This window comes from Phodopus roborovskii, unplaced genomic scaffold (assembly GCF_943737965.1).
Source record: "Phodopus roborovskii unplaced genomic scaffold, PHOROB, whole genome shotgun sequence".
Taxonomy (NCBI): domain Eukaryota; kingdom Metazoa; phylum Chordata; class Mammalia; order Rodentia; family Cricetidae; genus Phodopus; species Phodopus roborovskii.
The window spans coordinates 7,392,342-7,506,943 of NW_026126412.1; the positions used below are offsets into that span (position 1 = coordinate 7,392,342).

The 114,602-nt window shown below is 40.0% G+C and overlaps 3 protein-coding genes and 1 pseudogene across 3 annotated transcripts; 2 read left to right on the forward strand and 2 right to left on the reverse strand.

Moving 5' to 3' along the window:
• Positions 1–10,039: 10,039 nt before the first annotated feature.
• Positions 10,040–20,134, forward strand: Lysmd3 (LysM domain containing 3). Its single transcript, XM_051182795.1, has 3 exons — positions 10,040–10,189; positions 15,118–15,383; positions 18,468–20,134. The coding sequence occupies exons 2-3, from the start codon at positions 15,129–15,131 to the stop codon at positions 19,128–19,130; spliced, it is 918 nt and encodes a 305-aa protein (XP_051038752.1). The 5' UTR covers positions 10,040–10,189; positions 15,118–15,128; the 3' UTR covers positions 19,131–20,134.
• A 5,555-nt stretch (positions 20,135–25,689) lies between these two features.
• On the reverse strand, positions 25,690–59,002 carry Polr3g (RNA polymerase III subunit G). Its single transcript, XM_051182796.1, has 8 exons — positions 58,946–59,002; positions 48,865–49,014; positions 45,201–45,330; positions 41,876–41,935; positions 39,406–39,456; positions 35,068–35,150; positions 30,981–31,124; positions 25,690–26,152 (listed from the first exon to the last, which is right to left on the reverse strand). Exons 2-8 carry the CDS (start codon positions 48,979–48,981, stop codon positions 26,066–26,068), a joined length of 672 nt encoding a protein of 223 aa, XP_051038753.1. The 5' UTR covers positions 48,982–49,014; positions 58,946–59,002; the 3' UTR covers positions 25,690–26,065.
• Positions 59,003–59,163: 161 nt separating this feature from the next.
• Mblac2 (metallo-beta-lactamase domain containing 2) lies at positions 59,164–81,432 on the forward strand. The gene is made up of 2 exons (XM_051182797.1): positions 59,164–60,020; positions 78,080–81,432. Exons 1-2 carry the CDS (start codon positions 59,567–59,569, stop codon positions 78,463–78,465), a joined length of 840 nt encoding a protein of 279 aa, XP_051038754.1. The 5' UTR covers positions 59,164–59,566; the 3' UTR covers positions 78,466–81,432.
• Positions 81,433–108,254: 26,822 nt separating this feature from the next.
• LOC127220908 (60S ribosomal protein L9-like) lies at positions 108,255–108,902 on the reverse strand (annotated as a pseudogene).
• Positions 108,903–114,602: the final 5,700 nt, after the last annotated feature.

Genomic DNA, 114,602 nt, shown 5'->3' on the forward strand with positions numbered 1-114,602 from the left:
AGAGGAAAGTACCAGATCTCCATTATGGATAGTTGTAAGCCACCATATGGTTGCTGGGAATTGAACTCAGGACCTCTGGAAGAGGAGTCAGTGCTCTTAACCGCTCAGCCATGTCTCCAGCCCCAGCTTTCTTCTTTCTTACCAACAAACTTATTAAATCACTGTCCTTTATAAAACCATGAGATCTTGGGGTGATAACATGCTTCCCTTTCATTTTTTTTTTTAATCGAAGATGTATTTATGTGTAAGAACTGTTTTGCCTACATGTATGATTGTGCTCCACAGGTATTCCTAGTGCCAAGAGAGGTTGGAAGAGGACATTGACTCCCTTGGGATAGGAGGTACAGATTCTTGGGAGCCACCATGTGAACACTGGGAACTGAACGTAGGTCTTTCGCAGGAGCAACAAGTACTTTCAACCTCTAAGCTCTGACTCCCACCCTACACATTCATTTCCCTTTTAGTTTGTTTTTGTTTGTTTGTTTCATTTTGTTGTTTTGAGACAGGGTCCCTCTTTGTAGCCCTGACTGACCTAGAACTCACTCTGGGGACCAGACTGGCCTCTAACTCTGAGATCCACCTACCTGCTCTGCCTCCCTGGTGCTGGGATTAAAGGCATGTGCTTCTCAGCTCCCCACATTAATTTTCAATTATGAACATGCTGTGCCATCTCTCTGGAATTACAGAACAAAGCTTCACCTCCCACTTAAGCTCCACGAGTCACCTCCTTGCCTACTGGAACTTCTTCCAGATTGCAAGCCTCCATGAGGGACAGAGGCGAAGTTATTTTTTGTCACACTCCACTTCTTCCTCCATCCTTACATTCCTTCCACTCCCTTTTCTGCTACATCCCCTGAGCTTTGGAGGTGGGGAAACAGATGTCTCATCTATGACTAAGATTCAATGGTCCCTCAGCACCACTGCACACTTCAGAGAGAAACTGCTCTGACCAAATGGGAAAGCCCACCAGCGGTGATGTGCTTCCTCCAGCAAGCCCCTATCTCCAAAACCTTCCCAAACAGCGCCCCCAACAGGGACCAAGTATTAAAAGGCCTAAGCCTGTGGGAGACATTTTTATTCACAACACCATCCTCTGTTTTTGTTTGTTTGTTTGTTTTGTTCAACTTCTATATGCTTCAGCCCATAGCATACCTTCTGTGATAGTCCCTCAGTTTAGTTATTAGTCACTAACATTATTAGGAACACTTTGTCCTGATTATGGTTTGTGCAGCAACATTTATATTCAAAACTGGTTCATATTATCAGGAAGCCTTCTAGACCTAATGACCTCCACAGTGCCTTGGCTTGATGACACTGAGTTGACTTCACAGCACAGCCTAGTGTAGCTTTCAAGGTTCTCCTTACCATTGCTTGTCAGGTGGTGGTGGCACACACCTTTAATCCCAGCACTCAGGAGGCAGAAGCATGTGGTTCCATGAGTTTGAGGCCAGCCTGGTCTAGCATGCCAGGACGGGCTCCAAAGCTACAGAGGAACTCTGTCTCGAAACTCACCCCCCTCAAAAAAGAATGTTATAGATTTGCTTTGTGTTAGGCTGTCCTCTTATTTTGACTCAAACATATAAATTGAATCTGGCTTCATGTGAATTTGTACATAGAATATGAAAAGAAATATTACAGGCTTTTCAAAATGGTAATTTCATAAAGGCCAATTACAGTAAGGAACTATATCAGTAAGGTTATTTTCCTCAGTCACATCTGTCTCAGTTTCCTTCCTGTTGCTGTGAAAAATCGACACGCCCAAAGCAACTTATAGAAGAAAGCATTTAATTTGGCTTATGGTTCCAGAGGGTTAGAGTCCATGATGACAGAGTAAATGAATGACGGCAGGAACAGCTGAGATCTCCCATCTGGATCTGTAAGCAATAGACAGAGAACACACTATAGATGACAACCGTTGCAACCTCAAAGCCCACCCCCCCAGTGACACGCCTCCTTCAATAAGGTCACACCTCCTAATCCTTCCTAAACAGTTCAACCAGCAGGGACCAAGTAATCAAACATCTGTGCCTACTGAAGCCATTCTCATTCAAATATTCACTTCAATATTGAAATATCTTACCCTTTCAGCCAGATTGGATGTCTGGTACTATCAACGCATTACACATTTGGAAATTGTTGGCTCCCTGGGCTGTACAGATTCCCCACATGTTGATAAATTTCCCACTTTTTCCCAAATACCCCACTGCTGTTGTCATTGTCAATCTTGTCACAAAATTATGTTGGTTTTGAGAGCCTACCAACTTCAAAGACAATAAAAACTTTCCAACTACAAGTTTTTCTTGAGAGTTTGAATTCTATTAATGCTAGTAAGGGTTGTCATATTTCTCCTGAAGTAAATAGTTCACTATGTAAATGTTTTTTAAAAATCTACCAATCTCTGAGATTGAGAACAGCCTGGTGTACAGAGCAAGTTCCAGGACAGCCAGGGCTTCACAGAGAAACCCTGTTCCAAAAAGCAAGCATACAAACAAAATCTACCTCAGGAATACAGATATTATCCTCAGTTCTTATTTTTAAATTTTATTCTAGAGATTATAATGTAATTACATTACTCCCTTCCCTACCTGCAAACACCCCTTGCATCTCTCCTTCACTTTTTTTCACTAAGTGTTATTGTATGCATAAACACACACACACACACACACACACACACACACACACACACACACACACGCACCCTAAATGTTACCTAGTCAGTCCATATAATGTTACTTGTATGCATATTTTCAAAGCCTTTTGGCACTGGAAAACCAATTGGTGTGCTCCCTCAGTTTGTCTTTATCATACTTTTATTAAAAATAACGATTTCTGATGAAAATGGGTTGCCCGGTTTTGACATGAACTGGTTGGTAACAGACATGAACTGATGACCACTATGCTTTGATGCAAAGCTGAAGGGCTTTGTGGATATGTCCAGTTTCATCAGGGAGAATAAAAAGCCACTTACTCGCTGGTCAAGATTTAATAGATACATTGAAATGATATATTTTACTTTTAAAATTTATATACATGTGTGTTATATGTATGCATATGTGTGCAGGTGCCCTTGAAAGACAGGAGAGGGTATTGGATTTCCTGGAGATGAAGTTACAAAAAGGTTGTGAGCTCCCAGATGTAGGCTGGGGACTTAATCTGGTCCTCTGCAAAAGTGAAACTGCTCTTAAGTGCTGAGCCATCCATCTTTCCAGACCTTTAGTAGACTTTTTCAAACTGCTTAATCAAAGAAAATTAGAAGTAAACATCAGTTTTTTAAAAGCTTTTTTCATTTACATTGTTTGCTTTTTAGTCTACTGGCACTAGAGGTTAAACCCAGGGCCTCATTCGTGCTAGGCCAGCACTCTACCACTGAGGTGTATCCAGAGATCCCTTATTTCATGTTGAGGAAAAAGGAGGAGTGGAGAGGGCAGTGATCACTAATGTACTTTGGTTAATCCACCTTGAATTACTCTAAGGATTAGCTCTGAAAGTGAGTAATACCAGGGAGGGGGAGCCTGCCAGGTCTTGTAAAATAGTTGTGAAAGCACTTGAGAGTGCTGATGTTTCATGAGGGATGAAATGAAGAGACCTGCTTTGGTCTTGGTCGTAATCCAGAACAAGACTGAGCCCAAATTTAAATTCTCCAGTTCTCTTTGTACTAGCCTGCCTGCTATTGGTCATGGTGTCTGATCTGACCCTGTTGTCTGTGTCACTTGCCCTTAACAAAGGGCTGTGCTCTGTGTTTATCCTACATCACATAATGCATGGTACAGGGAAGGAATGAGGGATACGCTTGCGCTTCCACAGACTTTAACAGAATTTTACAAGGGAGGAGATAACTTTACTGACCCAGGACAGCACTCAAAACCTCACAGAGATGTCATCAACATATATCCACATGCTATTTCCAACAATGATGAGGTATTTGCTTTTTAAGGTTGCTTTCAACCTGCTAGCTACTTTCAGCATATGGGTACCACAACACACAAATATTATTCTGGGTCAAAGGCATGGAGAGTACATAGTTTAAATTTAAACTTTTGCATTTATCTTAGGCTGTAAAAGCTAATTGCATGGGAAATCCAAGGAATGGTACGTTTAGTTACATAGTTCTTTCAAAGGCAGGCTAGACCTAAAGAGGCCGAGCACACAGCAGGACAGCTGGTTGCATACGTAGTTTTAAATGATCTCAGGTAGTATTACCAGCTTGACTGGCAAAAGTTCAGTCATTTCAAAGGCAAATTATTTACAGAAAAAGGGACTACCACAATGGAGGGTCTAATCTTGGGGATTGGTAGGAATATGCAGATCACACTTGAACAACAGTTGTTAAGGATATTAAATTTCTTTGTACAGATTGCTTTAATTTATGAATACTAGAAGAGATTGATGTTGCCATTCTTTGTATGTTTGGTTGGTTTTAGTTTTTCAAGACAGGGTTTTGATGTGTAGTCCTGGCTGTCCTGGAACTTGCTCCATAGATCAGGCTGGCATTGAACTCAAAGCAATTCACCCACCTCTGCTTCCCACCTGCCTGCTGGGATTAAAGGTGTGCGCCCTTTCCTCCAGCCCACATTGCTGTCCGTGCTTGTCATCATTTCCTTGTCGATGTCTCCTCTCAGCATTGCATCTCTGGTGTGCTCTCGTTACTCACACACAACATGCAGAAGTCTGAGAATCTGTTTTTTATGACACCATACTTTTAATTTTAATAAAGACAGATATTGAGAGGAAGGTGAATGTGGCTCGTGGAATAGCTGGGGAGGAAATAAGAAAATTTTTGTGAATTCTCACCTCCAAACACTGTCCCATTCTTTTGCAAAAACAAAACAAGAAAAAAAATCGCTAGTTTATCTGTTTTGTTGGAACAGATTGTGCATTGATTTTTATGGCTTTGCCTGTTGAACAATAATATTTTCACACAAGTATCAGTCTTCATCATGATAGTACATGCTCTCATCCTAAAAAAGCCAAGAATAATACCAGAGGGCTCTTTTCTAGAGAACTGGTATAGTAAAAGTTTATCTTTCAAAGACATGATTTAAAGATAGGGTTTATTAATCTTTGTAAACCAAATGCTCATTTGTGCTGTGCCAAACCAAATCTGCCATATGGTCTTAAGGACAGAATAATAACAAGAATGTGAATCATATCTCAGTTAACACAAATCTATTCTCTATTTAAATAACAGATTTACAAATTAAAAAAAACCCACTCTAAAGGACAGTAAGTCCTTTTCAAAACTACAGTGCTGCCAACACATCATTCTGAGTGGAAAGGAGAGAAAGTTCCACTACTCCTGTTACACCCCACTAAGTAAATCCAAGTGTGAAACACTCTTTGAAGTCAGTAGGCATGCTTTGCTTCAAATAATTCTGAGGGGATTTAGAAGCCAGATAGGATTAAAGTTTGGGAAGCAGGAGAATTTCAGCTCAAGCTTAAATGTAAATAATAGAAAACCATGATGGGAGGGGGGAGGGAAAGTTGACTTCAAACCAACGCTTGCTACAGGGGTAATCAGTCTTATTTGGAATTATTAGCAAAAAGAAAACTGAAGTTCAGAGTCATTCTCAATGTTTGCAAGGAAGAACTTCTGAAAGCTGTATGAAGCACCCTGAAATACGAAGCTCTAAAGAGTTTTAAATCAAGTGTTTTTAATCCAAATCAATTTGATATTTGGTGTTCCTCTGTGTCACTATTTGTCCGTGATCCATCTCAACCCCCACCCATCCCCATCACATGATAGCCTTGAATTTTAATCCTCCTGCTTCAACTCCCAGTTGTAGCTGGGATTTTAGGCCCGAACTGCAGGTCAGTTCCATAATTCTTAATAAAGGCATGGAAACCTTAAATTTGGCTTTGGAAGTTTTGCCTTGGATTTTCAGCTATTGTTAGTAAGGAATGTCAGCAGAAATCATATTAATCTAGACAGGTTCAGATTAGATGTTGTTTCCTGGTTTATTACCATCATCATCGTCATTATTATTACTATTATGGTTTCTTGAGACAGGGTTTCTGGCTGTCTTGGAACTCGATTTGTAGGTTAAACTGGTTTCAAATCCAGAGATCTGCCTGTCTCTGACTCCCAAATGCTGGAATTAAAGGTGTGGGACTCTAGCTAGATGTCCATCTCTGTATTCTAAGTAACTCAGCACTTCTGACTGATTACACTTTGCTTTCACCTTCTGTCCTCAACCGAATCCATAATAAGCTAGGGCCATAGCTCATATGTTCTTCCAGTGAAGTAGACTTAACTGAATTCTTCTTCCCTTTCTTCTTCTTTTTTGTTTTTCTAGACAGGTTTTCTGTGTATTTCTGGCTGTCCTGGAACTCATTCTGTAAACCAGACTGTCCTCTAACTCACACAGATCTGCCTGCCTCTGCCTCCTGAGTATTGGGGTTAAAGGCATGTTGCACCACACCTGGCTATTTAACTGAATTCTATCTGACGATTTTAGCTACATTTTGGGAAGGGTAGGCACACACACAAGTAGACTTCAAGATCTAGAAGCATTCATATATGATGATTTGCCTATGTGACCACAGTTCCTGTAAAGACCATTAGAAACAAAGATTTTACTAGGCAGTCTACTTAATTATAGGCATATAATTATTCCTGTCTACCTGTAGTGTCTACCTAACTAAAAAAAAATTAAGAATAATATTTGGGAGACTAACTTTTATCTAAATAAATCGGGATAGCTGGAGACACTGGAGATGGTTATTTTGAGTCATATTTAATTTCCCTTAAGTAACTTAGAAGCATTTATAAGCAGCTCTATATTCCCATGTTATATTTGCCTCTTCTTTCATGCACATGTAGCCACAGTGATTATACTAACCACCATGTTTTAAGCCACACAGTGAGCAGTGAGTAAGGAGTCTCCAGTATAACAGCACAACAGATTTAATGCAGGCAGTGCCTTAGTTTCTGCCTTTAGGGTGTCTGAAGAAGAGAATAAATGCTATTTTCAATACACAAACTGTTTGAAGATTAGACGTGAGGGCTTTAAAAAATTCACTCTGGGATCCAATTTGAGATTCAGCTGCTCTTCAGTGTACAACAGTGTTTTCCAGTCTTGCTTCTGAAAAGGTATAGAAAGTAGCAGAGTGTAGCAACACAGAGCTGAAAGAAACCTGCCCAGGGGTCAAGAAGAAGTGTGAATGCCCTGACAATGGCTTTGGTTTCTAAAGGAACTGATTTGGTTGACTTGGATACCAAGTTCTAAACAGCTTGAGAATGGAGGAACATGCCCAGTTATTAGAAAATAAAATGTGTCTGCTCCTAATATTTTACTGATAATAAAATGGGAGAGGTTTATTTTAATTGTATCCCAAAAGAAAGCACTTACATTTCCTATGTGACAAACTACTGTTTTAACTTTAAAATGTATTTTGAAGCTCTTTTTACATGCTTATAGTCATACATGCTCCACAAGATGAAGTCATCTGGGGGGAGGAAGCCTCGTTAAGAAAATGCTCCCATAAGGTCAGGTTGTAGGCAAGCCTATAAGGCATTTTCTTAGTTAATGATTGATGGGAGAGTGCCCAGCCCATTGTGGATGCTTCCATCCTTGGGCTGGTGGTCTGGGGATCTATAAGAAAGCGGGCTGAGCAAGCCATTGAGGGCAAGCCATGACCTCCATGACCTCCATATCAGCTCCTGCCTCCAGGTTCCTGCCGGGTCTGAGTTCCTGTTCCGACTTCCTTTTACGATGAACAGTGATATGGAAGTATAAGCCAAATAAACCCTGTGCTCCCCAACTTGCTCTTTGGTTACAGTATTTGGCCCAAGCAAAAGCAACCCTGACTGATAGGTGTCCTATTCTGTCATTCTGCCTGGGCCTTTCAGACAGGATTTTCCTGCACTTGGAGCTACACTGGTGGCCAGCAAGCCTAGTAGTCCTCCTGCTTCTACCCTGCACCCCAGTATTGGGGTTCCAGGCACACATGCAACCATGCCTGGGTTTTTATTTGGGTACTGGGCTCCAAAGGCATGTCCTCATGCCCAGTATTTTGCCACTTTAAAAGAGGAATTGGATCTGTAAGAACCAGAATTAGATTTCTAGTGTACACTACTAAACCTTATGTATATAGACACATTCATAAATAAATCTGTAAATAAAACTTAAATCTTTTGATCAAATATCACAGTGTTTTAATGAACCCAAGGTATCCAGTAAACAAAGTTGAACACCCCCCACCTTGCCCATTACTGTAGTAAACATTCCTGAACTTACCTGTTAAATCGTACTCACTTGTATCTGAAAATGAATTTAAGGTAAATACTTAGTAAAGTTGCAGCCCAGTCAATTCCATTTTTAATTTTAATGCATAGTAACAAATGGCCCTCCTCACAGGTTGTATCATTTCAGTCTCTATGCCATACAGCATTTCCTTGGGGCTCAACCTAATGTTAGTGACACAGATGCAAATTCCTAGAAACACATGTACTTTCAACTAAAGCCTTTTAATGGAAAAAATACCAAATGAGCTCTGAAAAAAAAATCCCTTTGACCTTTCAGATTTCTGGGAACATCCTTTTTCCAAAGACAAATAATTGTTCCTCCTGTCCAGCGTTTTGGAACTCAGCCAAAATTCATGGCTAACTGCTTCTTTTGTATAGTCTAATAATAAAACATACAGACATCGTAGCCTTTTTGTAAACAAATAAATTACTCAATTTTTATTAGTTGCAAATAATTGTTTAAAAGCTTTGCAGATACCACGTAGAATGTCCCTTCAAAGCAAACAGGTAGCAATGCTTGAACTTCATTCCATCACTCAGACTCACCCAAGGATTCCGTGGCCTATTGACATTAAAATAAGAAAAGTAACCTACGTGCAGAAAGGAGGTTTCATTCCATTAACATTCATGAGGGCTGAACAGCTGAAGCCCTACACACCAAGGACGAATATATCCTTTGTCTCCTGATGAGAAAATGTCTCCGTGATAAATGGGTACAGACAGCGGTGTCACAAGGGCAACAGAACAGCTCCTGCTAACTTTTTTTTTTTTTTTTTTTTTTCGTTTTTCTTTGCCTAGAGGTCTTTGTAGCATTGTTCAGCACAGTGTCTATCTTTTCAAATAAAAGGCTCTTATTGCAATGTAAGTAAAAATCCCCAACCCTTGAAAGAGACACTTACCAGAAAAACCTAACAACCAACCAAACAAAAAACCCTTTAGAAAGGGTTTGGAACGGTGTCCCAAAAGCTTCATAAGGAATAAATATTCAGACTGTAAAGAGAAATGAGGTACATCCAGTGTTGAAGTAAGGTGGACCTAAATGGTAAGTAGTCAACACAAAATCCCAGGCACATTATTACAATGCCGAATAGTTATTTGCATAAATACAAACACTTCATCTACTCCTTTAGTAAGTTTGTGATAAAAATCAAGTCGGAATACATGGGGTTCTTATTTCCCTGTCATCAGATAGTGCAACATTGACTATCAGTGTTAATTTTCAAATCCGAGGAGGTTAGTTACAAGTTGTTGACAACTTTGTCCCATTCAGTGTGTAGCTAGCTCCAGGGCAAACGCTTCCCAGGCTTGGCTCTAGATGGCTCACTCTGCTCACCTACCGACCCAAGACAGCTCCCAACCAACCCAGCACTCTGCCTGTCGTGCTGCCCTAAGGGCTCATAGCTCGATTTCAAAAAACAGGAACGTTAACACTGTCCTTGTGCTTTCGTCTGCCCCACCGGGAAGAAAGTTCCAGATACCGAGCTAGGAGAAATGCATAGCGGCTCTCCGTCGACCCTCACCCTGCCCTCTCCTGGTCTTTCTTTACTTGGGTGGCGGGGATGGGCTCGCCTGATCGGCAGTCAGCAGGGATCCAACCGGGCTGGGAGCCCCCGAGGGGGCGGGGCTGGGGGCGGGGCCTCGTCAGACCCCGCCCCAGCAGCGTCGGCGCGCCTGCGTGCTAGCGTGGGCCTGCGGTTGGCCGCCGGGGTTCTGGGCTGCCCGCCCCCGCCCGCGCCCTCGCACCTCCGCCTACTCTACGCGATGACGTGCCACAGGTTTGCGGACGTGGCGGCGGCTGTCGGTCCGGAAGGCGGGGACGGCGACGAGACGGTGGCAGAGACGCAGCAGGGACAGCAGAGAACCTGGAGTCGGCCATGAGCTTCCCCGGGGCCGCGGCTGTGGTGGCCGACCTGACCGTGTCGCCGCGCCCCTGCTAGAGGACAGGTGACGGCGGCTGGGGGCGGGGCGGGCCGGGACGTCGTCGGGGTCACCGCGGGGCTGCCCCCCGGTTCGGGAAGGACGCTAGCCTCTCGGTTCCGGGCAGCCCTTTCCGCGCCAGGCTGTCCCCTTGTCATCTGCCCCTCGGCGTCCCAGTCTGATGCTGAGACTTGTGAATCAGAGATATAATCCTCGAAGGGGACGGCCGGAGGAAAAGGAGAAGATAAAAATAAACGAGTGGAATGGACAGGCAGGAAGTTTTGTAGTTGTTGCTTTGGTTTAAAGTTGGCCTCGGGGTGATTCTGTCCCGAGTGCTGAACTGGCTTGTGCCCTAGGGAGTGGTCTGTCGCTCCCTGCCTAAGGTCTAGACCGAACACCCAGTAGCAGTTACTATGTAGCACCTAGGGGTTTGGGAAGTCGCCGAGCGGATGAAAACATGCTCCCTGCATCCCTTGATGATCACTTTCGGGCCGTTTGCCAGTGGTGCAGCATGCAACTTGTTCTAGTTTTACGAATTCAGATTCCATAGAGAATTTAGAGACGTAAAGAGAATTGAGCCCGATGACTCAGATACTGAGTACTTTCTAATCTTTAGTAGTTTGATGATATCATCTGCCTGGACCAAAGTGTAGCTTGGTACTTGGATTACACAGGGGCACAGCCAATACCTGGCTATTCAGACAGGAGTGTCCAGGTTGTGTATTCCATTTCCCTGTCATTTTAGAGGAAGAGACTCAGCTATGTCAAGGTGCGATTCCCAGTTAGGAACCTATCATGACGAAAAAGATAAGTGTAAGTAAATTTTGTTTCAAACGGCTTTTAGGCGTTACTCGATGGATTTTAGATAGCTGTACAAAGAATGTCAGGGAGCAAGCTTTATAGGGACAGCGTACTTAGGACAACAGGACCATCTACACATTGCTCTATGTTGAATCTTTTCTGGTCATGGATGGCTTTTGAGAATACGAAACAGATACTTCCCCATGTAGTACACGTATTTATACCACTTCTGATTGATTCCACCAGACTGACATACTCCCTAGAGTATAGGGGTGTGTGTGTGTGTGTGTGTGTGTGTGTGTGTGTGTGTGTGTGTGTGTTTCTCTTGAGAAAAGACTCGGATAAATGGAAATAAAGCTTGTCCTTGAAGAAACAGGTGTGATACTGACTTCAAACTGCTACTGAGAAGTGAAATCTGGATTTTATTTAGTTTGGGGCTGTCAAATTAGGAGTGTCAGTTTGAGGCAGTAAATAACACAACACAACAGCTGAATCAAGCTTCTAATGTATGGCTATTAGTTAATAAGTTATCATTAGTAGAGACCTTTGGATTTCTAAAGCAAGGCTGGAAACTAGACTTTAAGGGCTGCATTTAATTAAATGAAATGGTTTTGAAACGTAGGTCTGTTTTCACATAGAGACTAATCTTTTGTCATGTGAGTTTGGAGTTAGTTGTTTTTGTTGTTCCTTGCCAACCCCCTCCACCGCTCTGCATATTTTGTTTTTACTTGATTTTCATCCACAGAATCCAAAACAGGAATACATCCTTCTAGACTTCATTTTGCATTCTAGGATTCCATGATGGGAGTGTCCAGGGTTTCTTCCTCCCCTGGGCACTCCTTTTCCATGTTTGCTGGAAGATTTTTATCTTCGCTGAGATAACACACTTGTGTTGCGTTGCTGTCTTAGAGGAATTCACTATACTTGAGCTACTCTGCTTTCTATTACTGTGATAAAGACCATGACCAAAAGCAACTTGAGGAGGAAAGGGTTTCTTTGGTTTACACATCCCCATCACAATCCATCATTGAAGGAAGCCAAGGCAGGCACTCAGAGACCGTGGAAGAAAGATGTTTACTGGCTTAATTTCCATAGCTTCCTCAGCCTGCTTTCTTAAACCTATGAAGGACCACCTGCCCAGGGGTGGCACTGCCCACAGTGGACTAGGCCCTCCCACATCTGTCATTAATAAAGTCCTCACAGATTTACCTACAGACCAGTCTGATGAGGCATTTTCTCAACTGAAGTTTCTTTTTCTCAGATGATTCTAGTGTCTGTCAAATTGACAAAGAAAACTAACTGGCAAAATAATCACACCCCATCCCTGTGCCTGGCCCTTCTTCATCTTCCATATCTTAAGGGAAGGGCATAAATTTAGGAATGGATGCTTCAACTTCCTGTTTCATGTCTGAGATGTTGAAGTTTAAAAATTTTATTTTTTTATCTGCAAAGCCTGTCTTACTGCACATGTCCTGGCTTACATGGATAATTAAAGTGAAGCCAAAAGTGGATGTGAAATTTGTTCTTTAGTATCTTGTGCTTGTTTCTTATTATTGAGAATTGGACCAAATTGATGATAGCAACTTTGGAAGTAAAGATGGGTTCATTGATGACTATTTCTTAGCCAAGTCCTCAGTTGATGTGCCTTTTTTTTTTTTAAGGTAAATAAATATAAATGCCTAGAGCCCATTCAGTCTTAATGGGATATAAATTGAATTTGATGAGAACTTTTAATTAAATCAAAAGTATTCAAAGAAACATCCCTGCTCAGTAGTAAAATTGTGACCTATAACCAAGTATAGAGCAAATTCATGACCTATAACCAACTGTAGAGTAACTTGTGACCTATAACCCAGAGTATGTGCTGTACTGTAATACATATAAATCCTGAACTTAACATGACTCACGGTATATACTGCACTGTAATAAATATAAATTCTGAATTTAACATGATGCAGTGAGAAGTGCAGAGGTATTTAATCCCATGTGAAGTCAAATGCAGAGCAGGATGGGGCTGGAGAGATGGCTCAGAGGTTAAGAAACACTGCTGCTCTTCCAGAGGTCCTGAGTTCAATTCCCATCAACCACATGATGGCTCACAGCCATCTATAATGAGGTCTGGTACTCTCTTTTGGTGTGCAGGTGTGCATGCAGATAGAACACTGTATACATAATAAATAGATTTTAAAAATTCAGAACAAGAAAAGTTTGAATTCATAGAAGTATTGTGTGTGTATGTTGATTTTCATCCTTCAGAACTACAGGTTGTAAACAGTCAAAAAATTCTTAAGAAATTAGGTAACTTTTACAGCTGGGCGTTGGTGGCATATGCCTTTAATCCCAGCACTCAGGAGGCAGAGGCAGGTAGATCTCTGTGAGTTCAAGGCCAGTCTGATCTACAGAGCGAGTTCCAGGATAGGCTCCAAAGCAATACAGAGAACCCCTGTCTCAAAAAAAAAAAAAAAAAAGAAAAGAAAAGAAAAGAAATTGGACAACTTTCTGATTTTCTTCACAATATTAGAATATAAACTTAATATTTTGATATAAAAGTACAGTAATTTCTCTAGTTTTTAATATAGTTGTCCCATGTCTTTGTGATATGTGATTCATTGAATCACAGCATCTTTTGCTTTCTTTCTTTCTTTCTTTCTTTCTTTCTTTCTTTCTTTCTTTCTTTCTTTTTGAGACAGCATCGTACTATGTAGACCAGACTGGCCTTGAATTCATGGAGATATGTGTGTTTCTCTGCTTCTACTTTCCCATTGCTGGGATGAAAAGTATGTGTCACCATACCCAGATAGTCTCAGCTTCTAAAAAACAGGGTCTCAACCACACCTAGGTCACATACCTGAATGTGGGTTTATGAAAAATCTGACAATATAAAAGGGTTCTGAGAGCACAGTAAGCAAAAATCAGTTGAGAGTCAGCGGATCAGGTGTCAGAGGCGTCTGCCATGGTCACCGTGTCCCTGAAGCTGTTTCTGCACGTGTGCACTTTGTAAGCCATCACATCACATGATGCTAACCAAGATCTCTCAGGAAAAAGTGTACCACTCCATAGAAGCATAATGCTTCTGCCACAAAAAAAGATGTTCATTTAACATTTTCCTGTTGCCATGTCTCAGCGTGTAAGCATCAAATTAGTATTTTATTACAATGCTTGGTTGAAAAAAATTGCTTTTAGTGGACTGGCTAAATGACTTTGTGTGTAAGAGTACTTGCTGCCATCCCTGGAGAAATGAGATCAGTCCCCAGAACCCACATGGGTGAAGCAAGAACTGAGTACCCAGACAGCTATCTACTCATGGCAGCACACAGACTCAATAAATGAATTAACTAATTAATACAAAATTCTGTTAGAGTTGCTGGCTTGACTTTTATGAGAAATTGTTAGATGAATTTGGCTTGAGATTTTGAACAACTTCTGAACATAAACGTCTGGCATTTTATATGAAATGGTATTCTCAGTATTAGCTGCTTTAAAGTGTTTCATTGATCAATTCTGAAAAAATGCTGAAGAGTCTGTGTTGTACAGTACTGGAAGTTCAGCCAGGATTCATTGTTTCATGTAATTTTTTTACATCATGGATTTTGACATCAGAGGACAATTAGTGGACATTGGTTCTTTCCTTGTACTGCGTGGGTCACAGAGGTGAACTTCTGTCATAAGGGTGGCAGGAGCACCATTGCCCACGGAGCCAGGCCAGTGACATGGGGCAGATTGAATTCGTGATACAGAGAGGAACAAGCGCAAGGCCATCTCAGTGTTCAGATTTACTTTTGTCTTTTAATAGATGCTAAAATTATACCTGTTCCAAATAAGGGTTTTAAAATGAAATTGTCCTTGATTATTGTCTGTAAATGTTTGTATTGCACACCTGTTGTATATACACCTATACACTTGGGTTGTGTAAAAGTGTAAGGGGTGAACAGGAGTCCTGAGTAGAGCATGTAAGCCTTGTGTTAGCTGACCTCTTCCCTGCTGTTGTCCCTACTGTCAGGTTATTGGCTACACTTCCACAGCCTCAGAACTTGAATCTCAGCTCCTATGTAACTAAAATGATTATATGGAAAAGTGGTATCTAGAATGTAAGATGCATGTGAATCAATGAGTGCATCAGTGGCATTCCAAGGTTTTGTCTTTTCTTCCTTCAGATTAGAACATCATGGCAGGGAGGAATCAGAATCGAACTGTTTCCCTCCCAGGAATTCAGGCCAGTGGCCAGGTACATACTTTTGGAAATTGTACGGACAATGACGGGTTGGAGGAAGATGCTGAAGTATATGAACTTCGGTCCAGGGGAAAGGAAAAGGTTCGAAGAAGCACATCAAGAGACAGGCTTGATGACATCATTATATTAACAAAAGATATACAAGAAGGGGACACTCTAAATGCAGTAGCCCTTCAGTACTGTTGTACGGTAAGTCTTCATTTAATTTATTTTTGCATAATAGAGTCCAGAATCAATTATTTGTTCATCAACCCAACCAGAATTGAAGTAATTCTGTGCCCTCTTACATTCCTTCCTTTCCTGTTTGCTCATTTTTCTTCTTTGCACAGAGATCTCACACCTGTGGACATGACCACCATTTTAAGTGACTGCTTGAATTCTGATAATTCAGTCTGTCATTTTGGTGTGTTTCTGTACCTTCTCTTTGTGCTTGTATATATAGCTAAGTATTTAGGGACTGATAAAGGCTTGCTGTATTTTGTTTCTAAAATTACCATATACTGTGTATTATTCTGCAAGTTGTATTTTTTGTATCTTGGCCATCCTTTATAACTTTATAGACCTACTTCATTGGAAAGAGGGCAATGGTTCACCTCAACCTGGAGTTCCAGATGGTTGTGAGGTGCCTGATGTGGGTGTTAGGAACCCAACCCACCCAGGACCTGTGCAAGAGCAGCACATGCATGTAGCCCCACAGGCCCCTACAACCCTGCTTTTGTTTTCACAGATGAGAGTTCTTTTTAATAAAGTGAAATTCTGTAACACTTTCTTCTGCTTTTCTGATACTTCCATCTATACAGTTGTTTTATAATATAAAATATTTGTAAATTTGAAATTTACAAATGACTTGTCATACTACTCTACTGTAAGAATGTACATTTTATACATTTGCTGTATGTATATATGTATGTATGTTTAAGATTTAAAAAAACAACTTCTTTGGCCATGATGTTCTCAGGATAAAGTAATTAATCCAGTTACTCATAGCATGTCAAAGTAAATTATAGCTTTAGATTTAAAGATTAATAAAAATTTTTTGTTGGGATATATTTTTGATGAGGTAGAAAGATGGGTACTTGGTTTTCACTTCAGAGTCACTAAGGACTGAAACAGCAGTGCTGACAGCTTGAGCTTACAGAGCGCAGAAGGCATTGGCCGTGGAGGGGAGAGCTGCTTGTTCATGCTGCTCCCTTGTGAGTGCTCCCTTGTGGTGAATACTCAAGCTGCATAGAAACATTAACTCACAAATGGACTTACCATTGTCTATACAGTTGGTAGTTATTGCTATATTGAAAACATGCTTGTTACAAAACAGTGATGAAAGATCCAGGGCTGTAATTCTAAATGTGTTCAGGTTAGTTAGCATAACCCAGAAAACAATTTTCACTGTATTAGAGACATAGCCTAGGTATATGATAAGTCTTAGATGCCAAATTCTGAAAGTACCAAGCAGTTTTTAGGAAAGCAAGAGAAATTAAAATAGAGTGGGGGGCCATGCTTTGGGGTTTTCCACTGAGTCTTTGTTTGCTTTAAGACAAAATGGGATAAAGTAGACAGACAACAAGTACTCTACTCTCTCATCTCGTTAGTTAGTCTATAGTTCTCTCCAGTAGTCAGTCATCCAGAAACATCCAATTGGGTGTTTTTCCATTTTCCAAGTGCAGATCACTAATCTGATTCTGTTTACTGCTCCCTGTGAAGCAGTCTGCTTGACCTGACAGTGTAGGCTCCAGAGTCTCATGTTACTTAGTAGTCAGTAAAAGTTAGTATCATATGATACTGTATAGATGGCTACTCCAAGTATTCTTTATGCATTTGAACCCATTAGTATTCACACCCGTTTTCCAAGGTAGGGAATATCAGCATTAACACTTTACAGGTATGGAAATGGAGTAGCAGAAAGGTACTCACCCTAAATCACACAGCTAGAACATGATACTTGGGCTTCACAGATGTGTGTTTTTGACCACCATGCGATACTCCCTTCCGACCACTTTTGGTTCAGTTTTCTTTCATATCCTTTAAATGTTGGTATCGCAGGGTGCTCTCCTCTCAGTTTTCTCCATACATAACATTTTCTATTCAAGTCTCACATCCTCTCATTTAAGTTTCGGACATCTGTCTTTACCTCTGGTGAAGATCATTTGCATCTCAGGCACCTAAAAGCCACTATATCTGAAATCTGTGTGCAGCCTTTCCCATTTTCCACAAGGCTCTGTATCACTGAGTGCCATCATCCCCCACTGCTCTGCCATTAGTTGGGTAGCACAGGGTAAGAGCTTGAAGTATCGACTGAAACGTAACCCCTAGAACTAATAACTCATAGGCAGGGAAAGAACTTGGCTTATTCATTGTTAATCTGAGAAATAGCCATCCTTCAGATCAGAATGGCATGGGGCAGGTGGGAATTATAGAATGTATATAAGGAAACTATGAGCCTGATGTTGGAGTAATTGTCTAATTTATTGACACAGATGGATTCAGGGAAAAATAACTTCAGAAGACAGGAGAGTGGGTGAACTGCTTATTAAACATCAACATTTCACAGTTCAACATTCCTGAAAGTAGCACAATGATGCCTGCTGAAACACAGTCCAGTAATGGGAGATTCTGAGTGCTTGTAAGAACTCTCCAAGGAAACAAGAGACTTGTGGCCTCAGTTTCTTCAAAACCTGGAACTATTGTGGGAACATATTTGTGCCCCTCTCAGGTGCAGTGGACAGGAGTGAGTTTATTTCAGCTGTTGCTATTCATATGCCTCTATGGAAAAACAGGTTTCTGCCATGTGTGGCTTGTCCCGGCTGAGACATAACTGAATCATGGTGCCTGTAGTGTCGATGGCATTTTAGTTTTGCTGAAATATGGCTCTTTTAACTTGAGTAAATTAATGTGCTTATACTCCAGTTGCCAGGTTGAAACATTGACTATTAGTACCAGTAATTGTTTATTCACAAATTGCTTGCCAACATAACATTGTCTATGTAAATTTTTGTGATGTACAAAAAAAAAAGACAAAATATCTGAGTATTAACTAGTATTACTACTACCTAGCTGCAGACAATACAAAGATACAAAGTCATTGGTGATTTCCTAATACTAGATTAATTTAGTGTTTAGAATTCTCATATACAAATGAGTTTAAAATCTGGGTGTGGTACCAATACTACTAGTAAGAATGAAATTCAACAATTTTCTCTCTAAAGTAAGTGAATGGATGAGGTTTTATGTCTACTTTTAGAATTCAGTTGAATGTTACATTTTTCTCTTTTGCAGGTAGCAGATATCAAAAGAGTTAACAATCTCATCAGTGATCAAGACTTTTTTGCCCTTAGGTCTATCAAAATCCCAGTTAAAAAGTTTAGTTCTTTGACTGAAACTCTTCATCCTCTGAAAGGAAGACAAGGTTTTCATCCTCCACTTGTTCCATGTACTCCAGGGCAGGAATCGGTGGCCACTGAGGACTCTCTGTGTTCCAGTGAGTCAGCTGGCAGTTTCCTGAAGGAAGTGGATCGGGACATAGAACAAATAGTAAAGTGCACGGACACCAAAAAGGAGAACCTGAACGAGGTAGTGTCTGCCTTAACTGCCCAGCAGATCCGCTTTGAACCGGACAGCAGAAGCACTCCCAGAAAGGATCCCTACTATGGAGCAGACTGGGGAATTGGTTGGTGGACAGCTGTAGTGATAATGTTGATAGTGGGTATAATAACGCCAGTATTTTATTTGCTGTATTATGAAATTTTAGCTAAAGTAGATGTTAGTCACCATTCAACAGTGGGCTCTTCACACTTGCATCCAGGACTCACACCTCCCTCACAGCACAGAGAAATGGAAAATGGAATTGGCCCAACAAAAGGAATGCATGGTGGTCAACAAGATGACCACAGACTATATAGGCAAGATTCGCAGGCTCCTGCTGCTCAACACAAAACGTAGCAGTGAGCTCTAATCAGTGTTGATTGATGATCATGTGCACATATGGAATGTGGTGGTTCAGAGACCTCCAAAAGCTGCTCGAAGTCAATCTAGGAACATCGAGGATGCTTTGATTTTACCTTCCTAGGAATCCCTGAGCCTTTTTTTTTACAAATGGATTGTCTATAATATACACATTTGCTTTTTATATTGAGACTGGTCAGAACTCATCTGCTCTATCAGTTCATGAAGCAGAAATTAATTTAAATGTATGTCTAGGAATTCTAACTTAGAAGATGCTCTCATTTTTCTTATTCAAGATTAGTTACATTTAAATTTATTTTTTAAAAGAATATTTTTTTTTTAAATTCAAGGTTGTTCATGTCAAGTGTTTGAGATGCTTACAACTGAAGAACATTTGCTACCATACCATCAGAACATTGTTGTAAAAGTTTTGACTCTAAAATTATTTATGATACCAAGTACTTAACACTCAGTTTTGAAAGTTTGAAAACAGATATGGAAATGTAATTTATAACTTGTATAATAGAGGCTAACAAATTAACTATTTTGAGACCCCTGAATAATGTCTTAGTGTTGGGGACTTGCCATTTGATCACAAGGGCACTGAAAGAGGTCAGGACCTAGTCCATGAGAGAGGATACTTTAGGACCGGCCTTCCAACCTCACTTCCACTTATCAGTAAAAAGGAATGTAATCGTATCTGGTATTTGGAAGCACTTTGTAGTTCTTTGATGAAGTGTTATACAGAAAAGCATATTCAGCAAATTTCTCTTAACATACTGTGACTAATCACTGCTGTTACAAATAATAACATGCCTTAATTACACTTAATGCCTTACAATGTCACTTTACGTAAGTTCATACACACTTTATAATTAAAGTGGAAACATTGTCAGATTTCCTGCCATAGGTTATCATTTCATATGCTGTGTAAATTTGTCTGTCTTCACTTTTAAGCATAAGTTAGTGGAATAAACCAATTTGTACTATCTGCCTCTGAAGTCTTGAGAAAAATGATTAAGCAGAAATGAGTAAATAGTAATTTCATATTAGCAGCAGATAGATTGCTTTATTTGGTGGCCTCTTGACCTCTGCTTTTCAAAAAGAAAATGTCCAATTTAGATTACCCCCACCTACTATGCATCAAATTGAGAAGTATGGGGTACACTTGTGTGGCTCAGTCAAAAGGGCTTAGTGCTGGCATTTTCAGTCTACTGTGAGACAACCGGTTTGGCTTAGAAGCATTTGTATGCTTATTCCAGTGTTTAATTTTAAATGCGCATTTTTAAAATGTAAGTGCAGGTGGTCAAATCTGGATTGCATGTTTTCTGTGTGATAAACTGCATACCTTAAAATATATTATATCACCTCCCTCACTTTTTGGACATTATTTCTTAAAAACAATGTTTTAGCTTTTTAAACATTTTGTATATCAAATTCCAATCCTGATACAAGGAATTATTAGTACATATTTATTATATTTGTGATTTTATATACTTTGAGAAGAAAAATAACCTAAAAAAAGAGACAGGAGTCAGTCATTATAAAACCCCTACATATATCAGAGGTTTAGAAAATTACCTTTAAAGAATTTTAATAATTGGAAAATTGTAGTAAACTGATTCCCTTAGTATATCTTAGTTAAAATCTTTTTTAATTGTTTTAACATGCCACATGCATTTTGAAATGAGTGTAATCTTTAATTATACTCACTGTTAACACAGCTACTTTACATAATATTTACTAAGCCTGCTGAAAAATCAAATTTTAGGGTAGAAAATGAAGATGTCAGGGCAGCCTGACATAACCTTCCAAAAACTTTGTTTACATCAAACATAAGATTATAAAGTTACTGATTCCTTTTTTGCTGGTTTACTTTGAAATTGTAATCGAGGGCTTGATAACGTGTTTAAAGGAGGTGTACTTGCTGGTTAAAATAATTTGTCTTGAGCATCCTTTTTGAAGGAAATACAACACATTCTTAGGAAACAACCAAGCAATTTCCTTTTCCTATATATTTTGGAATTACTAATTGAATAAAATCCTATGTGTAGAATCATGCTTTCATCTTTAAAAGAAAAAGAAATTAAGTATTTAATAGAATTTTGGAAAATAATATACATTTGCAAATGTATGCAAATTTTTGGCAACTGCAAACTTCATTGTATTCTAGACAACATAAGCACAATGGTCATTGTTTGATACTATGGATCATGTTCAAGCCCTTACTTGAATTTGCTTTGAGGCTTTAAAGTGTGTGTGTGTGTGTGTGTGTGTGTGTGTGTGTGTGTGCAGTTAAACATAAGAGAGCTGAGTCATAGTCATTGATACTAGTTCACTTAAAAATTTGGAATTGTAAGTAAAGAAAAACCTGATATTGTTAGGACAAATTCTTGACTTGTGAAAGACTAGTTAGATGTCGTTGAGTTTGTTTTGAATCAATGGATAGCTTTTTAAATATCTTCACTGTTCTCTCAGCAAAAACAAAGTTATGGTTGGCTGGCCATGCTATGGATTAGGAAGGAACATGCATTCTCAAGTTTTCTTTTCCAGTGGAGTTTGATTTTAAAAAACCTTTTTCTGGACTATGCTGTTTGGAGGCATGAAAAGTTCACTAACTCAACCACTCTTTAGTAACTGATTACTCCTCTTTAATATCTTACTGGAAATGTGAAGGCTGTTGAGGTTAGAAATAGAAGTGGAGATCCAGTCTCAGAGTGTTAGAATTAGGTTGAGATATTCAAACACTGCATTATCATGGGACTCTTTCTGATTTTGAATTACAACATTGTTGCTCAGGAAATCAGTATTTTTTTTCTAAGTATGTGCATATTGCACTGTTAGATCATAGAAATATGAATGCTTTATTTAATTCCTTTTATGTATGCAAAAGCTATAAATCTTTTGTGTAATGTATTTTATATAATTGCAAATGTATTAAACCATTGTTAGCATGCACATCTGTAAAACTGGTTTTTAAACTTTTGGCCTTGTTTTCATATTTTAAGATGCAAAATATTAATAAAGTTTCTATTTTATTAATAATTTGAAAACAGAAGTTGTTGAATGTGATTGAATAAAGCAAACATTTAATTTTTTTCAAGCTACTTAAAATGTTTTTTTCACATTAGTTCTTTAAGAGTTTTAAGTTTTGTGTGTTTTGTTCATATTCACACACTCACACACTCAAATCTTCACAGATCCACCTCTTCCCTTTGCATCCAACCTTGAGTCCTTTAATACACACACACACACAAACACAAACTACACATATTAAGGCCAATTTGTTGTGCCAAATATTCTTGGATGCATGCCTTCCACTGGAGCATGATGGTTGACATCATGAGATGCATTCTGACAGAAAACTGACTCTTCTCTAAGCTGCTATCATTTACCATTTGCTTCATGGCTAGGAGTGTGATATTGTGTGCCCAACTTCTTTTGTCATGCTAACATTTGATCTGGCTTGAGACTGTACATGTCTTGTCCATGTTGTCCCAACAGTTCATAGGTACAGCCATACTGCTCTGTCCAGATGTTTCCAAGTAGTCATCTACTGTCTCTAGCTGTTGGAATCTTTCTACCTTCTCTTCCTCAATGATCCCTTAGCCTTGGGAGGAGGGTGTGTGCAATTATACCCTCAGGTGAGTTGAAAGTAGGGAGTCAGTTTAATATTCAGTCTATTTACAAGCATAATAAATAGGCTCTCTGATAGCTATGACTTGTCTAACAGTTTTTTGGCCCAATAATATTGCCAAGTGTAGGTTTCATCTAGTGGAACAGGGCTTAAATATAACTAGAAAGTGCTTGGTTAGTTCCATGATCTATGTGCCACTATGTCACTAATGGACATAAATTGCTAGGGCAATGTTTGTTGTAGTTAGTGGAGTTCACAGCTGGGTATAAACTCAAATTGCCACACATTTATGGATTCATATTTCCCACTTGTTATACTCAGTAGCCACTGAATTATTTGTATAACATAAATCAACAAGTGTTAGGTAAATGGCTATGGGGAATTGTATTCCTGGTAAATAAGACTTGGTAAGTCCAGGCCATGCTTATAAAGCCCAGTCAGTCTCATGAGATGCTCTAACTATAAATTGCAACTGTTTATAAAACAAAACTGCCTTTTAAGAGTATAAATCTTAGGGAGTCAGGAGGGAGAAGTCTGTCAGTAAAGTGCTTCTTGCACAGCTTGAGGAACCAAGTTCAGACTCCTATCACTCCTGTAAAAATTGCATATCTGTAATCCTAGTGCAAGGAAGGCAAAGACAAGAGCATTCCTTGGGCTTGCAGACCAGACAAGTTAGTGGGATTTGTGATCCTGCAAAATGAAGAGAAATAGAGGAAGACTCTAACTAGCTTTTGGTCTGCAAACACATTTAAATGAACACCACATATAACATACATACATACATACACACACACACACACACACACACACACACACACACGAGAAAGAATTGAGAAAGTTCTTCAGGGGAAACTTAAAATTCCTCTGACACTTTTCACTTGAAGGTGGAAAGACGGACAGCCATCCTCTAAGTCTTTGGCATTTTCCAGCAACACTGGTAAAGAAAACAGTGAGCACACATTCCCTGCCAAATTTAAGGCAAGAGTTTTCTTTTGTTGTATATGGTGGAAATTTGTTCAACAACTGTCCCTGCTCAATAAATGAAGTTACTTTAGCAGATAAAATCAGAATTAGCAAGTTTTCCCTACCAAGTAAATGTTCACCTTAGTATTAGGGCCAAAATTTTAGTTTTTAAACTTTATAGGTGTAAACAAATACAGAAAAATCAGCATTGTTGCAATTTATTTTATTTGTTAAGATAATGTTAAAGACATTTCACCCATCAGTTCCAGTAAGTACTTTAACCATTAAGAAGTTATCTCTATAAAGTAATTTCACAGTCTCAGAGCTTAAGCCAAGAAAACAGATTTATGCTGGTCAAGCAACCTGAAAAAAATCATCTTCTCAAAATTAGTATGTTTAAAGTTGTAAACTGATTTTTCAAAGGGGGACAGACATCCTTAGAGGAGATTCCAGGTGCCCCAGAATAAGTCCTGACAGAAAGGACCTTCCTGGCACTTGGTGGGAACACAACAGTGAAGACAAACTGGAAACTAGGAGAGAGGTCATTGACAGTCCATCTCCCAGATATGAATAGTTATATGAAGATTTGTAATAAAGGGAAGGAACAGAAAATAGAGCATCTATGAACTACATATTTGGCTCTGGTACCAAATGTAAGAGAATAAAGTACCTGTTACTCCCAAATAACAGCATTTGCCATCAATACTAAAACTTCATGGAAGTTTTCTAACACATTGAAGCTTGAAAGACTTTTCATGCTTCCACTTAGAATCTTAAAACATTTTTTTTTTTTTATAAACTCTTGGGAAATGGATATAAGTCACATGTGTTCAGTACAGCACTATACAGACAAGCTACGGGCCATCACACCCATCTGGAAGTATTTGAAGAAGTATTGCCATTGAAAGTGATCCTGCTCCTGAGAAAGGAATGTTGGAATCTCTCCAGACCATACAAATTAACTACAGTTTCTAACATAGATAGAAGATCAGAAAAATGAACTATAACTTAACAGAAAACTGTTTCTCACAACGACTTCACTTTCCACAGTACAGTTGTTTACAGGGTAAAAATCAAATTTAAGACATCATTGTTTCTGCAAGGTAAAAGATGGCATATTTGGTAAATTCTGGTTAGTGTCCAAACAATTTTTATAGGAAACTGTTTACAATTAGAGAAACTAAGGCACACAAACTTAAGCTCAATTTCAAGGCTATCTTGATCCTGAGAGAAAAAACAGGGCTCCTGTTTCCAGGTCAGAAGGTAGTGAGTGACAAGTCTCCCCAAAGGGGAAAGCAGGTTTTCATCCCGCAGGCAGATAATTTTAATATATTAGTTTTGAAATGCAAAATATGCATTTCCTTGAAAATCTTTGGCATGTTAAAAGACCTTAGAGGCGAAGGGTTCTGCATATTTTCTCCTGCAAAATATAAAACCCTGTAAGTTAGGAAGAATCAATTGTAATTTCAAAATGACCTGAGTTCATTTGCATGATTCTATGATCAACTTGCAGTTTCTGAATCTGGTGATATATAACTGAGGGTATTGCCCTTCACCGTATTCACAGATAGCATTCTATCATGAAGCTTATTCAACCAGGACTTATTTCCACTTACATCAAACAGAGAATTAAACAGTGTGTCTCAACTATTTTTTTTTTTTTCATAAACTCAACAAATTGAAGAGATCAAACTTAGTACAGTGAAATCATTAATTCATACATTGTAAGGCATGGAGTTATCCCCCAAAGCCAAGCATGTATAACCTTCCACCCACGTGAAAGGCTTTGTTTGGCTGAGATGTGAACTGTGAAGGTTATCTCATCTAGGTCACTACTTTTTGCTGGGGACATGTTTCCTACCACCAACACTCTCATCTCCTGAGTATGCACTTGTTAAGAACATGACGAGTCTATGCAGTCAGTGCGATAAAACAGAACACACCAGATAAGAGAAATCATTTTCCAGTTTGTTTTTAAAGTGCTCCATGTGCAATATCAATGGAAATCCACTAGTACTAGTAACAACCAAAGGTCGGCAGGTAGCAAAGGTGATCTTTTCTCAAGTATGAACACACAGATTGAGCGATGCTAAAATCTTCAGGCATATTCAAATCCAGATAAAACAAAGACCAAAATAACCAGGGCGTGGCAGAGGTGCTGGGATAAAGTCACGTGTGTAAACATGAAGTGGCTCTGAAGAGCAAGGTAAGGATTTGTCAAATGAAACACCGAACAACAGAAAACATGGGCTTAACCCTTATCAGAAATAAAGTCAGTCAAATCCAAATGCTTGAAGCTGTACCAGGAAGAAAAGAGAGAGAAATTCCATGGCTAGTAGGTTGCTTCATCCATGTTGTCATCACTGTCTGCACCGAAATCATCTCCATTATCGAAGTAGGAGTTAATGTAGTCATTTTCCTAAGTGAAAGGATATAGTCCTTAAGTCAATAAAGTGAATTAGCAACATATTAGAATACCACACACACACACACACACACCAAAAAAAAAAAAAAAAAAAAAAAAAAGACATGTCTTTAATTATAAACACCAAATTAAGGTAAAAAAAAAAGGAAATCCACGAGACTCGAATAGAAAGCCTATGCTTGTGAATGCTCCGCTTTAAAGAACGGTTTCCATGCGTTTCTACCTGCGCCACTTTCTTCCCAGTACCACTTTTGCAGTGCGCAGGTGCTAACCAGCTGAGAGCACAGAAAGGGCTGTGTTGCCACCGCAGCAGGGATGCCCAGTGCCGCACTCCTAAGCGGAGGGATTCGGGGTGTTAGATGCTGAGGCACTGATCATTTACTCCACCAATGCATTGACCACAAGAAGCACGTATTTGCATCAATAGTCTACGTTACCTCAGAACCCAGGCATGAGGTCAAAGGGTAGCACCCTCTCATCAGAGGGACTATCATTACCTATCAAAGGGCAATCTCCCTCCAACCCAAACCATGGAAACCGCATGATAGTCCTCTCAGCTTCTGGCAATGTTCCAGATGTAGCTGAGTAGGGCCATCATGCCTGGAAATGATTCAAAAGACATGTGTGCCTTCTATTAAAACTTTGAAAACCAAGTTTTCAAGATTTCTCAGCCAGTTGCCATGTATGGAGTCTGTATGGATTGTAATAAAGACTAATTTTTTAATCAAGGAAATTTAAAAGTGGTTATATATGTTGGATCATATTGAGTACAATGATACTGTGATGTTGAAGAGCCCTAAGTTTGTGTCCACACAGATACTTAGGGATGAGTTGAAACAGTACAATGCTAAGGACTTGTTTTACTGTGATCCAGGGTAGACTGAGGGATGGGAGGACAAGGGTGGACAAGCAGAGGTCTGATGTACATATGAAAAAAAAAAAAATTGGAAAATTAGCTATGCAATGAAGAGCCATGGATGCTCACACCTGGGAGGACTAGGAAGAATGACTTCAAGGCCAGCCTGTCTCACTCCTGACCCCATTCCCCAAATCCCTACATCTCTTCTATTTACAGTGGAAACAGATGACATTCTCCAAAGCTTTCTAAATACCAGCTTTATCCTATAGGTTTTCTTTTTAAACATCTGGAATGTATGTGCATATTTGTGTATTTTAGATTACTCTGTCTTCCCTAAATCCTGCTGAGTTTATGCATCCAACACAAAGCCATTGTAGTGCCCTAAGTTGGCCTAGCTTCTTTGATGCCAAGAACTTCACAAAGGTCCAGAAACCAAGCTGAAGCCTGGGGCCTTTGTACTAGGGGAAGGGTGACTGGCAGAGCATTCAAATGAAGCCACACAGTAAATAAGGCCTTAGCTCTATGCACATAAGGAAATATAAGCAAACAAATTCATGCACAAAGCAAGGAAGAGAAGCCAGAACCCAATCAAGCAAGAAGCACTCGTCTTTTAGACATGGGTACTTATTCCAAGTATGTTTAGTGACTCAGATGCTCACACTGAGATGTTAGCAATCTTGTTGCAGGCGTGTTTTGGGGAGCCTGCTGAAACCAATGGCCTGAGTGGCTCTCCAGGCTCTCCACTGAGTTCCAGCTTTATTTATTCTTAAACTAAATATCCAAAATGCCAAAAGAAAAGTATTGTCTTTAACATGTGTTACCAGAAGACACATTACACTCTATTCACCAAAATGAAATGTGACAAGACCTCTAGGGGAGCTCGCTTTCTGTCCCTCACTCAACCTCACTTGTGTAATTTTGATTTTTTTTTTTAAACTCACTCTCTGGTGCAGTATTTTACTGAGGCCCAATCACAGCTCTTAACTACCAAAACCTGTTGGTTTCTTCACTACATTACTAATTACTATAACTGTATCACTCTAGCTGACCTAAAAATTCTATATAGACTAGGCTGGCCTTGAATTGAGATGCTGGAATTAAAGATTTGCTCTACCACCCCAGCCCATGAATGTTTAATTTTAACACACATGGTTCACACTCAATTCAGGTTGATTTTTATCAAAATAGAGTTGAGCATAGTGACTCAGACTTAAAAATCCAATAACTGGGAGGCTGAGATACAGGAATGCTCCAAATTTGAAGCCACCCTGTGCTTTATAGTGAGTTTCAAACAAGCTGCCAACAGAGTAGGTCATCTTTCAACACACACACACACAAACACACACCCCCCAACCAAATAAAAGAGCAGTATAAAAGTCAGTCTTCTCTGGACTGGCATCTACCATCCAAACTTAATAAAACCTTCCTAATATCCCTGTTATGACAACCAGAAATGGCTCCATCCATTACCATGCATTTCTATATTAACATTTATTCATTTATTTATTGTGGGGGGCATGCATGCATGTCATGGTTTGCATGTGGGTGTCAAAGAACAACTTCCATGTCCTTTCTCCCTTTCCCCCATGTGGGTTCTGGAGGTTAAATTCATCAGGTACCTTTACCCACTGAGGCAGTGGCTTTGAACTAATAACTGGTAAGAAATTTTCAAATATGATTTATTGTAAGCAAGTGAGTTCTCCAAAATGCAATACAATTAACTTTAGTGGCTTACCATAGCATGGAAAGATAAAGTCAGATTTCTCAGCCTAACATTCAAGACCCTAATGAACTCCATTGTGGTTCTTTGTTCAAAAAAGATCTAATACCAATAGTCCTAAAATTATTACGCACAATAGAAATAGAAGGAACACTGCCATGAGGATAAAGTTACCCTGATACTGAAACCACACCAAGACACAACTAAGAAAGATAACTACAGACCAATTTCCATATGAATATAGATGCAAAAATACTCAATAAAATACTGGAAAATTGAATTCAAGAACACATCAGAAAAATCATCCACCATGACTAAGTAGGCTTCATCCCAAAGATGCTGGGATGGTTTAACATACGAAAATCCACCAATGTAATCTACCATATAAGCAAACTGAAAAAAAAAAAAAATCACATGATCATCTCACTATATGCTGAAAAAGCCTTCGACAAAATTCAACACCCCTTTGTGATAAAGGCCTTGGAGAAAAGAGGAATACAAGGAATACAAGGAACACACACATAATAAAGGCAATATACAGTAACCCAACAGCCAGCATTAAACTAAATAGAAAATCAAAGTACTCCCACTAAAATCAGGAACAAGAAATGACTATCCATTCTTTCCGTATCTATTCAACATAGTACTCCAAGTTCTAGCTATAGTAATAAGACAAAAAAAAAAAAAAAAAAAAAAAAAAAAAAAGGAGATCAAAGGGATACAAATTGGGAAAGAAGTCAAACTCTCACTATTTGCTGATGATATGGTAGAATGCATAAGTGACCCCAAAAATTCTACACGAAAACTCCTACAACTGATAAACACCTTCAGTAATGTAACAGCAAGATTAAAAGATCAAAAAAATCAATAGCCCTCCTATATACAGATGACAAACAGGCAGGGAAGGAAATCAGAGAAACATCACTCTTTACACTAGCCATATCTTGTGGTAATTCTAACCAAACAAGTGAAAGACCTGTATGACAGGAACTTCAAGTCTTTAAAGAAAGAAATTAAAGAAGATACCAGAAAATGGAAAGATTCCCCCATGCTCTTGGATAGGTAGGATCAACATAGTAAAAATGGCAATCTTTCCAAAAAGCAATCTATAGATTCAATGCAATCTCCATTAAAATCCCAACATAATTCTTCATAGACCTTGAAAGGACAATACTCAATTTCATATGGAAAAACCAAAATCCCAGGATAGCCAAAACAACCCTGTACAATAAAGGATCATCTGGCGGCATCACCATCCCTGACTTGAAGGCTGTACTATAGACTATTAGAATGAAAATAGCTTGGTATTGGCATAAAAATAGACAGGTGGACCAATGGAATTTAATCAAAGATACTGATATCAACCCACACACCTAGGAACACCTAATTTTTGACAAAAATGCTAAAACTATAAGATGGAAAAAAGAAATGGCTGTCAACATGTAGAAGAATGCAAATGGATCCATATCTATTGCCATGCACAAAACTCAAGCCCAAATGGATCAAAGACCTCAACATAAACCCACCCACACTGAACCTCACAGAAGAGAAAGTGGGAAATACACATGAACGCATAGGCACAGGAGACCACTTCCTAAACAGAACACAGACACTGAGAGCAACAATTAATAAATGAACGTCCTGAAACTGAGAAGCTTCTGTAAAGCAAAGAACACAGTCAACAAGAGACTAAATATGTAAAATGCAGATAGTCAGGACACTAGAAAGAAGAGAACTCTATATAGGTGTCACCAAAAGGTGCAAGATATAGAAGACCTTGTCAGCTGTCACACTGCTTCCATCCATGTGAACTTGGGGATTTGAGACATGACGGCCCTGAAGGGATTTCCTTCCACACATATGTGCCTAAGCCCTTTACTACCTCAACTGCTGTCTTAGCTTTTTATGTTGGTAAGTATGAGCTGTACTAGTCTCATCAATTTCCTTAATTCCTTACTTGCAAAAGCTGTCAATCAAGTTACCCTCATCTTCTGGTTTTCATTTGTTATTATTATCATTCCATGCCAAACACCTGATGCCAGTGATAAGAACATATTTCTGGTTCTATAAACTTAGGGGGTTGTTTTTGTGACAAAGTCTTACCTCCCAGCTCCTCAAACCCCTCCTGCCCAATTCTTGAATTTGCTAGTATTACAGGCATGGTTGTGTCTGCTGACTGACACTCCATGCTGTGGGTAATCTCTGAAGTTAGTGAGCAGCTCTCATCATCCTCAGACTTTTACCTCCTCTTGTTCCTCTTCATCGTATTCCTCTTGCTCTGCATCATCATCGTCGTCCTCGTCATCACCGTCTTTATTCTTTTTGCTCCCTTCTTTCTCCTCGTTTTCCTCATCTGATTTTTCACCATCGCCTCTCTTTTCTAATTCCTGATAAAGGGAGATGCATCACTTTCCAATGAAACAGCTAATCTTCTTGATCTACACACCCCGCCCAAAGAGAAAAGTTATGGATCATTGTCGGCTAAGTATAAGTTAGCACACCCTCCAGTCCCACCTCAGGACCTGGGTGTACTCAAGGAAAGGTCACCCACCAAGCTGTTACTGCACTGCTCATTCTTCAATTTTGCTACTTAGCCATTGGGCCTTGCTACCCTGGGGTTAGTATTCTAATCCACAATGAGATTAGAATAGATTCTAATCCACAATGTGACACGATTTAGTTTATCCCCTTCCCATCTCCTTGGTCTTTCATTTCTTCCCATTCCCAAGATTTTCTGCTTCATGATACATTTGGAAGGTTGTGAAAAGGGAATTAAAACCCATGTAAGAGAACACATCAGCGATTATGAGCCATTCTAGAAATAATGAAGCCTTGACTGCTGGATGGTTCTTGCTGATACTTGAAAACTCACCATGCCACCACCTCACAATTTTAATTTTATAGACACCTCATTACCACCATTTTTTTTTTCAACTAAGAAAAGTGATCCATTTTTATTACTGTCACTATCAGTTCACTAAGATAAGTTCACTATCTCATTTTACATAAGGGGCAGATTTTCATAGGTTTCCTGTGAGATGGGTACAATAACCATTTTGTATCTTTATACTTAAGGCTTCATATGACTAATTTCTGATTGGTCTTAACCCAGTAATTAGAAGAGTAATTACATTAATAAAAATGTGTAGGTATTCTCCACCTCTCTTTAAGACCTTGTCAATTACTCATGAACAAGAGCAGTTTTTCATCCAGAATAACTGCAACTTAGCTCTTCTTTAACTCCCTAAATATTTACTTTAAAATTTTTTTTAATTCTTGCCGGGCGTTGGTGGTGCACGCCTTTAATCCTAGCACAACGGAGGCAGAGGCAGGCGGATCTCTATGAGTTCAAGGTCAGCCTGGTTTATAGAGTGAGTTCCAGGACAGGCTCCAAAGCAATACATAGAAAACCTGTCTCAAACAAAACAAACAAACAAACAAAAAATTCTTTTAATTCCAACTTGAAGTGAAGAAAATCATAGGCAAAGAAAAGGCCACATTAAACAGACCCAATTTAAAAGGGTGACTTTTGAATGTTCATATGTGCATGAATGCACGTGTGTACATTAATATGTTCATGTGTGTAGACATGCATGTGAAGACTGGAAGATGACATTGGATATCTTCCTCAGTCAGTCTCTACTTAGTTTAGGAAAACAGGTTCCGGCTGGTTTTGGCAGTTCACTGCGTGCCTTAGGGATCCCTTCTCTCTGTCTCCCAGATGCTGGGATTGCAGGTAGCTGCAGGCCCACCTGGCTTGGTGTGTACACTGGGGCTTGGAGCTGCAGTCACTTTGCTTGCACAGTGAATGCTTTATCATCTATTGAGCCACCTGTCAAGCCCATAACGCTCACTTTTTAAATAAATCAAGATATCTTGCTTGCAACTCACCTCACTCAGGGAGAACAAATTAAAATCAAGACTACCACATGCACAGGATGGGTTACACTGATAACAAACCTGGGGTTGCCTTGGCAGTTATTACAGCAATATCATGTGTACAATTTCCCAACTGTCAGTCTTCTTGGAATATCCCAAGTGAACAAAATTTTCACAAACTTTTGAAACATCTGACATATACAATCTTAATCCATTTTAATCTGTACCACATACACCCAAGTCAAAGCTATAAAGAACTTCAGCAGACCGAAGTAGAAGAGGTGTATGACTTTTACTGTGATCCCAAGGACACATGCTTGAGACATTGCTACATTCTTTTCAACAATTAACGGCTTTGGCCTTTCCACTTTGCAGCCTCCATCTTCTTTTCCATGAGATTTACCTACTAAGCTTACTCTACAGGTTTAATGGGAAAAGGACTGAAATAACATAACCTCTTAAAAACAGTTAAGATGAAGACCCAGAGCAGGTCTTCTAGCTTAGACACTGTGTGCAAGGAGCCTTCCTTGTGGAATGCAGAAATAAAGCGTATCTCTCTTTGTTGCCAAAGGACTGCATGTAAGATTTGACCTAATGTTGCTGGCTACCTCCATCCAGAGATGATGTTACAATAAAAGGTGAAGCTTTTTGTGTTGTTGACAACCAGGGACAATCATTGCTCTGTTAAAACTGTACATGGGCTAAGACCTCTATGTTTAGAATGTTCTGGGAAAGGTGGTAAATGTAGGCAACAATGAAGCAGTTTGCCCAAAGGAGAAACCACAGCCAAAGCACTACAGAGCACTTAGCATTTTACAAAACTCCAAACTGTATAAGCAGGCACGATTTGTGGTTCATAAATTCCACCTGTCATTCCACCTAGTTAACCCTGACAGTTATTCCAATTCCCTCACTGATCTTCCAGATTCTATATTTTGGACATATTATGATCCAGTTCAAATACTGTTCCAAAACTAGAACAATTAAACCAGGAGCTTTCTATCAAGTAGATGTGCTGAGGAGGTCAGTAAGAACATACTTAAACTATTAACTTTCTTCTGTAAGTAAGAAATAAAACAACCCACCTGTCTGCTACATACATACTCTCGAGGACAGGGTATATAAAGAGCTCATCAAATTGCCTGGCATGTACAAGTTCTCAGTAAGTGTGACTATAATTACCATCATCAAAACAACCTAATATAAGGAAGTGCATGGCATAACCACCACGAGATCAATGTGCCAGTCACCAACTGTTTTCTACAATACGAAAATACAACAGGTCTACTTCTAAAAACTACTCCTGTGAAGTTACATACTTATTATAAAGTCACAGTATTGTTTACAATAGCAAAGTATGAGAAGAAACAGTATTCTTCAGTGGAGGATTAACGAAATTGCTAAGTAACTATGGTTCACTCTAACAGTGCTGCCAACGAAAGGAGAGATAGGGTAGGGTTAGGGTTTGCGATAGGGTTTGTGTTAGGGTTAGTGTTAAGGTTAGGGTATGGCTCGGGTTAGGGTTAGGTTATGATTATGGTTAGAGTTAGAGTTAGGACATGGAGCCAGGCTCATGACATTTTATTAAGTAATAAAATAAAAATGCAGGAGTGTGACATACTATCTGTGTTATTCAAATTGGGGGATTCAGGCTGGGTACTTGGCTCAGCAGTTAAGAGCCCCACTGATCTTGCAGAGGATTCAGGTTTACTAACTCCAGTCCCAGGGGATCTGACCCCTGCTTCTGACATCCACGGACACCAGGCACTCATGTAATGCACATACATACATGCAGGCCAAACACTTACACACATAAAGTAATAAAATAAATTTTAAAGATAAAAATTATGAGGGAAAGTTCTGTATTTTTATGAAAAAAATATTTCTGAAAGGATATATAAGAAATGTAATTTTGGAGCTTACAGCAAAAAAAATAAAGAGTATGAATAGAGATGAGAGAACATATTTTTAAGGTAATAATCTAAATTTTGTTTTGCTTTTGCTTAATGATAGGAGTATAAGTTCCATAGAGTACCAGCTTTTCCTCAATAGAGTCTTCTATTTATACTGCAAAACACTGGCCATGTGTGTGTGTGTGTGTTAGAAATGTATACACCGACAAAAGGAAAGCCAGGACTTTCATAGAGTCACATTTATTCTCTCTCTTCAGGCAAGCTCCAATCTCATACGAGGGGACATTAAGGACACAGTAAAAGGAAAGCCTGGGGTTGAGGGTGATGCTTAAAAGGAAGAAGAGGAAAAGAGGACAGCTCAGGGAAGATGGTAAGGCAGGGGCCATGTGTACTCTAGCATAGGGGCTCTTTCCTCCACACTTAAGTGTTGGTCTTTCTTCTGCCAACTCTGCATTATTAAGACGAGAAGGCTGAAAGGTAGAAAAAGAAGGATAGCTTTTTCTACTTTTTTCAGTTCATGTTTCACGTATAACCTTACCTCGATTTTTTTCAACACATCTGCCGAATTAGTGACTGAAGGATCTCTGTCTGCAGCTTTGGCTATTCGGGATTTTGGATCCCCTGCAAGGAAACAACCAGCTGTTAACAGATCTTCCACAGGAACAGCTGGGTCCCTCAACCAGACAGCCACATCATTTCCAGTACAAATTAAGCTCCTCCCACAAAATCACCACACCTCACTAAGCTCCAAAAAAATGGTAATCTCTTTACAAGGTGTTTTCGATGACTACAACCAAGTATATTTTAACTAAGTACTGAAATTGCAGTCTCACAATTAATTTCATTGGACACAAAATCTGCTATCTGGTGACTATAATAATATGTGGAGGCCCTGCAAAGCCCCCCCCTCACCCCCTAACCTCCCACCCCTGCTCTATTGGAGTAGAGTCCATTTTAACAAAACCAGTGCTAGGCTGGGGTGAAGCAAAGAGTAGTGCAGGGTAAATGTGCAGTGGCTAATGGTGCAGGCTAGGAAGGAGCTTGTCACAAGAGCTGTCTTCAGTGAAGATTAAAATACTTTGCTTGTCACTTCACATCCATGAAATGACATGTTTCAATAGCTTTAGAATCCATGATTGTTTTACTCTATGCAAAATATTTCATTTTTGGGTTATTCTAAAACAGCAGGGAATAAGTGTATTACTTCATATGAAGACTGCCAATTACCGAGGAATTGTTATAAGCTATAAAACTTTTTCACGATGAGGAGGAATGATAATTGAACCAACACCCAAAAAGAAAAAAAAAAAAAGAAAAAGAAAAGAAAAAAACAAAACAAGAACAACACAGAAAAACTCTAGCAAAGACTTGTGTTAAAGTTGAACATTGAACACAGAAGTAACCTCTAGACTGCTTGTACTCCAAGCACAATATCACATCTGAATAAGATCTCAGTAAATACTATAATATGGATGGCAACCGCTACTAGCTAAAAATATAATTTGTTCACACCACATAGTATTTTTCTCTAAGGACTTTGTATGAAATTTCATGATAAATACAACGATTAGATGAATACTACAAAAATTGATCAGCTGAATATACATATACATGGAAAAATTACTAATTTCATTTTAAAATATTTTATATTTGTGTGTGGGGGGAGAGAGAGAGAGAGGAAGAGAAAGGGAGGGGGAGTGACAGAATGAAATGTCAGCTCACTTGGAGTTGGAGTTAGACACTGAGAGAGACGGGGTGTGTGTGGGGGGGTGGGGGGGATGTGTGTGTGTGTACAAGAATGGAGTGTCAGGTCTCTTGGAGTTGGAATTACACAGAGAGAGAGAGAGAGAGAGAGAGAGAGAAAGAGAGAGAAAGAGAGAGAGAGAGAGAGAGAAAGAGAGAGAAAGTATTGGGCCAGACTAGACTGAGGTATCAGCTCTCTTGGAGTTGGAGTCACTTATGAGTCACTTGATGTGGGTGCTGGGATCTGAACTTTGGCCCTCTAATTGAGTAGGAAGGACTCGTAACCACCAAGTCTTCTTTTCGGGCCCATAGTTACTGATTTCCTTACTAAAATCGAAGAGTACCAGATTCTATACCACTCATCTTTCCTTATTTTGGTTTTAATACTTAACTCATGAACACACATTCACATTCAGGGGAGAAGTATCAAATCACCAATATTACAGAAAGATGATTTTTATCCTAAAATGTTGACATGAAAATTTCCCATAGTTAACGTCTTTTTCATATAGTGCACATCCTTGAACTTATCTCTTTCGGTATCTGTTAGAAGCTGCTTCCTCAACATACCTCTGCTACCTGAGAGTCCTCTGTCACTGTCTACTTTCATGTAGATCAATGGAGGCCATCACAAAAGGGAAGATAAAACTCAAAAACTATACTTCATACAATTAAAAATATTAGCCCAAACTGGTAAAGAAAATTTAATTGTTGATTTGTTTTTCAATAAATGGAAATCCTTACCAACAGAAGATAGTAGTAACATCTACAAATATTTTGCATTCAAGCTAAATAGACATGCACTTTAAATAAAATGGAAACACTCCCACCTTAAATATATATGTACCTATTTAATGTGTACTTTAAATATGTGCTCTTTGTTGTATGTTCATACTGACTATTAAAAGGGGCAGGGGGAAGGTTTCTCATGGTTGCTAACCACCTGTTGTCAGCATCTTTCCTTTCTCTCTTCATTCTGCACAGGAAGTCTCTGAAGACAGAACCAAGTTGGCTGTCTCCTGGTCAATAACCTCCCTTGTAGTTTGACGCAATCCAAACTGGATATAACCTCTCCAAGGATCCTAAAAAAAATATCTCCCCAAGAACAGGTGTGACTGACATTAAAACAAGATTGGAGTGGACATTAAAACAAGACCTGGAGAGATGGCTCAGTGGCTAAGAACTTGCTGCTCTTCCAGAGGACCAATGTCATAAAAGGTAGTTGGCTCCCAATAATCTCATAGAAATGGGACTATTAGGAGATGTGGATTTGTTGGAATAGGAATGGTCTTGTGGGTGGAAGTGTGTCTTTGTGAGGGCAGGCTTTGAGTCTCATATATGCTCAAGCTATACCCAGTGTCTCAGTTCACTTCCTGTTGAAAAGACGTGGGACTCTCAGCTACTTCTCCAGTACCAGATCTGCCTGCATGCCGTGTTGCACAACATGATTAAAATGAACTAAACTTCTAAAACTGTTAGTAAGCCACCCCAATTAAATATTTTCTTATGTAAGAGTTACCATGGTCATGGTGTGTCTTCACAGCAATAAAAATCCTAACTAAGACACCAGAATTCTGTTCCCAGCACCCACATCAGAAGGCTTATAGCCATCTGCAACTCCAGCTCCAGCTGACAATGCAATACCACTTTCTGGTCTCAGCCAGTACTTGCACGTAAGTGACAAATAAACTTAGGAATTCACACATACATATAAAAAAGAAAATTAAAAACTACAAGATTTTGAATCTTCAACTCCCTTGAGCAGTATTGTTCTGCCTGTGCGGAGGCACTCTCTCCTGCTGAACACATTCTGCTCTCCCAGCTTTGTCTTCCTCTCTTGTCTTCCCTTTCTTGTTGATTTAGTCTTCTCCACTATTTCTTTTAAGTTCTGCAATTCCTTTATGTTCAGCCCGTGGCCCTGCTCTCTTTTGATAATCTAATTTTCCCACGACTATTTTATCAGTTCTCCTGATCTCTAGGTTCCTTCCTGTGCTGATGAGCACAGTTTCTCTTCACAGACCCATACCACTCCATCGCCACAGTCAACACTCTAGGGGTATCTCAAAATACCAACAAATACCAAGTCTCAACCAAACCTGGGAATTCACCTACCAACATGTCTTTCTCCAAACCCTTCCCAATACAAACCCCAGTAAGCACCCAACCACCTTCAATGGCCACTCCAGACACACTTTCTTGAAACCTTCCCCAGACTTCCCCAAAAGACATATGGTTTTGTTTTGCATCTTGTTGCTTGTATGTGAGTGTGTGTGAGCCATGGGTGCTCACTTGGAGGCCAACAGTCACTGGCCTGCATAGCACACTCTCTTATTTTGGGGGATAGTGTCTCACTGGTCCCGGAGTTCATGGGGGTCTTCCCAGGTGCCTGCAACTGTGCTGAACATTTTTATGTAGGTGACAGAGATCTGAACTGGGGTAATCCATGCTTGAGAAGCAAGTACTTAACTGACTGAGCCATCTCCCTGGCCCCTTTCAGATTTTTCCTCCACCTAATTACAAACTCCAAGACACAAGGGCAGTCCTACCTACATGGGCTCTGTTCATTGTGGCACAGTGACTGCCAAAATAGCAGACACTCAATTATTTATTGACTGGAATTAATAAAGAACAAATATAAAAATATATATTTGGTACCCTTTTATCTAAGATAAAATTCTATTTTATCAGCTCCTCAATGTTTCCTAGTGAGTTATATCTTTCTTTTTTTGTATTAAATAGTTTATTAATTCTTTGAAAATTATGCATCTATACAATATAGTTTGTTCCTACTCATCCTCCCTCCTCCTATTAACTCCTTCCACTCTCCTTCCCAGCTTTAAGTCCTTATTTTTTCATTAATCCACTGACTCAAGTCAAGACCTATTGGTGGCCACACTGTTAAAGAAAACTGACTCTCCTCCCCCAACCGCCAACAACTAACTGTCAACGAGATGAAATCAAGAAGGTCCAAATGTCAACAGCAACCAAGCTCCAGTACAATAATCAACATGCCAGACATACTTCAGGAGAAAGACTTCATAGTCCTGAGGAGAGCTGCAGGTTGACTTCTGTATTAATAGAGCTTAAGCAACAATCATTTCCACCCTGGACTAAGTCATGTTAGTCAGCATACCTTTCTTGCATTTTTTCCTCGGCATCATCTCTCTGGGAAGTCTTCTCCAGTCTGTGTGTATAAAGGAAAGAATAAAAAATTTCAGTTTCCTGGGTGTCTCTGGACCTAATTGATTAAAGAACAGGTTTAATGGCAGCTGCTCTGGCAAAGATAGCGAAATTTCCCAGAGTCTGATTGTACAGATTTAGCCTGGACCATAACAAAACAAATATAAAAAGAATGCACAGTAACACAGTTTCTCCTGTGAAGAAAAACAGCTTTGAAATGTTGCAATAAAGAGTCTTGGAAAGACATCTTATGCAAATTTCTGATGGATGTTAAGATCACAACTGTTTTTGGTAGATATTATTTGGCTACTTTGTATTTTGTAAGTTGTAACATTGTTTTCAAAAGTTAAGGGATGTAATCAAACCCAATACATATAACACAATTTTAATAATGATCTGAAATTTTTCAATTAACAATACTACTGGTTGTGAACATGTAAATTCTCTCCAATAAATGACTTTCAGTTGTAATAACTAAACAATTCCTTTATTTATTTTCTTCAAATTGTGAGGAGGGTGTTAGTAATTGAATTTGGGGCCTCATAGAGCCTTATTTATGCTAGGCAAATATTTTATAATCCTTACCCCATTTTTAGTTTTTAATAATAGAAATAGATATAAAACTGAAACTATGTAAATACAAGTTTAAAAGGACTAGAGAGATGGCTCAGTGGTAAGAGCACTTGTTTTTCCAGAGGACCTGAGTTCAGTTTCCAGCACCCAGGGTAGGTGGTTCACAGCCATATGTAACTCTAGCTCTAGGAGATCTAAAGCCCTCTTCTGGCCTCCTCAGACACCTACACACACACATGTGGTGTAAACATACACACATACACAGAGTAACAATTTTTGAAATACTCAAAAAAGATATAAAGATATTGGCTGCTAATAAAGAAATGCCAGGGTATTTATACAAACTTGCACCATTTTACCTGTGGTGATAAATTTTGCTTTGAGTATATTTGAGTTTCAAACTTAGACCATGAGAAAGTATGTAAAAAGGATGATTTGGGAGAGGATTTCCACCCTCTCCCTACATCTTAAGATCAACAGGAAAAACACCCACTCTGCCCTTGAAAGTGATGATGTAGTTGATGGTGTCTGCACATTTTCCTAAAGGCAGTTTCTATAAACATTACTGTCAGAGACACAAAAGGATGAAAGCGTAAGTGACAGCAGTTTTTGTAAGAAACCCTGATGGGTTATTTTGTTTCTATGGCAACTATTTTCTGTTTACAAAATAAACTGGTTGAATGACATTTCCTCTAAAGCCCCTCCATCTTGTCGATTGTAATACTTCTGAATGCTAACAGAAGCCATCCATTTGTTCCTATTGAAACAGTATATTAGCAGCTAAAACTTGCCCATGTGTCCTCGAATAACAGAAAGCTTTACTCAGGAGCTTGGTTTAAAATATCCTTCAAGTTGGGCATTGACTTTCTCCTTAAAAAGTCTCAAATCTTGGGTTGGGGATGCACCTCATTTGGTAAGAGTGCCCGCATACCATGGAGGGACCTTACACTCAACATCCAGCACCACAGAGAACTGGGTGTGATGAAGCAGGCCAGCAGAGGACACAGAAGGGTCAAAGGTCAGCCTGGGATACATGAGACCCTGTCAACAAAGCCTACATCTAAAAGACTGGGCTGGCTGAGAATCAGGAGTTCTAGGCTGGCACTGACTATATAGGGTAAAGGGTATCTCAACAAACAAGAAAACTTTAAAATCAACTAGAAACTAAGAACCAAGTGTTTTTTGTATTACAAATTAAAGTTGTGATTGTGGCTAATGAAAATCTAACTAGCAAGTCCTATTCATACATACTACATACATACACACACACACACACACACACACACACACACACACACACAGATCATATATTTTATAGGTATAATATATATAGTATATTTTACATGTAATATATATATATATACACACATATATACATATATATATTACAAAACACACTTCAGTACATTCTGTTTACAGTGTAAAAATCTTTCTTCTTAGTTTCCAAGTGATTTTCATTATTATTATTTTATTTTCATTTATTATTTTCATCATTATTAATTACAGCAAGGAAAAAAAGACTACTTTCTTACAGTTAAAAACAAAACATCTAAGAACTCACTACATTTTTGTGTAATAGGAAAGGGGTCTTTAAGAAGTACTTTAAGGGGCTGAAGAGGAAGCTCAGTGTTAAGAGCTCTTGCTTCCCATCCAAAGTTCAGCTTCAAGCCCCAGCAGGGAGCTGGAAACCAACTAGCACTCCTGTGATGAGAGCTCCAGGGTATCTGACTCCTTCTTCTGGTCTTCATGGAGCCCTCACAAACATGGCATAGACACACACACACATCCATTAATAAAACTAAGATGAAATATTTTTAAAAAGTATTTTAACATGGTCTGTTTTATAATACCTGGTATCCATTCTTCTTTGTATACCTTCATATATCGTTTACTATACCTTTCAATATCATCTAGGGTGAAAGAAGAAAAAGCATTCATTAGAAGAATAAAAACATAAGCCTTTCTTTAAAATAGCTTACGCCACCAGATAAATCTTTTGTTTTCATATATTCCCTACATTTGTATATAACATATGTAACGGAACCAATACTGACAAGTTCAATTGATTAATATGGTTACAAATGTGGCAAGAGCAAGCGTGGGGTAGGCAGAGACATCAGCCTTGAACCTGGTTCACAGAATGAGACAGTCTGCCTAGCCTGTGAGAATCTTCACAGAAGTTCAGAGTCACATCAGGAAGCCACTCCCATACAAAGGTAGAAATATACTCAGTGTTTTCTGTTCTTGCATTCCTTGCCTCCTATCTAACTGTGTCTCACTGTGGTACATCGATACCGTAGTGGAACGGAGGGCTAATGGCTCACCTCTAGTGTTTCCTATACACAAAATCAGACTGTGAGGTTCCTCAGCACCTCACAACAGGGAGGAAGGCTAGAGATAAGAAGGCAGAGTGTGGTGAGAAGTTACTTGTTGGGGAATCAAGTGTGTCAGCTATAAGCCTTCTACAAACTACTTAAAGCTCTATAGATACCACCTGAACTTGCCAGCGTCAGCTGAGCTACAGCTGTGTCTTGCTTCTGCTTGGTCAGCTTTGCCAGACAACCCCGAAAATAACCCTACCCTTTCCATAAGCAACACAAGTTGGTAAAGAGAACCATGACACAGACATTTGAAAGCATGGCTCACCATAAAAAGGGGCTCAGGTAGCAATAAAATGACTCATAATGACATTCTGCTATACAAATAGATCAATACCTCACTCAACCCACACTAGAGAAGTCTCATCTTGAAGTAAGTAAGAATTAGAGACCCATATCAGGGCAAAGTGAGAGACAGACAAGTGTGTGAGCACGCGCGCGCGCGCGCGCACACACACACACACACACACACACACACACACACAGAGGAACGCTCAGGCCTGAATGGGATGTCTTCATGAAAGTCCTCTCCTCAGGCTCAGAGATAAGAAAAGAAGGTCGCACAGTCGGAAGAACCAGAGCTGACGGATAAGTCGAAGCAAACAATGTTTTAACAGGACTGATGCACACGCGAACTCACAGAGACTGTGGCAGCACATAGAGGGCTACCCAGGTTCAAGACACATGGGGTTCCAGGCCTAGGAGTGGGAAGTGGACACAGGATCCCAGCCCTAACCAAGAAAATATTTAGAATTGCTATCCACTGGCAAAGGGAAAATCAATTTTCTCCTGTTCCTTCTTTGTCATTAGGTATACTGATCATACTCCAAAGCAGCCCCAATGCCCAGGAGTGATTGGACAAAACAAAAAGCCTGCCTACAGATTCTGTATGAGCCTTGCCTTTGTCCAGCACCTCCATGTCACATGCTCAGTCATCAATGGCAGCACCACAGTGCCAGTACACAGGGTTAGGTAGTGTCTGTGGTTTCAGGCATGCTTTGGGGGATGTGTTGGAAGATACTACTCATTGTTAGAGAGGAGACCGCTGTGCCGTGTTTGCTTCTACACATACATATAAATGCCTGCATATATTTAAAACTGTATTTGAACCACAGTGCTTTTTCAACCATACCACACCATATCAGGAAAGAGGAGCAGAGAGAATGATAAGAAGAGTTTTTACTTCTATCTATTTGGAAAATCCTATATAGAATTTTCTTATGGGATTAAGCAAGTAAGCAAGTATCTTTTTAAATTTTATTACATATTTATCAAGGATAAAGTGCCCCCTTGGTCCCACAGACTAAAACCACTTCTTAATGACTGTGGCGATTGCATGAAAATGGCCTGATAGGCTCATATGTTTGAATGCTTGGTCCCCAGTTGATGGGACTCTGGAAAGGTGTGGCCTTGTTGGAGGAGGAGGTATGCCACTGGGGATGGACTCTGAGCTTTCCAAGGCCCACTTGAGCTCTCTGCTACTGCTTCAGTGTCATTCCTGCCTGCCACCGCACTGACCATGACCTAACTCTCTGAAACTGTGAGCAAGCCTCCAATTACATGCTTTCTTGTAAAAGCTGCCTTGCTCATGGTGTCGTCTCACAGCAATAGAACAGTCACTAAAACAATGACCCTACCTGAAAGAAAGACTCATAACTGCCTGAATGAGCTGGTATATTTCTCAGTTAGACATGTATTTTAATGAATAAACTGCATTGGCTAAACATTTTTTTTTAATCTAAGGAAAAGTCTAATTTTAGTAGAATTAAAATATACCATGCGTTGCTAATTTCTAAAATAAAAAATGAGTACTGATTGGTTTTTAAAACATAAAATTTGATTTTATTTTTAAATCCAGACAAAAGCATGCAACAAAATCAAGAAAATTTAAAAATAAAAATCCTTTCCTGTTGAGGGAAAATTTATCAAATCATTCTATATGCTCAAGCACATAAGTTATCAAGATTAAACTTGGGCAACATGCTTCTTAAGAAGACATGTAATACTATCATCTATATACTTCCTTTTTGACTCAGCCAATGTAAGACTCTTAGAAAGAAATAAAAAAAAAAAAAAAAAAAGAACAGCTTTAATACTAATGGCATGAGCTGGTACTATATGAATTTCTCATGTTTTAATGATGTTGTTCCAAGAACTCAAAGATGATATTGATCTCTCTAACAATCAATACATTTTTATTGTGCTTGAGAACTACTCACGAGCAGCCTCACTTCCTCTATAACCACTTTCCCTTTCTTGTCTGAGCTGCTGAGCCTTCCCAAAGTGTAATTCGTCCTGTCTACCCTCAGCATCAAGAATGAACACATTTTATACTTTACGTCATCAGAATATAAGCAATAAACCAAAAATCAAGGCTTTTAAAGTTTTATAGCCTAAACTGTCAATAATCAGAGGCATCCATAAAAAGTTATGTACTGTGGTAATAATCACAGCATTGCAAAGCTAAACAAACAAACAAAAAAAATGGAAAAAACACTTCACTCTATCAGCAGGAATTAGTGATAATTAGTGTATTATCCACATAATGGAATAACATAACCATTAGATTGTATTTTCTAAGACTTCTAAGAATATTTTAAAAGGTATATTACTGCATTGTAAGAAGACACAAAGTATTATGGATAAGTTTGCAGAGAGAAACTCATGGAAGAGAAACATACAATAAAATATAAACGTTGCCCTTTTTGATTTCTGATAAGTAATTTTTTTCAAGTTGGTGGTACACACTGTTTCCTCCATTAACACTAAATCGCCTCCTCCAGGGCATAATACATACCTTGCTTTTCCGCAGGTGTTTCAATAAAATAAGGCATGCGTTTCACCGTCTCTCTCAGCTCTTGCTTCAAGGCCAGCATGTAATCCTCATCTTCTCCTGTTTTCAGGGGCACTGCTTTGTAATCTGTATCCTGTTCAAATTAAGAAACCAGGCCTATTTAAATAAACTAAGAATTTTAGTATTTCTCTTATCCAGGACAATGTTGCTCTTACTGAAAGATTACTCTTCGTTAGCACTACACTTCATAATCAACTAGGAAGCTCTTGAGTGTCTACACAGGTGAGGTTGTTCACTCTTTAATCTCAGCACTTGGGATGCTATGGCAGAATACTGCTTCCAACTCAATGCAAGCCTGGGCTATAAAGTGAGTTCCAGGACAGAACAGGCTACAATGTAAAACTCTGCCTCAAAATTTTAAAGATAACAAGCTAATAAGATGTTGAACTCTATAATCTAGCTATTTAGCCCATTTTCCTACTTTATTCTCATTTTAGGAAAAAGATTCCACACATTCAATATTTATATGCATGTGCTGGTATGAATATATATTCATTAAAAAGTGGGCTCCCAGCACACATGCATATGGTTGAGAGGGTAAAGGTATAGTACATTTCCAAAGACAGATTCTGAATTTACTCAGGCATTCCAAAACTATTTCTTGAGCAGTTACTGTGTACTAGACAACAGAACTTACATCTTGGGGAAGGAACACATAATTAAATAAACAAGAGGTACAATAAATTTCAGATCATAAAAACAAATACAGAAAGGACACAGGACATGACATGGCAGTTGGTGTAACACAAATAATAAAAACTCAGAGACAGATATTGGGATTCAAGCTGGAGATCAGAAAAGCAAGGCAGCCGAGCTATCAGAGGGCTCTTACCTCTACCATATTGTCCTCAATATGGCTGAAAACTAATTCCTAGAATACAGCATGAGACACTTGAGTTCCTATCTTATATACCCCTCTAGTGCTGGGATTAAAGGTGTGAGCTCTGTTTCTCTTTTAGGCTGATTCACTCTCATGTAACCTATGGTGGCTTTGAACTCACAGAGATACGTCAGCCTCTGTCTCCTGAGTCCTGGGATTAAAGGTATGTGCCACCACTGCCTGGCCTCTATGGCTGTGGCTGGCTTTGCATTCTGATCTCTAGGTAAGCTTTAATAGATCATAAACAATGTATCACCACAGGTTGGTGGTGGCCAATTTGCACAAGGTAAGCATGTATATAGCCTCTTGTGGAAGTCATGTTTGGACAGTGATAAGGACAAAATCAATCAACTGTTCATGCAAAGAAAACAGGTAGGGATCCAGCAGGAACAAAGACCAGAGAGGGGAAGGGATCCAGCCCAGCTGGGACTTGAGAGAGACAGTGATGAGGAAAGATTAGCGACATGAAAGAAGGCCAGGGCAGGAACAGCCTTCTAGCCAATAAGTTAGTTTTACCCCCCGCAACACACACAAAAGTGATGCTATGAGCTTTCTTTCCCACTGTTTAGAGCTAATCTCACACCCAGTGGCCTTATTTTGAGGGTAATCACTATAAATGAATATTATGCCCATACCTGAGATACTTGTTTTCAAGTTTATTTGAGTATTAAAGGTAAAATATGAAAAGCAATATAGGGCACAGGTGCTATGAAAGAAGGAAGGGGGTCCCTTCAAGTAGGAAGGGGAGGGGAGGGTCCTATAGAGGGAGAGGGAGGAAAGAGAGATAAATGACACTAAGGATGCTTGAAAAAGCCATAGGGAAACATTATTTATAACATAAGATTGTATATATGTGTATATGAACATATAGTTTAAATGGAGTTATAGTAACCAGAATAATAATGGTCCCCAAGATGCACCCCAAATAATGTAGGCTATTGCCACTGCCCTTCTCTGCCTCTAGCACTTTGAAGGACCTGGGGGCATCACCCGGAAGCCCCCTCCCTGAGGATTTGCTCCTGTGTACTGGAGGGCGCTATGTGAGCTGTCAAAGGAGAAAAGCAATCAGTAGTCCCACCCAGCTGTAAAGTCCATCAACAACAGTGACTGGCCAAGCAGCAACACACCCCAGTGGTGCAAATAAATGGCTCTTTCAACTTGGGGGTAACCAATAGCTGTCCAACTGGACATAAGGCCCCATTCAATAGGGGGAAATTCATCCCTGATACTGCAAACCCAGCCAACTACTCATAGCTGAAGATGTTCCAGACCCTAGAGAAAACCTACTATTGTCAGTACCCTTGACTAATATAATTCCTAACTGTATTCTAAACACAATTATCCTTACACCCACAGGTAGATGTAGTTCTCCGCACAGGAGCTTCTTTCTGTAGCACACAGAGGCACTTATAAAGATCCACAACTGTTCAAAATGCAGCATAAGAGACCCTGGGGTGCCCATCAAAAGCAAAATCTCTACACCTAAACCTCGGGGGACATCACAAAAGAGTGTGTGGAAAGATGCAGGAGCCAGAATATTAGAATATGTGATGTGTGACAGTCTTCTAGACACGACAGAAGTCGCATCCCTGAAATCTCAACAGTGTGGTGGGTCAAGACAGATCTGCAAATTGACAACAGTTCACATGCCAAGGTGATGGGCATATTCCAAAACCCCTCCTCCTACTCCAGTTCTAGACAAAGAGCTACGGTCAACCAATTGCTGCTGAGAGAGGTAAAATCAGTTTTCTCCAATAACAAGGCCTCTACTAGGTTATTTAATGTCTAGTAGTCAGCCCTAACCCGTGTGTGTGTGTGTATGTGTATACATTTTATATATACATTATTGTACATATAAAGTGCATACATGTAACAACAAAATTATAGAAGTCATGAATTTGAGAAGGAGTAAGGAGGATATGGGAAGAGTTGGAGGAGACAAAACAATTTAAGTATAATATTCATGTATACAATTATCGTAAAATCCAAAATATTTCATTTTTTAAAAAGTATCTCTCTTTCTATGAGTGTCTAGACAAGGACCCATCTGTCCAGAGTTCTCTACTGCCACAGTCCTTCAACAAGGGACTTCTCCATATGAAACAGGAAAGGTTAACAGAGGGAATTAATTAAGAGGCTCTTGTACCTGTGAATGCTCAGCTTTGAGCAGCAGCCAGGACCCATCTGGAAATTTAAGCTACTGTTTTCAATTGAAACATCAGCTGTTATGTCATGTCATTAAGTTTAGAAGCAATCCCTAAAGTAGCAGAAATGTTTCTGTTCTGAGAAATTAGCAAAATGCAATGCTAATGAGATAAAACAATGATACAACAGCAATAAACTTGAATGAGACAAAAGGGGTATACTAATAAGGAGAAAACTTATTTTTTATAAATACAAATTATGAAGAAAATCACTGAGTGGATACATCAGGGGGCATCATAAAACTACTTAAAATATTATTTTGGTAGTTAGAGTATATTAACACCAGTAGAAGACACAACGATTTCAAATAATTTTTAGTTCACACAGTACTCATTATGTTGGTAGAAATGTGTATACTGTTTTGTTCTCTGTATTTGAACCAGATGTTTTAGTACAAGGGAGATGCAACATAGTCTTTTATTCTTAGACATGAGGATATCATGGTAGTACCATATATTTAAGCCCTAAATCCCCAAAACATGCAAAGATCCTTTGTGAAAACTGAGCTGTCATTGCACTTACAGGAAACAGTGGTGGTGGCTTCAACACAACATCAGGCAACTTTTCCCCTCTGCTGAAGCCAACAGCTTCAATATTAAAGGTGTAGGCAGCACGCCCTCTTCCTTTATTTCCAGCCATCAGAACCAATTATAGTAAAGGTGTGGACAAACCCTGAAAGATGGGGTTAAAATGGTAAATTTACTGAATTCTACGAAAAAGAAAATTAGCATTTTAAAGCAAAATTTAAGACTCTAGCCCTTATATAGCATGGCTGATTTAAGATACTTTTGTACTGGGTACAGGGATGTACGCCGAAGAATAGGCATAAAGATTAGAAGAGCCCACCAGGACAGAGGACTTCCAGGCACAACAGGACTGCAACAAATCACAGAGACAGGCAGTACACACAGCCTGCACAGGTTCAAGTTAGATGGGGCTCCCAGCACTGACAGGGAAGTAGAAACAAGCTTCCACCTGTAACAAAGAAACCAAGTAGATACAGGCCCCCACCCCTAACCCAGCAACACTTGACAATACATTTGATACATGCTTGCAAAGAAAAAATAAGTTTTCTTCAGTGGAGTTTCCCTGGGTATATTAACATTTCTGGGTAGGCCCCATGCCCAGGAGTAGTTGGACAATACAAAATAAACTCAATGGTAATGTTTTTTAAACTTTTGTTTCATACTTCTCTGTTAAGTTTTATTTAGCTGGTCTTCAGCTTGTATATCTGGCTTCCACTTTTGTGAAGGGTTTCTGGTCTGTGTTTCTTGGTTTTGCTTGTTTAATTTTGTTTTTTTAAAGAGAGGGAGAAAGAGCCAGGATGCTGGTTGTGCAAGCTTTTAACCCTAGCACTTGGGAGGCAGAGGCAGGCAGATCTCTGTGAGTTCCAGGCCAGCCTGGTCTACAGAGTTCCAAGACAGCCAGGACTACATAGTGAAAGCCTGTCTTGAAAAAGAGAGAAAGAAAGAAAGAAAGAAAGAAAGAAAGAAAGAAAGAAAGAAAGAAAGAAAGAAAGAAAGAAAGAAAGAAAGGGCATGGAGTTGGATGCATGGAGAAGATCTAGTAGGAGCTGGAGAAGGTAGGAAATGTCATTAGAATACATTGTATGAAAGTTTTTTTTTTTAATTAAGAAGAAATGTGTGTAGGAACAAGTGACCAAGATAGCTGAACTGTTCACATGCCATTCCTGTGTAGAAATGGGGACTAAAGGTCACAGCTCCTTCACTCAGGTCCTCAGGACAGGGCTGACCCTGGGTCTTTTTTGAGATGGTGCCTGAAATACTCAGGCAACTGACAGGGTTCCTTCTATCTCTCTATGGTCGGATAACAGGCTCTCAGATAGAAGGAAGAGAAGGAGAAGTGTGTGAGCGTATGCATGTGTGTGGAAGGGGTGCATTCTCCTATGCAGGCATGTGTGAAAGGAGGAGGTTGACATCACCGTTGAACATCTTAATTAATTGCTTCTCTATCTTATTTGAGGCAACATCTCTCACCGAACCTAGAGCTTGAGCCTGGCTCGCCAGTAAACCCCAGTGGTCTATTGCCCAGCACCATGGTTAGAGACATGTACCACTAGCATGCAAAGGCCCGATTCTTTAACTATGGGCTGTGGTCCTTTATGGGGTTGTAGAACTGTAGGTATCCAAAAAACTTGGCAATAATAAAAGGTTTCTGAATGAGCAACAACCAAAGATGTATTTAAAATGTAGTATGTAATGAATCCTCACCTGGTATCACTGCAGCCTTATAACTGAAGGAAAAACATGCACACTTGGCATCATACAGGCCTTCCCCCCACACAATGCAGCCAGCCACTGCCTGAGATACCTCAGCTCAGACGCACAACTACTGTGTGCTATAAACTGCAGTGAGTCTTTTGCTTTTATAGAAACATAAGGAAGACAAAGACTTTCAAGATTTTACAAAGACTTCTGTTTTCCGAGTCACTATTCAGTATGCATCAAACAAAACAAAACAAAACAACAACAAAAACCCCAACCCAGTAGATTGCATTGCTACAAAGTTTGATTTTAAATCCTGCTACTTGAATTGCTAACTTGATGTTCATAAAAACTTGTTTAATGGGTCCAGGCTTGGGATCACGACAGAATTTCCAATAATTTCAGAAAAGGCTCTAAGACATTTCTGCCAGTTTGTTTTCCAGGTGTGAAACGATTCTTATAGCACTAATGATTATGATTATAAAATTAAACTACAGAGAAACTCTGAAAATCTCTGAACATGCTTTACTTCCTACAATATCAACCAACAACTCAGCAAGATTTAGTTCTTCCAGCACAGGACCAACCCAGACCCCCAAACATGGGTCTCAGTTAGAAGGCCTGGGAGGTCTAAGGGACCTCTGACAGTGGAACCAGGATGTATCCCCGGCACACGAAAAAACTTCGAAACCCCATTCCCCATGGAGGGATACTCCCTTAGCCTAGAGACACAGGGGGGCCTAGGCCCAGCCCCAAATAACTTGACAGATTTTGATGATCCCTCATGGAAGGCCTCACCCTCCCTGGGGAGTGGATGGGGGATGGGATGTAGGTGTCTGTGGGGGACATGGGAGGATGGGAGGGAGAGGGAACTGCAATCGATATGTAAAATAAGAAAAAATATTAAATAAAAAAGTTTAGTTCTTCACACAACCACATCAACTTAGTAGTAGTCATATTTGCTTCTTTCTTAACAAATGGTAAAAGTATATGTATGCCAAGTGTTTCAAAATGAATTTGTGGTTACCAGTAAGTGTATAATATGTATACATATGCTTGCACATCCATATACCTGAGGTTGTATGCATTTATGATTACCAGTAAGTGTGTAATATATACACATATATTTGCATAACTATATATCTGGGGTTGTATAAAATTTCTCAGGTAAATAGGGGTCAATGAGTGGCAAAAGTTTAAGAGGCCCTACTCCAAAGTGTTGGACCTGGGGTGGCTTTTTCTGTGGAGTTCCATGTTCAACTGTGGTGACTACGAAAATGCATATTCCTGCCACTCTCACACTGCTATGTAATAGTGACTAGCATTTAACCCTGAGTGTCCAGAAGACTGATTTGATCTTGTAACCACTGAAGACTGGAGGAACTTTCACTTCTGCCTGCCTCGTGCAAATTCCTTTCTGCGGATCACATGGGCAACAGTATTTCCCACAGCTGCTGATTTCAAACCAGGTCTCTTGTCAGGGTGTAAAGACTTAGTCTTGTGGTTTTGTGACATTAATGATAAGGAAAGGCCTCCAAAAATAAACAAGGGGTAGCTACTTCTTTATGTTTTCTGATTATACTATAATAACCTGGTCCAAAAGCCTGGAAATCTAAGCTCCCTTCATTATGGGGTCAACATAAAAACAATTTTTGGCTGAGAGAAGGTGGCATGGGCCTTTAATCCCAACATTCAGGAGGCAGAGACAGGTGGATCTCTGTGAGTACAAGGCTAGCTTGGTCTACTGAGTGAATTCCAGGACTCCAAAGCTACAGAGAAACCCTGTCTTGGAAAACAAACAAACAAACAAAAACCAATTTTCAACCCTAGCCCTCATTTTCTAATGTCTTGGGTAGCTTGGGCTTCTAAACAGTGCAGTCAACAGCAGTCTCACTTAGGTAACTGTTGAAAATGAAAACTGTAGGGTCTTACTGAAAAGAAAAAGGGAATGGGGAGAAGATAGAGAAGGGGAGAGGAATGAGAGGCAGGCAGTCACACCCCGTAGGATAGGCTTCGGTCTGTAGTTACGTTTGAGTTCTAAGGAGGCCACTAGGTAGCTTTAATGCATGTGAAACTATCCACCAAATTACTTGGCATGAACATTAGGTAAAAGTGGTCTGAAAACCTACCTTCCTTCTTTCTTTCCTTCTTTCCTTCCAAGATTTACTTATTATACAGTGTTCCACCTCCATGTATGCATGTAAGCCAGAAGCAGGTACAAGATCTTATGATAGATGGTTCTGAACTACCATGTGGTTGCTGGGAGTTGAACTCAGGACCTCTGGAAGAACAGCCAGTGATCTTAACCTCTGAGCCATCTCTCCAGTCCCTGAAAAACTTTCTATTGACTATAATACAGAGCATGTGTTGGAACTTCTGGGAGGATCCTCTAGGGGAGTCTACCAGCTCAGTAGTTCAGTTAACACATGGCTAATAAGCTAACAGCATGTCCATAAGCCCCACCTCTAAGGCTTGAATTTATTAATTATCCTCAGTGACTTTTGTTTTTAAACTGATTTTGGTTTTTCAAACTTTGAAAAAAAAAATACTGTGAACTGACACACATCTAGAATGCAGAATGCCATAGGCCAGCCTGTTAATTTATTTACAAGAAATAAGCAGTATCAAATCACTGTACATTTTAAAGGCTCTGTGGATGCCAATGTTAATGATCTCACATCTAGGGCTGTCGCTATACACAGTAAAATGAAATCTGTGGTGAAATATAGTTTCCTCTCTTATGTGAATCCCTCAAGCAGCAGAGCCTTTGACTTACTATAAAGGCTGATGCCAAGAACATTTTCAGAAACAATTTCCTACTACACATTTTGTAAATGTATCATTATACATCTGTCATCTACATACTTGACATTTTCCTACATAAGTGCCTGAACATTAAGAAATGATTATTTAATACTGTTACTGTCACTGCAAAGTACAACTGTGATCTTTTTTCCTTCAACTCACCTTTGTGATACTATGTGTACACACACACACACACACACACACACACAGGACAGACAGCTTAATGAGAAAATACAATGCAAACCACTGTGGGAGTCAGTGTGGAGGTCTCTCAAAAGAACTTCAGTATGCACCAATTACAACCTCCTAGACACACACCCAGAGGACTATCACAGAGATACTTCACATCCGTGCTTAGAACACGTCTATTCACAGTAGCAAGAACTTGGAACTAGCTCAGCTGCCCATCAACAGCTGAGCTGTCCATCCACAAGGAATGGATAATGAAAATGCAGTATATATGCACAATGGAAATATATTCAGCCATAAAGAAAAATAAAATAAAATATAAGGGAAATATATAGTACTGGAAAATGCTTACGTTAATTGAGGTAGCCCAGGACAGGAAAGATTAATGTCGTCTATAGTCTGGTGTGCAGATCTTGGCTTCTGATTTTTCCATGTATGTGTATTTGTGTGACAGTAAGTTGTCAGAGGTCAGGAAACTGGAAAGGGGTCCATGACGCAAGAAGAAAGGAAGCCTTAAGGGAGAGGAGTGTGATAGAAGAACACATGTGCAGTAGTGGGAGGGGAGAGGAAGGAGTGAAGAGTTTGGAGCAGGAGAGGTGTTTGAAGGACCAGCCAAAACTAAGTATGAATGAAAATACTACAAGGAAAAGTCCCTGCTAATTTGTGAGCTAATTAACATTTTTTTTTACACACATGCAAAACTGTTACAGTCCTTTACTATCACTTTTTATGTAATCAGCATCTAAATTTCCTCACTTACCACATAAGTGAGTTTATAGTTCTTTTGTTCAAGACACAAACTTCACATGGCAGTTGGGATGACGTCTCTTCCATTTCCTTCCGGCTGCAAAGCTTCCCCTGCTCTGTTTTCCTTACTACTTGTTTATGGAAAAGGTCTCAGTCCTATAAAGTGCTCATCACCAGAACATGAAGGTCCAAGCAAACACTCATAATCTGATGCAGTTGGTCTTGAGCGGGGCCTAAGGACTTTCTACCACATGTTCCCAGAGACTTCACTGCAGCTGAGTACAACTCAAAATTAGCAATATCTTTCCACACTCTTGTGTTCGAAAGATCACCTACCTAGGTAGTTTAATACATTCCTCAGACCACTAATTCCAATGAACAGGTAGATTAAGAGGCTTCCTCAGATTCTGACTGACTTTCATTGCCAGGGTATTTAAGAAATATTCTGTTTTTTTCATTGACCTCTCTTTTCGTGGTAATCAGATGGTCCCTGAATTAGTTACTATGTCTTGCTTAGTATAGGATAGTCATCAGTTTCACCCATTGTCTACTATTTCACTACAGAGTACAAGATGGTGATATACATTTTCTACAGGGTTGCATCCTTGAACGATACATTTTTTTTTTATCATTTTCTATTTTGCTGATTGGAATTCTATTAGGAAATAATTCGTCTCATTTACCAGTTACCTTAAAAAACAAAGTTCACTCATGAAATTCATCTTAATATTGAAGTTAATTCTATCTATCTACTGTAAAAGAGGTAAAATATCCAAATGGCCTCATTCCAATTGCTGAGTCACCCAAACTTGCTGAGTCTACAAAAAGCTGCTGAGTTCACACCTTTACAAAGCAGCCTCAGGGGCCCAACACACATGGCCAAGATGACTGTGCTACATTCCAGTCAAGGATCTGTCACTAGTTAAAGATTAAGGACAAATCTAGGCAAAGTTTGCCAAACCTATCTGGTCACAGGAATTAAATGAGACATCTAAAACATATTGAATCCTGGAGAATAACTGGTTCTCAAACCTAATAAACCCATATTTTTGGAGTTGGGCCCTGAAAATAGTTTGGAAAATTCACTCCAAAAGAGTATCTTAGCTAACACAGTTTAATGGAATATTCCCCAAGAAATATGCTCTGCAGACTCTAACTTCCTATTTTTATCATGAAGTCATCGGGCATGACTTGATAACAGTAAATGTAATCTTCAGAAAATCCAATCCTAGCTCTTGAGACACACCCTTTGCAGATATCCTAGCTGAGTAGTGGTGGTGCACAACTTTAATCCCAGCACTTGGGAAGCAGAGGCAGGCAGCTCTCTGTGAGTTCAAGGCCAGCATGATCTACCAAGTGAGTTCCAGGAAAAGCTTCAAAGGTACACAGAGAAACCCTGTCTCAAAAAAAACCAACAAGTTTACTTCCATGCTAGACATTCTGGCTGTTAACAGACAGGGTGCAGCTTCTGTACAAAAAATACTTGGGCTGCTAATTCATTTCTTTTCCTGTTGCCAGGGACTAAGTTCACAAGTGAGGCCTAGGCATCAGTCACTTAAGTCCTTTACTTGGTTTATCCAGTCCAGTATACTGATTTTTTTTTCAAGATGTCAAACTTTTTCAGGGGAAAGAGTGTTATTGATACCAGGGGTTGCAATCAAGGGTTCTCATACACTGGCAATCATCTACTAACCTTCAGCCCTAGCCCTTAATTTTTATTGATTTACATGTTTAATTTTTGAGGCAGACTGGGCTTCAGTCTTTTCTACAGCCTAGGCAGGCCTTAAATTTATAATGTTCCTGCTTCAGCCTCTGTAATAGATGAGAGGTCAGGCTAGCTTCCAAACTTCTTGAATGAAGAGTTTTTGTTTTCTCTGTTTCCCTGTTATTCAAGTCTGTTTAGAATGGCCCAATTTAACTCAGCAATTTACTCAACTAGCAATGAGAATTTTGGACAAGTACCGAGCAGAGAGCACGAAAACATCAGTCACCCAATTTTTCCTTCAAAACATCCATTAATTTAAAATATTTTGGCATCCATATTTGTTATATGTGATCTCTATGTGTATCTGTGTCTGGCTGTCTCTCTCCAAGGTCTCACTATGCAGCCTTGGCTAAACTAAGAATCACAGTAGATTAAATCTCCTGTTTTTATAGAAGAGTTGAAGGTTCAGAAAGGTTATCTGGTGGTCTAAATAAGTTCCTTTCAACAGTAGGAATAGATATGCAATGTCCTATGTATATTTTCTTTTGGGAAGCACATATCTAAACTGGCTGACAACCTTTTTAACCCCAATGATGCAGGGTCAATGAGGGAAATTAGTAACTGCCAAAAGTTCTGAATTTTAAGATTTTATTTTAAATTTTTGTGAGTATGTGTACATGAATGTAGGTGCCTGCGGAGGTCAGAATATGATGTCAGCTCTCCTAGAGCTAGAGTTACTGGTGGTTGTGAACCACTTGGCGTGGAAGCTAGGGATTCTCTACGAGTGGCATGCGCTCTTTATGGTAAGCCATCTTTCCTGTTCCCCAAAATCTGAATTTAAAAATGCAATATCAACAAAGCAGCACCACCCTTTCCACCTCAGGATGCCACCTGGAAACTCCCTTTCAGAAGTTGTTGCAGGAGATCTGAAAACAGGCATTATTCAAGAGGCAGAAGTCTATCCTAACCAACTCTAACTACAATCTCCCGGGAAAGCATGAACTATTTGCTGCAGTTCTCCCTAGGTCTAAACTATCAAGAGTTATGATTATGACTTAAACGTACTGGTCTCATGTCGTACACATTAAAATCTTGCACATTTAACTGGATAAATAATGTCTGAGTTGCTGAAAGTCAAGCGAGCTATGGAAACCAGGCCACAGTTATCTTCGAATGGTTTGCAACTTGTTCTAGTCAAGGGCCTCTACTCACTCCACACTGTCTGTCTCCTCTGGTCACCGAGCAGAAGACTCCTAGATGGGTGTTCTCTGTTGCTCTCATCTGATCCTCCAAAATAGACTAGACTTCCTATGTTCAGATTCCCAGTTTCAATTCACTCTGTAGTCATTTTAACAGAGGGTAAGTGTTTACTATTGTGATGTGCCATTCACATCTTTTAACAGAATGTAGGGCACTTAATCTCTGCCTCTCACCAAGTAACTGTTGGTTCTTGTGTGTCTCCCCAGGGAGGGTCTTTCATCACCCACTGGAGTCTTCATTGAGTACCCTCTGTGTCCAACCATCCTCTGTGTTGGAAATACAGAAGGAAACAAAATAACACATCTGTTCTGATGGAGTTCACAGTCAAGTATGGGAAACAGGCAAAGTATATTTTAGAGAAACGTCAGAGACTGGTAGGTGACGTGGAATAAAAGCAGGAAACAGGCCAGAAAGACCAGTTGAAGAAGTCCTGCCTTACTCATTAATATCTAGGTATAAATTTAACAGAGATGAGAAGCAGAGACATGCTGAAAAGTAGAAAAAGAGAACCGTTGTGAACCGTAGCATGGCACGAACCAAATAATTATTGGCGAATTATTGCTAAGCTCACCAGCAAACAGAAAAACATCAAGTACAGAGGACATTCTGCTGAGAATGCCTTCTTAAGGCCAGTGCAATCTGCAATCGCTCATCAGTCTCTCCCTTCTATAACTATGTAGCATCCAATTTTGAAGTCATGTTGCCTTATATTACAAGTATCTGTGTACAGGTATTAGCTTCCTCAGATTCTGGAGAACTCAAGTCAGAGTTTTAAAATATAGTTTTCCGTTCGTCACATTATCATTTAGTGCTAAGACTGGTCCCGATTGCAGAACTGAATAACTTCTACTTAGATGAGATTAGCAAAATACTCACAGGGGCAGCAACCTGCTCTCACTCCCACCAGAGACTTTAGTAGTATAAGAAGAATACTCTCCCTCCAGGAAAGTCTATTAGGAGACGCTGCAGTAAGCATTTTCCTAATTATCCTTTATAATGCTATCCCGTGGGTCTCTAATTTTTGAAGGTTAGTCAACTTCTCAAGGGAATTTCTGAATTCTAAATAGATACAGCAATCGCTAGAGCTTGGGATGAAAGCACAGGGATTTATTTGATGTGGGGGTGATTTCAGGGGTTGCTAGTAAGGCCACACCCTATCATTATCCACTTTTCCTGTCCCCTCAAAGTGCTCCGCCCTTCATTAGTTAAGCGCCGGTAACTTTCTCTGCTCTCTTCAAAGAGCAAAGAAGCGCCCAAAACATGACGGGAATTTAGAATTGTTTATAGAAAAATCCTAACAACTCCTCTCCTCACTATCAAGGGTGCCAACAGTCAAGAAATCAGAAGCGCAATAGTATGCCCTTAGCAGCAATCTGTCGCCAAACCAGTGCGTGAACAAACCATAGGATCTCCGGATTTGCTAAGTCTTCTGTAGCATCAAGCAAGAGCATAAAGTCCCTTCTATCTCACCAAGAACACCCCCAGGACGAGGCTGGAAGATCTGTTTGGAAGGCAGAATTAGGCTTTGAAGAGGTAAAGTTATCTCCCAAGTCACTCCAAAGGTTTGATGAATTTTGGCTCCTGATGCCGGTCCACCACGTTCTTCACGTGCCCCATCAACTCCCTTCTACCCTCTTCAACTCCAACCCAATCGGGGAAAATTTCCTCTTACCTGCTCACAACGTCTCGAGGCTTGCACTCACTGTGCAGCCGAGGTGGCAGGAGTGCCTGCAGCCGCACCAGCTAGGAGCTGCGGATTCCACCTCTCCAGCAGCGACCACGGTACTGCACGCGGCCACCGCGCTCTGTGAGCCCACTAGGAGCCACGCCCACTGCTGGCTAGGCCACGCCCCCGGCGTGGAGCTTTTTAGCCCTTGGCAGGCGCCGTAGTCCGCCTCCAACTGGCTGGGCCTCACTCTGGGCTGCGGCAGCGAGTGAGCTGCTCCCGCTGCCCGTGTGGGGGCGGTCCTGGCGCTTCCCACGCATCACCCAGCCTCTGCAGCAGAACCCCGGAGCAGGGCAGTGTCGCCCGGTATCCGCCCCGCTGCAGCGGCCTGCGTTACTGCCTCGGTGCTGCGGCAGCCTGGGGTGCAGCCTTTGCACTCTGCGGACCGGGAGCAGGCGATCTGGGCAGCGTCGCCGCGGCCTACCCGCGCTCCTTTCCGCATCCCCGCCCCTCGTTCCCGCCTCCTCCGGGGCTGAGTGGAGTACGCCGCACACTGCGGCAGCGCCGGGTCGGGACTGCCCGTGGGAGGCACACCCACCTCTCCCGGCCGCACCCCTGCGCTGCAGCATGTCCGCGCTCGAGTGGTACGCCCACAAGTCTCTGGGCGATGGCATCTTCTGGATTCAGGAACGTTTCTACGAGTCAGGCAACCGCGCCAACATCTGGCTGGTGCGCGGCTCGGAGCAGGACGTGGTGATCGACACCGGCCTGGGACTGCGCAGCCTCCCCGAGTACCTCTACTCCTCCGGCCTCTTGCAGGACTGCGGGGCTAAGGAGGATGCGGGGCGCCGGCCGCTGCTGGCCGTGGCCACTCACGTGCACTTCGATCACTCTGGCGGTCTCTACCAGTTCGACCAGGTGGCTGTGCACCGCGCCGAGGCCGAGGCCCTGGCTCGAGGGGACAACTTTGAGACCGTGACCTGGCTCTCTGACAGCGAGGTGGTGCGGGCCCCCAGCCCTGGCTGGAGGGCCAGGCAGTTTCGAGTGCAGGCAGTGCAGCCGACCCTCATTCTGCAGGATGGTAATGGACCCCCGTGGGCGCGCGCTGTCGCGGAGGGAGGGACTTGGAAAGCGTGGGCAGCATGTTGCAGATCTCCGTGGCCACCTTGGCAAATTTGGGGTACAGTGCGGGAACAGTGTGTCTCACCCTTTGCTGCGTGAAAGGCGGTTTGAGCAGAGCCAAGGCCCTGGCATCCTGCTCTGCCCAAGACGCCCTCTGCAACTGTGTGGCTGTCTCTCTAAAAGCTGGCACCACCCCCAATCAATTCTCTGCGTGGGCTACAATAGTAACACCGCAGAGACTTGTGACCGGGGATTTTTTTTCCTGTGGTTCCCTAGCACCGGACGAACATTTCCAGCTTTTGTAACGAGTAGGCTTTTAAGGAATGGCACCTTGAGAAGAGTGTTATGCTCTGGGCTTTGAGAAGTGCTGCTTCATCTGCTTGCTCACCACGGAGTGACTATGAGTCCCACCTGTAGGCTTAGAAAGCTGGAGAGCTGTGGTTCCAGTTACTTCATCTATCCTCACCTTCAGATGGGTTTGTTCCCTTATTATTGCTTCAGAAGAAGAAAGGAAGGCTTGATAGTGAACACAAACGTAGAAAAGTAGAATTATGACAAATATCCAGTCTGCATGAGAGCAAGGCCTAGGAAAAATCAATAAGGGAGTTGTTGGCGGTGGATGGGGTATGTGTGCTACGGCTGCTGCCTTCATTCTCTTTGGCCCCATGAAATTGGTAGATAGGGCAAAATAGAATAGGACCCCAGGCCCCTCTCCCCGTGCAGGAACTGCTGTAATTGGACTAATTAGTGACAACGGCAATACTTGGTATATTTCATATTTTCTTTTTTTAGGGTTTATTTTAAATTTTATCCACATAATGTTGTGAAGTGAGGCCAGAGACCCCTGATTAAATATCTTGCCTAGTGTCCACTGGGCAGTCATGGTCAAAGCTGGGACTTGAAGCAAGGCATAATAAAGGAAAGTAAACAGAATACGAGTAAATCCTATTCATGAGATGCATTATAACTGTGAGTAGATTATGGAAGTCACTTGTTCAGTGTTAATCATTTTAATTGCCTTCACACTCCTCTGTAATGTTTAAAAAAGTTGCATTAAAATGATGTTTACTAAGAAATAAACAATATGTAAATAAAATATTTTACAGAAAATTTCCAACAGGATATATGATATGAAAAACAAGGAAAATCTATTCCCTTAAATCCAACTAACAGGTCCCTTGATTAAAGCTTTAAGTCTGATGAATTCTCTTTTAAAAACTGCTTTAGAGAGGAGTCTACTTTGACAGTTTGAGATTTAAAATATACATTTACATTAGATAATTTTTATTACTATACTTCTTAAAACTGATGGTTTCAGGGGTAAAATTTTCCAAGCACTTGATGGGTAGTCAAAGTAAACTCTGGCACCCAGCCTAAAAATATTTACATTCTCTCAGTGTAGTAGCACAAATCTTTAATCCCAGCACCTGAGAAACAGAGGCAGGCAGATCTCTGTGAGTTTGAGGACAACCTGATCTACATAGTGAGTCCCAGAAAGAAAAAGAAAATAAATAACTTGAATGGTAAGTGGCACAAGCCTGTGATCCCAGCACTTAGGAGATTGGGGCAGGAAGCGAGGAGTTCAGAGCCTTTAAAAATTTTAAAATATCCTCTTTTTACACAGAGAAACTCTGTCTTTAAAAACAAAACATTTTACATTAATATTAAAAAGTATTAAATTGTTTAAACAAAAATATTTTATTTACTTTTTATTTTATTGCCCCCAATAGGAAGTCAAAGTAAAAGGACAGTAGGAATCACTGAGATGTCTTGGTAGGTAGACACTTTTCTGCTAAGCCTGCCAACCTGAGTTTAATCCCTGAATTCCACGTGGTAGAAGGCAAGAACCTACTCCAACAGGTTGACAGTCAGATATATAGCTTGACACATAAGCATGCCTGTGTATGCGAGCCTGTACAGGTTCACACAATTGTTTGCAATTTGTTTCTGAGACTGTAGGGATTATTGTTATATGGAAGAGACACTGACTGAATATCCTTCCTGTGATCTGCAAGACTGGTTAGACACTGGGATTATAGGGTGGTGGTTTCTTAGATCCCAGTTGGTGGTAGATCCTGATGTTTTGGGAGCTGGAAAAATACTGTAAACTATGGTTACAGTGGTGCTTTGAGCCTTGCTTTGAGGGCAACAGATGGCATTGTAGAAAGTCACTCCTCATTAAGATATAGATGCCTCACCCTATCCAGCATCTGATCTCTCATCTCAGGAATATTAATTTCCTGTCTTCTGAAGGATGCGGGATGCTAGTTGGGTATTAACATAGTTCAGATATCTCTAAGGTGATGTAAGATACTCATATTAAAAATTCATATGTATTTGCACATAACACATTCATATGCAGCTGTAACAGAACAGCTCTGGTTAGAATACAAGTGGGCAAAATCACTTACTACATTTCATTAAGTGAATTGATGATTCGCTGTCTTGGAGAAGCATAACTCTGCACTGTATCTCTAATGTAAAAGCTAAGTGAAGGTCGAAGAGGTTATCTGTCTCATCTAGTGCATTAGCCTTGACACAAGACAATTCCATGTACTAATAGTGAAATAGTATGCTTCTATGAGAGCAATAGACCTGAGATATACCCCAGGCATTATTTATTTATTTTTAAATTTTGCTTTTGGATCAATTTTTTCTCTTTATTATTATTATTTTTTTTTTTCTTATTTTACATATTGATCCCAGTTCCTTCTCCGTCCCTCCCTCTCTTCCACCTTCCCATGCCACCACACCCCACCCTCCCATCCCATTCCCCTCCCCACTCCACTGTAGAGTGATGCCTTCCAGGAGGGGTGATCTAAGTCTGTCAAGTCATTTGGAGTAGGGACTAGCCCCTCCCTCTTGCCTCTAGGCTAAGGGAGTATCCCTCCATGGGGGATGTGCTCCAAGTCCTTTTGTGCACCAGGGATACATCCTGGTTGCACTGTCAGAGGTCCCTTAGACTGCCCAGGCCTTCTAACTGAGACCCATGTTCAGGGGGTCTGAGTCAATACAATGCTGGTTTCTCAGCTATCAATCTGGGTGTCCATTAGCTCCCCCTTGTTCAGGTCAGCTGTCTCTATGTGTTTCTGCAGCCTGGTCTTGTCCTCCCTCACTGTATCTGTTCGGCTCAGTGTTTAGCTGTGGGTGTCTGCTTCTGTTTCCATCAGCTACTAGATGAGGGCTCTATGATGGTGGATAAGTTAGCCCTCAATCTCATTATCAGGGAAGGGCATTTATGGTAGGTAGCCTTTCCACTGTTGCTTAAATTTCTCTAGAGTCAGTTTTCTTTTGAAACCTATAATGGCTCTCTCTTTTATGTTCTCTCTCTCTCTCTCTCTCTCTCTCTCTCTCTCTCTCTCTCTCTCTCTCTCTCTCTCTCTCTGTCTCTTTCTCTCTCATCTATTCCTTCCCTGACTCAATCTTCCTAGTCCCATGTGCTTTTAGCCTAAGCATTTTAAACTAGAGCATATCACTGTCTGTTTTTCACAATATTTTAGTGGTTTAATTTCAAATAATTTGTCCCTTTGTCCTCCTTACCCCTATTTAAACAGTTGCTTAAAGTCACAAAGACACCAAGATAAATTACCTCAGAGTAGTGGTTTCAGGTAGACTTGACAATATTTATGACTGCGACCTCCTGGAACTGTGGGCATCTCTGTGACCACCAAAGCCAGTGAATTGTCCATCTGGGAGAAATAAGGCAGTTCTGTTTAACACAACCCAGTAGCAGGTGTTGGTTCAAACTTTGAGAGTCTGAAGTTCTAGTAGTTTATTCTAGGCATATTTAAGCACAACACAATTTGAAAAATCATTTCCTGGTAAAAATTAATTAAATTCTGTGTGCACAACGAAGCTTAAGAAATGACTACTTTGAAACTCTTGTGAAGCACAAGTGACATTTTCCTGTGGATTATGTTTTCTGTGGATTAACTAGGGAAACAGGCTCAAGATAAGCAAGCTCATGATAAAGGTCTAGGGGAGGATAGAGCTATAGATTGAGACTAAGGTGATCAAGATGAGGGTCTGGGGGAGCCAGTGTAGCCTGACCACACAGATAACATACATGTCTCTTTGAGAGGACACTATATTTTACATTCCTGCAAGGAACAACAGGCCTCCTACATGGAAGTAGCACTTCCATGGAGAGACTGACTTGAAGTCTAAATCTACATTGGTCAAGGGAACTAACCACCTTGGATGGTAGAAATTAGATGTGACTGAGTTCTGTCTTAAGAGTCAGTTCAGTTCACATCAGTGTGCCCGCAGTGGGAAGGAGGGGACACCCACCAGCACAGGTGTAATAGATTGTAAGCATTTAGTAGGTTCTTAAAAACAAATAGAGCCCTTCTGAAAGGAGTACCTTCCCCTGTTCAGTTAGCTCCTTCTCTAGGATGGGAAATAAAGGGTTGTCTTAATTGGGGAGTGCTCACTGTGGTTGAGCTCAGAGACTCAACATGGAGAAGAGGGGATGAGTGTGTGAGAGTGTTCATAACATCATGGAGAACTTTGAGTGTGTGAGAGTGTTCATATACATTTCTTACTAAATACTAAGAAGAATGAGAGCCAAGCCTCCTGTTGCCCACCTGGGGGTAGGAAATTAGGAAATTACAATCTGGGACATCTGACCCCATCAGAAAAGACTGAAGATGCCAGTATGGAGATGTTAGCCACCCCTGGCCTGCTGCCTCTACTGTTAGCCTGCTTCCAGAGACCCTATGTATATGCTTCAAGTGCTCCTTTCGTTTTGGCACTTCAGCCGGCAGCCAAGATTTTTGCCTGGGATAAGCCTGGTTTCCCAATCCCAATTGATGGTAAATCCTGTTGTTTTTGGTGCTGAAAAAGTATGTGGTGCTTTGAGCCATTGAAGATGTGAAAAGAAAGCTGGACCAAATACTTTGAGGGTGATAGGAAAGGTGCTTCTCATTAAGAGGTGGAGGCCTCTTGCTGGCAAAGTTTCTGTCCGAAGATACTAACACAAGATCAAATGTGGCCCCCAGCTCCCATGACAGGGTTTCTATATGTAATGTCTCTGGCTGTCCTAGAACTTGCTTTGTAGATCAGGCTGGCCTCAAACTCATAGAGATACACCTGCCTCTGCCTCCCAAGCACTAGGATTAAAGGCATGCACCACTACTGCCTGGCTAAGATCAAATATCTTAACATTTAACATAAATCAACTTTGAAGTTGGGTGGGGTTATCATCATTGTTGTCTGAAAATAAGCAAAGCTACTGGAGGTATTTTCTCAAGGCAACAAGATGCTTTAAAGATGAAGGACAAACACTATCCACAGGAGTTTAGAGGCTCTAAAGCATAACAACTCACTTTGTAGAAGATGAGGATACAGGTACAAAAAGCAGATAAATAAAATGGACTCTGAGCAGGGGGAGGGGACTAGGTGAGTAGGGAGCAGTTTGAGAGGCCAGCCCTGAAGTAATAAATGTAGATCATTCAGATGAGGTATAAGTAGAGTACAGAAGCAATCCAAAAACATATTTAGGAATCCATAAATATAAGATATGCATTCAGACTGAAAGACCCCACAGGATTCCCAGCTCAGGGATGAAAACACATCCAAGTCAAGCACACAGTAAAAAAAAAAAAAAAAAATCAGAACATGGAGATCACAGAAGACCCAGCAGGATTAAACAAGGGTCTGATATTGGGATCAGAGCTGGTTTAGAGCAGACATTTTGCTTTTGAGGAGCAATAGTCCCTGTCATAGAACTTTGCATCCATCCCACTGTCAGCAGAGTTCTCACAAAAGCATTTCCCACATCCTGTTACTTAGGAAACCTCAATGATATGGCCCTTACATATCACTGAAGGAATGAAGCCCGCAGAGAGGAAGGCACTAAACATAAAAGCATTACTAATGGGAAGGAAAATCAAAACAAGGCATCGGCGTGGCTGAGTGGATGCTCTGGTAATGATCATTTACAGGCACAGAGGGATCATGGATCTTTTGGATGGCTGTGTGGTAAGAAGATGAGAAATATGTATGTGTGTGATGATAGAAAATGGACAGTGAAAGATGCAGAAAGCAATTGGTGACATAACATTTTAAATCAATAGACATATATGTATGAAATCACTGGAATATATCAAATTGATAATTCAAAAAAATGTGATATAATCATCACATGGAGACAACAATATTCTGTAGCATTAACTGTCAGAAGATGGAGCTAACATTACTTAAAATTGTCCCCTTTGAGAGATATTCTGGCAGCAGAAAATGGCACAAGGAAATGTCTCTTACATTTTAAAGCCCTAAACATCTTTTTTCTAATATATGTACTTTTTTGTATTAAAAACTGCAATTAGTAAAGAATTGGGGGATGCTAATGTGGGAAAGGGCATTTGAGAGTTAAGAGATGGGAGAGAGGAAGGGAGGAGAGGAGATAGGGAAGGTCTCAGGTGAGTGGTCCTCAAGAGAGAGGACTTCATGAAACACTGTACCCAAGCACTTTTCAGCACATGGGAAGCACTTTTAAACCACAAGGTTGAGGAGAGCAAGTGATAATGGGCACCAAGGACACTGGGCTTGGTGTCCGTCTTGTCTGGTGGTTGTTTGATTTTTCGTTAAGACATTTTGAGTATCAACTTGGTATTACTAAAAAATTGACTCCATTCTCTCATTGGTCCTTCTGAGCATAAAACTCCCCTCACACCACTCCCTTCTGTGCATTTATTAAATAATTGGTTTTGACTCAGATTGTACTGGCTAGTTTTATGTCACCTTGACACAAGCTTTAGTCATCTGAGAGGAAGGAGCATCAGATGAGAAAGTACCTCCATAAGATCAGGCTGTCGGTATTTTCTTATATAGGGATCAGTGGGGGAGTGACTGGTGGTTTCATGCCTAGGCTGGTGGTCCTGGGTCTTAGAAGAAAACAGGCCGAGCAAGCAGTGATGAGCCAGAGAATAAGGAACACCTCTCTATGGCCTGTGCATCAGCTCCCACCTCCAGGTTCCTGCCAGCTTGAGTTCCTGCCCTCACTGCTTTTAATAATGAACTGTTAACACCCTTTCCTCCTCAAGTTGAGTTTGGTCAGAGCATTTCATCACAGCATTAGTAACCCTAAGACACAACTCTTGTGTTATTAAATCAACTTAACGATGGTTTCTTTCCCTAACCTTGCCAGCATACAGTAAATGATGCAGGTTTTTAATTCTCAGAATTACCTTAAACCAGTAGAAGAATTCTGACATCAAGAATAGAATTTGAAGAAATCTGGGGATGCCTCACACTATCTTAATATCATTGCTGATGTTTAAGTCAGAACCAGACAGGATGATGAAGCAGTAATGAGGCATATTTTATTATTATTATTATTATTATTATTATTATTATTATTATTATTATTTTGGCCTTATATAGACAGTATAGATGTTCTGTGACTACAATGTGAACCAAAGTTTTTTCAGAGCCTTCAACTCTGTGCTTGGGGTCATTGTTAGAAAAAAGCATTAGGCATGACTGTGGTTCCAGAACTCTGGGGTTCCAAACAATCATTTGGGTAAATTTGTTAAAACCAGAAATTCATAGGGCCTGATAGCCAATACTTTCAATGTTGCTGGGAAGGAAGCCTTATGGTTAAGGGACACTACAGGTGACTAATGCAGTGAGATGAAGTTAGACCATTAGATGCCAGGACTTCTGCCTTTCTGCCTGCAGAGACACTTTTTTTTTTCACTTCAAGCCTCTTCACAAGTTGGCATTACTGAAGAGGCAGCCTCTCTAAATGGTACTTCTGAAAATGTGGTCCTGGATTGAGAATCTCCCAGGTTTCCTGGAACTTTTCCAAATGAAGATTCTTATACATTGCCCTGTATCTATGGAAACAGAAATGGGTAGAACCTAAGTCTACAGTCTTACAAACCCTTCCTGGGACTTCAGTGCACACTGATGGGAGCCTAAGTCTACAGTGTTACAAACCCTTCCTAGGACTTCAGTTCACACTGATGGGAACCTAAGTCTACAGCCTTACAAACCCTTCCTAGGGCTTTAGTGCACACTGACGTTTGGAAACGGCTGGTTTAGTTCACTGACCCTCAAACCTGTCTCATATAAGAATCACCTAAAAGTTTCACAACTTCCCAGTCAGCCCTGCTCTCTGGGAACCAAGCTCTGGAACATGAACATATTGCAGACATTTTGTATTCCAACTATAACATTGTATCTGTCATTTATGGACATTGTTTTGTGTGTGTGTGTGTGTGTGTGTGTGTGTGTGTGTGTGTGTGTGTGTATTTTTTTGTTTTGTTTTTTATTTGTTGGAGTAGGTAGTATAAGTCTTCCTATTTTATCTTTTTCATAATTGTCTTTATTTTTATGGGCTGTATGCATTTTTAGGGACTTTTTATTTCTGTAGTTCTGTAGGTTAAATTCAGGTCCTCACTCAGGCATACACTCAACCACTATGCACAGCTTCAGCCTTTGTGTAAATTTTATAGTCAGATTTCTTTCTTTCTTTCTTTTTTTTTTTTTGAGACAAGGTCTTATCGCGGTAAATAAGGGTCAGGATAAACAAATAGGCCGAATAGATGTTTATTCAGGGAGAAATAACTTACAACCTAGACAGATGAACACCAGGAAATTCAACCCGATCCTCTCCTGTCCGAGTCATGCCAGAAAGAGAGCACCTTTCCTGGCCCCCTCCTACCTCCTTCCACAGGTCACTCCGCCCATGGCTCCACCCCCAGTGGGCGTGGTCAGTGCCACAGAACTATCTCACTACAATTCCCCTTTTAGTCTAAAGAAAAGATTTAGGCTTAATATAAAACTATATACAAAACAGTGAATAACAAGTGTGCTCTAAGAAAAGGAAAATCGAGAACAAAATGACCTACATATCTAGTCCTAGGGTGAGGGCAATATGGAGTTTACAATAGAGTTGTCCTAAGCTGGAAAACGTAAGTCTAGCACCTAATATATCTAACTAGGAAGAGAGAATAATAGTTGTGATAGTTTAATCTTCAACCTCATCCAGACCTGAGAAGGAAATTAACAATACTAGAGTAGACAGGAAGTGCGGATGGACGCCTTCCAAAAGGTGCAGCAAGGACAGAAACAGCAAGCCACCTGAACAGTCACCCTAGGTCTCACAGCCACGTTGGTACACCCAGATTTGGCTAAGGCCAAGAGAACTTGACAGACCACAACAACAGCAGGGAGGTAGAATGGCTGTCTTTCCCTGACTTGGCAAGGTCAAGCAGTCTTCTATATTTGTCTCCTGCAAGCACATAGGACTGCATGTCCAAATCAGTGGTCAAGGTGGGGGCAATTCTATGCCCAACAGGCCATTAGCTGAGGCGAGATTGAACTCCAGCAGGAGCAACAACAGTGTCCAACATATTTTCGGGAAAGTGCATGGTGCTGTCAGGAGCAACAGTGTCTCATGTCAATGGAGTACTAATATTAAAACATTTAAATGCCATGTTCTGCATGTCTATGAAGTGATTGAAGATTAAGCATCTACATCTGACTAATCTCATAGGTACAGGAAATATGAGTGAAGATAATCTGTAATACTCGGGAACTTAGCTAAAAAGACTGATTAAAACTTCCCTGAGTAAAGCAGGAACAAATATTTAAACAATATAACTATTTACATATACATATATGTAAATTCCTAAAATAGAGGTAGAGTATAAGTGTCAAGACAAGAGGTAGAACTATAAAGGGCAGCAAGATAAATATCCCAAATTGTATCAATATACAAAATGTCTTGAATACAAGAAAAGTATACATACATAGAATATGGTAAAAAATAATGTGCATAAAACATTGTAAGTGGAAAGATTTAACACAATATAACAAAATATAAACTTAATTTTACATAGTTTACCACATAAGAATACACAACAATGTAAGCTATAAAATACTATCTCATTCTTACTCAAATTCTCAAGAAAATAGGCTAATCTACCTATATCCCATGTAAACCATACCTTTCCCAACCATTCCCTATTCCTGTCTAAAAGATAAACCCGAGTGTAAGCATCACCCAATCCCAAATAACTAAAACCAACCCAAAGACGATGACTATTATCCCAAAATTCCAAGGGTAGGGAAAGGGGGCGTCGTTATCTTAAGGTTACTTCCTGCTGAAATGGGACGATGATTGCTCCAATGGATCCTGTAGGAAGAAAATTTTTAGCAACCAAATTTCTCAACAGAACTGGCTGTGACATATGTAGTTAGTCACTGTGTGGCAGAAAATTCTTGACTGTAGTTCTATTTGAAACTCTGGCCAGGGTGTAATAAAAAGGTGCACCATTACAGCTAGCTAGCCATGAGTTGTCTCGAGCAAAACAGAACTATCTCACTACAAGGTCTTTTAATATATATATTATATATCCCTATTTAATATACATATACATATATATATGTATGTATGTATATATATATATATATATATATATATCCCTATTATGTATACAGTATTCTGACTGCAGGACAGAAGAGGGCATCAGATTTCATTACAGATAGTTGTGAGCCACCATGTGGTTGCTGGGAATTGAACTCAGGACCTGTGGAAGAACAGGCAATGCTCTTAACCTCTGAGCCACCTCTCTAGCCCAAGATGTGGAGGAGGAAGATGGCAATGGTAAGGTGTAATGACTGACATTTAATGGCATGTAGAGAGGCATCAAAAGTGCAAATGATACATCATCTAAACTAAAAATTCTGTAAGGCATGAACTGTTGTTATTCTCAGTTTGGAAGTGTAAAAACTGATTGTTCAGTTAGAAAACCTGTCTGGGTTGGAGCTGGGAAAGAAGTTTAAAGGATCTGATGTCTATGTCCTAAAACTTCCCAATTGCTTTCATTTCTGTAAATTAGTTCTATGATTAGCATACAGAGAAGTGGGTTTCAATGTGGCATTTTAGTTCTTTGCTTTTATTTGACACTCACCACCCACAAACACACACATATACTCTGCTTCCCCATCTCCACAGTCATGTTGAGCTTTTCATTGTAATCGTGGTGAATCTGCACTAATCATTAAGCAGCCACAAAACCACATGTGACTGTTGAAAAACAACTTGAAATGAAAATAGATTCAAATTCAAATTTTGGAGCTGGGCATTGTTGGTATACACCTTTAATCCCAGCACTCGGGAGGCAGAGGCAGGCAGATCTCTGAGTTTGAGGCCAGCCTGGTCTACAGAGCTAGTTCCAGGACAGGCTCCAAAGCAATACAAAGAAACCCTGTCTCCAAAAACCAAGAAAAGGAAAAAAAAAGTTCAAATTTTGGCCTTAATTGTACCTCCTTTCCTGTAGTTCTCAGGTCCAGATGGCCCCCATAGACTGTTTCAGCCATTGCAGAAGGCTATACTAATGAAACCCTGGGTCTTAAATTTATCTGTGTCGTTTTTACCATGCCCTAACTGGGGCTTGAACCTATGATCTCATGCATGCTAGGCAAATTATCTGCTACTGTGCTACTACATCCCAGCTCTTTTTTGTTTTGCTTTCATTTTTATATTTTGAGACAAAAATCTCAATAAATTTTGTAGGCTGGCCAGCTCTTTTTTGTTTTGCTTTCATTTTTATATTTTGAGACAAAATCTCACTAAATTTTGCAGGCTGGCCTTACACTTATTCAAGAAGCTAGGCCAGCTTTGTGGTTGTGACATTTCTACCTCAGCTCTGCTTCCTGGCAGCTGGGAACACAACCCTGTACCACCATGCCTGCCTGTGAACGTCTTTCTTTTGCCTGAGTGTTCTTTTTGGTGTTCTTTTGAATTTTTGAAAATGAGTTTTTGATTATTCTTTGTAGTATATAGAAATATGGTTTTTTGTTTTGTTTTAATTTTTGGTTTTCATTTGTTTCTTTTTGTTTTGGTTTATATGTGTGTGCCTGTGTGTGTGAGTGTGTGCGTGCATGCGTGTGTGTGTGTGTGTGTGTGTGTGTGTGTGTGTGTGGTCACCTGACACCACACTAGCAATAGTTCTCAATCTCTGAGTCTCAACCACTTTGGAGGTTGAATGACCCTCTCACAGGGTCCTGCATACCAGATATTTACAAGACAATTTGTAACTGTAGCAAAATCATAATTATAATGTAGCAACAAAGTAACTTTATAGTGGGGGTCACCACAACATGAAGAAGTGTATTAAAGGGTCACAGCATTAGGAAGGTTGAAAACTACTGTCTTCTAGCATCCCCAACCTTTCTCACAGTTCTTCAGCTTTTTCTTCATTGCAGAGTATTGTAGGCATGTAGGTCCTAGTGCTCACAGATAAGCACCAGGAATGTTAAACAAACAGAGTTATATCTTCGAAGAGAGATGTGTAACCTTTTTTCTGCCCAGAAGGCTGAGACAGATGTTGCTTAGTAATCCATACACTCTATCTGTATGGCAGAGGTCATATCAGCCCTCCACATACCTTTATCTTGGGTGTGTTTGTCTTGGCCAATGGCCCTACCCTCACTCAGACTCTTATCTTGATCCAGTTTCCTTGCTTAATCTATACAGCCCATCTTTATGGAAAATGTCACTTGTGCTTCACTAAGAATTTTGGCATAATCATATCTTAAGCTTTGCTGTGCACACAGGGATTGAGTTCATTATCATCAGAGAACTTTCCCCCCAAATTTGTGTTGTGCTTAAATATGCCTAAAAGAAATTACTCTCAAAGTTTGAACCAACACCCGTAACTGAGTTGTGTTGAACCCACCTACCTTCTTGTCTTGTTCAGACTTACACAGGAAACCCACAGCATAAGATTTCTCTATATTAGGTCGTGCCACCTATTAACAAAGATAGAAACTCTTTGTAATACTTGTGACTTTACTTCCATTTTCTTGATTATTACAGTGGCAGGGTCTCAAGTGTTGTGCTCCTGCCTTAGAAGGAAAGCATTTAATCATTATCGCCGACAGAAATACTGCCCGTAGGTATTCCAGGGTCCTGTCTATCAAGCTCAGGACCTTCCCTTCTGTGTCTACTTGATTGGAAGTTTACTGAGGGTTTCATACATTTTTTTGGAGTTAACGTGAAATAATTTCATGACTGCTTCCTCCCTCTCCTCCTCTACCGCCTCCTCATCCTCATCTTCCACCTCCTCCTCCTTGTTTTTAGGGACAGTCTCAATGTAGTCCAAACTAACCTTAAATTTTTGCTTTTTTCCTCAACCTCTGAATGCTAACATTATAGATGTGAGTTACCATGCCCAGCTCTCCTTTAACCTATTAATATAGTTATGCTACATTAATTTATTACAATTAATTTACTAATACATAAATAGGACCTATCTGTTCTCACAAGTTAAACCAATTTTTAAATTTCTATCACATTTATTCATGGGTGTGATTGTGAATGTGTGTGTGTGAGAGAGAGAGGGGAGGGGAAAGAGAGAGAGAGAGAAAGAGAGAGAGAGAGAGACTTGCAGGAGTCAGTTCTTTCCTTCACTATGTGGATCCTGGAATCTCATTCAAGTAGCAAGTACATTTACCCACTGAGCCATCTCACTGACCCCAGATTTAAATTTTCTAGGTTAAGCTCCATTGGTCATTGTCCTGTTTATAAGTTGCTGGGTTTGATTTGTCCGTATTTTAAGGTTTGGGGACTAGTTCAGTTAGGAGTTTATGAATTGTGCATTGCTTGGTTTCATCTTTCACATTGTCTTTCTTTAGCTTTCATCAGGGTAAAATTGATTTCTTCCAAGAGTTTTCCCTCACCTGTTCTCTAAAGGTCTTTCTGTAGGATTGCTATTCTATCATTATTAAATGTCTGAGAGCACTGGCCAGTGAAGCTCTTTCTAAGTGTAGATTTGTGGGGAGATTTTTAAGTTGTTGATTGTTTTCTTTGCTTGGTGTAAATCAATTCCAACTTTTTCCCCTCTGTAGTACTTTTGAATAGTTGTACGAATTTCAACTAAGCTGGAAATTTGGTAGGCTGAAGTTGTATACAATGCTAGTTTGCTGTTCTTTTTTTTTTTTTTAATTCATTTGTCTGTATTATTTATTTATTTTTATTTTACATGTCGATCCCAGTTCCCTCTCTCTCCTTCCATCCATCCCTCTCTCCCTCCTTCTCTCTCTCCCTCCCTCTGTCCCCCATCACATGTACCCTGACCACCCTCCCCTCACATCCCCCCATCCCAATTCCATATGTAGGGCAATGCCATCCAGGTGGGGTCATGTAAATCTGTCATTTGAAGTAGGGACTAGGACTTCTCTCCTGCCTCTAGGTTAAGGGAGTATCCCTTCATGGGGGATGTGTCTACAAGGTCCTTTTGTGCACCAGGAATACATCCTAGTTCCAGTGTCTGAGGTCACTTAGACTGCTCAGTCCTTCTAGCTGAGACCCATATTCAGAGGGTCTGAGTCAGCCCCATGCTGAATTCCCAGCTATCAGTCTGGGGGCCCGTTAGCTCTTCCTTGTTAAGGTCAGCTGTCTCTATGTGTTTCTGCAACCTGGTCTTGTCCTCTCCCTCTGCATCTGGATTCTAGTTCGACTCAGTGTTTAGTTATGGGTGTTTGCTTCTGTTTCCAACAGGTACTAGATGAGGGCTCCATAATAATGGATAGTGAGACAGGGTCTTTTACTGAACCTGGTGCTCACCAATTGGCTAGACTGGATAGAAAATTCCAGGAACCTCCCTGTCTCCACTCATCCTATGCGCTGTTACCAATGCATGCAACCATACCCAGTTTTATTGCATGGGTGCTGAGGATTCAACCTCTGGTCCTCATACTTTTGTGACAGGAATTGTGACTAACTGTCCATTAAACTTAGTATACATTTGTATTTGATTTGCTCTGTCTTCTTATGATAGCATCTTTGGAATTAATCTCGATACTTAATACTGTATAAAGTAAGCATTTAAAGCAATTATAAATACTGTGTTTTCAGCTTCCTCAAATTTTGGTATGTTTTGATTTCATTCAACTTACTTCAACACAGTATACTTGATTCCTTTTGATTTCATGAGCTGGGTAGGAGTGTGGTGGTTATATCTGTGGATATTTCCCAAATTCATTTTTGCTCTCTCTTTATTAGTATTTTTGATTGTTTAAGATGCACCACAAATTATCTGCTCATTACTTCTACTTATATTATTTCTAATAACTCTTTAATTATATTGTGGCCAGAGGGTATATCCTGCATGATTTTATTCCTTTCAAATTTATTGTATTGAAACTTTGCATTATAGACAAATATTTCATGTATAGTCAAAAGAATTATCTCTCTGGATATAAATTGTTTATCAATTATATTAGCTTAATTAATAAGTATTGTCTTGATCTTCTGTACTCTCAATAATTTTCTCTTGTTTTATGAATAATTCAGAGAAGGATTTTTAGGTAGGTAAAGTTATTTATTAGTTTGGTCTTTTTGAGATAGATTTTCACTTGGTAGCTCAGGATAGTTTGGAAATACCTTGGTTGAACTCCTGCCTCATTTTCTCAAATGCTGAGATTGTAGGTAGGGGACATCACCCCTGGCTGAATTTTTTGTTTTCTCATCAAGCACTTTTCTTGTTGGATTTAGGGGTGCGTGTGTGTGTGTGTGTGTGTGTGTGTGTGTGTGTGTGTGTGTGTGTGTGTTAACCTAATATATCCTCATAAAATCTACTTCTTTTTGGACATTTTTTCCTAGCCAAAAAAAATCTGTTTGTCTTACATTAATATAGCCATTCTAATTATCATATCATTCATGTTTATGTGTCATAGCTTTTTCATGACTTATGTCCTTGAAATTGTAAGATCCTCTCTTGGCAAATTTGTTCATCTTGCTTTTTAATCCACCTCTGACCGTGATTAGGGGCTTTTCCCATTCATATGTAATGACACAGTTGGCTTTAGGTCTGCCCTTTTCATGGCTGTATGTTATTTAGTCTTCTTTCATTTCTTTATTAGTTTCCTTTTATGCTTATCAAATCTTGATTTTTTTTTCCTTTGTTAGCTTTTAGCTATAGTTCATTAATTTTCTTCCTACATCATTTGCAATAGAGATTACAGTAAGAATCTTTTTGTGTATAGTGATTTACTTCGGGTGGGTACTTGTTTTAATCGCAGCGAAACAGCAATGTTCCTTCTCCTATATACCACCATTTCCCCCTGACTGTCAATAATTGTGAGGAGTCTGAGAGTGTATCCAGTTTGGATGACTGCAGGTAAGCGTGAAGAAATTGGAGTGATGGAAGGTATGAGGTTCCTGGTGAGAAACAAGAATGAACTTCCCAGAAATAGCATTACCCAGAGCATCTCCATGGACACTTTTTCCTCAAGCCCCAAACCACACAGGACAGCATTAAAAGGCTAATGCATTTCTCTAAAACAATACTCATAGTCTGCTGCCAGGATGGTGAAAGCACACCTGTTCAGAAGAGTAGAAGTTTCATGGTCCCGTGAGTTTGAAAATTATACAGCTGGGTTCATGTATATCTGCAATATTGTTGGCATATTAATAGCTCTAGGAAGCTTACACAAAAGAAATTGATTCTTTAAAGCAAGAATTGTCAAAATTATTTGACCACTGAAAACTCAGTTTTAAATTTTTGTTTTTAATAACCTATGCAGTAGCATTTGGTATTAGTTACTTGGGCAAAATCTAACCTGGCAAATAATGATCTATAAGACAACAGAAATAGAATAGAGGCCACCCATGTTTTGGGATTTGTTTTTATTTTTTAAATTATGTGTAGGTGTGTCTGCTTGTGGGTATGTACATGCAAGCACAGATGCTCATGAAGTCAGAGGTGTGGGATCTCACTGTAGCTGGAACTGACTGACACGGGAGCTGAGAATTGAATTTGAGTCCTCTGGAAGAGCAGCAAGTGCTCTTAACCACCGAGCTGTTGCTCCAGCCCCAAGGCTTCCTGTTTTAAAATTAGCATTAAGAAACAGTGTTTTGGGAGCCAGAGATTGGCCCACTCAGAAAAGGGCTTGCCAGGCAAGCACAGAAACCTGTGTTTGATTCCCAGTACCTGTGAAATAATCCAGTGGCAATGAGTGCCTGTAGTCCTGTGAAATAATCCATTAGTAATGTGTGCCTGTGGTCCTGTGAAATAACCCAGTAGTGATGTGTGCCTGTAGTCCTGTGAAATAACCTAGTAGTAATGTGTGCCTGTAGTCCTGTGAAATAATCCAGTAGTGATGTGTGCCTGTGGTCCTGTGAAATAACCCAGTAGTAATGTGTGCCTGTGGTCTTGTGAAATAATCCAGTAGTGATGTGTGCCTGTAGTCCTGTGAAATAATCCAGTAGTGATGTGTGCCTGTAGACCTGTGAAATAATCCAGTAGTGATGTGTGCCTGTGGTCCTGTGAAATAATCCAGTAGTGATGTGTGCCTGTAGTCCTGTGAAATAATCCAGTAGTGATGTGTGCCTGTAGACCTGTGAAATAATCCATTAGTAATGTGTGCCTGTGGTCCTGTGAAATAATCCAGTAGTGATGTGTGCCTGTAGTCCTGTGAAATAATCCAGTAGTGATGTGTGCCTGTGGTCCTGTGAAATAATCCAGTAGTAATGTGTGCCTGTAGTCCTGTGAAATAACCCAGTAGTAATGTGTGTCTGTAGTCCTGTGAAATAATCCAGTAGTGATGTGTGCCTGTGGTCCTGTGAAATAACCCAGTAGTAATGTGTGCCTGTGGTCCTGTGAAATAACCCAGTAGTAATGTGTGTCTGTAGAGGGAGAAACAACAGGGTCTCTGGAGTGCACTGGCCAGCGAGCCTTGTCAGATTAATGAGCTCCAGGTTCAGTTTCAAGAAATAAAGGTGAAAGTAATACAACTATTTTTGTCCTCTACACACATATGTATACATAAACATATACATACCCATGTGCCACACATATGCACACACACACACACACAGAGAGAGAGAGAGAGAGAGAGAGAGAGAGAGAGAGCGAGAGAACATAATCTGTGGAATTGAAGTAAAGCTAATGGCAACAATTTCCTCTATACTTATTTAATGCTCTTCTGATTTTTTTCAATGATGAAAGTCAAGTGTACTGTGATATATTTATTGGTAACTCCTATTTCTGTTTGTAGGGGATGTAATCAACCTTGGCGACCGACAGCTGACTGTTATGCACATGCCAGGTCACTCGAGAGGCAGTATTTGCTTACATGACAAAGACCGGAAGGTTCTGTTCAGTGGTGATGTGGTCTATGACGGATCGTTGATTGACTGGCTCCCGTACAGCAGGATAAGTGATTATGTCGGAACTTGTGAACGTCTCATAGAGTTAGTGGACACAGGTCTCGTGGAGAAAGTGCTTCCTGGGCACTTCAATACCTTTGGTGCTGAAAGGCTTTTTCGTTTAGCATCTAACTATATTTCAAAAGCTGGAATATGCCACAAAGTTTCTACTTTTGCTATGAGGTCTCTTGCGAGTTTAGCCCTCCGTGTAACAAATTCTAGAACCTCACTCTAATATTTGTACCGATCATTTGCTGGCATTAACTGTGTAAATTAACCCAGTTCCCTTGTGTTGCTTAAAATGGTAACTAGTGAGCATTTCAAAAAATGCTTTTATATAATCATATTGTATGATAGAGAAAAAGAGGATCAAGAATGAGGAAGCAATTAATAATAATAATAAAATAATAATAATTGTATCCTTTACTTTTTCCCAAGGAAGAAACCACTTAAAATGAGCTTGTAGTTGGCCAGTGCTGTCATGTGAGTGTTCTCTCTGGAAATGCTGTGGGGTAATGTGGGAGCAAAGATGCACACACCGCAGCCGCAGCACAAAGACCTGCCCTTGCTCCTCCTTACTGTGCTTCCCAGGATGCTCAGGGGGACTCAAATGAAGTTTTATGCTTGCACTTCACACCTGATTTCATTTCCATGTTTTATTTAAAGATAAAATTTCTTGGGTTCAAAAATAAAGTAGACCTCAATATAAATTAGCATTTAGAATGACAGCTAACACATCCCATATTTGTGCTCCTGGATTTTATGCCTCCTTTATTTATTTTTCTTATTATTTGTATAAGACACAACATGCTATATAGTTTAACTTATAAATAGTGCAATGGATTTTTGTCTTATTGCAAAGCTTTAAATATAAAATGCAGAATGCTTCAGTAAAACACTGCTGTTTGTTGTTTGTTACTGTGTAAGTAATATTTTCGGTCATGAAAGTGAAATTCAAACGTGTGTAACCTAACTTCAGATTGTCAGATTTTTTTAAAAGGACACTGTCAGGCAAATTTGAAGATATACACATTAAGAATAATTTTTTATTATATCCTATTTTAGTATTAATAGATGTTATTGATTAAATTGCAACTTCAGTATTGGGTCATGTTTTACAGTACCAAAACAATTCCTGATACCTATGACATCTTAATGTAAACCATTCTTTTGATTGATATAACACGTATACATACCACAGAAGGATTTTTAAATTAATTGCAATGTATGTGTTATGTATCGACTACAGCAAATGGCCTTCTTATCCTGATTCACAACACCTGTCCCTGCTCAGTATTATTTGTCATGAACAAAAACAAGTCTATGTTCATAAGTCATAGAAAATGTGAAAACATTATTTAGTGATACTAGGTAAAGTGTTTGGGTTTGGTGCTTTTAATAATAATTTATTTAAAAGTCTTTTGGAGTATTTCATAAGAGTTTTTAAAACAGTTTACCACTATCTTTTTATTATTGACATGTTGTTATTGATATTTTAGATCAAACAGGTCGACTTTTGGAAATCAGATTGTTTAATATTAGGAAGTAATAGCAGTTCTTGTTTCTGACAAGTTATGTAACTTTTTTACCCTGAATACACCCAGGTTCTTTAAATTTTTTTTATTCTTTCAGTAGGTACATGTGCACGAGTGTGACTGCATACACACACAGACATGTAGGGATATACACAGTCACACACATACATACATAGCACTGTGCTAAACAATGTAGGGGGTTTGAAAGTGAGAAAATATATTATAGCTGAGTGTTAAAAGCCACAAAACCCCAAAAGTGATATAGGTAAGTTGAAGTTAATATAAATGATGCTTAAATATAGAGGATATAAGCAAGGGGTGTGAAGTAGGATAAGGGGAAATGCCCTGGAAAAGGGGATTTTTGAGTCAGACTTGGAGGGAGGCTGGGAAAGATGTGAGCCTCCGGCTTCAAGAATTGCTGGATGGACTAGCCTGTTCCTTGTGACATTTAACTTTCTGAAATCTCATTCCTTCTACGTACCATGTATTTAGCATGTAAAAGATAGATCTGTGATAGTATATGTGATTGTATATGTATATATTCTTAAAGGCAGATGAACTGAGCGGTCACATACCACCATGTAAACCTTTGCTGAGAATCAAAAAGGAGGCCATGACTGGATCAGACATGCAGTATTACGAGAACGCTGTCACGATCCTTCAAGACAGTGGGTCTGTTACAGTTGATGACACAGTACTGAGAAAGGAGATTGGTTCAGGGCAACTACAATCACTTAGTAAGCCTTAAATATAGCCATTATTTTTGTATCAGCAGCACAAAATAAAGCCAAAAGTCCTTAATCATTGACTGTTTTTATCATATTTTAGTATTTATTTCAAATCAAGATACAATAGGCATTAAGTTTTATTAGGAAAATCTTATTCCTGATGAGATATTTCCCTATTTATTAAAAGTGCAATTTTCAGTATATGGTGATATTTTTGTTGATTTCTCCAATCTTTCAGTTTTTTCAATTATAGTACAATATAAGATTGTGATATTTTAGTATTGCTACCATATAAAAAATGTGGAAGTAAATTCATACTCATTTAATACTCATGATACATTTTAAATTTGCATCCTAGTTCCAACACCAAGAGGTAGTTGACCAGTGTCATACTCAACATAGACTAGGAACAAAGCTGATAACTGAACACAGGTTTGTCTGCTACCAAACTGTGCCCTCTCTTAAACATGCACAATCTATAGAATTGACCACATATATTTTTTACTTTCCAACATGTCACATATGTGAAGAATAAATCAAATAATATCAAATCCTAATAGCATCTTTAGAATATTAAAATATATTTTCACCCTGACAGTGACCCTTGATTTATGATTTTTGGAAATATGCTATTGTGAATGTAACTCAAAGTTGTCAAAATATTAGACATTTCAAAAAAAGTTTTCTTATTTATATTGCTAATAATGAACCCGTGGACTTTCACTTTCTTTACTTAATGTCTCTTTATAAGTGAAAAGCTTTAAAAAAAAAACTGGAACCTTGTTGCTATGCTGATATAGTTGAATAAATGGTTATGTGTATTTGTTCTTATATGGATAGTAGTAATATGAATGTGACATGCACAAATTGTCCTATAATTTTCCAATAAATGTATGTAAGCATTTGTGTGGGTAACTATTAAAGTGGCCATTTAGTTCAGTGTACGAGTGGTGATTGTATATATATATATATATAAAACATTAACAAATTTTTAATAGCTTAGAAAAATATGCTATGTGAGATTTTGTTCTACTAAGTGAAAGTTTCAGAAGTTCCTATCAAATAAGCTATAAAGTCTGGGGGAAACACCTGCTTAGTACTTCATCAATGAGAATTCCAATCAGTAGATTCAGTACATTACAGTTTCTCCCGTGGGAGACAAAGGTTCATGCTATCATAAAAACGAATCCCGAGTTGATTGAAAATGTAGACATGTAAACCAAAGCCACACATGTATGCAGTAGAAGAGGGAAGGGCTGCATTGCATTAAAAACAAGCAATCACAACAAAATATGTCATGGAGGGGGATGGAAGGAGAAGATGAGGAGGAGGAAGAAATAATTTACAAGCTCTATACTTCTTTAACAGCACAAAAGAGTAAAAACCCCAAAACATATAAAGAGTGCTTACAATTCAAAAAGAAAAAGTTAAGGTGCCATAGGGAAGAAGAACTTTTCCTCTGATCTATTTTTAGGTTCTGTAGCTGAGTTGATAAATAAAACTGTAGACCATACAGTTTTGTTTCATGTGAATAGTTTTACATATATATAGAGTCCTTCATGTATAAGAAACAGAGGGGTGGAGAGATGGCTCAGTGATTTCAGAGCTCTTCCAGAGGACCTGTGTTCATTTCCCAGCACCCATGCTGGGCAGCTCATACATAACCAGACATGGCTCGAGTTTTGGTGAGGGCTCTCGTGCCCTCTTTGGGGTTTTGAAGGCATCAGAAGCTATCACACACAATCTCATACATTTTTACAGAATTAAAAATAATAATTTAAAATTTTTTTCTTATTTATATGTTTGTATATACATGCATTTGAGTATTTATGGAGGCCAGAAGGTCATCAGACCCCTGGAACTGGAGTTACAGTGCCCTGTGTGGGTGCTGAGAACTGAACACAGGTTCTTTAAAAAAGCAGCAAATAACTCTAACCACTCACCTTTTTTTACAGTCTCCCAAAATAAAATAGGTCTTAAAATATTGAGAAAAGAAATGGAATGCCACAGAAAAAGCTAAGCTTCAAGCTTACAAACTGAACCAACAATGATGAATCATGAAAATATAGTAAAGACAAAGAGAAAGAGAATTAGGTCAGAGAGGTCAAGTTGTAGGGAACTGATTTGGTGGATCTTTACTCATTTTATATGTATTAGGTGATGCATCTTCAAATGGACTGTTTTCTTCATATTTTGTCATCTTTGTTGCATAAATTGCTCTGGTTAAATCTACTAGACTTATCCCTCCAATTTTGGGGGACAAGTTTTGAATTTTGGTGTAATCTAAACATTTTATTTATTTATGTTTGAAATCTCCAATAAAACCCATTAGCTACAAATTCCACAGTCAAGCTGCCATGACATTTGGTGAGGGCTCACTTCACAGTTCCTAGAGTGCTGCCTTCTCACTGTGGCTTCAAGAACCAGAGGCATAAGAAGGCTCTGTGTCCCTTTAATGAAGGAATCATTCACAGAGTCAGGCCTTCATAGTCTACAGAAGGCTACATTTCTAAGTATCACCATATGTGAGATATATTTCAACATGAATTTAGAAACACACAAGTATTTCATCTACAGGACAACTCTCTTGACACAGTCGAACTCACAACATATTCGGACTCTCCTTTAAAAAAGCTAACATGTTCCTGGTGTGACTTAATCTTCTGACTTCCTATTCATAACTTCAGAGTGTATTTCACCTTGGGTTCTATCATATCACCTACTGAAGTGCTCTCTCTCTCTCTCTCTCTCTCTCTCTCTCCCTCTCCCCCTCCCTCCCTCTCTCTCTCTCTCTCTCTCTCTCTCTCAGCATGATTGCTAGAATAGTTTCTTTAAAACAGTAATTGTGGTCTTTTGGATGACAGTGTCCCCCTCAAAAGCTCATATGTTTGCATGCTTAGTCCCCAGTTGGTGGGACTGTTTGGGAAAGATTAGGAGGTATGGTCATGCTGAAGGAGGTGTGTCACTGAAGGAAGGCTTTGGGATTTCAGAAGCCCATTCCATCCCCAATTAGTTTCCTCTGCCTTCTGTCTGTGGATCAAGATGTAAGCTTTCAGCTACTGCCTCAGCATTATGCCTGCCTGCTTGCTTGCTGCCATGCTCCCGACCATAAAGCCCGTGGATTCTAACCCTTTGGACTCATGAGCCCAAAATTGAAATGCTTTCTTATAAGTTGCCTTGGCCATGGTGCTTTAGAAAAGTATCCAGGCAGAAGTTAGTACCAGGAAGTTGGTTGTTGCTATCATAGGCCTGACCATATTTTTGTTTGTTCGTTGGTTTGTTTTGTTTTGTTTCTAGAGGAATGTGGAAGCCATTGGAACCTTGTACTAAGAAACTAGTAACACTGTAAATGAACACTTCCAAGTAGGAAGATGATAGTGCTGAGAGCAATGTGAACTATGGAGGCCCACTTCAAGAAATTTCCCTTATTAACAACTGGGCTAGACACTATTATTGTGGTATTGTGGAAAAGAATATGCCTGATTTCTGCCATTGTCTGAAGAATCTGCCTGTGGCTAAATTGAAAAGTTTTGAACAAAGAGCTTAATATTGACTCTGTTGCATGGCTATTAGTAATCCATGCCATTCTACAAGGCAAAAAGAAATACAAAATACAGAGTTTGTACAGAAAAAGATTACCATAGAATCTAATGTCGGAGCCACAGTATGTGTTGAAGGCTATAAGGAGAGGCCAGTTGCAAATGGAATAAAGGGAGTGGTGCACTCAGGCAAAACCCCCACCCAGCTAACCCTGCAGAATGTGAAGGTGTTTGTAAACAGCAATGGGTCCAAGTTTATGTGACTATAATTAAAGGAGGGGGACAGACTCCATCCCAACTGGTATCACTGACCAAATTGTTCTGACTTTAGAGTTATAAAGGGGTTGTGGAATCTTTCTCTGCAGTTAAGGAGAACCACTGAAGCCAGACGAGTTGGAAAGGAGGCTCCAAGAGGCCATATTATGAAGACTCTGAAAGCCAGAAAGACCTCAGCAGATGTCATACAGGCTCTGAGAAGCCACAAATGCCAACCCAGACTCCCATCATAATCATAATCAATGAAGAAAAAAAAAAACCATTTGACTCTAACCAAATTTAAGCAGTTTCTGTTTCTGTATGCCAATCAGTTCTATAGGTGTCATTAGAAGGAAAACTTTGGTCTGAGGAGTTAACCACACCCAAAAGGATGTAAGGAATAGTTCATGAATAGTAGTAAATCAAAAGGGATGGGGAAATTCCCAGAGCACAACCACAAAATAACAGGAATCAATAAAAACTGCCCACTGATAATTATGTTGTCTTAATCCCACAATAAAAAGACAGACTAACAGATTGGATTGGAAAACAGGGGCTAATTTTATGCTGCATCTAAGAAACAAACCTCATTATCAAGGATAGCCATCACTTTAGGGTGAGAGGGGTTTCCAAGCAAATGGGCCCAAGAAATGAGTAGGTATAGCTATTTTTTAATTGAAAATAGATTCTCCTCTTATACAATATATCCCAACTACAGTTTCTTCTCACTCCTTTCCTCCCAGCTCCCAATCTCCCTTCTCCCCCAAGATCTACTCCCCATTGTTTCCTCTTCAGAAAAGAGCAGGCCTCAAAGAGATACAGCCATACACGACAAACAAGTTACAACAAGACAAGGCAAAAGCCCTCATATTGAGGCTGGATAAGGCAAACCAATAAGAGGAAAAGAGTCCCAAGAGCAGGTAAAAGAGTCAGCGATACACCTGCTCCCACTGCTAGGATTCCCATAGGAATGCCAAGCTAATGGTTATAGCATAACACAGAGGGCTTGGTGCAGGCCAGTTGAGGCCCTGTGTTTGCCACTTCAGTCTCTGTGAACTCAAGTTAGCTCTGTGTATTTGATCAGTGGGCCATGTTCTCCACCCCCTCCTCTGAGGAGAGGGGCCTGATAGAAACCTCCAATTGAAACACTCTCTGCATATCTGGCTGTGGGTTTTCTACACAGGCTCCTATCAGCTGCCAGAGAAAGCCTGTCTCATGATGACTAGACACAGCACTAATCTGGGTGTTTAGCAGAATATCATTAGGGACCATCCCACCAATTAATTTTATTCTCTCTCTCTCTCTCTCTCTCTCTCTCTCTCTCTCTCTCTCTCTCTCTCTCTCTCTCTTTCCAGCTGTGTTTGCTTCTATCCTAGGGTTATCCAGTCTCCAATTTCTGGCCATCAGTCAGTATAGGACTTAGATTCCCTCTCATGGCTTGGGCCTCAAGTTAAACCAAACATTGGTTGATCATTTGCACAAATTCTGCCCTGCCGTTGTCCCAGCACATCATGCAGGCAGGACAGATTGTAAGTGGAGGGTTTTAGAGCTGGGTTGATGGCCAGGCCTCTCTGTAGCTGAGTACCTTCTCATGCCAAAGAGACTAGGATGGGTGAAGGCTCCAAGCTCCACCAGCTTGACCTCTTTTCTTTCAATGAGCCAAGAGGAAGCTGTCCTTTGCAATAGGGCCAACTATCAGTTTTCAAAGGGTGACTTTCTGTCCTAGCATTAGTCTGGGTTGTTCAAGGGACCCCACAGGACCTCCTTGGCAAACAACACAACTGAATGTAACCCAGTCCTTCAGTTGGAAGCTTTGGCTGGCTACAGAAGGTGGCCAGCTCAGAGTCTGTCCTTTATTACTAGGAGTCTTTATTGGGGTTACCCTCACAGAATACAGAGAGTTCCCAGAGCCTTATGTTTCCACCCAACCCCCCAAATGCCCCCAATTCAGTTGTCTGTCCCCAAAACTCTCTCCCTCCACCCCACCTCATCCCTCTTGCTCCCATTACCACCCAGGGCATCTATTCTATTTCCCCTTCCCAGAGACATCTGTGCCTCCCTCCCACAGCTCTCTTCTCTACCTAACCTCTCTGGACCTGTGGATTGTAGCATGATTACTATTAGGTATCAGCTAATATTCACTTAGAGATAAATACATATGTTTGTCTTTCTAGGTCTGGATTACCTCATACAGGATCATTTCTTGCTAGTTCCATCCATTTGCCTGCAAATTCATGATCTCATTTGTTTGTTTGTTTTTGCTTTGGTTTGGTTTGTTTTTTGAACAGTGGAGTAATATTCCATTGTGTAAACTTACATTTTCTTTATCTATTCTTCAGTTTAGGGTCATCTAAACTGGATGATTTCTGGATGTTGTGAATAAGGAAGCAATAGAAACCCTAAGTAAGACAACACCAAAAGTACTCACACTGATCAGGTTGACTTCATCCCAGAAAGGTATGGATGATTCAACATATATAAATTAAACAATATAAGCTGTCACATAAAAAGTTTGAAAAGCAAAAACCACATGCTCTTCTCATTAGATTCAAAACAGGCCTTTACAAAATCCAGTGTGCTTTCATGATAAAGGATTATGGACACAAGTCACATATCTCAAATTAAGGAAAGTGATGTGGTGCAAGCCCATAGCCAACATCAACCTACATAGAAAGAAATTCAAAACATTTCCACTAAATCAGGAATAAGAACAGAATGTCAACTCTTTCCATACTATTCAATATAGTACTTTAAGTCTTAACTAGAGCTGTAAGACAACTGAAATAGTTTAAGGGAATAGAAAAAGAAGAACTCAAAATATCTTTAATGGTGGATTTTCTGGCTAGTTTGATGTCAACTTGATACAAGCCACAGTCATCTGAGAGGAAGGAACCACAACTGAGAAAATGCCTCCATAAGACTGGGCCATAGGCAAGCCAAACAGAATTTTAATTAGTGATTGATATGGGAGGGCCCAGGACATTGTGGGTGATGCCAGCCCTGGGCTAGTGGTCCTGGGTTCTATAAGAAAGAAAACTGAGCAAGCTATGAGGATCAAGCCAGTAAGCAGCATACCTCCATTGCCTCTACATCGGCTCCTGCCTCCAGGATCCTGCCCTGTTTGAGTCCCTGTCCTGACTTCCTTCAGTGGTAAACATCAATGCTGAAGTGTGAGCCTAATAAACCCTTTTCTCTCCAACTTGCTTTACAGTCATGGTGTGTCACCACAGCAATAAAAACCTTAACTAAGCAAACTACAGTATGGAAACGTAGGGCAAATAAACGCTTTCCTCCTGAAGTTGATATGGTCATGGCGTTTATTATAGCCATAGGAAATTAAATTGGTACCAGGTTAGTGGCGTATTAAATTGGTACCAGGTTAGTGGCGTATTGCTGTGGTAGACCTGACCATGTAGTTTTGGGAGGATTGTGGAAAGACACTGGAACTTTGGCCGAGAAATCTAGTAAGTGTACAAAGCTTGGTGAGCTGTTCTGGGAGTTTGAAAGAAAGGAGTGCTGAGAGAAATGTAGATGATTGAAGCCGAATGTGTGAAGTTCCAGAGGGGAGTTTGAGAGTTACCTATCAGCCATGGGGGCATTGCATATTTGCTATTTTGAATTAAGATTCTGTGGTTTGGATCAGGTGAAGATTAACAAGAGGCCTGCAACATTGATGTGAAATTGTTGCTTTGCTGTGACAGTTGATGGTGGTTATCGGGAGCAGGGAAATTAGTGTGATGGAGACCAACACCACTGAAAAGGGAGGGAAGGAGCGACAAGTTATAATCTCTAAAAATTAAAACATATACCTGATAACTGATTTATGAAAGAAGGAAAGAAAGAGAAGGAAGGAAGGAAAAGAGAAAGAAAGAAAGAATGAAAGAAACAAATAAAGAGGAAGAAAAAAAAAAAAAAAAAAAACAAGAAAACCAGGCTCCCTTCTGGTATTCTTGGTCCCCAGCCAGAGAACTCTCTGAAAACAGTTGCTTTCAGGTCCCCACCTTCAGCTGCCTGGCAGTTTCTATCTCCTGGCCTCAGCATCTCGATAGTCCTGAATCTGAGCCAGAGTTTCAGGAATAGTGTAATGGTGTATGCAGTGCTATACAGATGTTCTGTGCTCAGAAGCAAGGCTGTGCTGTCAAAACCACTGTGGATTCATGATGCATTTGATTTTGATTTTGATTTTTTTTTTTTTTTTTGTGTGTGTATATAGAAATCTTACTTCTGCAAGTTTCTTCATGGACCCTGAATTCAGTTACATGACCTAAAAATTGGGATAAAACTAAGAGTTCTGCATTTGCTAGGCAAGTATTATAGCATTAGTTCCCACCCCACTTTGAAACTATTGAGTGATGCCACATTGTGCTTAAATTGCAAGCTCAGTCAGAATGGAGTCACTTTTAATTTCTTTGTGCATTTTTTGACAGCTATTGCCAGAGTTAAGAACATCTACTGTTTGCATGTTTTGTAGTCAAACTTTATGACAACATTCTCAATTAATGACAGATCCTACTCACCCATATGTACAAAATCTGTTGCAAACAATGCCTCCTTGTGGTTTGTCCTAGCATTGCAGCAAGTAGAATAAGGCTCATTCCTGTGATGCTGTTCCTCCAGCAACATGGCTATTATTTAAAAAAAAAAAAAACCAACATTATCTTTGGTTTGAAAATTGTAAAGAGAGACAATTAAGTTTAGAAGACCTTCTGGATACTGGCTGTACAAGATAATTGTTTAGTTCTGTCCTCATGGACCTGAAGGAGTAGGAGACTATTTTGCTTTTCAGCATGGGTAGAAATTTATTTACACAAAATTCATACGTGGTGTGACAAATCAGTTAATTTTGTCTGTTAGAGATAGACTTGAGAAAAGATCACACCATATTACATTTATATTGCCTTATAGGATAGTAAACAGTTTGGCATCTACAGCAAAGTTGTTTCAGGATCTTCGGTTGTGTTTATATGCATATAAACTTTTTGAAAGTTTCCCTCTTGTGACCTCCCATTCGAAAAAATAAATAAATTAAATAAAAAGTCCAATTTGTGTAACCTATATACTCAAGGGACTGTGGTCAAAGCCTCAGTGTCCTGCCTCTTAAACAGAATGGAGTCTTTTCTCTTCACACACCCTTGCCATAAGCCATCAATTGTGGAGAGCTAACCAGCATCCTTACCACACTTTTTAAGTTCTCTCTGATAGTTTCCTATTTAGGCTGTTACCTTTTTTGTGGGGGGGAGGGGTTATCACAGAAGTCTTCTATGCCCCTCGTTCTCAGCTGTGCATCTGCAGTCATTGCTATCATACATAGCAAAAGTAGTTTGCTTGTTTTTTTATAGTCAGTGGGAGCATGGGTCATGGCCTTCCACGTGATTTCTGGTGACGGCACAGACCACAGACCCAGACATGGCCTTGGGTGGCAGTATTGCCCGAACACCACCATAGATTCAGGTGGCAGCGCAGGCCACCCAGATAGGTATGGCCACTAATGATAGCATGGCTCACAGACCTTAACATGGCTTCAGACTACACACATACACATGGCCTCAGGTGGTAACATGGCCACAGACATCAATCAACAACACAACAACTGTTTCAGGACCATAAACCCACCTATGGGCCTCGATGGCAGCACAGATGACAAACCCTATCATGGCCTCAGGTGGCTACACAGAACACTCACATCAACACGGCCCCCAAAGACTGCAAAGCCTGAGGACATCATCAAGGCATCAGGCAGATGCACAGACCACTGTGTGTCCACGTTAGATCTCGGGCTTTATCATGGCCTGGGGCAGCGGCAGGGACCACAGACATGGCACCTGGTGGCACTGAGGACCGTGGTGGATCTTTGAGGAGGTCCAAACCAGAAAGCGAACCATTCCTCATCTCGGTCCTCGGTTGTTGGCCAGAGTTGAGCAGTGTGCTGTGAGGGTGGGGAGTGGAGGGAGCGGGGTGGGGGTGGTGTGTTGGGTGGGGTGGGGGATGGTGGGAGGTGGGAGGGAGGCTGAGTTTGCATCTTCATAAGCCCCAGCCTGCTGCATACCACCCCGCAGACCCCCTGCACCCAGCGATAACACATTCCATTGTCCAGCCCTGTTGAGCCCCATCTCACACCCACTTCTGCATCACTCATTCATTGATTGTAGTGGCACAGGCTACCTGCCCTGTGCAAGGGAGGGTGGGTTCCTTTAAGCAGATTCTAATTAATGAATGAGATGAATAAAATCTTTCACTTGTGCTATTTTATATTTGCATGAGGATAAAGATCACATATTGTTTTTACTGTAAGGATATTGCAATTTAGAGCTACAGAGACAAGCTGATCTCCCAGGTACCTGGGCTGGATACCCTGTGCCCCTACAACAGCTCACAATTGTCTGTAACTCTGGTGCAAAGGGATCCAATGCCTTTTCCTGGTCCCTGAGGGCAATAGATGCAAACACTGTGTACAGACATACATGCAGATAAAACCATATACACATAAAAATTGTAATTTAACAATACAATGTTTGGCACTTTTATTTTTCATATTAAAATATTTTTCATTTAAAAAGCAAGTCAGATAGGCTGTCAAATGTTTAAGTTTAAATAAGACAAAAATGAGTGATGTGCTCTGGGATAGAAAGAGCACTCATAGCTTTAATTTTTGTGTGCAATATATGTGTACATCTTCTGTGTAAATCTTCTAAGGTAAGAAAAATCTCCATCCTAAGTATGTTAACCTGTCTTCTGTGAAACAGGGCCTGCCTAAGTAACCTAGTCTGGCTTTGAACTCCTACCTCATCTTCAATGCTGAAATACAGGCGTTCACCACCATGCCAAGTCCTGATTAAGGTTTTTCATCCAAAAAGAGGAAAAGGAAGTTTTGGTAATGGTGAAATTCGGCAATAAGGAAGTGATAGATCTGAGAGTAATGGTCATCTGTGTGTGTCTTTTAGGTGAGGTCTCCTTGCAGGCTTTGCATCTTAGAAGCTCAGTGGTCTGGGAGAAGGCTTTCTTCTCCCCAGTGATCCCAGTGGCTTCTCTGTCAATCAGAAAGGATGTTAATGTGTCGCAACCTGAAGACAATAAAATTCTGTCCGTAGTGCTTGGAATCCCTTTACTGCAGTTTTCTCTCTTAGAACTGCCAAATAGTCCTTTACCAACTTTTAGCTCCAACTGCCTCCTTAGGAGACAGCTGGTGGATTTAGAGAAGAAACAAGGATATTGCCATCTAGTGGTTTAATTGAAGAAATTCATTTAAGTGATTTTTTTTCCCACCCACAAATTTGGCTTATTTTCCCCAATGTGGACCCAAATATGAATGTATTTATTTGTAGAAGCAAAGCTAAACACACATCTTGAACCAGTACTTCAGACATGACTCCTCTCCATTTCATCTTCAGGCCGTATTCCCTAATAAAATCAGCAGGGCATGAATCAGAACACACAAAATCTCTTCACAATCGAAAAGACTAACAAAGTACCATGTTTAACTGAAGAAATTCTAAGACAGAGATTAAACAAAAACTAAATTGGTCAAATTAATTACAAAATGTTAAAGCAAGTACATAAAATATATAGGTATATAATATACAAACACTTATATATACCTATGGTAATGTTTCCTGAATTCTGCCACAAGGAAGGTCCTCTGATTTTATTAAATATCTTCCTTAGGGCTGGTGATATAACATAGGAAGTAAAGACACTTGCTGCAAAACTTGATGACCTGAGGTCAATCCCCAGGACCTAAATAATGGTAGGAAATTACAGATTCTGCCACATATTGTCCTCCATGCAAGTGCCCTGGCATGAATGTATGCATGGACATATGCATGCATATACACAGATATACACAAATAAATATTTTAAAAATTCTTCATTGAAACAAGAGTGAATATAAAATAATCCATTAAATATTATCACTGAATTGTATTATAATATAAACTTTTGTGGTACACTGCAACTAAGAAGCTTGACATATAAGCCTTTAAAATATTATCTACAATTTCATCAAAACATTAATATGTAAGTCCAGTTAAGTCACTGGAAATATTACTTACTTTCTTATGGATATAAGGCTTCTTCCCTCTGTTAAAGAGAATCATTGCATTTTACTGTAGATCTAGCTTGTTTCTAATGGAGAGTGGAGATAAGGACAAAATTTCCTACAGATAAAGAAGCCACAGGGCCACCATACATGAAGGAGATTTTCTCAGACTCCTCTTGGAAGCCAAAAATTATCATTAACTCAGTAGAGGACCTTTCCCCCCACTTTCTGAGCATTTTGACTCCACCTTTCTTTTTTGAAAAGAAATTTGAAGGTTATAACTGTTTTTAGTGCATGTCTGTGCCTGAGAAGTTCCGAAGAGGACATCTGATTCTCTGAAAGAGGGGTTAGGGATTGTTGTAAGTCACCATGTGGGCACTGGGAATTAAACCAAGATGTTCTGCAAGAATAACACATGCTCTAAACCACTGAGTATCTCTCCAGATGTTTAACTCTATTTTCAAGCCAATTTTAGACTTTTGGAAGCATACTAGCTTACCCAGGATTAGTCAGGATAGAACTTCTTTCTCAGCCTCAATCATAAGTACTGTCACATCATAGAGTACTGTCCTAGTCATAGAGTACTATCACAGTCATAGAGTACTGTCACAGTCATAGAGTACTGTCACATCATAGAGTACTATCACAGTCATGGAGTACTATACAGTCAAGGAGTACTGTCACAGTCATAGAGTACTGTCACATCATAGAGTACTATCACAGTCATAGAGTACTGTCACATCATAGAGTACTATCACAGTCAAGGAGTACTGTCACAGTCATAGAGTACTGTCACATCATAGAGTACTATCACAGTCATAGAGTACTGTCACATCATAGAGTACTATCATAGTCATAGAGTACTGTCACATCATAGAGTACTATCACAGTCATGGAGTACTATCACAGTCAAGGAATACTATCACAGTCATAGAGTACTGTCACATCATAGAGTACTATCACAGTCATAGAGTACTGTCACATCATAGAGTACTGTCACATCATAGAGTACTATCACAGTCATAGAGTACTGTCACAGTCATAGAGTACTGTCACATCATAGAGTACTATCACAGTCATGGAGTACTATACAGTCAAGGAGTACTATCACAGTCAAGGAGTACTGTCACAGTCATAGAGTACTGTCACATCATAGAGTACTATCACAGTCATAGAGTACTGTCACATCATAGAGTACTATCACAGTCAAGGAGTACTGTCTCAGTCATAGAGTACTGTCACATCATAGAGTACTATCACAGTCATAGAGTACTGTCACATCATAGAGTACTATCATAGTCATAGAGTACTGTCACATCATAGAGTACTATCACAGTCATGGAGTACTATCACAGTCAAGGAATACTATCACAGTCATAGAGTACTGTCACATCATAGAGTACTATCACAGTCATGGAGTACTATCACAGTCAAGGAGTACTGTCACATCATAGAGTACTATCACAGTCATGGAGTACTATCACAGTCAAGGAATACTATCACAGTCATAGAGTACTGTCACATCATAGAGTACTATCACAGTCATGGAGTACTATCACAGTCAAGGAATACTATCACAGTCATAGAGTACTGTCACATCATAGAGTACTATCACAGTCATAGAGTACTGTCACATCATAGAGTACTGTCACATCATAGAGTACTATCACAGTCATAGAGTACTGTCACAGTCATAGAGTACTGTCACATCATAGAGTACTATCACAGTCATGGAGTACTATACAGTCAAGGAGTACTATCACAGTCAAGGAGTACTGTCACAGTCATAGAGTACTGTCACATCATAGAGTACTATCACAGTCATAGAGTACTGTCACATCATAGAGTACTATCACAGTCAAGGAGTACTGTCTCAGTCATAGAGTACTGTCACATCATAGAGTACTATCACAGTCATAGAGTACTGTCACATCATAGAGTACTATCATAGTCATAGAGTACTGTCACATCATAGAGTACTATCACAGTCATGGAGTACTATCACAGTCAAGGAATACTATCACAGTCATAGAGTACTGTCACATCATAGAGTACTATCACAGTCATGGAGTACTATCACAGTCAAGGAGTACTGTCACATCATAGAGTACTATCACAGTCATGGAGTACTATCACAGTCAAGGAATACTATCACAGTCATAGAGTACTGTCACATCATAGAGTACTATCACAGTCATAGAGTACTGTCACATCATAGAGTACTATCACAGTCATGGAGTACTGTCACAGTCGTGGAGTACTGTCACAGTCATAGAGTACTATCATAGTCATTGAGTACTGTCACAATCATAAAATGTCATGATCATAGAGTCATTGTTACCATACAGGCTCAGAAGGACAAAATTCTGGCTCTTTTAATGGCATTTTCTAAGAAATAATTAAGAGTCTAGAGGGGAGATAAAAAAATTAAACAGAAAAACAGAGCTCAGTTTATGGACCTTCCACAAAACAGCTATACCTTCTATTCTGAAGACAGTTTAGGGGCAGAGGCCCTGACACTCCTGGATAGATTTCATGGAGTAGAAAAGTGTATTCTGGTCTTCATCCTGCAGGCCTCCTAATTGTCCTTACAGATTCTACTAAGATTGTTGTAGAGGATATGAATGGAAGTCACATGGGCACACAGGCATTATATTGACTGACAGTACATTTCTGGAACCTATTTTCTATCACTGTAGCAACAGTAGCAATAATGGTAATAATAGTAGTAGTAGTAATAGTATCAGTAGTAATAGTAGAAGAAGAAGAAGAAGAAGGAGAAGAAGAAGACCATGATTAGACAACAGATTTTATTTTGATGTACTAAATTACCAGAAAGTTGATAAAGCCAAGGATGTGAAAGTACTGCTAAACTTCAGGAACTGTTTGTGAAGTGTTCTGATAACTTCTTCAAGCAGGTCACTTTCCTGTCAAGTAGAAATGCACATAAGAGATCGCATCCATTTGGAGACTGCCTTTCTGCAGGCTGTTTATATGGTCAGTAGATATTTTTGTCACAAAGCATACATTTTTCTTGCAGATCTTATTTAAAATAATCAGCATTAGTCTGGGGATGAGGCTCAGTGTAGAGTGTGCTTGTATCATATGTGCAAGGTGCTCAATCCAGCCCATTCCACCACAAAAACAAAGAAGCAAAACAAAACCAAAACACCTTCCAGCTTTGACCCTCTTTAGCAATAAGGATTAGCACTCTGCTATCTTTGTTTTTACCCTCTTTAGCAATAAGGATTAGCACTCCACCTTCTTTGTTTTGGAAAAGCTCTCCTCTGGTCATTCTAACACCTGATTCTGAGAAGTAGTCTTCCAGGCTCCCGTAAATAAACTATTAAGACTAAAGACCTTTTTGGAGAGGTTTTAGGGCAACCAAGGGTGAAAAAAGTAGAACAACTGGTCACATTTAATGGCCATTTAGCTACAGACCTGGCAGATCACCAACAAGATTTAACACTTACAATCCCATCTGTACAGGAAATGAACTTTTAATGTGTTTTGTCGCCACAGGTGGCAACTTGGTAAAAATTACTGTGAATTAGTGGAAATATTCTAAGCACATACATATTAATTAACTAAAATGTCACCCATTGGGCACCAGGTGCATTTTAGGATTGAGGACAGGCACCAGAATTCCAACAAAGGGGTTCCAACATAGGAAACATGTTGCGCAATCAAATACGACTGTGAGATGTCACTGTGACAAATCATCTGTGAATTTCTCAAGAAGAGAATGTTCAACATCTGATTATAAAGAATAATGATGTAATTAACAAGACAATACAAGTGCATAGTTATAATGTAAGTGGTAAGGTTTATATTGCTGCTGCTGTTGTTTTGAGACAGTATCTCACCATGTAGCCCAAGCTAGCCGAGAACTCACAGTGATTTTCCACTTCCAAGGGCGGGTCATTACAGACATGTGCTGCCATGCTTGATGTAAGTAGTAAATTTTAAGGCATCTACAGAGATGTTACTTGACCACAGGGTCAGTCCACTAGAGGAGGAAGACAATTGGGATCCTTTTGCATAAAAACTGACAATAACTTGAATTTCTGAATAAAAATTAGGTTTCTGAATAAAAATTAGGTTTCATTTGAGGAAAGAAAGGAAAAAGGTTGGGGTATGGCTCTGAATGATACGAAGTATGGAACACATCAAGCACTGTGCTAGGTTTGGGGCTCAGGAGTTGAGGGGAAGATGGGAGGAAGACAAGATTAAAGAAGGAGGAAGGGAGAGATGTGAAGGTGATGGAGGTTGTAGAGGAAAATGGAGGCTGGGAAGGACAGGAGGATGGTAGATGAGAGCTTGGCTGCCACACCTGATTCCACTCATCTCAGGAACGGTGCTTCCTCAACTTGTGGGAGAACTCTCTGCTGTCTTCATGCTCAGTACATTGTATTTAAAGAGCTGTAGCCTTTGATGCCCCCCCCCCCCGCAGTGTCCCAGGGACTGCTGTAATACATTCATCATCTCACTAGGACAGAGGCTGCCACCATCCCAGCAGTCATTTCAGGAGTCACCGGCAGCCTTAAGAGGCACTTCCCATGGAAACTCAAAGCTTTTGACCCTAAGCCCAGATCTTTGTGTAGGAGGTTTTCTCTGCACATTAATGTGTGCCAAACCTGTAGCCAGGGCAGGGCGGTAGAATGGGGTAGAAGCACCCAGGTGCTGATGACTCACAGAACTACTGCCAACTAAGGAGTGGACTTTGGAGATACTGACCCTTTGGATGAATCAGTGATGCCTTGGTTAACACAGCCGTTACTGATATTGACTTTGGAACTGTCATTGCTAGTGGAACTTCCCTGCTTCATTTCAATACAGCCTTGCTGTTTCCTGCGGTCACTTGTCAAACAACCTACTTGTACTCAGATCCTGTCTTGCAATCGGCTTTGGAGCAAACCCAAATAAAGGTAGTAGGTCTCTTAACAATCCAAAGAAAACAGGAGAAAGCAACTTCTTGTCATTTTATACATGTGCAGATGGATATGTGGGAAGACTAATTCAGCTGTCTGGATCACTTAACTGGTAAACGATAAAGCCCAGATTCAAACCCAAATCAAGGAATCTTAACACTGAGCTACACAGTCAGGCCCAAACTCTAAATGCAAAGCAGGCCTTGTGGATGTGGTGTGAAAGCCAGAGGCAGTCTGTCTGTCATTTTGCTTTAAGGTAACATGAAGCTATTTTCAAATTCTGATTCTAATTATTATAAATGCTGAATCAGAGACACTTCTGCTAGCTCCTTCTGCCTTTCCTCCTGCCCACTTTAGTAGGCTGAACATTCATCCTGTAGTTTCTTCCCTTTGCTAAGAGTGACAGTCAGAGGATTTAGAAGGTGAGTGGATTACTTTTGCAGGCAGTCAGCTACAATCACATTTGGAAAGTGGTTCGGCTCACCAGGTGTTTTTAATATGTTCCTATACTGGTCACACACATCTCCCACAATCCTTTCTTGTTTTGTTTTTTTGGGTAAGAATATGAAGTGAAAGTGAGTGACAAAAGGAAATGTAAAAAAAGAAGAATTACATCTAAAACTCACTGGCAGCTCAGAATTCCCTGTCCTTGTCCATGACCAAAATGACTCCCATGCCGCCACATGTGTAGGCAAACAAGGGAAGGTGAATCTGAGTTCAGCTGACTCACCAAGTGGCTGTGTGAAATTGAGCACATTATTCACTCTTTGGACTCTTTGTTGCCCTCTGCGAAGAAAGAGTTTCAAATGTAGTTTGTTTCCGGTGTCAATGTTTCCGCGGGTCTCCCACTGCTGAAGTAGCCAGCATCGTGGCTGAACGCGAATCCAGCATCGCAGTTGAAGGCGAATCAGTGTGGCCTCCATAACTAACTTAGTGCTCCCTAAGTTCACTCGTTGGCTTTTGCCTTCCCTGCGGTTCAGAACACTTTTCCTTCTCTTACAAAAGTTCAAACCGGTTTCAAAAATTCTTAATAACTACAGAAACAATCGGACCCTCCTCTGAATCGCTAAGTATTTATTATCACACCACTCATGCATATGGCATTAGCATTTATAGCACAAGAAAACCCTGCGAGAGACTTGCCAGTAGGCATAGACTATGGTATTAATTGCTCGAGAAGTGGTTTGGAGTGCACTGCTCAACATGTGGTGGAAAAATCACATTGGGAATCACTAACCTAAGACTGTGTTCCTTTCATCCGTGTCAGACCCACGCTAGCACGCCATACATTGCAGGCTGAGGATAATTAGTATATAAATGAATTCAAATACCCATATACTCCGGAATGCACAAAATGAAACAGTACCTTTGTAGTAGAAGGGACTCGCAAAAGGAAACCATAATTCTCACCTGCAGGGGGCAGCATCGCCTCGACTGTGAGGGCGCGCGTCTGTGAGGCTGATCTTGGTTCTTTAAGAAAAGCCAAAAACTGAAAGTCTTTGTTCTTTGTTCCTGATTTTATAATGTTAGCAACAAAGCCAAGTATTTTAAAATACCCTTTTAGGGTCTTTGGCGTTTGGTCTTTTAGGCTATGATCATCTCTTCTTCAATCCAATGTAGGGTGGCTTTTCCAAATGTCTAATTCTATCCAAAGGTCCCACAAACCAGCTTTGTGACCAAGGAAATGAACTGGAAAGGGTCATGTGTCAATCAGATTCTCAGGTTCCCTTTCCCACTCTCTCTTCCTCCCTTCCCCCATTCTATCTCCTTTCCCTTACGATAGAAACCTCACAAGGGGAAAATCAACTACAAAACAACAAGGATTCTCTGTATTCCCTGGACGTCCCAGCAGGCCTGACATGTGAGCCTTGTGGCACTTTGTGCATGTTCCCTGCTTATGCTTATGCTCAGGGCTACCCCTCACACCCCAGGGTTGGCTTCCTTGGGAAATACCCTTCTCAAGTTGTAAATTTTTCGTGGTAAACACCAGTCTTCCTTTTCTACCCCATTTTTAAAGCTGTTCCTTCTGGAAACTTCCGATATTCTCAACCCCTCTGTGCTCAACCGTCCTCAACAAGGACAGATTAGTTGCATGTATCCTGAAACGATGAGAGTGTTTTCTTCCCAGGCTTGACAGTATTGGACGTTCTGTGTGAGACATGCTGGGAAACTTGGATAAAATATTAGACAAAAGGTGGAGCTTAATGACTCTTCATTTTATGGGTATATGGTGAGGATCGAACCCAAAGACTCTCTCATGTGTTGCACCTTTGAGCTACACTCCTGGCCCAGCAACTCTACTATTATAAATAATAGAGAAACGGGAAAGCAGGAAGGGATAGAAACATAATAGATGTAGGTTATAGGGGGTCTTTCTAAAAAAAAAAAAAAAATGCTCACCTCCCAGTCCCTCTATAGCTACTCCTTGCCCTGTAGCATGCCTCCCCATTAATTAAAAACAAAACAAACACCTCGATCCTCCGTCTTCCCAATACCTCTTCATTCATCCTAGTGGCACAGAATACCCTTTATCCAGTCAGCCCCATCCACAAAATGTTCATTGCAGTGAGTCATTGGTCTGGTTCAAGGCTTCTGACACACCATCATCAGTGGGCCTTCATCAAAACTCTTGGATCTTGCTGTTGCCCCTAGTCATGGAGATCCCATGGTTATCCTTTCAAAGAACCAACCCTTCAGGACTCCAGCAAGTCATAGATGGAGTAGATGTTAGGGTGGGCCAGCCCAAGGTCCAGGATGTAGCTCTGAATGGTAGCTGAGATGGTCTGTCTGGGCCACTGGGACCACCCCCTTAGGCGAAGGACAGAACCAGCTCTCCTAGGGCCATGGGGGGGCATTTCTCCTGAGTGTGGAGGCCAACTCTTCCATGGGGCAAGCTGTCCGGCTGCAGTATCAATTGAGGAGCAGGGCCAGCTATCCCAAGGCCAGTGAGGGGCTGGTCCTCAGATTTCAATATGTATGGTTCCTATGATTCCCTGTGGTAATGCAGGCCATGGGCATCAACACAGACCCTGGCTGTGTTAGGACCACAGACCCAGATGTCATCTTGACCTCAGATTGTGGTGCAGGTCACTCAGATAGGCATGGCTCCAGAAGCAATGTGGCTCTCAGACAGCAAGAATGGCCCTAGGTGATTGTTCAGACCCCTGGCATCGACATGACCTTCGACCTTCGATGGTTATCAGGAGCCACAGACATCAACACAAATTCTGGATGCAGTAGAGTCATAGAACCTGACATGGCCTTCTGCTGCAGCCTGGGCCCAGATGCCACCATGGCACCTTGTGGCAATGCAGGCCACTCAGATCTATATGGGTCTGGTTGCAGTGTGACCCACAGATCCTCACCTGGCCTCAGGTGCCAACGTAGGACCCAGGTACTTGGATGGCCTTCAGTGATATTAGGAGTCTTAGATATCAACCTAGACCCTGGATGCTGTGGGGACAGAGACCCAGATATTGCCCTCAGCAATAGCCCAGGCTCAGATGTCATCATGTCCCTCAGTGGCAGCAGAGGCCACTCAGATCAACAAGACCCCAGACACCAAAATGGCCAGAGGTGATGGCCCAGACCCATGGTCTTGGTGGCAACATGGGTTATGGATGTCAATACAGACCCCTGCTATGGGATAGAACCATAGACCCAGACATGCCACACTAACCCTGGATGGCAAGCAGGCTCCCAACATCAACCCATCCCTCATAGCTCTTGCTTCTTCAGAACAGCCTCATGAACCATCCCACCTCTCTCTCTCTCTCTCTCTCTCTCTCTCTCTCTCTGTCTGTCTCTGCCTCTGTCTCTCTCTCCTCCTCCCCCCCATTTCTCCATCACATACTTGCTCATCATAATGGCACCCACCTGCCCAGTGCTGCAAGGTGCCTGGCAGCCCTGTGGATGTTTCAGGCAGGCTGGAACATGAGGATCCAGGCTGCTTGACAGGTGTCTTTGACCCACCTGAGCCGCATGACATTAGGAGGACTTAATTATCTATTACACGTTAGTTAATATAGAACTTCTTTTTCATGTTACTTTTAACAGTTAAATATCTATTCCACAATACTTGTGAGTATATTTTTCCTGTTCTCTATTCACGAATACTTTGAATGTTTACAACTGTTTTCAAACTGCGTGGATAGCCTTATATGTAATCCATGCACGGATGCAGGCATGTCTAAAGGGAAGATCTAAGAAGTATGAAACTCTGTTAGGGCTTGGAGAGATGGCACAGAGGTTAAGAGTGCTTATTGTTTTTCTAGAAGTTTCCTTCCCAACACCTGTGCCTTGGTTACAACTGCCTGTAACTGCAGCTCAATGGATCCGACACACTCTTACCTCCAGGAACACCTCTGTACAGGCAACACGCGCCGTGCACACACACACACACACACACACACATTTTTAAAATAATTTTTTTCAAAAAAAATCTGATTCAAAAGGTTTGTGCACTTCAACTTTGATGTTTACAGTCTATACGGGTTCCCAAAGAAATTCTTCTAAGTTACTGCCAACGGTGTTATTCTGCTGCCCGTACAACAGTTCATTTTAATTAGCAAAGTTGTATCTTTGCAAAGCCAGTAGGTGAAAACTGGCATCTTGTCGTTTTATTTTGAGCATTCGTCTTATTTTTAGGGTTCAGTGAGTCATGTGCAAAGCTAGTTACCGATCTCGAAGTGGATTGTACTCTCAGTTTAGGCTCCATTACGTGTAAACCGGTATTACAGCAATACACACTATGTGTATATTATATAGGGTGGCTAATCTTCACAACCTCTTATTTCATAAAATAACATGCCCTGTATTTTACTCAATCTTTCCTGTAGAATTTATCATGTAACTTTCCAGGTGCATCAGTGTGTTTTCTCACCCTAAGCCATCAAAGTCCCTCCTGTGATGCTCAGCTTCAGTTTCACTTTAACTTTGATATTCAAATATTGATGGTTTCAATGCATAAGGATCACCTCCCCAAGATTTTTGGAGTCTCTCTTCTCTTTAATAGTTTTCATACTTTACAAAAAAAAAAATACTCTTTAAGTTTGATTTTCTGTTGAACTGCCAAAGCCTCTATTCTTTTTCTATACTCCCGTTTTCTCTCCCTGTCTGTCTTTCTTCTCTCCCTCTCCTTTTTTTTTTTTTCTACCCCTATCCTTTGGACTCATCTAAGCTGTTGCCACAGCAATCACTTTGTATAATTAGATGCCTCAATTTGGGGAGGAAAGAGAAGAATTTTTCAGGAACATTATGGTTTATTAAACTAAAAGAACCTTTTTTTTGGTTACTGCTATGGATGTTGTCTTGATGTTGTATGTAGGTGGCAGCTAAAAATAACCCTATTAATATTCTCCTCTATGTCGAATTCACTAGCATGTTTAGTGCCTCATTACTAATGAGAATTCATCAAAAAATAATGTAGAATTCTCTGTTTCTGGTGGTTGTAATAAGAGCACAATTTGAGTTCAAAGACATCTTGTGAATCTACAAACATGAATATCTAAATACAACTTGCTTGATTGTAAGAAATACAAAGCAGACAAAGGGAGAGGGCATGAAATGATGAAATGTCTTTTTATTTATCCAACCCACCCAAAAGCTAGTTTCAGGCCCACTGCTAGCTACAGAATAGTTTGACTCAAAGAATAGAGCTGACATGAATACGTCATATTGTTTTGTTTTGTTTTATGCAATACTTCTTACACAATTGGGGCACCAAGAATGACATGAATATTCTCTGTATTTCAAAAGAGGGAGGGAAGTACTTTGAATGGTCTCACTACAAAGAAAAACAAATATTCAAGGAGGTGGATGAATTTAACCCAATTTAAGCAGTGTATAATGTATACATACAAAGCGAGTAAATTAAAAGCTCGGTGAAATGCTTCTTTAAAAATCAAAAACAGCCCCTTGAAATGTTTTAAAGATTCTAATTTATGATATATTTTGTAGCATATGTAATGCATGCTATAATCTGGTCCTGAGGTGTATGCACTCATTAGTCTAAGTGTTACTAGAGTCTACCTACATTTACTGTTGGAAGCCAGGAGTGTTGACAATCATAAGCCTAAATGTGACCATTTAGAATAAATTAGTCTCAGTTTTGATCTCAAGTGGCCCAGCTCAGGACTACTCTGTCCGAGTGCCCTGATCATACCCTCCCACAAGAGGGTGGGGATCTGATGCCTGAATTCACCTCTTCTGCCTTTGAATGCTTGAACCTAGAATCTGTGCCCATGTGGCTCTAAGTCATCTCTGAGACTTCTTACATTGCGAAGACCATGCTATAAAGGTGTGTACCCAAGACCAAGGGTGATCAAGAATGAAATGGAGCTTGGATGTGCAGAATGGAAGAGTCAAGTTCATGTACTAGAGGCTCCTTATGGTAGGATGGAGGAAGAGAAGGTGGTGTTGGTCAGACTCTCTTCACATCACCAGTGTTCAGTGCTGTTGTAGTTTCTTTTCTTCTTGCTATAAATACTCTAACAAAAGCAACGTAATAAAGAAATGGTTTGTTGTAATGTGAATATCTGATACGCAGAACATCTGACATGTGTGAAAGAATCATTCAACCTCTGAAGGGGTCGTGACCCACAGGTTGAGAACTACTGTTCTAAAGGGAGGTGTAACATTCCATCCCACAGAGAAGGACCTTAACCTGAGGGAGCAAACAACTCAGGAAGTTCCAGGAACAGACTCACTGGGCCTTCCCTCTCTACACTTGTATAATATGGAGAGATATTCTATATTCATCAAACATGCTGAGGAGGGCTGGGGTGATACAGCTGTCTTTGGGTCATTTCTGCTTCTCTAAGTAACCTCTCACCCATACTTCTGTATGTAACCCTAATAAAACTCATTGGTTCATCAAGTTGAACTTGGATGGTATCCTTGATCTGTCAAGGGTTCCCTACCTGGATGATCAGCTGTTTGTTCTTGCCTACATGGAAGTAGTGTCACATAACACACACACACACACACACACACACACACACACACACACACACACACAAATCAGAAATCAGAAAACAGAAAACAGAGGATGAAGGAAAGCTTGTAAGTAGCTAACTCATTTTTTTATGTTTTATTCACTTCTGAGTCCTAGCCCTGGGAATGGTGCTGTACACAGTGTATGGGTCTTCATGCCTCAGTTAATAAAATCAAGATAACCCTCCATGGTTATGCACACAGCATCTTCTCCCAAGTGATCCTAGATAATGACAAGTTGGCAATTAACATTAAAGACCACAGATTCTTGATGCCTGCATTTTTTCTTATTGACTTGTGTTTGAGTTTGCAGTGAAGTAGTTTACTCACATATACTTGATGGATACGGTTTCTTTCCTTCTCCAATGCCATATTCTCTTAACTATCATCTTCATGTTTCTTAATTCCAGTCATTTTTTTGTGGATTACATGAATTTGCGGACCTCTCACATGCATTGTGGGCAGTGCAGAGGGCAGACTCCTCACCATAAATATTGACACGAAATTAGCATAGGTTAAATTCATTAAAGATAACCTCAGAGACACCAAACACATTGATTTTACATTTATTTTTTAAAGAAAGAATGTTCAGAACTCTTCGGGTTAATTTGACCAAGAGCAATCCCAAATTTGAATTCTCCTCCTTTCCCCCTGTATTTCCAGTTGTGTGCAATTTTTGATAGCTATCTTTGTCTGCAGTCTGTCTGTAAATATGATCTGTCCTTATCACCTGTGCTTCCACAGGGGGGGTTGCTCTGTATTTATGGAGAGAAGCACACAAAGCTTGACATGGGGGAAGGAATGAGGCTATTTTATAGAAATACTGGACAGAGTTTTACAAAGCCTTAATTTATTGACTTCAACTGACCCCAAAACTTTAATATTACAAACACACCTCTATCAACTATGTCCATATGCTGTATTCAACATTTATGGTGGATATTTTCTTCATGAGGGTACTCTCTACCTGTTGGCTATTTTAAGTAAATGATTACCACAATGGACACACATACACACATATATTGTTCTGAGACAGAGACATGGAAGAGTACACAACTAAAATCCAAGGTGTAGCATGAATAATAAAAACCCAGAGACAGATGTTGAGGATCCAGCTGAAGATCAGAAAGGCAAAGTAGTCAGCCAGTAGCTCCTACCTCTCAAGGCAGAAGTTGAGATCCTGTCTTCCCTGTGTCAGGAAACTGAATCTCTCCATGAGACTCTTTGCTTCTTTCTTAAATACTTCAATAGTGTTGGGATTGAAGGTAGGAGCTCTTTACTTTTTTAGAGTGATTCACTCTTATGTAGCCCTAGGTGGCATTTAACTTACAGAGAACTGTCTGCTTCTGTCTCCTGAATCCTGGAACTAAAGGTGTGTGCCACCTCTGCTCCACTGTGGCTAGCTTTGCATTCTTATCTTCAGTGACTTTATTAGATTATAAAAATATATCACCACACAAAGGCATGGATAGCTTAGGCTGTAGAAACTGATTACATGGAAAATCCAAAGCATGTTAGGTGGGCTATTACATTGTTCTCTTTAGACCAGGCTGGCTTCCATCTCAGAGATCTGCCTGCCTCTGCCTCCCTAGTACTGGGATTAAAGTCACACACCTCCTTGCCCTGCCTTATTGCTTTGTTCTCTTAAAGGAGAGTTAAACAGATAGGATGGGTACACAGCAGGACATCAGGTAAAGTCTTAAATGACCCAAATATAAGTATGGGGTGCTGAAAATATTTCAGTATCTTCAAATGTACAACATATTTTTATGAAATCATTCTCACTACAGAAGCAAGTGAGGTGTGAAGAAAACCTATTTAAAACTTGAAAATAAGACCAAAGAATGAAGCATTGCCTAACATATGTACCCAATTATTATTTAATGCTATAGGAAGTATGTCATTCTTTAATTTTGTTTGTTATTTATTATTTGTTAGAGTTAAGGCTGCTGAAATGGTAACTTATAGCTGTTTATCAAGACAGGATTTCTTTATGTAGCCCTGGCTGTCCTGGAACTCACTCTGTAGATCAGGATATCCAAAAAATTTTTGTCTTGTTAACAAAAACGGTAGCTCTAAATATTCATTCATTTTGACTTCCCAGTGTTAATGTGTAGAACTTTAAAACTTAAACTTATTCCAGACCTTTAGTAGCTGACGTGACTTCTCTACTTTTCCTGTGAATCAGCTATTCGTCTTTGTGGTCTCTCTCAAATAATTAAATAGAGATCTTGGAAACATTCATTCTATATTTGTATGATTGGCATATCTTTAAATTTCGAAAATTGTATTTTGACAATCATGAGAACTTAACCTCATTGTAAGGGGTTACGTGAACTGGGTGACTGGTGTTGCCATTATTCATGACAGATGGAAAAAGAAGAGAGAATAAATTATAAGGAATTTTAGAAGATGGCAGGTTCTGTTTTGGTATATTAGGTTCTATTGAAGTACAAATATATTATCCACAGATAGAAATATAAGTTTCAAGAGTGAACTAACTAGATGGTTACAAATGAAACATATAAATAATTTTAGTCATTAGCATATAGATGATTCTTAAAGAAGAAAGTAAACACTTTGGGGGACTGATGTGGGAAAATCAACATTAAAGAAACCAGGGAAAGAAAGCTTTGAGAAGTGGCTGAGACCGCAGTTTCAAGGAGCCCATCCGGTGTGACCTGGTGATGCAAACTGAAGAGGAACAATTGAACTTAGCAACTAACCTGTACTCGGTAACCTAGCAAAGCTTCCTAGTCAAAGGAAAGGCTCCATTTGCCATGGGTTGGGAGAGAATGAGAGTGTTGGAGATACAGATGGTGCTTAGGGAAATTTAGGTCTGAAACCTACATTTAAAGCACAGTAACAGTTTGACAGTTAATGCCTTTTTGTTTGTTTCATGTAGAATAAAGTTCCCTTCATCATGAATAGTCTATTAGGATTCAGATGAAGAAGACTGTGATTATAACTTTGATTTTTTGTATCATTTACTGTGCTCATCATGTTTTACACTTTTCTTCCATTTCCTTCTTCTCCTATCTCAGGGCTTTGTCTTTGCCTTTTGATGTAGCTCCCTTCCAGAGGTTATGGGAGAGCAATGAAGACCTATTATTGCTTAGCTCTTTTTTCAAGAGAACCTACTGTGATGAGCAGAGGACATGCCTTCTAGCATCCATAGGGTCACAAACATCCCACATTCACCCCTGGACTGGAGGTGATAAGATGATTCATTGGGATAGGGTCTGTTGCAGGATATTTGTTCCCATTGACACTCCAAGAGTGACAATAAAGTTTAACCTTGAATCAGGGGAAGGAGTTGGCAACTAGTTGATCAGAGTTAGCCAGAGAGGTTTTGTAGGACCCAGGATACATATAAATAAACACAGGAAGTAGTAGGGAGGGACTTAAGTTCATGGCCCTTTTGGATTGGAGGAGAAAGAGAGAGAGAGAGAGAGAGAGAGAGAGAGAGAGAGAGAGAGAGAGAGAGAGAGAGAGGTCACTGATCTCTTCTCTGATCAATCAGGTTTTTAACCCTGATATCTGACTCTTGAGTTTATTTAATAATAGAACAATATGAGTAAACACTAATATGGTCATCCGGGATGTCAAAACTCAATGGGTCCTTTGTGTGTCTCCTCTAAGGGGTAACTTGGTTTTGGGTACACCTTCTGTTTTTTGTTTGTTTGTTTGGGGTTTTTTTGACATAGGGTTTTTCTGTGGTTTTGGAGGGTATCCTGGAACTAGCTCTTGTAGACCAGGCTGGTCTCAAACTCACAGAGATTAACTGGTCTCTGCCTCCCTAGTGCTGGGATTAGAGGTGTGTGCCACCATCGCCTGGCCTTGGGCACCTTCTGAACTGAGACTTTTTTCTTCTTCTTCTTTTTTTTTTTAACAGAATGATACCCTTTATTCTGTAATGATATTAGGTTAACTGTCATTAAATTATAACAATATATTATTATTATTATTCTTTTTCAATACAAGTCTTTTATTGTCCCAAAAGACATGCCAAATCGTACTTAAATTCAGGATCTTGTTTCTGGAGCTGGGTAACTTAGGTCTTACTCATCAGCCTGCTGCACAGTTCCCTTTTCAGACACATAGATACCATCCAAAAACTTCCTGATATCTTTGTTTTTAACTGTTGTGGCTTGCTAAATCAGAGCCGCTGAATTTGAAACAAGTTCAATATCATTTCCTTCAAGGATTAATTCATCCTTCTGGGCTTGAGAGACAGAACAAGCAACACCTGTTCTCATCCGAACCCTGCGGATGTATTTTTCACCCAAGAAATTTCGGATTTCAACCAAAGACCCATTCTCCTGAATAACGACGTTGATGGGGAAGTGAGCATACACAGACCTCATCTTGTAGCGAAGCCCAGTGTGACACCCTTGATCATGTTCTGAACATGACTGCAGATGGTTCGGACAGTGGCCAGTTCCTTTCTGTTACCCCACCATTTGTCAACCCGGAGCCTCTTCTTCTTCTTCCAAGGAGACTCAGCTCTACGTTGATGTGATTGAAATCCCTCCGGAGGGTTCCTCTGGGGCCCTTCACAATGACTGTGCGCCCCTTCAGAGTGATGTCCACATTTTCTGGAATGTCGACAGTCTGATTGCTGAGAATGGTCTTCATTCTCGCAGTAGATGGGGCAAAGAGCCAATATATTATTATTAATTGAAATCAAACAAGTAGAATAAATGTTGTTACCATACCAAAACATGCTATAAGACTTTAAAACTTTGCTCATTATGTTTTTAAAAATTCTTCTCTCATATAATACATCCCAACTGAAGTTTCCTCTCCCTCCACTTCTCCTAATCCTCCCTCTTCTCCCCCAGATACACTCTTCCTCCATTTCCCTCCAGGCTTCCCAGGGACATCAACCAAACACAGCACAATGAGATACAATAATACAAGACACACATCCTCATATTAGGGCTGGGTGGGGCATCTCAGGAGGCAAGGGATCCCTAGAGCAGGTTATAGAGTCAAAAGCACCCTACCCCACAGATTGGAGTCCCAGAAAAACATCAAGCTAACAATCATAGCATATGCAGAAGTCCTAGTGCAGACTCACACAGGCTCTATGATTTCTTAGTCCCTGTGAGCCTGGATGTGCACTGCTCAGTCTGTTCTTCGGGCTATGTTCTCCTGGTGTCCTTTATCCTTGTTGGCTTCTACACTTTTTCCTCCCCCTCTTCCATGAGGTTCTCTGAGCTCTGAGGGGAGGGTCCTGATGGAGACCTCCAGTTTGGGCTAGATTTCCACCTAATGTTTGGCTGTGACCTGAGACTTTCTCTAACCCTTTTACTCACTGAAGTTCTGATTCGATATTCTTTCCTGCTTTCTGTTTTCACACATCTTGATTGAAGGCTATGCAGACTCTGTTTGCTCTGTCTTACCCTTTCGCAAGTATTTCTTGGTCTCTTTTATGCTTCTTGGGCTCTGGAAGGGGAGTGGGAGTTGACTGAATGTGACATATGTGGCAACCCTCTCAGCTCAGGTGCTACTTTGCCAGACACCATTACACATTAATAGCACTCAGGCCCTACTAATCTTCCATTTTGTTTTCTTATATTGTTGTTGTACCTTTTAATTTTTAAACTCTTTTTTCTTTGCATGCTATTTCAAAGCGAATCACAGACATTTTGAACATTTTTTACCTTGAAAAACCTCAGTTTGCATTTCTAAAAAGAACATTTTCATAAGTGGACAAAAAGTATTATTAGAATGCCTGACAGAATTAATAATTTCTTTGTATAATTGAATTCATTCATATACAAATTTCCTCAATTATCTCCATAATGCCTTTTACAGCTGCTTTGTCAAAACTCACATCTAAGCCAGGACAAGGCATTTTCTCGAGTTGTAATAGTTCGTAACTCTTTTAAAATCTAAGTTAATCCCTTTTCCCTACTTTGATGAGGGGCTAGGACACTTGTCCTAAAGGATACTTTACTTTTTGTCTGATTGTTTCCTCACAGTATGCATTAAAAAGAAAATAGTGCCTTTATGTTTTAATTAGGGTTTCTATTGTTGTGAAGAACACAGCAATTTTTATAAAGGAAAATGTTTAATTGGGGAGCACAGCAATTCTTATAAAGGAAAATGTTTAATTGGGGTAGCTTACAACTCTAAGGTTTAGTCCTTTATCACCATGTAGACACACATGGTGTTGGAGAAGGAGCTGTCTTGCAGACAGAAGGAAGACACAATAATCCATTGGTCTGGCTTGAGCTTCTGAGATCTCAAAGCCTGCCCTTCAGTGACACACTTCCTCCAATAACACCTCACCTACTCCAGCAAGGCCATACTTCCTAATAGTGCTACTGTCTATAAGCTTATGGGGAGGGGCATTTTCTTTCAAACCACCACACTCTCATTATTTCAAACTAAAAATTTTCACCAGTAAAACAACAACTAACTCCTCCCATCTGCTGGCTCTGTGAACTACTTCTAGGTATTTCCTATAAGCAGAATATTATAAAATGTATCCTTTTGTGTGTGTGCCTGGCTTATTTCACTTAACATAAAGATTTTAAGTATCAACCATGTTCTAGACATCTATGGATATCATTTCTTAAGGCCAAATGATATTTGATTATACATATATGCCTATTTTATTTACTTATTCATTTGTACACATATTTTGACTAATGTGACTAATACTACCAGTATGGATGTATAGTCACCTGTTTGAATTTCTGCTTTCATTTCTTTTGGGTATATGTCTTGAGACATATCATGTAGATTTATTTTTAAGAATCACCATGGTTTCCCACAGTAATATTTTATATTCCCACCTGCAATCCTATGACAGGCAGCTGGTGTCTGTCTATGGGATCACTCTGTTTGTTCCCTGGCATGGGAAAGAAAGAAGACTGCTTCTGAGAAAGAGAAAATAAGATCTCTATCCCTTCAGGTTGGTACAAGCCCAAGGCTGGGAGTCTAATAAATGAGTGCCGGTTTGAGTATTTTATAGGCGCTTGGGCCCTCCCCTTCCTCCCTATTGGGCCTGTTCAGATAACTGCCCTCATAATAGTTCTCCTCATAATGTTTTCAGTAACAAAAAAAGCCAGAGTCTCTGGGAGTAGGGCCACTTCAGCTTTTCTTGTTTATGTATCTCTTTTAATTCTCCTGCAATCCCATATCCATATTAACATAGTTAGTTTGGTTCATACAATTATTTTATGTTTTTAATTGACATGCTTAGTTTACAAATAAAAAGACAGAATTTGGTGTTTCTGTGCACATGCACAGTATTTTGACCATCTCAGGGTACTTAGCATCTCCATCATTCTGATCACTTATCATTTCCTTCTATATCATACTGAAATTCCCCTTTCTATCCACTTTGAAATGTGCAATAACTATGACTAGTTATAGCCATCTCAGAAGGAATAAATTGCCAGAAATCACTCGTTCCCTTTAGTTGTGACTTTGTGCCTATTGACCAGTCTCTTTATTTGTCCCATCCAACAACCTTCAGAGCCTCTTGTAACAATATTTTATTCTAGTCTATTCTCTGCTTCTATATAATAAACTTTTTATAGAATCTACTAGACTCTCTAAGCATTTAAATTCCTTAAATATTTCATTTCTAAATGGCATTTTATAGTAGTTTTAAGCATTAGGTGATCAACCACTGAGTCATCTCTCTAGCCATTTTCTTTTCTTGTTGGAACAATATGCCAGAGGAAAGTATCTTAGGGAAGTGTGGTGGCTTTCATGGGAGTTGCCTTGGTCATGGTGTCTCTTCACAGCAATAGAACAGTGAATAGGACAGGAAGGGATGATTTCTTTTTGTGGCTCACAGTTTGAGAGGACAGTCTACCATGACAAGAGACACCTGGTTACATTCCATCTGCAGCAAGGAAGCAGAGAAAGATGAGTAATGATGTTTAACTCCTGGTTTTCTTTCTTATTTAGTTCATAACTTGAACCCAAGGAATGGTGCCATTTACATTTATAGTTGCTGTCTTAGTTTGGGTTTTTATTGCTGTGAAGAGACACCAGACCACAGCAACTCTTATGAAAAAAAAAAAAAAAGTTAATTCAGGGTGGCTCGCTTACAGTTTCAGAGGGTCAGTCAATTGTGATCATGAAGGGGACCATGGCAGCATGCAGGCAGATGTGGTGCTGGAACTGAGAGTCTTCCATCTTGCAGGCAACAGGAAGTCACTTGACCGTTGCACAGAGGGAAGCTTGATCAAAAGAGATCTTAGAGCCTGTACCCACAGTGACACATTTCCTTCAACAAGGCCACACCTCCTAATAGTACCACACCCATTGGGGGGCCATTTTCTTTCAAATGACCACAGTTGCTCTTTTCACCTCAGTTAACCTAATCTAGAATAGAAACTCCTTCCTAGATATACACAGAGAATTGTTTCCATGGTGACTTTAAGTCTCATCAAATTCACAATTAAAATTAAGCATCACAGTAAGTTAACCATTTCACTTTTAAATATAAATTACTATCCATGAACTACTTTGCTCTCCTTGAACAATGTATTTCTTGTATTCTTTTTATAAAAAATTCTATCAGAGTTTTGTAGCTTAGTCAGTTTAGGAATGACAGTATGAAAGTGATTTATGCAAATGAAGTTGACTACAGGCTTCTTAGAAACAAATTATGTAAGGGACTGGCAGAGCAGATTGGGCAGAAGGAGAAATTGAACTATAAGGTAATTAAGACAGAAGCTTCAGAGGGTTTCATAGGGAACCATGAAGTTAGAGAAGTCTCTCGGTTTTCTTGTATGAGAAAAAAACCAGCCTCTTCCTCTTCATATTGAAGTCTTTGGATGGCATCTATTTAACCCTAATCCTAACGCTAACCCTAACCTGTTTGTCTTCTTGAGAGTTTCCCTCCAGGAAAACATCAATCTGTGTTAGGCCAACATTATTTTATGCTTCTTGTAGCCTCCCTTTCTCTCTGCTGACTTGTGAAGTGTTTCCACTTAATATTGCTGCCAGAACAAATTTCTACAAATCTGGTGGCTTAAAACAATCTTACCAGTGATGCCATGTTTCTATGGATTAGTTATCCAGGTATAGTAGTTATAAGTAAGTTGCTTGCTTAGGATCTTGCAATTCCTACACAGGTATGTGCAAAGCCAGACCCCTTTCAGGTGTTTGAAGAGGGATTTGATTGTTCAGAATTTTAACCCAAATAAGTTTCTTGCCTTTCTAGAACTAAGGTGTCCCCCCTCTTTTTTTCAAGGCCATTTTGTTAGTTTGTTAGTTAAAAGAAACACAGTAGGAAAGTTGTAAGTCTTGATAGTGTACAAAAGAAGATGGGAGAGGCAGCTAAAACGAACAAACAAAAAGCAAAACAAACAAAAAACCAAACCAAACCAACCAACCAACCAAACAAAAAACAAACCATAATGTTTGTAAGCACCATTGCATTTGAGTGACTGCAAACTTTTTTCTTTTTGAGGATGCTGAAGATTTTTGCTAACTACCTTGACTACAAAATAAAAATTCCATAATTACCACACACTGAATTTAAAGCACAGGAATTAGCTCAAAAATTAAAAAACAAAACAAAACAAAAAAAACCAAAAACTTGCAAAAAAAAAAAATCCAAGTAAATTACTTTTTAGTTGTTGACATGGAATTTCTTAGTCTTGTTGATGCTGACCAAATTTATTTATTCAACTTTTAGTTACCGTTGTTTTCTTTGAAGTGATTTCATTTTAATTATATGTATTAGACCTATCAAGTTTATAATTGTGTGTGTGTGTGTGTGTGTGTGTGTGTGTGTGTGCCACAGCCATGGCACCTGTGTAGTGGTCAGAATTCAACTTTTTGGGGTTGGTCTCTCATTTCACTATGAGTTTCTAGCAGGTTGCAGGGGGTGGAGATCAAGTGAAGTAATCAGGCTTCTATAGGAAGTGCTTCTAACCAATGTACTATCTTGCTAGTCTATTTAAACTTCCCTTTTAAAAGTACTAAGTAGTAATAGTTCATATTTCTTATTTAATTGCTAGAAGTTTGAAATTTATGTGTTGCAAGAATAAGCTTAATATTAAAAGATAGTATTTTACCAATTTATTAATTCTATCAAGTTCTTTACAAAACAATCGTCTTAAGTAGCTAGGAGCATGTCTTGAATTCCAGTATTCAGGACGCAGTGGCAGGAGGATCTCTATGAGTTTGAGGTCAGCCTTGTCTACAGAGTTCCAGGATAGGCAGGGATGTTAATATAGAGAAAACCTGTCTCAAAAAACCAACAACAAGAAAGACAAATAAATTTGTCTTGTTATTTTTCAGTAATTTATTCCGTCTAATTCAATTTTGACCTTTCTTTTAAACAGCTTCAAATAAATGGTTTATTTAATAATT

Bases quoted from the DNA above. Each gene is read 5' to 3' on its own strand.
- Lysmd3 (XM_051182795.1), top strand. From the start codon at position 15,129: ATGGCAGGGAGGAATCAGAATCGAACTGTTTCCCTCCCAGGAATTCAG. The intron at 15,384-18,467 runs GTAAGTCTTCAT...TCTCTTTTGCAG, and splicing joins CCCTTCAGTACTGTTGTACG to GTAGCAGATATCAAAAGAGT.
- Mblac2 (XM_051182797.1), top strand. From the start codon at position 59,567: ATGTCCGCGCTCGAGTGGTACGCCCACAAGTCTCTGGGCGATGGCATC. The intron at 60,021-78,079 runs GTAATGGACCCC...TTCTGTTTGTAG, and splicing joins GACCCTCATTCTGCAGGATG to GGGATGTAATCAACCTTGGC.
- Polr3g (XM_051182796.1), bottom strand. From the start codon at position 48,981: ATGGCTGGAAATAAAGGAAGAGGGCGTGCTGCCTACACCTTTAATATT. The intron at 35,151-39,405 runs GTATGCTGACTA...GTTTCCTTGCAG, and splicing joins GAGGAAAAAATGCAAGAAAG to GGGATCCAAAATCCCGAATA. The intron at 31,125-35,067 runs GTAAGGTTATAC...TCCCTTTATCAG, and splicing joins ATGTGTTGAAAAAAATCGAG to GAATTAGAAAAGAGAGGCGA.